At 41.5% G+C, this 144,179-nt stretch overlaps 1 protein-coding gene across 1 annotated transcript; it reads right to left on the reverse strand.

Moving 5' to 3' along the window:
• Nucleotides 1–48,318: 48,318 nt before the first annotated feature.
• LOC126156870 (outer dynein arm-docking complex subunit 4-like) lies at nucleotides 48,319–97,537 on the reverse strand. Its single transcript, XM_049916338.1, has 6 exons — nucleotides 97,334–97,537; nucleotides 87,650–87,782; nucleotides 64,670–64,819; nucleotides 57,600–57,677; nucleotides 57,414–57,557; nucleotides 48,319–48,584 (listed from the first exon to the last, which is right to left on the reverse strand). The coding sequence occupies exons 1-6, from the start codon at nucleotides 97,496–97,498 to the stop codon at nucleotides 48,436–48,438; spliced, it is 819 nt and encodes a 272-aa protein (XP_049772295.1). The 5' UTR covers nucleotides 97,499–97,537; the 3' UTR covers nucleotides 48,319–48,435.
• Between the last annotated feature and the right edge of the window lie 46,642 nt (nucleotides 97,538–144,179).

Consider the following 144,179-nt stretch of genomic DNA (forward strand, 5'->3'; position numbering starts at 1 on the left):
CTAAGGACTGAAGACCACAACAACAATGGGAAGACTAACGTTTTTCTGTAATTGTTGAAACACACCCTGAGGGGGACACTTTGAACACCCCCCCCCCCACATCCCCCTGCCCCCCTCCCGTCACACACACACACACACACACACACACACACACACATACATGTACACACACACACACACACACACACACACACACACACTTACACACACACACACACACACATATATGTACACACACACACACACACACACACACACACACACATATGTACACACACACACACACACATATGTACACACACACACACACACACACATATATATATATATATATATATATATATATATTTAACAGAGGGAAACATTCCACGTGGGAAAAATATATTTAAAAAGAAAGATGATGAGACTTACCAAACAAAAGCGCTGGCAGGTCGATAGACACACAAACAAACATACACACAAAATTCAAGCTTTCGCAACAAACTGTTGCCTCATCAGGAAAGAGGGAAGGAGAGGGAAAGACGAAAGGATGTGGGTTTTAAGGGAGAGCGTAAGGAGTCATTCCAGTCCCGGGAGCGGAAAGACTTATCTTAGGGGGAAAAAAGGACAGGTATACACTTGCACACACACATATCCATCCACACATACACAGACACAAGCAGACATTTGTAAAGGCAAAGAGTTTGGGCAGAGATGTCAGTCGGGACGGAAGTACAGAGGCAAAGATGATGTTGAAAGACAGGTGAGGTATGAGCGGCAGCAGATTGAAATTAGAAATTAGCGGAGATTGAGGCCTGGCAGATAGCGAGAAGAGAGGATATGCTGAAGGGCAAGTTCCCATCTCCAGAGTTCTGACAGGTTGGTGTTAGTGGGAAGTATCCAGATAACCCGGACGGTGTAACACTGTGCCAAGATGTGCTGGCCGTGCACCAAGGCATGTTTAGCCACATGGTGATCCTCATTACCAACAAACACTGTCTGCCTGTGTCCATTCATGCGAATGGACAGTTTGTTGCTGGTCATTCCCACATAGAACGCTTCACAGTGTAGGCAGGTCAGTTGGTAAATCACGTGGGTGCTTTCACATGTGGCTCTGCCTTTGATCATGTACACCTTCCTGGTTACAGGACTGGAATAGGTGGTGGTGGGAGGGTGCATGGGACAGGTTTTACACTGGGGGCGGTTACAGGGGTAGGAGCCAGAGGGTAGGGAAGGTGGTTTTGGGATTTCATAGGGATGAACTAAGAGGTTACGAAGGTTAGGTGGACGGCGGAAAGACACTCTTGGTGGAGTGGGGAGGATTTCATGAAGGATGGACCTCATTTCAGGGCAGGATTTGAGGAAGTCGTATCCCTGCTGGAGAGCCACATTCAGAATCTGATCCAGTCCCGGAAAGTATCCTGTCACAAGTGGGGCACTTTCGGGGTTCTTCTGTGGAAGGTTCCGGGTTTGAGGAGATGAGGAAGTGGCTCTGGTTATTTGCTTCTGTACCAGGTCGGGAGGGTAGTTACGGGATGCAAAAGCTGTTTTCAGGTTGTTGGTGTAATGGTTCAAGGATTCTGGACTGGAGCAGATTCGTTTGCCACGAAGACCTAGGCTGTAGGGAAGGGACCGTTTGATGTGGAATGGGTGGCAGCTGTCATAATGGAGGTACTGTTGCTTGTTGGTGGGTTTGATGTGGACGGACGTGTGAAGCTGGCCATTGGACAGGTGGAGGTCAACGTCAAGGAAAGTGGCATGGGATTTAGAGTAGGACCAGGTGAATCTGATGGAACCAAAGGAGTTGACGTTGGAGAGGAAATTCTGGAGTTCTTCTTCACTGTGAGTCCAGATCATGAAAATGTCATCAATAAATCTGTACCAAACTTTGGGTTGGCAGGCCTGGGTAACCAAGAAGGCTTCCTCTAAGCGACCCATGAATAGGTTGGCATACGAGGGGGCCATCCTGGTAACCATGGCTGTTCCCTTTAATTGTTGGTAGGTCTGGCCTTCAAAAGTGAAGAAGTTGTGGGTCAGGATGAAGCTGGCTAAGGTAATGAGGAAAGAGGTTTTAGGTAGGGCGGCATGTGATCGGCGTGAAAGGAAGTGGTCCATCGCAGCGAGGCCCTGGACATGCGGAATATTTGTGTATAAGGAAGTGGCATCAATGGTTACAAGGATGGTTTCCGGGGGGTAACAGACTGGGTAGAGATTCCAGGCGTTCGAGAAAGTGGTTGGTGTCTTTGATGAAGGATGGGAGACTGCATGTAATGGGTTGAAGGTGTTGATCTACGTAGGCAGAGATGCGTTCTGTGGGGGCTTGGTAACCAGCTACAATGGGACGGCCGGGATGATTGGGCCGCCCTACCTAAAACCTCTTTCCTCATTACCTTAGCCAGCTTCATCCTGACCCACAACTTCTTCACTTTTGAAGGCCAGACATACCAACAATTAAAGGGAACAGCCATGGGTACCAGGATGGCCCCCTCGTACACCAACCTATTCATGGGTCGCTTAGAGGAAGCCTTCATGGTTACCCAGGCCTGCCAACCCAAAGTTTGGTACAGATTTATTGATGACATTTTCATGATCTGGACTCACAGTAAAGAAGAACTCCAGAATTTCCTCTCCAACCTCAACTCCTTTGGTTCCATCAGATTCACCTGGTCCTACTCTAAATCCTATGCCACTTTCCTTGACGTTGACCTCCACCTGTCCAATGGCCAGCTTCACACGTCCGTCCACATCAAACCCACCAACAAGCAACAGTACCTCCATTATGACAGCTGCCACCCATTCCACATCAAACGGTCCCTTCCCTACAGCCTAGGTCTTCGTGGCAAACGAATCTGCTCCAGTCCGGAATCCTTGAACCATTACACCAACAACCTGAAAACAGCTTTTGCATCCCGTAACTACCCTCCCGACCTGGTACAGAAGCAAATAACCAGAGCCACTTCCTCATCTCCTCAAACCCGGAACCTTCCACAGAAGAACCCCAAAAGTGCCCCACTTGTGACAGGATACTTTCCGGGACTGGATCAGATTCTGAATGTGGCTCTCCAGCAGGGATATGACTTCCTCAAATCCTGCCCTGAAATGAGATCCATCCTTCATGAAATCCTCCCCACTCCACCAAGAGTGTCTTTCCGCCGTCCACCTAACCTTCGTAACCTCTTAGTTCATCCCTATGAAATCCCAAAACCACATTCCCTACCCTCTGGCTCCTACCCCTGTAACCGCCCCCGGTGTAAAACCTGTCCCATGCACCCTCCCACCACCACCTATTCCAGTCCTGTAACCAGGAAGGTGTACACGATCAAAGGCAGAGCCACGTGTGAAAGCACCCACGTGATTTACCAACTGACCTGCCTACACTGTGATGCGTTCTATGTGGGAATGACCAGCAACAAACTGTCCATTCGCATGAATGGACACAGGCAGACAGTGTTTGTTGGTAATGAGGATCACCCTGTGGCTAAACATGCCTTGGTGCACGGCCAGCACATCTTAGCACAGTGTTACACCATCCGGGTTATCAGGATACTTCCCACTAACACCAACCTGTCAGAACTCTGGAGATGGGAACTTGCCCTTCAGCATATCCTCTCTTCTCGCTATCCGCCAGGCCTCAATCTCCGCTAATTTCTAATTTCAATCTGCTGCCGCTCATACCTCACCTGTCTTTCAACATCATCTTTGCCTCTGTACTTCCGTCCCGACTGACATCTCTGCCCAAACTCTTTGCCTTTACAAATGTCTGCTTGTGTCTGTGTATGTGTGGATGGATATGTGTGTGTGCGAGTGTGGATATGTGTGTGTGCGAGTGTATACCTGTCCTTTTTTCCCCCTAAGGTAAGTCTTTCCGCTCCCAGGACTGGAATGACTCCTTACTTTCTCCCTTAAAACCAACATCCTTTCGTCTTTCCCTCTCCTTCCCTCTTTCCTGATGAGGCAACAGTTTGTTGCGAAAGCTTGAATTTTGTGTGTATGTTTGTGTTTGTTTGTGTGTCTATCGACCTGCCAGCGCCTGCCAGACATCCAGCAAAGGCAGTGATATTCCATTGCTTGAAGAAGTAAAGCCTAACAGTGTATTCATACTTGATGATGTTTCAGTGGAAACCTTGATCAAATACAGAAATATTATGTGTAGGATGCCATATGAAGGTTGATGTCTTTTTTTGTTAGCCAGACATGTTGCAGAATTTGAATGCAGCTGAGTTATGGATAATGCAAACATTATTATCATTTTCAAACTGTACAATATGAATTTAAAGCCTATTTATGAAGTACTTGTAGATACTGACATAACATCCAAGGAATTTATTACCACATGTGGGAACTGTTAGACTCGTAGGCAGTAAGGCATTATGGTTATCGATAAAATGACAAAATGAGTGACAGGCGACACAGACAAAACTTCCAGGAGTTTCTGTTTAAAAGATAGTGTATCAGTAGTTAATTGTGTTGGTATATTGTAGACTGTGAACAAATTTGCACTAATGCAATGTGCACATTCTATGGCGATGGTGCACAGGCAAACAGTCATTTATATGTTTATAGAAAAATAGAAGCAACCGGCATGAGATTAACATAATTGAATAGCATTATCAAGGCAGCTGCTACAAAAAGTGAGATGCATGAATCCAATGTTTCACAGCTGAATGACAGACTCCAGTGGTGTGAGCCATATATCAAGGGAAACATTGGAGTAATGAACAGGTGTCTCAAAAACTCTATTGAATGTATCAACAAAATTCTTAAACATCATACTACAGAAATACAAGTATTGGGAGATGCTGTAGATCTCCATGAAGATAAAAAACAATATCAAGAAATATAAAAAGCACTCCTATAAATACTGCAGAATGAGAAGCTAAGGAAGAAAGGAATGAAATCTTTCTCAGGTTAATCAATGAAGTAAATACAAAAATTGCTATAACTGAGAAAACCTTGCATAGGACTATATAAGATGCATATTGTTTTACCTGGCAAACTGGTCAGTAGTGATATTTGCAGTTTCTAAAGTGCTACAAACTAACACAGGAACTTAGATCTTAAAAGATGGCAACAGTGAAGAAATTTCTGGAAAATTACAGAGAAGCTCTGAACTTGTTGTGTTTCTGATAGAATGTGTCATAAGATGTTGAGGGAACAATTAATTAAATGAGTCAGCTCTCCATAATCATACAACAGTTGGCCCCAGTACAGGAGCATAATATAGTGCTAGGAAGTGCATCAGAGGGGATGGCTGCATTCTTGTTAGGTTGTCAGATTAGTTGTGTATTTCTTTATATAACTAATGAAGACCTGAAATTAGGCTGAAAAAGCATCTGTTTCATGGTATTAGAGGGATTAATCTACTAGATAAGGCCTGGAAGGAATGTGTTTTATCATACACTGGAAATCAAGGTTTGGCACAGTGTCATGCTGCTGATTGAATTCTAGCTGATAAAGCCAAGCAAATATGTCAAAGAAGAGACATTGACATGGGACAACATATTGTGGCATTTGCAATTGATAAAGCAATGGGAAATGGATAGGTTGAATTTAGATATAGAGGAATGTATTGAAGTTTGGTGGCAGCAAGAACAGAACTTCTAGTCAGGTGAGCACAGGGTTATCAGTACAAAATTAAATAGAGGTAGTGCAGGAATAGGTTTAATAATAAATAAGAAAATAGGGATGTGGATAACCTACTATCATCAGCATTGTGAACACATTATTGTAGCCAAGACAGACATGAAGCCCACACCCACCTTGTGGTACAGGTCTGCATGCCAAATGGCTCCACAGATAATGAAGAGATTGAAGAAAAGTATGATGGAATAAAAGAAATAATTCACATAGTTAAGTGAGATGGAAATTTAATTGTGATGGGGGACTGGTATTTGGTAGTAGGAGAAGCAAGAGAAGGAAATATTGTTGGTGAATATGAACAAGGAGAAATGAATGAAAGAGGAATCATCACTAACTTTTGGTTTAAGACTCATTAAAGAAAGCTGTATATATACAAGAGACCTATAGACACTTGAAGGTTTGGCACCAATTATATAATGGTAATAAAGGTGAAACAGAAATTTTTGAACCAGATTTTAAATTGTAAGACATTTTCAGGGGCAGATGTGGACTCTGACCACAATTTATTGGTTATGAAATGTAAATTAAAACTAAATTGCAAAAAGGTAGGAAATTAAGGGGATGGGACCTAGTTACACTGAAAGAACTAGAGGCTATTGAGCATTTCAGAGGGAGCATTAGACAATGATTGACCAGAACTGGGGAAAGGAATACAATAGAAGACAAATGGGTAGCTTTGTGAGATGAAATAAAGGCAGCAGAGGATCAAATAGGAAAAAGACAAGGCTTAGTAGAAATCTGTGGATAACACAAGAGATACAGAGTTTAACTGATGTAAAGAGAAAATATGAAAATGCAGAAAGTGAAGTGGGGGGAAAGGGAATATGATTGTCTAAAACAGGTTAACAGGACATGCAACGTAGTTAAGCAGGACTATCTAGAGGACAAATGTAAGGATTTATAAGCATATTTCACTAAGGGAGAGATATATACAGCCTATGGGAAAATTAAAAAGGGCTTTGGAGAAAAGTGAAACAGCTGTATGAATATTAAGAGATCAGATGGAAAACCAGTCTTAAGCAAAGAAGGGGTAGCTGAATTCTAGAAGGAGTATGTAGAGAGTCTATACAGGGGAGATGAACATATGTATTATAGAAAGGGAAGAGGACATAGATAATAACAACATGGGAGATATGATACTGTGACAAAAATTTGACATGACACTGAAAGGCCTAAATCAAAATTAGGCCTCTGGAGTAGACAACATTCCATAAGAACTACTGATAGCCTTGGGAGAGCCAGCCGTAACAAGACTATTCTGTCTGGTGTGCAATATGTATAAGACAGGTGAAATACTTTCAGATTTAAAGAAAAATGAAATGAAATGTCGTGTGGCTAAGGCCCCCCGGTCGGGTAGACCGTTCACCTGGTGCAGGTCTTTCGATTTGACGCCACTTCGGCGACCTGCGCGTCAATGGGGATGAAATGATGATGATTAGGACAACACAACACCCAGTCCCTGAGCGAAGAAAATTTCCGACCCAGCCGGGAATCGAACCCGGGACCTTAGGATTGACATTCCGTCACGCTGACCACTCAGCTACCGGGGCCGGGCAGATTTAAAGAAGAAAGTAATAATTTCAATACCAAAGAAAGCAGGTGCTGACAGGTGTGAATATTACCAAACTATCAGTTTAATAAGTTATCACTGCAAAATACTAACACAAATTCATTAAAGAAGAAAGGAAAAATGGGTAGAAGCCAATCTCAGGGAAGATCATTTTGAATTCCAGAGAAATGTAGAAACATGCAATGCAATACTGACCCTACAACTTACCTTAGATGATAGATTAAGGAAAGGCAAACCTATGTTGACTGGAACACTCTCTTTGAAATTCTGTAGGTAGCAAAGATAAAATACAAGGAGTGAAAGACTACTTAAAACTTGTACAGAAACCAGATGGCAGATATAAGAATAGAGGGGCGGTGTTTGAGAAGGGAGTAAGACGGGGTTGTAGCCTATCCCTGATGTTACTCAAATAGTACATCGAGCAATTGGTAAAGGAAACCAAAGAAAGATTTGGAGTGTGAATTAAAGTTCAGGGAGAAGAAATAAAAGCTTTGAGGTCTGCTGATGACATTGTAATTCTGTCAGAAATAGCAAAGAACTGGGAAGAGCAGTGGAATGGAATGGGCAGGAGGATCCAAGATGAACATCAAAGTAAGTGAAATAGGGATAATGGTCTATAGCTAAATTAAATCAGGTAATGATGAGGAAATTAGTTTAGGAAACAAGATACTTAAAGTAGTAGAGGAGTTTTGTTATTTGAACAGAAAAATAACTGAGGTTGTCTGCAGTAGTGAGGATAAAATATGTAGACTGGTAATGGCAAGAAAAGTATTCCTGAAGAAGAGAAATTTGCTAACACTGAATGTAGATGTAAGTGTTAGGAAGCCTTTTCTGAGAGTACTTGTGTGGAGTGTTGCCATGTATGGAAGTGAATCAGTGATGATGAACAGTTGAGACAAGAAGAGAATAGAAGCATTTGAAATGTATTGCTAGAGAAGAATGCTGAAGATTAGATGGGTATATCACACAATTAATGAGGAGGTACTGAACAGAATTTAGTATTAGAGGGAATTTTTTGGGTTACCAAGACTTCAGTTCATACCTCTGCCTAATGTTTCTCCAGACGATTGCATAAAACTAGCGGCATGAATGTCACCCCAGCAGTTGTGGTTTAAACATGATACAATGCACTCCAACATTAAAAGACAGATCAGACTTTATCCAGGGACGTTCAATAGGACCACTGCTGGGTTTCTCAATTAATCAAGTTTTGGGGAACAATACTGATAAAGCAATGGATATACTACCAATTAGCATGATCCATATCAATCGCAGTATCACAGTAGATTTATATCCAAACAACACATTAATTCATACAATATGTGGATTCCTCCCTACAGTCATACCAGGAAATAAACTTATTGAGGTGCTGAGCAAACCATTATACGCCCAGTGACTGTTCAGGCATTAGGCCACCTCAAGTTGATCATTCTATGAGTGTGGGAATCTTAATTGATTTTCAAGGAAAAGAAACTGTGGTATGGACTCACTTGAAGCAGGGGCAACATGTGTTTAAGGTATGAAACAGCTATCAGTACACCACTTTGCAACATAAGTGCAATGTGATAACATGGGAGAATTCAGTTTCTTAAATTGATAGAACTGAAAGTGAAAAATTATGTCACTCAATATAACACCCCCAATTCAGTATGATGAGTGGATCACTCGCCACGAACCTTTCGCTTTGACGAAGTTCGATAATGATCACAAGATGAGTCTCATTCAACACTCGAGATTTTGAGCACCAGTTTCCTATGCTTGGGAGGAACATTTATGATGAATGATGGAAGCTGTACAGCAGTAGCATCATGACTTAAATGTAATGCCTTAACCTTCCTGTTTCAAGAAATAATATACAAACTTAATGGGATTGATATCGACGCCTCAAGACATATTGGGAATCACATCAACACTCAAAACATAAATTCCTGCATCAACCTCAGACTTGAATGGTCTACAGAAAGCGGAATGGGTCATAGACTCTTTGTTAGGTGATCACTTTAGTGTATGTATCCTACTCAAAATGTTTATGAGATTTTTTGAAGGTAACAGATGCATCATCATGAATGGTAAAAAAAAGCACTGACTCACTAGTTCAAAGTGCGATGGATAATAACTCAAACATTCAAGGAGCACAAGAAGAGAATAAAATTGTGTTGATTAAATTGGTGTGAAAATGCACCATATTTCTATAACAGATGAGGAGTGTCTGAAATTTTGTGTGTACTGACTGCACATAATCAACTACCACTAAATTTATGTTCATGGGAATGGTACAAATACTCACTTCTAACAATTAAATCCAGACAGGCATGGACCATTAAAGCAGCATTTCAGCTAGAAATGCCTTGATTCATTATTCTGGCACTACAAATAGACAGAGAGGGAAATGTGAGAAAGGATTCCAGTATATTCGAGAATTGTAAGGTAACTAATACCAGTGTTTACCTGTCTTCTGTATTTTACCCATGAGATAATCTGAAGCTTTACTGAGATAGTGACAATATTGGTCTAATGTGTAACATGTATGCAAGGTTTTGCTACTATTACTATTAGACTGATGGATTTAGATGCATGCTCAGGCTGTAGAAATTTAAAGAATTAGCTCCCATCATGATTCATTGCTCAAAACAAAATGAAAATCTAAAATCAGGGCTGACAGATATCCATACTGATTTTGAATCATAAGACAATCCCCCTCCATACACCTTAGTGCATGCATTTCTGCTGCATGATAAAATGTCTCAAATGACACTAACTGCAATTAAATTACTTATTGGTTGGTTTTCAACTCCTGCTCTTATGTAAAGTTCTTTACATGGAAACAGTCAATGGTATTTAAACATTGAAGACAAGAGCTTTTAACATGCATAGCTGGTGTGGTAACTGTTTTTTCTTGAGATAATTTACTAAATGGCAAAAACATATTTCTTTTGAGTAATGCAGTGATATTACAACTTGCTGAAAAATGTCGTTGGCTGCTCGTCGATGATGCTGCAAACTCTTGGTGAAATCTGAGTCTTACTGTATGTCAGTACTCACTCACTGTAGATCAGTCAGAAACTGTTGATGAGCTCTGATAGTGAAAAATGACAATGAAAAAAGGATGGGAGGTGTGCAAGTAGGATTTCATTAAATACTTTTGGGAAGAGCTATTATCTTCTTTCAAATAAGCATTACCATTTGTGTAGGCTCATACCACCAATCCAGTTTGCATTAATCTGAATGACCTATAGGGCATTGCAGTACTTCGTATGATTGAGTCCCTACAAAATTCTGAACAGTTCCAATGTTATTTCTTGAGTATTAATGACTTAAACTTCCATTACATTAGAAATTAAACAAAGGTGATGCACAACAATACTTTTGATTGACAACATTCTTTCTTTAATAAATCTACTGCTTTCTTTAACATCTAGAATCCAAGTGAATGCCTCATTCAGTGTGCATTTTTACATAATAGTGCTGCAAGTCTGAAAACATTAAGCTTAGTCACAGGAATTTCTCTTTGATTTTAAATTAGTATATAAGTAATTTATTGGTTCTGTAAACAATAATGTTATTGTATCTTGATATGTGAGGTAAAATGTCTGAAAGTTGTAAACAGACATCACATACCTCATTCTGTGCTTTCTGATGACATATATGAGGGGCAATAGAAAAGCTTGTAGCCTGAGACAGAGATAATTTCTCGCACAAACAACACCACCTACTTTTATGGCCACCCTTTGTGGGTATGAAAGTTGAATTTGGCGGCTCCAGCTTTGTTAGTTTTGCTGCTAGGATGTGTTGTATACCATGGCATACGCAAAACGGTGAATATCAAGAGAATCAATAAACATGTTGTGATTGAATATCTTCATTTGAAGGGAATGACACCCAAGAAATTGTGGAGGACATGCGGAATACACTTAAGGACAGTGATATGTCTTATGCAACAGTGAAAAACTCGGTGTCAGACTTCAAATGTGGAAGAACGAGTGTGGAAGATGTGCCAAGGAGTGGAAGGCCTGTCACCATTGTGACTAATGAAATAGTGACAGCAATTCATGATACGATTTTGCAGGGTCGTCGAACAACATTGCAGCACGTAGAAACCATGTCTGGAATCTCCCATAGGCATGCTCATGACATTGTTATGGATATTTTTGGAATGCGGAAGTTTCATCTCAGTGGGTCCCAAAAGACTTGAATGCAGATCAGAGACGAGCATGTGCAGTTTTGTGAAGAAATCGTCTGCCAATTTGAAGCAGATGATGATGGCTTTCTTGCAAGGTATGTGACAATGGATGAAACATGGGTTCACCACCTTGATCCTGAGACAAAACAAGAGTCACAGCAATGGAAACATCCTTCATACCCTATCCCAAAAGAATTCCGGGTGCAAAAATCAACCAGTAAGGTGACATCAGTCTTCTGGGCTGCAGAAGGGGTAATTATATTGGATTTCTTGCAAAAGGTCATAACTATCAATACATCATACTATTGCACCCTCGTGCACCATTTGAGAAAATAGATAAAGGAAAAAAGGCACAAAAAATTGGTGTGCGGAGTTCTCTTGCATCACTACAATGCACTAGCGCACAAATCCCTTGCAATTCTGGAAACTCAGATTATTATGTCATCTGCCATATTTTCCAGATTTGGCCATCAGACCTTTTTCTTTTCTCAAACCTAAAAAAAGGCCTCAAAGGACGATGATTTGACAATGTTGATGCAGTGATTTGCTGTGAATACTTGATTGGACTCGAAATCGAAGACCTTTTATTTGAATGGTTTGCAGAAGTTATCTGAACATGCCCACAAGAGTATTAGTGTACACGGGTATTATATTGAAAAGTAAATAGGTATTATAAAATTTCGGTCATTCTTTGTTTGTTATGCTAGAAATTGTTTGACCCCCTCATATAGTACAATGATATAATGATTATGTGATAAATTATTCCCCACCAACTGTAAGTGTACTATTTCTTTTATAAAAGTGGAAGTGCTGCTTCACATCTGAGACATTTCATGATGGCACTTCAGATCAAGGACATCATCACGGACACACAAGGTTTTTATGATGAGTGTTGACTATTTGTGTTCAAATTTATTGTATTCATCACATTCACCAATGCCAGATGTGTAATAACAACCTTCTCCACAGTCGTTGCTTTGTCCCAGTCATTCTAAACAGTAAAGTATACCAAGACTCAAAAAACATGGTATGTTTAATGCACATCCACCACAGAAATTGGTGGGGCAGTGATGGAATGGCATGCGGAAATATGGCGACATTTCTTTGATCACACAGACAGCACTGTTTATGTTGAGGACGATGAGAAGATGTCCTGAATTTATGAAATCTTCAAGAATGCATCTATTCAGAATCTTGAAACATATTTGTGTCCATCTTTTTGACAGCTCAAGAAAATATATTGTGAAGAAGACAAAATTGGTTTCATGTATGCTTTAGGTAATATACAAATTCTTTGAAGATGGATTACTAATAAATTACATGTGTTTTTATATATATAAGATGAGGTGTCACCGCTAGACACCACACTTGCTAGGTGGTAGCCTTTAAATCGGCCGTGGTCCGTTAGTATATGTCGGACCTGCGTGTCGCCACTATCAGTGATTGCAGACCGAGCGCTGCACATGGCAGATCTAGTCTAGAGAGACTCCCTAGCACTCGCCCCAGTTGTACAGCTGGATTTGCTAGCGATGGTTCACTGTCTACATACGCTCTCATTTGCAGAGACAACAGTTTAGCATAGCCCTCAGCTACGTCATTTGCTATGACCTAACAAGGTGCCATATTCAGTTACTATGATTACTATCTTCAAGAATGTGTTCTGAACAGATAATATTGTGCATCATGTACCGTCAAGAGCAACATTCATCATTAATGGATTAAAGTTAAGTATCAAACTAATTACGTCCGCTTTCTGAATTCTCATTCCTTGTCATGTTCCAGACCTCATGTCAGTATAGTTCTTCCCTCCTCACGCCAGCCTGTGTGAGCTAAAACGCATGCATTTCTGCCTCCACTCGTAACATGGTGTTTGCTCTTCTGCTGACACAAAATTGGTGACTAGAAGTAAAAACGGTGTTCTTAACTATACTAAGATATGTCGTTGAGACTGCCATGATTTCATTGTGTAATGGCTTCGCCACAATCTCCAGATGTACTGTCCGAATTTTATCGCTTACAGAATCAGCAGATGCAGGCATTACTGGATGCCCTTGGACAGCTCGTCCAGGGTCAATGTGCAATGTCAAACTATGTGGCAGCCACCGCTCCACCACTAATGCAGCCACAACATACAGTTGCACTGACCTTGAGATTTTTTGATGCTGCACTGAAAAGCTGGACGAAGTGGCCACACCAATTTGGATTCCATCTCGCCGCCTACAGAATTCAAGGTAACGAATGGCAGCCTTTTCTTTTGTCCCCAGAATGAGATTATCACTCTGCAGCGGAGTGTGCGCTGATATGAAACTTCCTGGCAGATTAAAACTGTGTGCCCGACCGAGACTCGAACTCGGGACCATTGCCTTTCGCGGGCAAGTGCTCTACCATCTGAGCTACTGAAGCACGACTCACGCCCGGTACTCACAGCTTTACTTCTGCCAGTATCTCGTCTCGTACCTTCCAAACTTTGCACTCCGCTGCAGAGTGATAATCTCATTCTGGAAACATCCCCCAGGCTGTGGCTAAGCCATGTCTCCGCAATATCCTTTCTTTCAGCAGTGCTAGTTCTGCATGGTTCGCAGGAGAGCTTCTGTAAAGTTTGAAAGGCAGGAGACGAGATACTGGCAGAAGTAAAGCTGTGAGTATTGGGCATGAGTCGTGCTTCGGTAGCTCAGATGGTAGAGCACTTGCCCGCGAAAGGCAAAGGTCCCGAGTTCGAGTTTCGGTCGGGCACACAGTTTTAATCCGCCAGGAAATTTTCTTTTGTCGTCTGTCGGTGTGCAAACCTACCGTGTGATAGTCAAATTTATTTCCCCGACGTGACATAGCAACTCTGTCCCACGAAGAAATTTTGTCTGCATTAGATGCATATTTCAAACAATCAGTCAATGTCGTTGCAAAATGGTATACCTTCTTTCGTACAAAACGTACGGCAGGTCAGACTAATTGGGAGTGGGTTGCAACCTTGCAAGGCCTTACTAGGCATTGTGCTTTTGAGTGTCAATGTGGACTCCCATATTCAGATACTATGGTATGTGATGCAATTGCACAGAACAGTTCTGATGTTCATATAAGGTAACAGATTTTGAAACTAGTCAGTCCCTCCCTTCAACAAGTGATGGACATATTGGATCGGCAGGACACACTTGACTTTGCTCAGGAATCATTTGAAACTTCGCCAGCCGTGTGCAAGGTTAACCAGCCCACCGGGCGAGCTGCACGAATTAGTGAACAGCCCTCGCACCTGGCCGTGCCGCTGCCGCCAGGCTCTCAGCCACATGTGCCGCACCGGCAAGCAAATGCAGTACTCAAATCATGCCCACGGTGCGCTACTAACATTCACATGAGAATTGCCCATCATGCCAAGCTATTTGATTTTACTATAATAAAAAAGGACATGTTCAGAGTGTTTGCCAGAAAAAACACAGATTGGACACTCAAAACCATTCCAGGCCCTTTGCTTCGTGATGGAATCGGAATCGAACCAAGGGTGCTCGCGAAACTTTGCCCATGGAAATTCATGTCGTTCATTCCACTCCACCCCATGCCACTCTCTCTAACAGTGACTGTGTTTGTCCCACAAATAGTGTGCGTCGACATCACCGGAACTCCCGCCAAGTCGCAAGTGACTTTGTACCAGTGTCAGTTCACACTGCACGAGACAGTCGCTCTTGTCATCAGCAGGACAATAAACTTTTTGTAGACTTGGACATTAACGGCAAAGTGATACCATTCCAGCTCGATACTGGAGCTGCAGTTTCACTGATCAATCAAGACACTTACAAACTGCTGGGCACACCTCAGTTGCATGCCAAAAATGTTAAGTTAACTAGCTATTCAGGTCATGAGATCCCTGTGTTAGGACAGTGCAGCTTTCTTGCGACATACAAAGGACAAACAAAACTTGTGTCATTTTACATCCTTCATTCTTCTTCTTCTGCAGTGAACTTGTATGGTTTCGATTCATTTCAGTTGTTTAACTTGTCTATAGTAAATCAGGTCCTATCAGTGTACCAGACTGTGCCTTCAGACAGTGTTTCTCCTCTATGTGAAGAATTTGCAGACATTTTTGCACCAGACCTCGGTTGCACTAAGAAATATAAAGCACATTTGGAACTGAAAGTAAACGCACAACCGAAATTTTTCAGAGTGCACAATGTTCCCCACGCATTGCGTGATGAGGTCGCAAAAACATTATACAATTTGGAATCACAAGGTGTAATTGAACGTGTGCAGGCTTCTCTCTGGGCATCACCGTTAGTAATTTTGCCAAAACCTTTGGGAAAATTGAGACTTCGTGTGGACTTCAAGGCAACAGTGTATCCACAACTAGTGATTGCAACTTTTCCTTTACCCCGCCCAGAAGATCTTTCTGACAACCTGTGCCCAAGGACATATTTTTCGAAGTTGGACCTAGCAGATGCATACTTGCAAATACCAGTGGACAAAGAATCTCAGTGCGTTTTGGTGGTTAACACGCATCTTGGTTTGTATCAATTCAAATGACTGCCATTCGGGTGTGCATCCGCCCCGCATTGTTTCAGCAATATCTACAAACTGTTTGTGCGTTGGTCCCTACTGCAGTAAACTATCTGGACAATATTGTGATCTTCAGGAAGACGGAAGAAGAAAATTTAGCCAATCTCAGAACATTATTTCAGGTCTTGCGACAAAATGGTCTTTGTTTAAGGAAGGAAAAATGTTGTTTTTTGCTGCCATACCTGGGACATGTATGCAATGCCCAAGGCATACATCCCAGTCCCACGCACCTCCGTACCACACAAGACTTGCCTTCACCGCAGAATTTGAAGCAGCTACAGAGTGTGCTGGGAAAAATCAACTATTATCACAGATATTTACTGCATGCCTCTTCCATTTCAGCTCCACTTCATCGCTTATGCCATAAAGGTGTTCCGTTCGTCTGGACGACGGAATACGAACACGCCTTTCACCGGTTGAAATCAGCGTTGCTTTCCAATACTTGCCTTACGCCATTCGATCCCCAGAAGCCCCTTTTGTTGATGGTGGATGCATCGGATTTCAGGATCGGTGCTGTGCTTGCGCACAAAGATGGCTCGTTCGATCACCGTATGGCCTTTGTGTCCAAATTGCTCTCGTCTGCGCAAAGAAATTATTCACAGATCAAGAAAGAAGCATTGGCTCTAGTATTTGGTGTTACAAAGTTTCATGACTTCTTGTATGGTCGTCACTTTGCCATAATCACAGACCACAAACCTTTGACGTTGCTTTTTCATCCAAACAAGCCTGTAGCTCTACGTACAGTGCAGAAATTCATTCGATGGTCAATTTTCCTCTTGCAGTACCGCTACAATATCTTGTATCAGTCCACTGCTAAGCATGGAAACGCCGATGTGTTGTCCCATTTGCTTGTTGCTGAGGGTAGGGCATTCGATTTCTCCGAACTTGCTCGCATGTTCATTGATTCGGAAACAGATGACGTGGTCGAATCGTTTCCGATTGATTTTCGTCGTGTAGCTACAGCCACAACTGCTGACCCTGTCCTTGCTACCGTTCTGCATTTTGTTGCTACGCAATGGCTCTTGTCAAAGTCACGGATCGGGGACCCGTTGGTTCACCGATTTTTTGCTCACAAGGAGAGACTTTTTGTTCGACATGGTGTTTTGCTGTTTCATTCTGATAATGATCAGTCCAGGGTCGTGGTCCCACGTTCGTTACAGTCCTCTGTCTTAAAGCTTCTCCACCAAGGACATTGGGGTATAGTGAGAACGAAACAACTTGCTTGCCAGCATTGTGCTCGGTTTGGAATCGATGCCGCAATTACGAATATGTGCTTTTCTTGCATGGTGTGTGGTGAACAACAGTCAGCACCACCACGGAAATTCTTTGCATGGCCAAAAGCCACTTTCCTTTGCAACGCTTACACATCGATTTTGCTGGTCCATTCTGGAATGCTTGATGGTTGGTTATGATGGATTCATTCAGTAATTTTCCTTTTGTTGTCTGACTGTCTTCCACGACATCATCTGCCACCATCCAAGCATTATCTGCTATCTTTTGCATTGAAGGTCTTCCACAGACAATTGTTTCCGACAATGGCCCACAATTCATGTCCGCAGAATTTCAGTCATTCTGCAAGGCCAATGGTATTCAACATCTGACGTCCGCGCCATTTTCACCACAATCAAATGGTGCTGCTGAACGATTGGTCAGGACTTTCAAGTCACAGATGTTGAAGTTGAAAGAGTTGCATTCTCGGGAGGACATGATTGCTCTTTTTGTCCTCGTGTTGCTCTCAGCCCCGAGATGGTCGCTCACCGGCTGAATTGCTCCACGGTCGTCATCATTGAACCTTGATGCTACATCCGCAGCATCAGGTTCCTGTGCAGTGGCAGACACCTGCTTTTGCCCCAGGCGATGTTGTCTACTACCACCACTATCGGAGGGCACATTCTTGGCTGCCTCGGATGCGCTATGTATCTGGTTTTGGAGGCCTCTGGTGAGATGTGCCGACATCTCAATCAGCTGCGCCTCTGTCGTTGCACGGGATCTGCCGCTCGCCGTCTGCTTTCAGCAACGGTGCCATCCGGTCAGCGCCCCAGGGACCCATCTACTGGCTCGCCTCAGCCCCAGGTGTTACCAACACTGCCTTCCATTTTGCCCCGTGGTGACATGCCCCCGTCGCCGCCAGTTCTCCCGCCGGCAACGCCCGCAGTGGACGTGTCGCTGCAGCTGCCGGGCACTCCCCTGGGTCACGCGCTGCCGATCGCTCCCCGTGATCAGTTGTCCTCCGACATGGATCTCTTGCCCACTCCAGACCATATGTCGTCTTCGCCCATCGGGTGTCCCGGCCCAATCGAGGTCGACCCTTCGGCCCCTCCTGTCTCTCTACGGGCGCATACACCGCATGTTGGCCCTGGAGTAGGTTTTCAGGCGTTCCCTAGCTTCCCGCAGTCCAAATGGCAGGGTGTGGGTGGCACAGCCTCGCATGTTGTTAGGCTCCCCACCTCGGGCTATATGTCAACATGGGGTCCTCCCCACGGCGGGCGGAGGCCTTATACCACAACCATATGCCAATTTGCGGGGAGGAATGTGGTGTCACCGCTAGACACCACACTTGCTAGGTTGTAGCCTTTAAATCGGCTGCAGTCCGTTAGTATACGTTGGACCCGCGTGTCGCCACTGTCAGTGATTGCAGACCGAGCGCCGCCACACGGCAGGTCTAGTCTAAAGAGACTCCCTAGCACTCGCTCCAGTTTTACAGCTGACTTTGCTAGCGATGGTTCACTGTCTACATACGCTCTCATTTGCAGAGACCACAGTTTAGCATAGCCTTCAGCTACGTCATTTGCTACGACCTAGCAAGGTGCCATATTCAGTTACTATAATTACTATCTTTAGGAATGTATTCTGAACAGATAATATTGTGAATCATGTACCGTCAAGAGCGACGTTCATCATTAATGGATTAAAGTTAAGTATGAAACTAATTACATCCGCTTTCTGAATTCTTATTCCTTGTCATGTTCCAGACCTCATGTCAGTATAGTTCTTCCCTCCTCACGCCAGACTGCGTGAACTAAAACGCATGCATTTCTGCCTCCACTCGTAACAAGGTGTTGGCTCTTCTGCTAACACAAAATAAGAAATCTTAGTATTTGTTATTCAACTCCTCCTCTACTTACAGGCTGTATCACACTCTGCCTATGCAGTATACCAAGGATGGGAGACATAATTTTAAATGTTTCTTTTATACAGTGCTGGAAGCAGACAGAATTGATTGCTGCCTGCCACCAGCACACTGTCGGAGCCCCTCTAAATATGGCGAGATCACAATCATTTAATATGTGAACTAAGGTACACCCCTCATCATGGAAGTATGCTTTCTTCATGTCCACCGTTTCTTATATTAATGAATATATGCTCTTTGTAGAGCAGGCTGTCCATGGCCACAGTGAGCCATTCATGGTTGCAGATTGCCCGCCTTGCCCATACCCACACCATTGCTGATTGGTTCATATTGCTTCCCACAGGCATGATCATCACACAATGTAGGATAAGATAACAATCTGGTAATAAATATAATAATCTTTGAGTGGTGATGATAGCAGTAAGATAACAGTATGGGTCTATCAACATATGATGCATTAGGTGGTAGCCACCTCCAACAATGTGTCTTGCTATGTCAGCATGTGCCTTGCTGGCTGGTGCACACCAGTGCCTGATAGCTAGTGCTGATAAATGTAATACAGTATCCTTTGAACTGTGTCACCACCAACAAGGAAACACTGACCACTGCAGGTTCATGCCTGATGCTTCTGTTCATCCAGGTTTAAATAAGAGACAGTTTGCCTTGAGTTATAACTTAAGTGCCAGTCTGCACTGAGATAACTTCTGAAAATATGAAATACCATGCTGTGGATGATGCTGCCACAGCAGTAGCTGGCAGTCATCCTTTATTTGAGGCAAATGAGGCTACACCATCATCTTTAATGCATAACAGTGAATTAGAAGATCCAGTGGAGCTAATTAGTGTTTCAGAGGGTGACAGTTTGGTTCCAGAATCATTAACAGATGACTTATGAATGTAAATATGTCTCTATCTTTCTCCCTGTATATGGGAATAACAATTATAACAATAATATGGCAACATAATACTTTTTTTCTCATTGTTGTAGAATTTTTTAAAAGACTCACAACCATGGGACTGGAGAAAGTACAGCTTGCACTGAACACGTCCCATATGTAGTGCACCATTGATCTGAAGCAGGCATACCACTGATCTTGTAGTTTTATAATTTTTTTACTCACCTTTCATTCCCTCCTAAAATGTAGAAAGTGGGTCCTTAGAGAACTTAGTTCTTTTGAGCCCAGTCCAGCTGATGATTGGGCAGAAGAACGCCCATTCAGAACAATAACTTGTCTCATGGCAGAATATTTTTGAACTTGCGGCACTTACATAGTCATACCCCTCACTGACTGCAGCCTGCAGTACTTGCAAGTCTGTACACAACTGCCATAGACCCTCAACTACATAAGTGGTAATACACATAATAGTGTTATATAGAATTACATGTGCTTATGAAATGTTATTTTTTCTAGAAGAACTGGATATGGTTATGATATGTGCAGTAGTGTTAATCACATTCCAGGCATGGGATCCCAGGGTGTGACAGATAAGAGTGGAGTGCTATATATATGCTTATGAAATGTCATTCTAGGAGACTTGGACACTATTACTGTGTTGTGCCATAAAGCAGAGGCACAAATCTTCACAGAGGGATGGGCTCCTACATTAATGACTGCAGTGGTAATTTATTTATTTATTTATTTATTTATTTATCTTACAGCTCGAAACATGTATTTAACATGCATGGGCAATGTTATAATAATTACATTCAGATTATTGATACAAAATATAAATAGATTACATGCTACTAAGTAAAATATCATTGAAGTATATTTAATATAGCATTCCTGAGGTCAAATCATGTCAGCACCATACTGTATGGGCACTTCAATACAAGCCATTTCTTCAACTCGTTTTTAAAAATTCTAGCAGAAAGCTGTTTCAGGTTGTTTGGCAGAGAATTATAAAATATTGCTCCCTTAATGAATGGGGTATTTGTTGTTAGATTCAATCGTCTGCTCACCATATGAAAGTCTGATTTTTGTCTTGTATTGTAATCATGGATTTCCATATTCCTGTTTGTCACTTTTTTGTCTTTTTTCACTAATAATATTGATTGAAACATATATACTGCATAGATAGTCATAATATTAAACTTAATAAACAGGTTTTTACATGAAGTTCTGGGTCTTACTTTTGCCATAGTTCTTATTACTCTTTTCTGCAATACAAATATCCTTTTTATATTGTATTGGGTACACCCACCCCACAATACAATTCCATAAGATAGATGGGGATACACCAACCCAAAATACGCTATTTTTATTGCTTCAATATCTAAATATTGAACTAATCTCCTTAGTAAATACAGACTAGATGTTATTTTACCACAGACATGATCTATTTGCTGATTCCATGAAAGTCTGTCATCTATATATATCCCCAGAAATTTACATTCTGAACAGGTATTTTCCTGAATGTCCTCATTTAGAACAGTATTTTTATTTGAACTACTTGTCTTAAAATAAATTAAATTAGTTTTGTTAATATTGACCCTCAGGTTCTCTTTTTCAAAATGTGTTTGGGCTTTTTCAACAAAATTCTGTACCACTGAATTTAGGTCATCATTACTACATGCCCAGCAAACCCCAGAGGTGTCATCAGCATACATAGTAATACGATGACTGGTGTCTAATACTTTTGGGAAATCATTCACGTAGCAAATAAACAAGAAGGGGCCCAAGATAGAGCCTTGTGGCACACCAAAATTTATGTTCCTTATCTTTGATCTTCTTTTTGCAATTACCTCTCCATTATCATACACAACTTCTGTGCATTGTTGTCTATCTTTAAGGTAAGATTCTATTAAAAGCAACAGTTTCCCACTGACACCATTATAAGCAAGTTTACTTAAAAGAGCGCCATGATGGACTCTGTCAAATGCTTTGGAAAGATCTAAAAACACTCCTGCCATTTCGTATCCCTCATTTATTTTCTCCATCAGACAGTGTACAAACTGTACTGCTGCAGATATGGTGCTCCGACCACTTCTAAAGCCGTGTTGGAAATCTCCTATTAAGTTATTCATATTATAGTGCTCAATTAGGATTTCTAGCATTATTTTTTCAATTAATTTACCAAACACTGACGTAAGGCAACTGGTCTGTAGTTCTGTGGTTGTTTTCTTTCCCCTTTTTTATATAAAGGTTTAACTAAAGCAAGTTTCAGTTTCTTCGGAAACACACCTTCTTCAAGTACACAATTTATTAGATGGACTAACGGTCTGGCTAACTCACCCTTGCATTTTTTTCAGTAGAAAAGGAGAGAATTCATCCCATCCAGCTGATCTTTTATTTTTTAGGTTGTCAATTAGCTGTGTTACGTCCTTGATGGTTACTGTAGGTAGCGTACAAGAGTCCCTTTCCTTTTCCTTATCATATTTAAACGGCCTCTCCTGTTTCATGCAAGTATCATTTTCAATAGCATCTATAAAGTAATCATTCAATATATTGCTAACTATATAAGGATCAGAAAAATTATCATTATGTATATTTAACTCTATATTATTAATTTTAGTTTTTGAATCAGTGTTCCTCATATCATTAACTACTGCCCAGCATGACTTTGAGACACAGTCAGAATTTTGGATCTGTTTACTAATATGTTCTACTTTCCTTCTCCTTACTTCCTTGCGATACTCATATTTATATTTTTTATAATCCTCTTTATATGAATCAAGACTGGTTTCTCTGTGTAGCTTATACATATACTCCATTCCTTCTTTGAGTCTTTTCGTTTTTTCATCGAGTTTTACACGTTTGACTACTGGAGGTTTATTTTTATTTACATTCCTCTTCTTTGCCGGGATAGTAATATCAATATGTCTAGTTAAACTTTTTAAAAATACTTCCCATTTGCTGTCAACTCCCCTTTCTCTATAAACAGATTCCCAAGATTCTTGACCCAAAGTATTCTTTAGCAAGGTGATGTATTCAGAAAATAATCTTCTATTCTCAAATTTTTTGTTTTGTTTAAGTTTATTAAGACAACCAATCACTAATAATTGTCCTAGGTGATAAGATATGTGCCCGTTTACAGTCTGTGCCGAAACAACATTTTCATAATTGGTCATCACATGATCTATGGAACTGCTGCTTGACTCAGTTATTCTAGTGGGCACATGACCAAGCAGATCTTTAATATCATAGGATCTTATGCAGTCTTGTAAACCTTTGCATTCCTGGCTGTTGCTTAGTGTGTTTATATTAAAGTCTCCTAACACTACAATATTTACTGTATTGCCACCCTTGCTTAGCTTCCCCAATACACTATCCAGTGCTTCCAGGAAAACCTTGAGATTACCAGAAGGGGCTCGATATATACCTAGCACAATAAGTGGGACGGATACAATCATTAACTTAATTATCACTGCTTCAAAGTCTTTCTCGATACAATAATCCTTAACCCATGATACTTTTTCTACAGAACTTATTAGGTTACATTTCCTTACATAAGTAGCAACACCCCCTCCTTTATGTTCTGTTCTACAAAAAAACGATGTAAGATTATACTCTTGTAACTTATAATACTGAATATTATGGTTAGCTTTTTGATGCTCTGTAACCACGATTACATGTGGAGCCAGATCTGTAACTAAGGCCTCAAATACATCGATTTTGTTACCCAAGCCCTCAACATTATAATGTAAAAATGATACATTAGTACAATCATGAGAGGATATATCCTTCTTAAGGTTAACATTATCACACAAATTGATAGTTTCTAAATTGGGAACACTGAGGGAGTTTTTTATCCTAAAAAATCAACAGTCTTGACACTGCAGTGAGGAATTATTTCGGTTTGCTTGCTCTGCAGGCATATATAATTATCACTTCCGTCTTTCGTGTGTATGACATCTGAGGTACAAGGTATCACATTTGAATTATCGCATTTTGTTTCCTCAATAGCTCTGTTGATGTCAGTTGCTAGAGTATTCTTGCCCAGACGATTAAGATGTAGTCCATGTACAGAGAAGCTGCTTCTTTGATAACTGTTAAGGTCCAGCAGTCTCACATTTTTTAACTTGGAGCAGAAATGTTTTAATTTTTTATTTGTAGATCGGATTTCTCGGTTCACACACGACCAGTCAGGCAGATCAAATCTCGCCGGAATATTTGACAAGATCACATTTGTATGGGACAACATCATTAACATAACAATCAACTTTTTAATAAATGAACTGGCCTCGTTGCAATAAACGTCGTTTGAACCTGCTATAATAACAACGACATCACTTTCTGTAAAATCGGTGCAGTCGTTGTTTACAGAGCTTGTTACATCAACAAACTTCGCCCCAGGTTTAATAACGGATGAAATGCGCACGTTTTCTGTGGTCAAGTTAGACATACAATCTGAAATATTGCGTGCATGACTATCTCCGTAAATTTTAACATTCTTTTTACACTGAAATTGAGCTTGCTTAACCTTAGGACCACTTCTTGTAGTTTTGGTGACACTACTTGCATTTGCAGTTGCACTTTCACACGTGGTTTTCAATTCTTGTTGCTGTTTTGTTTTATGTATTTCACCCACATCGGACTGTTTTTCAAGTATTAATCTAGAATTTTCTTCCTTTAAACATAGTATTTCAGTTTTTAATGCCTGAATGTCATTTTGAAGTAATTTTATAATTTCATTTTTGGAGTCCACTATAGTTGCAAGATCGGCCGTTTCGTTACGTAAACAAGCGTGACACGTCCACGGAAAATCTTCACTGATGTATTTTAAGTTTATTTTCGCGCACTTTTCGTGTAACCAATAGTTGCACTTGACACACCAAATACCTTTCATAACTCGCTTTTCACATTCTTTACACGAACTGCTTATTTTTTGCCTTTTGGACGAGAGCACAGTGCCACTACACTTTTCTATCGGCGCCATCTTTGATATTTCTATGTTCATTAGTAATTCACACGTGTGTGCCTTAGTTTGATATGCTCTTGTTTTTCTTCTAAGTGATGGACAAATATGTAAGGGATAATGTATTCATTCATTAAAGATAAGCTAAAAATATAAGTATGCAAATAATACTTACTAGGTGTCTTTTTTTCCTTTTCTAACTGCTCTTGATGATGATGATGTGAGGTCTAAATGGATTGATGTCACATCTGCTCACATTGAGATGCCAAGCTGCATAAAATATTTGAATCTATTATTTCACATGATGTTGATTATGTGAGTTCTGAACACATATTGAGATGAGTGTTGATGCTGAGCTGGATAAAATATTGAACTCCATTGCTCTGGTTAATGATGATGATGCTGGCTTTATGAACACCAACGATTTTCTACATAAGTACTAGAAATTTTTTATTATCACTGTTATTACTGATGTGTATGTATGTGTCTTATACACTGGCTACTTATCAATGATCACATTTCCCAAGTCAACCAACCTACCAACTTATCAACGTTGCTTCTCCCTTTGCAAAAGTGTTGTGACCATCCAGGGCAGGCTTGCACCAACAACAAAATCATCGATGATGTAACTGTCACCACCACTGCACACAAGCCTGCCAATGTCTTGTTTGCCTCAGACTCGTCTGCCATATTGGTACAGACTGTCAACACCAGTGCATTTGCCATGGTCTGGACCACTACAACCAGGTTCCCAGTGCCCTGGCGACATCTCAACATCATATGGGACCATTTTGATATCACCTAGGACCATTATCAGCATTGTATCTTGCAGCAGCACCCATGGCCCATTCTATTAATGATCACCAGGAAAACTGGACGCCTACGTTGGACTACTCTGTGTTTGCTGGTGTTTAATGTGGGTCTGCCATCTTAGAAAGTGAGCTCCCCAAAATTGTCAGTGACCAGTAGCATCCTGCCATTAAATGCAACATTGTACTATGAGAATATAGTAAGTGTGTTGAGGAAAAGATGACTTTCTACAGCAGGGGGAAAATGGGTATGACTCAATTGCAGAGATCGGTTCAGAATTTTTTCCATGACTGTCAAGCTGGGTCATTTTTCCAAAATTCAGGAATGATGATATTGTAGGGCACTCAGTTATGTACTCTACCTTCATTTCAACTCACATGTTGACTACAATCCAGTAATTGGGAGGTCCAGCTTTATCCTTCTTCCAAAAGATTTTGCTGCTAAACAGACATGTATTAATGTTCAGACTCTTGAAGATGACCGAGCGAGGTGGCGCAGTGGCTAGCACACTGGACTCGCATTCGGGAGGACGACGGTTCAATCCCGCGTCCGGCCATCCTGATTTAGGTTTTCCGTGATTTCCCTGAATCGCTCTAGGCAAATGCCGGGATGGTTCCTCTGAAAGGGCACGGCCGACTTCCTTCCCCGTCCTTCCCTAATCCAATGAGACCGATGACCTCGCTGTTTGGTCTCTTCCCCCAAACAACCAACCAACCAACCTTGAAGATGAGGATGAATTTTGCTTTCCATGGTCGCTTCTGGCTTGTGATAGAAATTACAAGAATCATTCTCATCGTACATACCACACATCTAATGTGTTAAAACTTCAGTGGCAACACATACCCTGTTAAACTCCAGTACCTACGAAAATTGGAGCAGCAGAATGTGAACTATTCAGTTTATTTTTATGGGCTGGAGGTACTTAAAAGCAAGACAGAAGAAAACAAAAATGAAGAGTACACCGTGAAGAAGAAAGATGTAAAACATAAAGTAGTTGGATCCCCGTATTTTTCAAAATCAGCTGGGCAATGGTTCAAACACATAGATTTATTTGTTGCTCTTCTCAGAGGGTGAGATGCAGCACCACATCTGGATCAAAAGTATGTCCCACCCACTTTTTACCCAGTAGAGTATGATCATAAATGGCATTTTTATCATAGATGCCTCAACTCATCTACTAAAAATGAGTATTTGGCATAGCATCTAACTGATTGCTCTAGCCAGAAAATGGTATGTATGTAAATGCCTATTGGAGCAAGAAATTTCATAAAGTTTAAGAATATCCACCACCAAACATTTGTCATTATGTGGATTTTGAGTGCTTCCTAACTCATTTGACACACTATGAAGGTGACCCCACTGTCTCCAATAGTACCTTCACAGAATGAGACGTACCATATGCATATGTATGCTCACTTGATTCAAGTCTTAACCAATCCAAATCACATGTCAGGAATAATCCTACATGACGGTTGGTTGCTGAGCTCGAAAAACTTGTGTGGCACTTTCTTGTGATTTATTGCAACAGCGTTCCCATGACCTCACCATGGGAGAATGATGCCTTTCCCAAATCTGTGATCAGTACCCTCAGTACCTTAGAAACTTGGTTTCAGCTAAATGGATTGAATCTAAACATATCTAAGACTCATATGATGCTGTTCAGAACCAAACAGTCAAAATGTGAGCAGATTAAGGTTGTACATAACAACCAAGGTATAGAAGAAGTTGACTCAGTCAAATTCTTAGGTTTAAATGTAGATAAAAATTTGAGCTGGCAGGCACAAATTGAATACCTGGCAAACAAACTGAGCAGCTTTGCATTTGCAATGCAAATATTGTCAACTGCAACTGACATGGACACACGAAAAGTAGCATATACAAGCTGCTTCGAATCAATTATTAGGTATGGTATTGTTTTTTGGGGTAACTCAACAAACATAGTGCGGATACTAAAAATAAAGAAAAAAATCATACGAAATATGTGCACTGCAAATCACAAAGAATCGTGTCGACCATTATTTAGAAAACTTAAAATATTAACCCTGCCATCCTTATACATATATGAGATTATTATATTTTTGTACAACAAATGTGAATTGTTTGAGGGAAACCATTTTGTCCATTCACATGATACCAGAAACAAAGAGTATTTTATGCTCCCCACCCACAGCATCAGACTGTATGCACAGGGACCTCAATACATGGGAATGAAAATTTGTAATAAATTAAAAGGGAACAAGTTGATGCAGATGAATTTAGGTTCACTTAAAAGAAAACTATATGAGGTACTAACACTGAAGTGTTATTACTCAGTGGATGAATTCACGCAGGACAAACTGGAAATTTGAGCTGGGTACAATGTGTTATCCTTATAGTGCTGTAATTTATTATAGTGCTATTGTTTATTAATGTAAAAATCATTGTAATTGTTTTATAAATTTTTGACATGTCTCCTGTATGCAAACCAAATGGATTGCAAATGTACATCATGAGATGAATAAAACACAATTCACAATATACAAGCAGGCACTTGATTGTCATATTTGTGGGCTGCCTTCAGACAGAAAAGCAGAAACTCCATGTTAAGACCACTTTTACCTAAGGGAAAAGTTTTGCAGTGCAGCACACAATGCAAGTAACTTGAGATACCATCTGCCATGACACAAACCCATTTTCTATCACATTTTGAATGGGTATGATGCTCACTTCCTAGTTGAGCACTTGGATGATTTTAGGTTTAGATGTGATAGTGTTACCTGATAACACTGAAAAATACATCTTATTCTCCAGACAAGTCATCAAAAACATTATGCTTGCTTGTGTCACAACCTTTTATGCATGTGACTCTTGCAAAAATTGCTGAGACAATGTGTCAGAAGCATGTGCGCTTCACTAGAGTTGCACTTTCCGATGATGCAAAGTTTTAGCTTGTGATGAAGAAGGGGATCTTTCCTAGTTAATTCATGCTTTCAAAGGAGAGCCTCAATGAAACCACTTTTCCCAGCATAGCCACATTAACCAGTAAACTTACAGGCACTGCCATAATATATGCGGAGTATGTGCTTGCAGTGAATGTTTAACGGGGGTTCGACATCTATACCTTAGGTGAATATGCTTGACTAATTGTGGACATTGATGCACACTCACTTGAGGATATTTTCACAAAATTCCACAGTGTTTGCATTGGACATGTAAGTTACATGAAGGATCCTGCCTTTGATTACACAATGGCAGGGTATTTGTTGTACACAATGTTGAAAAGTGTCTAACTGTTGACCAATGTTGACATGCTGCTGTTTTGCAAACATGGGGTTCATGAGGGACTGTGCCAGTGTTCGCATGTTTACACCAAGTTAAATAACCTGTGAATGTGTGAAGAGGAGTATGAGCCTTCAGGCGATTTGAGTTATGTCTTATACTTCCATGTAAACAACCTAAACAGGCATGCCATGCAGCAATCTCTGTTGACTGGAGGATTCCAATGGCTGTCTGATAAGGAAATTGCCAGACTGGGTAAGTTCAAAGAAGGGGGTTTGGATTCTGATGTAGGATACGTTGTGTAGGCAGAACTGGCATTCCTACCCATTTGCATGCGTGCACAGTGACTTGCCACTCTGTCCGGAGTGACTAGGCTTGCATGATGATTCTCTCCCCAAGCTGATGATGACTTTGGGAATGAAGAGAGTTACATCATGCAATATAGAAATCTCCAGCAGTACCTCAGTTTGGCAGTGGAGCTTATTAGAGTTACATGTGCCATATCCTTAAAACAGTCATACTTTTTGAAGGAAAGTATACATGTCAGTATTGGAAAGAGGATTTTGTGATGTGTGACTTTGAAAAGGATATTTAAAATTAATGAACAATTCCATTTTCAGGAAAACTATGTAAGATTTGAGAAAGCATGATAAAATTCATTGAGTTTACAGTTGGGATGGGTATTATGGCACAAGAAATTACATTACCAGGACAAATTTTAAGCGGGCCACTATCTTCAGTCAGGTTAGTCAATCTGGAGATGGCTAAGGTTTCAGCAGAGTTCAAAAAACCTGTCTATGTCTGTATGTGTACAATTGATCTCTCCAAACTCTACATTTACCACTATCTCTGTGAGATTGTGAAGTCAAACTTCACTGATCCAAAGTTATTCTACACTGAAGAGCCAAAGAAACTGGTACACCTGCCTAATATCGTGTAGGGCCCCTGTGAGCATGCACAAATGCCACAACATGACATGGCATGGAACTGACTAATGTCTGACGTACTGCTAGAGGGAATTGACACCATGAATCCTGCAGGGCTGTCCATAAATCCTTAAGAGTACGAGGGGGTGGAGATCTCTTCTGAACAGCACATTGCACAGCATCCCAGATATGTTCAATAATGTTTATATGTGGGGAGTTTGGTGGCCAGTTGAAGTGTTTGGACTCAGAAGACAGAAGAGTGTTCCTGGAGTCACTCTGCAGCAATCCTGGATGTGTGGGGTGTCGCATTGTCCTGCTGGGACTGCCCAATTCCATCGGAATGCACCATGGGCATGAATGGATGCAAGTGATCAGACAGGTTGCTTATGTATGTGTCACCTGTCAGAGTCATATATAGATCCCATATCACTCCAACACCACATGTCCCACACCATTACAGGGCCTCCACCAGCTTGAACAGTCTCCTGCTGATATGCAGGGGTCCATAGATTCATGAGGTTGTCTCCATACCCATTCACATCCATCCATATGAAACAAGACTCGTCTGACCAGGCAACATGTTTCCACTCATCAACACTCCAATGGGTGTGATGGGCCCAGGCAAGGTATAAAGATTTGTGTTATGCTGTCATCAAGGGTACATGAGTGTTGGTTCTTCAGCTCCAAAAGCCCATGATGATGTTTCATTGAATGGTTCACATGTTGACACTTGTTGATGGTACAGCATTGAAATCGATGATGTTTCATTGAATGGTTCACATGTTGACACTTGTTGATGGTACAGCATTTAAATCTGCAGCAATTTGCAAAAGGGTTGCACTTCTGTCATGTTGACCAGTTCTCTTCAGTGATTCTTCTTGCAGAATCTTCTTCCGGTCTCAGCGATGTTGGAGATGTGTTATTTTACTGGGGTAAACTCATGAAATGGTCATATGGGGAAATTCCCACTTCATTGCTACCTTGGAGATGCTGTGTCCCATCACTCGTGTGCTGATTACAACAACATGTTCAAACTCACTTAAATTTTGATAACCTGCCATTGTAGCAGCAGTAACTGATCCAGCAACTGCAACAGACACTTGTTGTATTATATAGGCATTGCTGACCACAGTGCCATATGCTGACTGTTTACATATCTCCGTATTTGAATACACATGCATATACCAGTTTCTTTGGCACTTTGGTGTATATGGATACAAACTGGTCCACCAACTGGGAGAAAGACTGCAATCCATAGGAAGTAATAAGGTACCATCATACCATCCCAATGATTTTGATACATCTGAAAATGTGGCTGATAATCCTTATGAAATTATACCTAAAAATAAGTAGGTTTCTGGTTGGATGAAAGATGAGCTGAGTGGACTGCAGGTTGTGGATTTTGTGGGGTTCAGAAATGTACACATATGTTACAGACACAGGTGCCACCCAAAGGCTGCCCAAGGGTGTGCATCATGTTGTGTCTGTCTCTCTACTAATTATCTCAATCTGCTCAATGGCAGTCTTTCGATCAGGAACTCATGCGATATTTTTATATTGTATTGTAGCTGAAAGTTGGTTCATTTGTGAGGATGGGATTGAGATCCTCTTATTTTCACACTATTCACTTGACACTTGAGAGAGTGGATATGTATGTGTCAGCTTCCACATAATAATCTGTATGCACATACTTGTGTATAAATTCTAAAAAAAGATACGCTATGAAGGAACAGAAGTCAGTACATGTAACACATGTGTAGACAAACAAATAATTATAATTTCAGAACAACTGGATGATTTATTCAAGAGAAAGAACTTCACAGATTGATCAAGTCAATAATGTGTGCCTTACCTCTGGCCCTTATGCAAGCAGTTATCTGGCTTGGCATTCATTGAGGGAGTCGTTGGATGTGCTCCTGAGCAGGTATCGTGCCACATTCTGTCTAGTCAGTGCATTAGATCATCTAAATCCTAAATGGTTGGGGGGACTGCCCAAAATGCACCAAATGTTCTCAATTCGAACAATTCTGGTGACCTTGCTGGCCAAGGTAGGATTTGGTCAGCATGAAAAAAAGCAGTAGAAACTCTCACCTTGTGTAGAAGGATTATCTTTCTGAAATCCCAGGATGGCTTGCCATGAAGGGTAACATAATAGGGTGTGGAATATCATTGAATTACTGCTGTGCTGTAAGGGAGCTGCGGATGACAACAAAAGGGGCTGTGCTATTAAATGAAATAACACTCCAGACCGCGACTCCAGGTTGTCAGGCTGTATGGTGGGTGACAGTGATGATGGTAACCCACAATCATATGGGGCTCCTCCAAACACTGGTCATTGGGTCTGGCATTTTGCTGACTGGAGTAGAATTGTCTTCATTGATGAGTACCGCTTCAGACTGAGTCCCATCAACTTTACATGTCAGTGCCAGTCTGAATAACTGCTTGCATAACGGCCAGAGGTAGACCAATGCATTACTGACTTGCTCCATTTGTGAAGCTCCGTCTCTTGAATAAATCAACAATTGTTGTCAAATTTTAATCATTTGTTTGTTTGTACATGTATGACACATTTTGTGATTTCTGTCCCATTCAGGTAATTCTTTCACAGTTTTTTTTCTCTTTGGTCTTAGTGCATATTTTGTGTGCTATGTACATGTGTGTGTGTGTGTGCGTGTGTGTGTGCGTGTGTGTGTGTGTGTGGGTTTACTCTTCATATGATTCTTGTCATACCATTTAGTCTCATTTCCCGTGTGTTATAAAAAAAACTGTATATAGAAGAAAATTGAATTGTATAATAAAAGAAGCATGTAAATATTCAAAAATAACAATTAAATGGAAGATGTAGTAGTATAAGCTACTAGTACTTCTCTGATTTATGTCTCTATTTGTATATAAGTTTTGTATTAAAGTAAAAAATAAATATGTTGTAAATAAATTATTGTTAATAAACCAGATATTTGTTGTATGTCAGTTATGATTTACAAAGGAAGACGTTAGTTCTTTCACTATGAGGATACAAATGATGACTTGCTCGAGAGAGAGAGAAGGAAAAGGAGGAGAAGGAGGGGTTGGGAAAGTTATTTTAATAACAAACCTGATATTAATTTGTTATTCATGAAAATATTACCTATAACCTGATCACAAAACAAATGTGGTCCTCTCACGATGGAGTGCAGGGGCAGTGGGGGAGCCTCCTTCTTATTAGGCAAGGGAAATGTCGCAACCCAAGTGTAATTCTCTCTGTTCCTGATTGACTGTATCAATGTTGTCCTCTGTGAAGTTATGTCGTATGCTGAAAATACAAATTTCCTTTGAAGAACTATGTGTATGTAAGAGTTAATATTTGATGAAAAGTATGACAAGTATCATCTATTCTAATATTATAAATGTGAAAGTAACTCTGTCTTTTATGCTTTCACAATTAAAACGCTGGACCAATTTTGATGAAATTTGGTATGCAGATAGTTTGAACACTGAGGAAGAACACAGGCTGCTTTAGAAAGTATGTAGTACAATACATTTATTGATTTGAAGAATATAATGTAAGAAATGGAACAATAATTACTCTCTGAAAAAGCTGTGTACTCTTTCACTTTTGAACTGTATTGTATATGCGAAAATGCTTTTATTGTTTGATACAGTCTCTGTCATACGATTCAATGTAATGAATACAATGCTTATATAACTCTCTGCTTGTTTAATCTGTACTTCCCAGACTTGTGAACAGGGGTCGACAAGAGGTTTGTGAACTTACACCACTTACTGCCCAAACTGCCTGTTTCTGAGCCAAAAATATACTTTTTGAATGGGAAGAGTTACACCAAAATATACTACCATATGACATAAGAAAATGAAAATAAGCAAATTAGACTATTTTTGTGTCAAACGATCACTCACTCCAGATACCGTTCGAATAGTAAAAATGGCAGCATTAAGTCTTTGAACTAGATCCAGAATGCAGGCTTTCCACAACAGTTTACTACCTCTCTGAACGCTTAGAAATTGTAACTGTTCAGTTTCACTAATCACATGCCCATTCTGTGAAATCGAAACGTCAGGTTTTGTTGAATTGTGTGTTAGAAACTGTAAAAACTGAGTCTTAGTGTGATTTAGCATTAGCATATTTTCTACAAGCCATGAACTCAGGTCATGAACTGCGCTATTTGAAACTGAGCCAATGTTGTACACAACATCCCTTACTACCAAACTAGTGTCATCAGCAAACAGAAATATTTTAGAGTTACCCGTAATATTAGAGGGCTTATCATTTATATAAATAAGTAACAGGAGTGGCCCCAATACTGATCCCTGGGGCATCCCCCACTTAACTGCACTAGCATGCATCAACTGTTGGTGGTCCTGTGGTTAACATTTTTTACCTTTGCCGTTGAGTTCCGTGTTTGATTCCTGACCAGACAGAATTTTTTCTGTGCACACCAGGATGTGTGTGTTGTCCTTGTTATATTTTACTATCATCAGCATGCATGTTGCACAAGTGGCATCAAATAAAAAGACTTACACCTAGTGCCCAAACTTCCCGAACAGGGTCTCCAGACTGATAAAGCCATACTCACTTTTCACTTCATTTTACTGACATGCGAGTATGAAATAAATAAGCAGCAGTAAACAATTATTTTTCAGCCATTTATAAAATGATAACACAGACCAACAGATTGAAAATTTTGGATAAATGAATTCTGTCCCTTAAACTACTTAAGCCAAAAAAAGACAAGTAGATATCAATGTTCTAGCATTGACCTCCAGCTACTGACACCTAGGATGTGTTTTTTTTCTGAACTTCTCTAACAATGTGGCAAGCTTATCTTCCTAAGGGCCCAAATGTAGCCCCCACAAGAACTGAACTGTTTATGGGCCACAGAAAACTTCTCTTTGGACGCTGTGTAAGGGTACGCACATTTTACGAGTACTCACCACAAGCAGTGCATCTCCACAAATATGTGTTAGTTATTTCTGAATACAATTTTGTTTATTTTCACTAATAATATTTGCATGTTTTTCACAAGGAATGATCGAAAATAATATTTTTGTGAATATGACAAATGAACAGATTCTTTTAACTAGTCAACTCAGATCTGCTTCCTTCAATTACTGTGTCGTAGTTTATAGTGACTAACAATGTTGGAAAACTATTACTCATGCCCTGTATCACAATAATCCTTTTCCTCATGTATGCTTCACTGTCAAAGTCAGTACTTCGCACTGAATTTTAAGATATGTTTACAAAACCTTCATTTTCCACTTAATTTTTAAGAAATTCAATTCATTCTGGTTCATTAAATGTATACTAAAATCATAACCTGAAGTCATACCTCACTCACCCTTTGTCATTTAGGTATTAAATCCATGGTTTATTGAGTACTTCAGTACTATGTGACAAACTTTTTATAGAGTTACCTTAAACCAGCCCAACCCACTTAATGCTGATGACTTTGAAAATAAGTCAAAAATGCAAGATATAATGGTAAAAACAGGTGATGTCACATTTAAAAATAATAAAGCAGCTGGTTTGGATGAAATCTAATCCAAAATGCTGAAATTTGGAGATCTGGGCTTAATTCATCACCTACTAAACTGTACATTGACTATTGGCAAATGAGGCAAGCTATGTAAGACTGGAGCCTGGCATCATCAATAAACTATCAAAGAAGAGAAATCAGACTGAGAGATATCTGGCTTCTTTCAGTGTCAGGCAGAGCCTTTTGCCTCCTTGTTCTAAAAAGGATTCAAGATGCAGCAGATTGCTGACTATGAGAAGAACAGGCTGGCTTTCAAAGTGGGAGGTCATGCTCTGAACAAATATTTATCCTGTGAAATGAATACATAGAATTTAACTCTCCTCTATATTGACTTAACATGTCTTGTCATCAAGCAATGGTGCAGAATTAGCTCAAGTATTTTATGTGTATGAAAAGTTACTTATACTCTTGCTTTAGTAAAGGCAGATACATTTAAGAAATCTGGAACTTACAAAATTCATTGTGGGTTTTGCAACTGTGTCTGTGTCTACCAAACAATTAGAGACTTCATGGGCAGGTGCAGAGAACATTCATAAAGCAGGAACAGAGTTGGTGGTTGCTACTTAAGAGAGAAGGTCCATATGAGGCGAAGATATGAGAGTTTTGCATGTTGAACCTAATACATCTAACCATTACAGTGTGCTTGTTCATGCATGGGAAAGCTGTTCTCCATGCATCCTTTCATTTTGGTATGTTATATGACATCTCTATTCAAAAATCAGGCTCTCTCCGTTCCTAAGCTTTCTTGGATCGGTTTACGATGTCGGGGTCTTTCTAGGCTATGTTATAAGTGACACAGTTCGCATTGCTTTTGTTTATATACGCATGTTTTCTCTATATTTATTTTACAACATGAGGCTTTCGAAAAACAGTCAAATCTACTATCTTTTTGAGATAGTATAGTGATGGGCCTTATCATTTCTGTATTGTTTTTCTTTACATGACGTATTTTTGTGATATGATAATTTTGTGTAACATATATCTGTGTATTTTACATGTATATATAATTTAATTGTTATTCTAGACCTTGTAGGAGAATTAATATCAGCTCTTAATATCAATAACACGGAGAAGAGAGACAGAGAGAGCTGGAGGGCGATGTAGGGAGTTCAACGAAGGTCTAAGACAAAATTGTATTATGGGAAATGCTTGCTAGTTTTACTGAGAAGAGAGTTGTTTATTAGTAAAAGAAGGAAGAGTTTTGATCATCATGCTTTGCTGAAGATATAAGACAAAAACAGTGGTACTGAGAGATAAAGTGACATTTGTATTCCCGATATATTTATTCTGTGGCTCGTAATAACCGATAATGTACAAAGGAAGGCGAATTCGCAAGAAGGGAAAATGGCAAGAGGAGGAAGAAGTAGAAGAGGGAAGATGTGGAAGAGAGAAGATATTGGGGAAGATTCATCACAGAAGACGGCACAGTATACTTTTAAAATATTTGAGTACATGTCACAGACAGCTGGTGTTAAACTGGAATAAATCAGCTAACGCACAAATCATTGGACTGTTTTATGGGTCGAGACTAGTACAGTGAACTCTTGTTGGTGTAGTAAACTTGCGTAGTTACATGCACTCATAATTGGTGTTGTATATACGGGCAGAATGTCAGATACTGTTTGGCTTTGAGAAGTACAAATCAAAGGGCGAGATGTTTAGTAAAGAGTATGTTAGTCAGCTGCCCATGGTTAATACTGAGTGAAGTTTTCTACGTTCAGCAGATGGTTGCTTCTTCTCATGTAAAAGTGATCTTTTCATGTTTTGACAGTGTGACTGCACTGTTCGGAGCAGACGTCTCAGAATTAATAGGTTCTGGAGTTGCTCCATGTGATTTATGGAATGCAGCATCGCTGTATTTGCTCCAGACCAGCGACCAACGAGACAACGAAGTGTCGGCCCCAAGTTATTGCAACAGTCATCCCAGGTAGGGAGCAGCGAAAAGCACATCTATGCAGTCACACCGTCATATGTTAATTGACATTTGTCAACAAAAATATCCTGGGTATAAACATTTAAAGTGTGTCATTTACTTCTATGTCAGCTTTTGATTTATCTCTTTAGTAACTCTCTCGCTGTAATTCAGCAGATTAAAATTATGTATGTGCCATAAATGATCAGTTCAGTGCTAGAAATTCACATAATTTTTCACGTAACGAAGTGCATTGACTTAGCAATTTACAAGGAAGACATTAGTTTTACTATTTCATTACTCTGCAAACGTTACAAAACTGATGTGTAAAGAATGGTTTTTATAAAATTATTGGAGGCAGATGGCTTCCTCACTTTATTGATACTTTGGAACACTGCCTACCCACATTCCCAGGGACATTTATTATCATATCAACACTTACTCTCAAATATTAGCATAAAGTTTATGTAATTGAGTGAATAACTTACATGTATTCGTTTTGTGTATGATGTTTTTGTTTTGTGTCTGCAACTTCAGTCAAACAAGTTAATGGAATACAGAGAAATGACAGATGTGTGTTTGCTTGTAGGCACCTGTAGAACAGGATGAATATCTGGGAAACAGCAACATTAACTTTTCATAAAAGAGTCTTAGCCAAACAGTGACAGCAATAGGAACCAGGTAAAGGAAATTAGAAGCATTTATGACCATACAGTATGGTTGAATTTTATAAATACATGCAACTTCTTTGCTATACAAAATAAGGCTTTTTAGTGTTATTTTTGTAACAATCTTCCTCTTTACATCTAATTTTTATAAATAATTGTTTTGTGTACTGCAATTTAATTCTGTCACTTTTTCATAGCTTACATTGCCATGCGTCCAGTTACATAACAGGTGTTTGATCTACACTGTTCCCTGCTTTCCTAGTGCATTTGTGATCCAACAAAATTCAAGAATGCTTCCACTCTCGGGCGTCCATCATTTTTGTTTGTGTCTTGTACTTTTTCAGGTTGGCTGAATTGGATTTATGTTAAAATACATCTTAATTTACATATATGCAATGGTTTCATCTGACTATTACATATTACAGGACTTCCCACTACAGTGTATCTCATTTTTAAACAAGTGTGTCTATGATTTTAAATTTACTGAATGTGTTTTAACTTTGTTAGTTTCATTCATGGTGGTATTCTGTTTTGTTACTATATAGTTATTGGCGTACGCCAGCTGATCTTCACAGATTCTATTGTTCCTACATGTGTTTGGACATTATATAAGGGCACCATTGCCACCTAGTCCTATTGGATTGGTAACGTTGTTCACAGTGATTTTTTGTTGGTAAGCCTGGCTAGGCTCTCAACAACTTAAAAGTTATTTATCTTTTATAAATAGCCCATATGTAATTACCCTCATATTCTAATAGTCCTTAATGTGAGGCTTTGCACAGCATTGTGTTTTTCTCTACTGTTTAGTCTTTGGTAATATATTTGTAATTACTCTCAAGTTTATTTTTTGTATTTTTACTTCATTGTGTGTTGGTGTTTAATGTTAATAGAAAAGCATACATTCCTCATAGATGCCTAGATTATTAGAAAACTCAGTGCTACATGAAGTAGTCAGTGGTACCATGGCACCATCCATGAATATAGATGATGATTTCTTCCCTCAACTATGAGCCCACAGGGACGTTTATGTCAGCTAGTACTAAGGACGAGTTTGTTGCTGTATATTTATGACTCTTTGTTTGAATTTTGTATTAAGATAGTTTTTTATTTCCCCAATACACTGCTTCTGGCCCTTCCCATTTTCCCTATCCTATTATGCTATCGTCCCATTCCCTACTGGTCCTAATGGAAACATGTAAACTGTGTATACTATGTGCAATGTTTTGTTTACGTTTTTGGGTTTTTGGGTTTAATTTTAACATTTAGGTCTTTCTTCATCTTTCTGTACAATTTTCAATACTTTTGTTATCAAGCTGTTCATTTATTTCTATGGATGCTAGTAAGGCCAGCATATCCACACATCTTTTCCACCTGGTGTCATTTTCTCATAGGTAGGCTTTTGTAATGGCAGCTTTCCAGCAGTTGAGCACTGATGGTGTGGATATACACATATGATGACAGTAGTTTGTATCTAGGCTATTTTGTTTAGTACGATTATTTTGTGAATATTTATGTAATACTTTCCATATCTTTATGCATAACAACTTTTGTAACTTATGATTGTGCTTACAACTTTATTTTTTTATCTGGCACATGCTTGGAAGATGGGGTGTGCCTGAAACACCTCAGTATAAACATTTTTGAACAGATGACTAGCTCATTCCTAGTGACCCATTTATCACTGACATAACATGTGTTCTAAATTTTTTAAAAAAGCTTTTGACGGTATACGTCAAGACTTTTTGTGGAACATTGTAACTGTATATGGAATTCCTGACCATCTCGCTGATGTTTCCAGAAACGTGTATCTAGACTTGAGTTGCTGTATCAGAATAGAAGATGGGAAAATCCCGTTCTTTAGCATTCTGACAAGCATCAGACAAGGATGCATTTTGTCACCATTACTTTTCATATTAGTCGTAGATTTCATGATGAGAAAACTCCAACATGAACATGACTTGCAATGAGCAGTCTAGGTTTAGGAACTTGGATTTTGCTGATGACATCATTCATCTGGCAGAAACACCTCGAAGTTTACAACTAATTTCTACTATCTGGATGGAGTGACCAGTTCTGCAGGGCTAAAAATAAGTGGTAAGACAAACACAATGTGTATAACAAGTGAAAATGTGTCTACTTAAACTGTACTACAGCTTTTGACTGATTTCCATCTCTTGGCAGCCTTGTCTATAATAATGGGGATGTAGACGCAGACATTAGCAGCAGAACTAGGAAAGATTCTATCGTCTTCCAACGAATGCGATCTGTTTGGCAATTAGTCTCCATAAGTAGGTCTACAAACCTTCGGCTGTACTTTAGTATGATCCTAGGAATGGTCATATATGCACGTGAGATCTGAAAAATGCCAATAAAATCAGCACAGCGCAATGTTTTTCACCAGCGATGTTTGAGGTGAATTTCGAAAATCAGTTATCACGATCACGTTTCAGATGATCATGTCCTGAGAAGTAGTAGTCAATGCAGCCCACACAAAATCGTTGCTGAAAAAAGACTGAAGCTTGCAAGACATTCTGTGCATTACAGATGGAATGATCCCTAAATCAACACTGTCGTGGGAGCCATTGGATGGATATGGAAGAAGAGGAAGACCTCATTACAGCTCAAAACGAACTTTTGCAAAAGATCTCCATTGCACGAATATGAACTAGGAGGAGTTCACTGAAGGGGACTTATTGCTCAGTAACCTGCTTTGTGTTGGAGAAACTAAGTCCAATTAATTTGTTAGGTTCATGTAAGGAGAAAGCCACCAACTTTGCATGATGCAGGAACATTTTGTGAAAGGATTAAAAAGAATAAGTAATGTTATTAAATGGAGTTTAAATGTTAATCTGCAACTCTGAGAAAATTAAGTAAGTACTAAGAGCATTGTTAGCAAATACTCAGAAGATAATGTCAATGTTCAAGGTTCCTTTTATTAGAAATTTCAATTTTAATTTTCAAACTATGGAAAATCCAGGATAGAATGAAACAATGTTATGAAAGGATGTTTGCTACTCGTCATATAATGCTGTGTCGCAGATAGGCACAACAAAATGACTGTCAGAAAGTGAGCTTTAGCCAACAAGGCCTTTGCCGAAATTAGACAACACACACACGCACACACAAACGCAACTCACACACTCATGACCAAAGTCTCTGGCTTCCACTGTTAGAGACTATAGTCACGTGTGTGCGTATGTATGTGTGTGTGTGTAAAGACGGCTTCAATAACGGTACAAAATCGTTTCTCTATGATGCATTCACACCTCTCCAACAGAATGAAGGTCCCAAAAGAAAAAGCTTTGTTGTGGATGGTGGTCACCTGCTCCATTAGATTGTTTGAAACATTTAAAAAGTCTGAAGTCTTCCGAATGAAACATGAAACCTATTTGAGAAAGCGCTACAGATCAGAAATGACAATTATATTCGATGGCTATCCAAGTGATGCTTTGCAAAGGGGAACAAAGTCCTCTGAAAGGTCTTGTCTTCTAAAGACACAAGGCTCTTCATCACATAAGATTTTCAATAGATATAGAAATGCTGCAGTTGCACAGGAGAAGTTTCTCGCAAATGAAAACAAGAAAACTGCTTGATTTTGATGCTTATGCGGAAATTTGAGGATGGAAATACTCAAGTGCTACAGGTAGAAGAAGATGCGGATTCATTAATTGTGGAATCTATTTCCCCAGCTGCTGAGTGTGGTAGTGAGGCAATCGTAAACGAGGACATTGACGTGCTTCTTCCCCAATCGGGTCGATGAAACAACAACAACTCGTTCTTCCATATACTGGGAAGAGGGAAATCAGCAGGAATATGGTAGTCCAGTAATTTTTTTAATCGATCCTGCATTTTCCCTTTTAAACAATGTCTTCACAGGGTGTGATACCCCGTCCCCTGTTTTTGACCAAGGACAAGAGAAGTTACTAAACCTTACGGAGCAACCTCAAAGTGCAAGCTGCTGAATTTGTTAAACCCTCAGTCCCCTAAGATGTAACAGCATGGGCAAGAGAACAGCTGATGTTGACAATGAATGGGAATTCCATCTGCGGCACTTTTGGACGAGCTAAGGTACAAGCTTTTTGTCATTCTGCCCCGAGAAAATCTTTCAGACTTGAAGGGCTGCCGTCAACATTGGATGCAGCAAGGTGGAAATCATTGCGATCCTACCACCAAGTGCAATCTTGGCAGGGGAAGGAAACTGATCCATTTCAGTGGGACTGGAAGAAAAACTTATCAGGCTTCTTTGCTGTGAAGATGACGAAAGATGCGGTACCACACACGCTACTGAAGATAGTTTCCTGCGCATGCAAAACAGGATGCACAGCACTATGTGGATGTCGCAAATCTGAATTGAACTGCTCCTCGACGTGCAAATGCTGTTGCGGGTTATTTTGGGAGAACGCCTTTGAAATTGAGGTCTACGAGGATGGGGAAGAGACTGAAGATATGTTCCATGATGAGAAAGTTGGTGCAGATGCCGCAATGGATCTCGAAGATCAAATGTTGGACCGGGACCAGCCGCAGTCTCCCAAACGACTTCGATGGAATTGAAATTTAGTAAAATGTGAATCTCAGTTAATTAAATTGTGTTTTTAAATATTGTCATGGCGTCTTATTTGTTCATTTGTATAGATTTTTATATCATTTATATGTAAATACGTACTGGTCATTACTATATGTTTGGTTTTCATTTTGGCAACGCACTCTTACCAATTAAGGCATGGATAAAAAGACAAAAAAATGCATAAACGAAGAAAATTGAAAAGATTTACATAGAAAAGACAAATTTACTCATTAAAGAGTCGTCCCACTGGAAATTTCACTGAATAACTTAAAAAAAGACAGCAAAATGGAATTACTTTGGCTCGCAGTTGTATAAACGCTTGATAGTACCTAAAGCTGAAAAACTAGATGCTTTTGTAATATGAAATTTCATGTTCTACAACTTTGATAACCTGACATTTTTCATTTGGAGTAACTGCTTTTGAGTTACAGGAGATGTAGCCGACTTTTTAGCCACGTTGGTAAAAATCAACGAATTTTGACAACTGATTGCGCCCAAACGACTGCATCGATTTTGACATTTAAATAGATCATTCAGTGTAAAATTTCATGCGCCTTCATTTTGGTAATCGTAACTTTTTCAGTAGTATGCATAGTTTCTGAGTTAAAGGCGCAAATCTGACAAAATTGCCAAAATTTCGTGGTTTTTTGGCCACAAAAAGTTGTCCAGAGAGGTTTGGAGATCGAAAACTTGGATTCAACATACTCCTAACAGTAAGAACAAGATAAAAAAAATAAAATGTTCTACTTAGGTTTTTGCAAACAAAATGTACGCCTTTCATGGACTATATAAAACGAACTTCAGTCGACCATTCTCTGTTTTCAAGATGAATATGGAAACTGGCGGAGGATGAGTAGGTAGTGTGTCGGCACCTCTCAGTATGGAATAAAGGTTTTAGGCCGCAGTTCAACTAGTAACTGGAAAGTCCCTCTGGTGTCCAAACCTAGTGGCAAGCAGGAAGCTGATTACTACTCTGGTACGAATGCGTCGCAATTAAGTTCAAACTCAATCAGATATGCAACAATGAAAAAACCCTTTCTGTGACTATAAAAAGAAAGTAGAAGGTGATGTAAGCTTCTTGATTTCTTCCAGCAGTTTTTTTAAGCAAAGTAAAAAAGCTTACCGCAAAATCTTCTGATGGTACCTCTTAAAGTGAGAACCCTTCTTGATTTTATACGAAACGGTAACATGTGTTTATGAAATACTGTGTACAATCAGTAATTACATTAACACTTTAAGTTACAGGTGTATGCTCCTCAATCTCTGTTGAGATCTTTCTTATTTTTTGTCTGGTCTATAGTTGGCACAATGTCAAGTTTCATTACATGTATGTAGTGCGCCCATGTGGATGCTGTAAAATAATCTTAAATCACTTTTCAAACTCTCTTTACTGTGAATTTTCTGTACAGATGCTGTTTTTTATATTTGCACTAAGCTGTTAAGAGTATGGTTAAACAAACCTAATACAAATAATTATGTGGGGTTTGGACGAAAAATTTAAAAATATTCCTGCCATTCATTATTAGAGTTTGTAAATGTGAAAGTAATAAATAATTGACTTGAAAGTTAGAACAGTTAGTTTCCTAAAGCTTTTGAGAGTCCGCCGCAATCCAGTGAACGAGTAACAACACAGTCTGTGGACTTTACGATGAACTTCTCTGAACAGCGTTTTGCCTGCAATGACGTAGCGACGTGTGGTTGTGTGGAGTTTGGGTGTATGACGAGGAATTACATTTTAATGGCAATTAGCAATAGAAGAATGACCGAAGGAAAAATATTATTCGTTTTGACGGAAAAAACTGTTAGTCGAAACAAATTGCAACGTGGAACTCACAATAGGTTTTATTACCTATTAATTCTGAGTCGCTACAAAAGATTAATTTGAGCTATTTTGGAATGTTGTGAAGAGTGAATCAAGTTGATAAAAATCCTGAACTGGTAACATCAACCGAAATGAAGAAAGTGAACAAAAATATAACGCTTGAATCGATTAAAGCCATTAAAACTTCACATAAATTAATTTACTAATTTTCTAAACAGTTCCAGATGACAGAAAAAATCTGAATCGCTTGAGTGAATTTTCTGGTTTTATTTTTCGATCAACAGCTGGAAACTTGAAGCTAAGATACCATTTACCGAAGCGTCGTTTTCAAAGGGGCAGCTGGGAGCAGTCTGTTATATGTTGTAAATAGATACTGGGACAAAAAATGAAATGACAACAGAAATTTGTTATTATTTATCCAACCTCGACAGACCTGAGTTGAAAATAAACGATGGCATGTAATGTGAACAGCATAGTGATGACGCTGATGATGAGGAGTATACAGTCCGAATGGGTAACGATAGAAGACTGAGTTTGTTGGAGAAGAAGACGAAGAAAATTCCGATTCAATAACAGACAATAAAAACGAAACACAATTTTGACCACAGTTACAGAATAAATGTAAAATTTCTGTCATTTCGTGACTTTGAAAGTGCTGTTAAGCCTAAATGGCAGTGAGGGAAACAGAGTTTTTAATGGGTTGGAACCCATTAAATATTCTTGTTTCCAAAAAAATACGCTTGAAAATTTGGGTAAGCTTTTCATTCAGAGCGAAAAGTGTCTGAAGTCGCGGCTTCACGGAAGCAACCTTCCAAGAAGAATTCGACACGAAGATAAATGCTACAGATATCTGCTGACTGACAAACTGTCTCGATGAAAGAAGAAAGTGAGTAGTGCGTACAAGAATAATTTCGAAATGTAAGACATTGCCTCCCGTGCTGATATTGATAACAACTCGCTATTTTAGTATGTGACTGACAGGACTGTAGATGATACAGGCACAACCGTCAACTTTAACGCGCTGGAAATGTGGAAAAAATTAAGGAAACTGCAAGGAACTACGAGAGAGCTGTGTTGCCACATCAGAAAGAAGTAATAGAAGTTACAGTAACGAAAATTTCGGAAATTTTAGTAAGAATCATGTTAAGCACTCATATAACAAAAACACTAAGAGCGCAGCTTGTGATTCATATAGAAAGTATTTCATTTGTGGCGCCAGCGGCAACAGGTCAAGTGATTGCAATCACAATAATAAGGGAAAGAGATGCTTCAGTTGCAGTGAGTTTGGCCGCAATTCATCTGAATGCGCGAAGGAAAAGACTAACCAAAAGGCAACAATCAACGCAAACGCTTTTCAGGAGAGTATTAACGCTTCTAAATTTTGAAATGATGGAATAAGTAAGCGAGAGGTGAGAGCGAAAGTTGACTGTGACAGTTATTTTAATTTATTACGACAAAAAGTTTACAGGCTATGGATGCTAGGAGGTTGCACGATTTGTGAAAAACTTTCTCTATGTAGAAGTGTATTTTAGAAGCACTGTTGACATTGACGATGTGAAAGTGGAAACATATTTATATGATTTCTAAAGACACAATGAAATTAGAAATGGTGGTTGGGAAGGATCTTACAAACCAACTACAGTTTTAATAAACAAGTGTAGATTTTGTGCTAGGAAACCACAAGGGGAAACTCATGTGTATCCATGAAGCAGAAAAACCAGAATTAGATACTGAAAGCTCTGTTAATAATGAAACAGAGGAACATATCGATGACTTAGTGACTAATTACATCCAAACAAAGGCAAAGTACACAGATTTTAGAATGAAGGTTGTTGTGAAAGAAGAACAACTAACATATAGCGGATAGTAAAGAACGAAGTTGTTGACAAGTCCGTGTGAGGCTTGGTCAAGGAGCTATAGAATCAGGTTTGGTCCAAATACGGGTTTGAAATTAATTTTACAAAATGGTAGTTCTGAAGAAAACTATTGAGTTCTTTGGATGTATCGTACGGTATGGACGAAGTCGACCCTCTCCTTCAAAACTCTCCAAAACCTAAATCTATTTTATCAAGACAAAAATTTCTTCAGACTAATGAAGTACTTTAGGAAATTTATTTCACATTGCTCTACAGTTGCAAAAACCTCGATAATCAGACATATAAGTTTGAAGAAGGGCAGAAACGAACATTCAAGAAATTCAGCGCTTTCCATTTCTCGTATCCTGTTTTAAAAATCTGCAACAACAATACGATACAGAATTACATACAGATAGACGTAAGGAAAGCATTGAAGTTGTATTATTATAAAAATCTCCAGATGGTGACAAGTTACATCCAGTCTCTTACATGGGTGAAGAAATAACATCTGAAGAAGAAAACTGTGCTAGCTTCAATACAAAACTTCACCGTACAAATATGATATCGACAAGGATCGTAGGACTACAACAACGTGTTCCAAATTTATGAAATTCTGACCAAGTGATTATGCCTCCTCATCATCTGAGTCGGATGATTGTCAGGAAGGCCAAATATGAGTTTTGGATGGGGCATTTAAAAGTCTCCTTGCCGACGAAACGAATGACTCACCAGAGAAGCCAACCAATATGCAGTACTTTTTGTATGTTCATGGAGAAACAATAAAGGGCGAACAATGAGTTTCCATTTAGGGCGTTCTGCAGCATATACGCAGCATAGCGTGACTCCGATGCGGGTATATAAGGACCGACATGTCAGTAAGGGATCAATGTGACATTCGTGGCCGCGCGGGATTAGCCGAGTGGTCTAAGGCGCTGCAGTCATGGACTGTGCGGCTGGTCCTGGCGAAGGTTCGAGTCCTCCCTCGGGAATGGGTGCGTGTGTTTGTCCTTACGATGATTTAGGTTAAGTAGTGTGTAGGCTTAGGGACTGATGACCTTAGCAGTTAAGTCCCATAAGATTTCACACACATCTTTTTGACATTCGTGTCTTTCCGTCATGAGTGTGGTAAACGCGGAAACATGAAATATGGCGACGTTATTACCAAAATGCGTCCAAACAGGACCAGTGTGCTGTCATTCGTTTTTTCGCTGCCAAAGGACAAACACCGATAGATATTCATCAGAAAATGAACACTGTATATGGAACAGTATGTCTGTCGCAAACCACAGTTGTGAATTGGGGTGCCGCTTCACACGACCGCATATCGCTAATGTCGTAACGCAGATGTTACGCCAGTGCAAGTGGGATACACTCGAACACCCGACCTACATTCCTGATTTCTTGCCACGCAATTATCACTCCGTTGGTCCCTTAAAACGGGCCTTGAGGCAGGCAGTTACCGACATCTTCACGCAGCAGGACTCGGCGTTTTACCAAATGGCTCTCTTCAACTTGGTGGGTCGGTGGGATGATCATTATTGTCTCAACAATCACGGTGATTTTGCATTAGTGACACACCGATGGCATACACATTTCGGACTGAACAACCTTCGAACGGAAACTTTCTATCCGCTCCTTACAGTGTGATGGAGAGGATGCGAATTGTATTGGATTATTATTTTGTATCAGTCATTGTTAGAGTCTGTAGCTATGAAAGTAAGTAGCAGTTTACATGAAAGTTGGAACAATTTTTTCCTACAACAACAATAGTAATGATAGACATTCTACTTTTGTTTAGTTAGTGTCTACAAGTAAAAAGTTACATCATCTGGTAAGGAAGTAGGAGATGTTTCATTGTTCATTCAGAGTTTTTCTGTATGCGCTGTACATCGACAATATTTGTTTTATATCTTTTATTGGCAGTTGCATTCAACAGACCTTCATCGCCTTCATAAAAACTTGCATAGTGGTGATAATTACACAGAAGCGGAAACATGTTTTTCAGGTAGCGAGGTGATACACATACAGTCATGAAAGTAGATAGTGCCAAGTATATTCAACATGGATATTAAATTTATTGATGAAAATTGTATGACAAATTTGACTTATTTGTTAATTTAGTAATCAAATAATTTTGTTTCTTTTGCACAGGAGAGGTATGTTAAGAATGTTGAAAACATGTAGGCTAGTTTCTGTGTCTTTTCAGTTTCGATGCGTTAATGCTGATTGGGTACTGTTGTCGCCAGAACTCCTGCCGCGTTTTTAGAAACGAGACCGCCTCCTCAGCTTCAGCAGCTATGAAGCTGGCACCGTTCGGCTGCAGACTGTTTATATCTGCAAAATAAAAGCTTACGTTAATTCGTTGAAACTTTCGTAAAGGGAAACATTAAGACCGACTCCGTCTGTACGTTCGGAACATCTGTCGTGAGAAAGACTTTGTGTATCAAAATTGTTGTGTTTGATTTTAAAAGTGCAAAATGTGGAGGGACGCGCCTCCGTAGCCCAAGTCGCTGACGCCCGCCTGTGCAGTGGCTCTCGACTCGGTGGTAAGCTGGTTCAAATCCTGGTGGTGGAAACTTTTCACTGCCGATGTTTGGCCGGCTAGGAGAGGAATGGTGGTGGCGTTAAGTTCCTGATGACCAGGCTTTGCGTCAGTATCCTGGATTAAAATCCAAACCTCTCTTCAATGTTTCATGAAGAGAGGACATGTGGCACCGATGATGCTGATTTGTCTGTCGCAAGAGGTCTTAAGGTTGGCGGCCCCATGTTGCTATCCCAGAGGAATAGGTTATGTGTCGGCCCAGGGTTTCACCTTTTCCCTTCTCTTCGTCCATAACAACAGAAACTCAACACTACACTGCACGCGTACGCATCATAGTCACACACACGTCACAGATACGCACTTGACTCCTCATATCAGGTCAGAGGAAGGCAACGACAAACCACCTTGACTAGGACTTTGCTAAGAACAGCGGCGCAGAATTACTGCATCTGCTCCCCTACGCTTATTTCCTTAGTATGGTGCTACTTTCACTTGAGACTGTGGAGACAGAATTTGTTTAACCGAATGGCTTTGAAGTTAGCGTCATGTCACGAGAAAAAGTAATACGAGATTCTACGCGAAACTGGGAAATTGATCCAACACATTAACTTAAATACAAATTTGAAACTTACACAAATTTTTGTTGTTGACAAACATGAGGTTAGTAAATCTACAGAATGTAGCGTTTTCTAGAAATGCACGCTGATGAACTGTGTCCTAGACGTTCACCATAAGAAGACTGATAACTAGCTGTGGCTGGCCACAGAAGTGTAGTTCTGGAGCACTTTACAGGTGGCTTAGCATCTACAGTGATTGTTTGTAGCATTATTAAATCGTTATGTAGCTGTGGCAAGACAGAACAATCGTACCAAGTAAGCACTGAATGTTGTGGGATATCAGGAATTACTTACATTATAAGGTCACTTGGAGAGACTGCTGATATTAGCATCCATGGATTTTATCTTCGTGCGTAAGTCACTTTCAAAAAATAGATTATGTTATATAGACTACACAGCTGTACATAAACTCTGCCACAGGCAACTCCACGTGTTTTACAGGATGTAAACGAACCAAAGAATCTGACTAAAGCTAATGTTCAAAATTTTGTGTTGTAGCAAGTATTTTATTTGGTCAGCTCTCGCATTTTCGAAAGTTGCACATTAATTTTATCGATTTAAATTACTTTCATTATTATAAAAGTAACAGGTATTCTCTATTACAAAATTAACATAAGGTATTTATAAAAGCTCTAAAACTAGAGTTCAAAATGATACTCCTTCTACTTGTATATATTTCTTGGTACTGGAATTACGATTAACAGGTATATTATTGCTTAACACATAGTATAGCTGTGGCTGGCCATATATACAGGGCTATTACAAATGATTGAAGCGATTTCATAAATTCACTGTAGCTCCATTCATTGACATATGCCGGCCGAAGTGGCCGTGCGGTTAAAGGCGCTGCAGTCTGGAACCGCAAGACCGCTACGGTCGCAGGTTCGAATCCTGCCTCGGGCATGGATGTTTGTGATGTCCTTAGGTTAGTTAGGTTTAACTAGTTCTAAGTTCTAGGGGACTAATGACCTCAGCAGTTGAGTCCCATAGTGCTCAGAGCCATTTGAACCATTGACATATGGTCACGACACACTACAGAAACGTAGAAAAACTTATAAAAGTTTTGTTCGACTGAAGCCGCATTTCAGGTTTCTGCCGCCAGAGCGCTCGAGAGCGCAGTGAGACAAAATGGCGACAGGAGCCGAGAAAGCGTATGTCGTGCTTGAAATGCACTCACATCAGTCAGTCATAACAGTGCAACGACACTTCAGGACGAAGTTCAACAAAGATCCACCAACTGCTAACTCCATTCGGCGATGGTATGCGCAGTTTAAAGCTTCTGGATGCCTCTGTAAGGGGAAATCAACGGGTCGGCCTGCAGTGAGCGAAGAAACGGTTGAACGCGTGCGGGCAAGTTTCACGCGTAGCCCGCGAAAGGCGACGAATAAAGCAAGCAGGGAGCTTAAACGTACCACAGCGGACGGTTTGGAAAATCTTACGGAAAAGGCTAAAGCAGAAGCCTTACCGTTTACAATTGCTACTAGCCCTGACACCCGATGACAAAGTCAAACGCTTTGAATTTTCGGCGCGGTTGCAACAGCTCATGGAAGAGGATGCGTTCAGTGCGAAACTTATTTTCAGTGATGAAGCAACATTGTTTCTTAATGGTGAAGTGAACAGACACAATGTGCGAATCTGGGCGGTAGAGAATCCTCACGCATTCGTGCAGCAAATTCGCAATTCACCAAAAGTTAACATGTTTTGTGCAATCTCACGGTTTAAAGCTTACGGCCCCTTTTTCTTCTGCGAAAAAAACGTTACAGGACATGTGTATCTGGACATGCTGGAAAATTGGCTCATGCCACAACTGGAGACCGACAGCGCCGACTTCATCTTTCAACAGGATGGTGCTCCATCGTACTTCCATCATGATGTTCGGCATTTCTTAAACAGGGGACAGGAAAACCGATGGATCGGTCGTGGTGGAGATCACGATCAGCAATTGATGTCATGGCCTCCACGCTCTCCCGACTTAACCCCATGCGATTTCTTTCTGTGGGGTTATGTGAAAGATTCAGTGTTTAAACCTCCTCTACCAAGAAACGTGCCAGAACTGTGAGCTCGCATCAATGATGCTTTCGAACTCATTGATGGGGACATGCTGCGCCGAGTGTGGGAGGAACTTGATTATCGGCTTGATGTCTGCCGAATCACTAAAGGGGCACATCTCGAACATTTGTGAATGCCTAAAAAAACTTTTTGAGTTTTTGTATGTGTGTGCAAAGCATTGTGAAAATATCTCAAATAATAAAGTTATTGTAGAGCTGTGAAATCGCTTCAATCATTTGTAATAACCCTGTATATTGATTATGAACTAGACATGTTGATGGCTTCATTTAAACATAATGTTAAGTTATGTGGCGTTTGGGAGGATGGTGTTGGGGTTTGTCTGAGTATCTGTTAAGAGAGAGAGATAGAGAGAGAGAGAGAGAGAGAGAGAGAGAGTTGTGGGTAGGAATGCGACTGAAAGGCGTGTTATGAGGAAATTTGTGTGTGTGTGTGTGTGTCAGTGTGTGTGCGCGCGCGCTTGCATGTTACTATGTAGTTTAGTCTTGTGTCTTGATATTCAGAATAAGTGCCTCATCACTAACAACTGTCTACCATTTGAAGATGAGTTGTCAGGCAGCCTGAAACCGCCACAGAAAAATAAAAATTTAACCTTCATGAAAGCTGACTGGTTGCAGTAAATTCTGAAAAATCTTCATTAATCACAGTCACAGTGTTATGCATCCATTACAGATCAAAGTTTTATCCCTTGAGGTCTCCCAGGTAGTGTTGGGCAATTCAGGAACCCAATTCCAAAACATGCTTGGTGTTTTCGAGAACTGACGTCGAGTATTCGAACATCATGACCAAAAATACGATCTCATGTACCACATTGAGGTTTGCTCGTGACAGCAGCACGATTTCAGCGGCCCTATGCGACTAGCGGCCCAGAGGACATGTTGTTCGTTCGACCATGCAACATCGCACAGTCTTGCCACGTGCTGTACACTGAATCGTGAAATGGGCTAGTCTACAGCGAGACAATATTCACACGGAGAGGTGCTGTAAGATCCGTGCGCGCCAACTTACAGCAGCTACTGCGACTGATGAACTCGGGCATTGCTTTCAATTAGCATGGAATGACACACCTGCACCTTTTATCCAAGCTCATCCAAGCTCAGTTTGGCTCGACGCCTAGCTGAGTTGGAACTGTCGTTGATGTCAGAGGTGGGAGCTCTGTGTACAAAAGTTTGCAACCCGTAAGACCACAAATCACATACTAATTTAATCATCTAGTCTTCCTATTACGCTGTACACGCACAAAAAGTAAATTTTTCGTTATGATTCACATTTATTGACAAGCAGTGTAGAGCGTACATCAAATCACGATCATCTTTTGTTTATGATCTTCTTGAAATATTTTAGGTTAATGAAGAAATTTTATGCAGGCGGTCAGAAACAGCTTGATAAACTTTTAAGGGTGTTGCAGTGTACGTTGTGCTGAGAAATAATTAACAAAAAAATTCAATACGTTTGCCCGTTTCCGAGTTAATTAGCACGGAAGTTAGTCAATCTGGCCGTTGCGTGCGCAAATTCTGCGGCCCGGCAGAGACGGTGTCGCCAAACGTATACTTTATTTGGTTTCCTAAAGCCCAACAAGAGAGCGATACAGAAATTGGACATGAGAAGGTAGTAAGGATCGAACTCGAGCCAGAGGGTGAGCAGTCTCGTGCGCCACCATCTACATATGAGAACAAATGGTTCAAATGGCTCTGAGCACTATGGAACTTAACTTCTGATGTCATCAGTTCCCTAGAACTTAGAACTACTTAAACCTAACTAACCGAATGATATCACACACATCCATGCCCGAGGCAGGATTCGCGCGGTTCCAGACTGTAGCGCCTAGAACCGCTCGGCCACTCCGGCAGGCGGTATGAGAACAACCGACACAAATTGTGTCTGGTGGGCAGCTTGAATCTGCGCTCGGAACAGCCTGATTGGCTAACTTCAATGCTAATTGACTCGGAAACGGCCCAGCGTATCGAATTTTTTTCTTAACAGTTACTTATCAGCGCAACATACCCTGAAACAGCCTTACAAGCTTTTCAGACTGCCACTGACTGAAGAGTGGCAACTCTGTCGTAGCCAGCCCATCCATAGCAGGGGGACCGTGCATAACGGTCTATCAGTCCTCCTTGCAACCTTGCAAATAACCATAGAGAGGGAATATCTATGGAGTGGGCGTAGCATACTGCATATGTCGTCAGCATGAAACCAAAATAATCACGCGAATTTGGCATAACGTGTTGTTTAAATTTTACGCTATGACCAAACAAATATTTGCCATGTTTTTACACATTTATTTATTAGTAACAGCAATGGCGCTAAACTGTTGCTGTTGCAACTCGAAATTCGTTAAAAGAGGAAAAGTTATGTTTCGTAAATTAGTACTAGAAAGCTCTAATGACAGTTATCACAGAAGTAACGAATGCTTTATGTGTTGATTAATGTTGTGATACGGTGTAAATAGTCAAAAAATTCAGGCCTTATTTATGAGAGAAATATTGGGTACATAATGTAGCATCGGTGTGTACTGTTAATCCGTTGAAAGTATATCCATTTCATGCAATGCACACTTGTGGATAAAATTTGTGTATGACAATCTAAATAATTTGTCCTGTTATACAGTTTTGAAAATCAGTGTGTTTATTTTACAGTAATAATGAAATTCCTACGACATGGCGAACGCTTATGAGTGCTTAGTATTTCATCTTCCCAAAGAATGAAGAAAAATCGTACCAGGAAGTAAAAACGAAAGAACTTCATAGCTAAAAATATTTCAAAGTGTGACAAAACTACAACTTGAAGTTTTTCGGAACAGATTCACTTTGGTGTACAAGGAAACCATTTAGAAATGCCACTGAGGCATCATTGAGTAAAATAGCTTCAGGAATGCAACAAATAGCAGTTGGAGAAACGTTCCTGGTAGCGGTAATGCTTTGATAGTTTGAACATAAAGAGCGAGCAGCTTTTTTGTTTAATTTCGCAAATTTCAACAATAAGCATGCAAAACCTGCAATGTATTTTTAAAAAATGTGCATGTTTCTGAAAGACGCAGAAATAAAATTTTACCACCAACATTTTACACATGTTGTGAAGCCTTAAACAGTTGAGCCGTAGAGGCCCTATTTTTTCATTTGAGCTTTAAGCTATACACAGAGTATTTCACAATTCAAGCTACGCCCTTCTAGAGGTTGTAGAGGGGACTTAGTAGATCAAGTTTTACATAGGAATCCATATCGGGCATGGGTGTGTGTGATGTTCTAGGGGACTTATGACCTAAGATGTTGAGTCCCATAGTGCTCAGAGCCATTTGAACCATTTTTTTGAACCCATATCCGGAAACGTCATTCAACAACGCTACGGCGCCTGTAAATGTATGGGTATACAGGGTGATTTCGTAGTGACGTTACATACTTTCTAGGATGGTGGGGAAGGACAAATGTATCAATCTGTGGTAAGGGTAGCTTTACCGGAAACAAACGAGTCGAAAGTTATAAGCGAAAACCGCTCTGATGCTTCTGACAGTTGGACACATGTACTGGTATTGTTGTTCCTAAGATTGTAGCGTAGGCAACTTTCAGCGGTGTTAATATAGACCAAAGCGAGGAAAAAAAGTCCAGTAAACATGGGCTCTAAAATGCGTACATGAGGAGCTATGAGTACTGGTTCATCTTCGCTACTGTGAAACACATCTTCCCAATTGAACAAGTGCTCATAGCTCTTCAGCTATGCATTTTAGAGCCAATGTTTACTGCACATTTTTTCCTGTTTTGGTCCGTACTGTCACCTCTGAAAGTTCACTATCGTATAATCTTAGCAACAACAGTACCACCACATGTATTCCGCTGTCAGAGGTTTCAGAACAGTTTTAACTTATAATTTTCAACTCGTTTGTTTCCAGTACAGGGGCACTTACCTCATATTGATACGTTTATCCTTCTCCATCATCCTAGAAAGTTTGTGACATCATCACGGAATCACCCTGTATATACACACATTTACAGGCGCTGGCGCCTAAACTTTGACGCTCTGTAGCGCCGTTGGATGACGTTTCGGACATAGGTTTGTACGTAAAACTTGATCTACTAAGTCCCCTCTACAACCTCTAGGAGTGTGTAACATGTATTGTGAAACACTCTGTAGAATGTACAGTAATATGAAGTCATTCACTGTCTAGCGCTAGTATTTAAATATAGACTACTGGCCATTAAAATTGCTACACCACGAACATGACGTGCTACAGACGCGAAATTTAACCGACAGGGAGAACATGCAGTGACGTACAAATGACTAGCTTTTCAGAGCATTCACACAAGGTTGGCGCCGGTGGCGACACCTACAACGTGCTGACATGAGGAAAGTTTCCAACCGATTTCTCATACACAAAATCGCAGTTGACCGGCGTTGCCTGGCGAAACGTTGTTGTGATGCCTCGTGTAAGGAGGAGAAATGCGTACCATCACGTTTCCGACTTTGATAAAGGTCGGATTGCAGCCTATCGCGATTGCGGTTTATCGTATCGCTACATTGCTGCTCGCGTTGGCCGAGATCCAATGAGTGTTGGCAGAATATGGAATCGGTGGGTTCAGGAGGGTAATATGGAACGCCGTGCTGGATCCCAACGACCTCGTATCACTAGCAGCGGAGATGACAGGCATCTTATGCGCATGGCTGTAACGGATCGTGCAGCCACGTCTCGATCCCTGAGTCAACAGATGGGGACGTTTGCAAGACGACAACCATCTGCACGAACAGTTCGACGACGTTTGCATCAGCATGGACTATCAGCTCGGAGACCATGGCTGCAGTTACCCTTGGCGCTGCATCACAGTCAGGAGCGCCTGCGATGGTGTACTCAACGACGAACCTGGGTACACGAATGGCAATACGTTATTTTTTCGGATGATCCAGGTTCTGTTTACAGCCTCATGATGGTCGCATCCGTGTTTATAGCGGTGAACGCACATTGGAAGCGTGTATTCGTCATCACCATACTGGCGTATCAGCCGGTGTGATGGTATAGGGTGGCATTGGTTACACGTCTCGGTCACCTCTTGTTCGTATTGACGGCACTTTGAACAGAGGACGTTACATTTCAGATATATTACGACCCGTGGCTCTGCCCTTCATTCGATCCCTGCGAAACCCTACATTTCAGCAGGATAATGCACGACCGCATGTTGCAGGTCCTGTACGCGCCTTTCTGGGTACAGAAAATGTTCTGCTGCTGCCCTGGCCAGCACATTCTCCAGATCTCTCACCAATTGAAAACGTCTGGTCAATGGCAGCCAAGCAACTGGTTCGTCACAATACGCCAGTCACTACTCTTGATGAACTGTGGTATCGTGTCGAAGTTGCATGGGCAGCTGTACCTGTACACGTCATCCAAGCTCTGTTTGACTCAATGCCCAGGCGTATCAAGGCCGTTATTATGGCCAGAGGTGGTTGTTCTGGGTACTGATTTCTCAGGATCTATGCATCCAAATTGCGTGAAAATGTAATCTCAACCCAGTTCTAGTATAATATATTTGTTCAAAGAATACCCGTTTATCATCTGCATTTCTTCTTGGTGTAGCCTCTTTAATGGCCAGTAGTGTAAAAACTTCATGGAAGAACAAACTCCTTTCCGGCTCGTATTGATCCAAACGTAACAACTGGGTTAAGCCAGGTACATTCGAGCTATCGAATGAAAATTGTTAAGACTCCTATGAAACGTGTGTACAGAATGATCGGTAGATATTAGTGATGTTATGGCATTTAAAATCTGCAGAGAGCTTACGGACTGACCTTCCACCAGCCAGTAATCACGTGACCTCTAAAGTCAGTGTATTTCGGCGACAAAAATTCTGAATGTACACCCCATAAGTATTCCCCCTGCACACACGGACAACGCCATACGGCTGTACTGTACTGAAACGAGTGTGGGCCGGCGTTTGGCCGCGGCGCACAGACCGGGGTTCTGCAGCAGCTGCTCCAGGTACTCCTTGTCGACGCAGAGCTCGCCCAGCAGGCGGCGGCCGCTGGGGGACCTGGCGCGCTCCCGAAACCGGCTGCCGCCCCCGCCGCTGGCCCCAGAGCCGGACCTGGAGGCGGGCCCCGTGCTGGTGCCGCCGCTGCCGCCACCGCCGCCCCCGCTGCTCGCCTCCTCTTCGGACGGCCGCCGGGCCGACTGGCAGCGCAGCGCCCGTCTCGCTTCGGGGCCAGTCAGCGCCTGTCCTGTGCGTCACCAACACAAAGTACACTGACGGGAAACGGAAATGCTACACTGTGAAGCGCCAGTCCGATGCTTATCAGAGCTTGTGCAAATGCTCTTCACATAACGCGTATTAAATGACATATTCATTACTTTTGAAACTGACATCGATCATCAACAGCGAAACAGGTGTAACTCCGACAAGCACGAATACAGATAGCCCCGTGTTCATCGTGGTAAACAGTCTCCGAATATCATCTTCAGGAATTACTTGCCGTAGACTACTTCAAACACATTCCGTTTCAGTTCTTGAATATTGATCTGTGGAGACTGGTATGCTAGTATACGGTTGGCTGACTGATCAGGAGCTGGGCAGGTCAAGTGATGAATGGTAGGGTCCTCAAGGCACCTGTGGTGTGAACTACAGTGTGCGGTCTTGCATTATCCTACTGGAAAAATCCTTTTTGGTACCCTCCACTTTATAGGTTTGACAACAGGATTTACCATGTGGTTTCGTGGGCTTTCCCGACGTAATAATACTTGATAGGTTCCTCGGGTTTGCTGCCGGATCCTAAAATCGGCATGATTCGATTTTTCGGCAATCCATCTATCCACGATCTTGAGGAAAACGCTCGTGCTGCTTAGTCCCGCTGAAAGCTGATGCCAAGGCTGCAAATCGTGGTCCTATGTAGGCCTGCGTACCTTTCATGGCGCTTTCGCCATCCACTACAGTTCCACTTTTCTCAAAGTTCGTAAACTGCACGTGCTCGTCCTCTGTGCATGAAGTGGTGTCAGCTCCACAAGAAAAGTTCCAGAAACGTTAGTCAGACCTAATAGCCGTCATGTACTTATGTTATTCTTCATCTGTAGGACTGACTTTTTTCTGCACTGAAAATAAGTCCGCCTAAGGATGAAATTTTCATCAACATATCCCCAAAGATATAAAGAAACTGTCTATCAGTTTGGTGCTCACGGTGTAATGCTTTCCGTTTCCGTCAATGGATGCGTGATTATGTTCATACGAGTATATGCAACTGACAACTGCTGTATTAAAGCGCTTGACGTAATACACAGTTATTACAGATTATTTCAATTATCTAATGTAGCTGTGCTTTTCGACGTAGTATTATGCAACATCTTTTGTTGCAGAAGTTTGCGGCTTCTTCCACCAGAGTGCAGAAGTTAGTAAATATGTGGGAAAGGTGCTAAGAAAGCGTATGCTCTGCATGAAATTGATTCATGCCAATCTGTTGCACTAGTGCAACGACACTTCAGAAATAGGTTTCAAATAGACGCACCGATTGCCAACTCCATTTGGTGACAGTACGTGTAGTGCGTACGTCGAGTTTCTTTCTCAGTTTGGAGTAGTCTACAAACAGAGCAAAAAACGAGCTGGGCACAGTACAAACGACGTGCGGAAGATCTTACAGAAAAGAATGAAACACAACCGCTGCTGACTGGAATTGCTACAAGCTTTGGAACCCGAGGGCAGAATCCGTTTCAGCCCTCTACTCGCATGGAACAGCGTATGGGAGGATGATTTTGGCGCTGAATTTATTTGTAGTAATAAAGCAACTTTTGTGAACTATGTTGTTAGCAGACAGAAGGTGAAAATATGGGGCACAATAACGTTTCTCACTTTCTTGCAGCACCCTGGCGACTTACGATAAGTAAATGTGCAGCCCTGGGTTGTTAATCCTACACGCTGATTCGATCCGGCTCTGGTTCACCTCCCTGTCTCGGAAGCTGGCGCACAATGATTTATGCTATACGAGCAGATCTAATAATGTTAGTTTGATACTAAAAATTAAAAAAAGCTAAAACAGAAAAAAACGAGGTTTATTGAGGAAATCCTGTTGGATACAAACAACGATAAGTCCCTCAGAGTGCAGAAACAGGAAATAAAACTTAGAAAGCTTATTCAATTTTGATGCCAACTGTAACACTTTCTTTATCTTACACAAGTAACATTTGATAATGTTATGGATTTATTGGATTCTTTTCACAGCTTCCGTTTTTTAATTTTGACTGGCATAACACAAGTTGAAAAATGTGCTATTTTTTTGTTGCAGTAAGCGTAAAGTGTAACTTGCAGACATCGCTCTATGAGACGAGTGGCTGGTAGAACCAGCTCTTAACAGCCCAGGACTAAACCAGGATGGCCCATGCCTCCTCAGTTTGAGACGTTATTGTGCAACCATACCAACTGTACTGCACAATTCATCTCTCTACGACTGTATGTTACGCAGTATTGCACCCCATGCAGTTTATTCAGGTTACAGCTCCTGGAGAGGACATCTTTTCGACGTTGAAACCATATACAGTTTTCCTCTATTCCAGAGGGGAAAACCGCATTTCATCTTTCTGGTAGATGATTTTGGATCCATAGATGATATATCTGAATACATACACGATATGCCATGGCCACGTTCTTCAGACTCCGCTACAATTGCTTGACTGTGTAAAACTGAGTGTAGTCTCAGTAAGCATTGACGGCTCTTGTTCGTGCAGACAAAAAAGGTTGTGATTAAGTTATGCAGGGGGGGGGGATGATAATTATGGACATGATTAATTTGTGTTGGCTGCTGGAACAGCGTTAACGGCTGTACGACGAAGTGACAGAGATAACACAAGGCACCCTATTTCGGCATAGTTATGTAAAGGTTCGCTCACGCCACTTCTGCAAAACAGTAGCGAAAGGCCGGCCGGGGTGGCCGAGCTGTTCTAGGCGCTACAGTCTGGAACCGCGCGACCGCTACGGTCGCAGGTTCGAATCCTGCCTCGGGCATGGATGTGTGTGATGTCCTTAGGTTAGTTAGTTTTAAGTAGTTCTAGGGGACTGATGACCTCAGATGTTAAATCCCATAGTGCTCAGAACCTTTTGAATCATTAGTAGCGAAAGCGCTGTTGATCGGTATAATTTATCGTGAACATCCTGAAAACATAACACGTCCAGGCTACATTGGCAGAAATGGGACGTGCTGTACCATGAACACACAGACCGAACGCTGTCAAACTGATACTCAACTATTTACATGTCTGTTTCCACCTATAGAACATATCTTGGATTCGATAGGAAGATATATAACTTCATATCCGCTTCCAGCCAACTATGCTCGTGAACTGTTTCACATGTGTTTCAGGTAGGGCAAGAAATTACTCGAGTTAGTATTCAGGGACTGTTTTATTTCCATGCCAAAAGCAATACAAGAGTGTATTCATGCCAGTGGATATCTGATATCATACTGATGTTGGCGATGATCTTTCGTTTAGAATAGAAAGGTACTTTAACGTCTGCACGAAGTTCAGTGAAAGTCGGACTGGTGCAACATCTTACATTTCTGTCAGTGGATGCAGAGGGTGGTGAGAAGTGCCCGTATGTCCCTTGACTTTGTGCAGTTGAGGAAATAAATGGCTGTTTTATTGGTATCCCTACTTTGAAGCTGACGAAAATAACTGTTCTGATTATTGCATTGTTTTGATCGTGGAGCAATGGCAGCTGCGAGCGGAGACACACTACTGAGGAGTGTGGCGTGTGTGGGACGCGCAAATGTCCACAGGCAGTGCAAAGATTGACAGAGATAATGAGTGTCCTTAGATATCGCATGGTAAGATCCCAAATGGTAAAGCAAACCTGCTTGATTGGGAGAACGTGCTTTTGTTTCAGGCACTGTCAGAAAGACGCTACGTAGTTAACGTAAGAAAACGCGGCTGGAAACCTGTGGTGCCGTCGCTCAGTCAGCTGAGCGGCTTCCAACGAAATCCTTTCACAAGAGAGCAGCCGTACTTCAAGTATCGTTGTCAACTGCTTACGACCACTTTAGAAAAATATTTCACAATCAAAGGATTTAGACCGAAGTTTGTCGATGAATTATCTGACAATGACATCGAGTATCGAGTTGTAGCCTCCCTTGGTTTGGTGGCACAATTTACAAGTTATTTTCCATGTTATTGTCATACAGATGTGGGATATATCGCAGTTCACACAGGAGAAAGATAGTTTTCTGGTCTAAGGAAGTACATATTACGTGCAACAGTTGGAAAGAAACTCACCACATATTTGATATCGGCTGGGATGTCATCTTGATTTCTGTTACGATCATGTTTTTTAATGATATGTGAATGGGAATCCTTATTTGGACATGAGGTTAACACCTTAGGTCCAAGACAAGCGAATTATGGATCGCGCATTTTAATAGTAAGACGCCTGTGCGTATTGATGCGCAGTTACGAGGCCAGTGGACTGGGCGTGCTTCAGCAACGTCTTAAAACATTTGAAGTTGCCACCACAAAACCCGGACCGTACCATCTCAGACAACTCATTATGGGAAATATCAAGTCCCACGTGGCTCAATGTCGGTTAAAGATAATCAAGAATTGCACAGAAGTGTTGAGGAAGCCTTTCAAAGGGTAACTACTGAGGTACCCCATAAGGTCTCAAGGAGGGCATGGAATCGCATAGATCTCTCTGTAAAGCATGATTGTGCGCATACATGTCAGCCTGATATAAATTTCTGTATACAGGGTTGTTCATAAGTACCTCTGCGATCTCAGAAGTTGACTGTGCTACAACTAAAATATATATAGAAAAGAGACACATATCATAGGATGGAGTATCTCTCCAAGCCTTTAACTTGCATTACAGGTGGTCAGTATGGGCACCGTTTGTGATGTAACGAACATTAATACATGAATGAAATTCATTACAGTCATGACATGAATTGCCCGGGAAGGGGCGATGGCTGGCCACTTTGGAAATCTGTTTATTGGGTTGCCTATCTGTCGGTGTGAACTATTTCGGTGCTACAACACAGAAATGATGACTTATCTACAGACACTCTCTGATCAAAAATATCTCGACAGCCCTATGTAATACAGAACTGACACTAGATGTCAGAAGAGGCAGACCCGCCAGTGTAATAGGTGGCGGGAAGTGTAGTGTTATAACAGCAGAATGGGTTGATGAGGAGAACTTCGTGATTTCGAACTTGGGCTAGTCACTGGACGTCACCTGAGTAAGAAAGTGTCAGGGACATTTCAACCGTTCTGAGACTGTCCAATTCGACTGATGCTGACGTAGCTGGGAAGTGGGAAGGAGAAGGAACAACCACAGCCAAAGCAAGACGAGACAGACCTCATGCAGTGACAGGCAGCGATCGTCGAGCATTGCGCAGTATGATTGTAAAAAATAGCTTGACACAAGTGGAAGGAATAACTCGTTATATCAAAAATGCTACCATCAGATCAGCTAGCACAGTTACGTGCGTAGGGATTTAAAGAGATGGGGTACAATGATCGAGCAGTTACTCATGAGCCATACATTTCTTCGTTGTTAAGCGACACTTTAGTCCGTGTAAAGAGGAACGCCACTGGACAATGAATGACTGGAAACGCATGATTTGGAGTGAAGAATCACGCTATACTCTGTGGCAATCCAATGGAACGGTTTGAGTTTAGAGAATGCCTAGAGAATGTTACTTCCGATCATGTGTGGTGTCAACAGGGAAGTATAGAGGAGCTGGTGCTACGGTGTGGGCGTGTTTTTTGTGGTTGGGGTGTGGCTCCCTTATTGGATTTAAGAAATTGCTGAATGCGGAAGAATATGAATACATTTTACCCAGTTGTGTACTGTGTGCAATAGAGGGACAGTTTGGAGTGATGCATGTTTGTATCAGCATGAGAATGTACCCTGCCTGCATCTGTGAGGCCATGGTTTGTGGACAATAACATTCTTAAAATGGACTGGTATGCCTAGAGTCCCGACCTAATCCTAATGGAACACTTTTGGGATGAGTTAGAAGTTCAACTTCGCTCCAGATCCCGGCATCCATTGTCACTACCTGCTCTTGGTTCGACTCTGGAGGAGAAATGGGCTGCTATTCTTCGGTAGACATTCAGGTACCTCAATGAAACTGACCCCAGCAGAGTTCAGGCCGCCAAAAAGATGAAACGTGGACGCACTCCACATTAACGTTCAGTGCAAAGTGACCGGATACATTTGATCATATAACGTATTCTGAAAGACCTGTCCCCTAGTGCAACTACACTGCGGAGCGCATTACGAATAGAAACTTGGAGAGATGCTGTATCTACTGATAAGTGTTATTTATCTGTATGTTTGTATTTTTTACGCGGTATCTTATGGAGCCGTGGAGAAATTTATAAATGACTCCGACAATGTTTTGACCTAAAAGTACAGAGACTTCGCGGACACCCTGCAGTATCTGCTAAAGCCGCAGTGTTTCCTGCTTCATTCAGCAACGTTAAAAGGTTAAGTAGAATCACAGACAATCATTTCTCGAAACGCTTGAGAATTACGTAAGGAATAAAGTTGTAAGTAGGCTGTTTATGTTTTCTTATTGGCAACGTTACGTAGCGCTCTGTATGAAAATCACTGGCTGTGCTGTGTGCAGTCTGTGGCTAGTTTGCATTGTTGTCTGCCATTGTAGTGTTGGGCAGCTGGATGTGAACAGCGCGTAGCGTTGCGCAGTTGGAGGTGAGCCGCCAGCAGTGGTGGATGTGGGGAGAGAGATGGCGGAGTTTTGAAATTTGTCATGAACTGCTATATACATTATGACTTTTGAACACTATTGAGGTAAATACATTGTTTGTTCTCTATCAAAATCTTTCATTCGCTAATTATGCCTATTAGTAGTTAGTGACTTCCGTAGTTTGAATCTTTTATTTAGCTGGCAGTAGTGGCGCTCGCTGTATTGCAGTAGTTCGAGTAATGAAGATTTTTGTGAGGTAAGTGATTTGTGAAAGGTATAGGTTAATGTTAGTCAGGGCCATTCTTTTGTAGGGATTTTTGAAAGTCAGATTGCGTTGCGCTAAAAATATTGTGTGTCAGTTTAAGCATAGTCTTGTATAATTTTTCTAAGGGGACGTTTCATAAAGTGAGTACCCTAGAGTCACTCCTCCCGCCTTAGCCTATGGTACGGTGGAGTGCAGAATACAGATGAAGTTTGCAGATGTAGGCGAAAGAGGACCTATAAGAGGGAGCGAGGCAGCTCACCGATGGTGTTCTGGATGGCCTGCTGCGTCTTCTGCACGCCCAGCCGGAAGGCGTCGAGCTCTGGGCGCAGGCGCTGTCCACGGTGGTAGAACATCAGGCTGTGCTCGAAGTCGCCCGTGTTGTACAGCGCCTCCGCCTTCTGGAAGATAGCTGCCACGCCGGGGGCACTGGGTCAGCGCTGCGGCCACCAGCTCGACGCTGTTGTCAAGTGCTACCAACTATTTAGTGTGACAGGAAATGTATTTCTAGCAGCGAGTACAATAAGAACATACCTGAAGCTCCACTGAATTGCAAAGGTGTGCAGTTAAGAAGACAGGTGGTGGGGCGATGCGCAGGAGTAAGGGGCATAGTTCCACGTGACTTTCGAGACTGTAACGCCATTCTGCCACGCGTGTCTGTAGTGGGGACTTACAGAGTGCGAGTAGAACATTTAGGCGTGATTTCAATGTTAGCTTAGGTGTGGTGGAGGCTCTTAGCCACTATTGTGTTTGTGGGTAGTCTAGAGCAAACAAATCCAGTATTGCATTAAGAAGCGACAGCGATAGTTGTCCGACAACATAAATTCTTGCAGGGAGAGTGAGAAGCGGATAAAGAGCCTTAATGTGGCTGTTAGCCCAACGCTGACAGTTAGCAGGGTAGGCAAAAGATGGGCCGTATGGAGTAGGACAGGGACAGAGAGCACACTGGTAGTACAGCAAAGTATTCTTCGCCTCTAACTGTGAAGAGCGCATCAGCAGCAGCCTTCTTACTTGGGGACGACTACAGTAACATTGCATTTAAAGCGCGGACACTCTAGCCTGGCAGTTTTAGGAGAGAGGTGTTTTTGAACTATGATTGCCGTTCTTTAACCATTCCAGGCATCCTGTGCTCCTGATCTCGAATTACGGTAAGCGCCCACTAATCTCAGTAGCATACCCTGTAGCACTATTCCGACTAATGGATTCCCAAGCTGCGATCTGTGGGCCTTCATTAGTCATAAGAACGCAGCGAGAAATGAACGGGCGCCTACTGTTTGCCCCCGAATGATGTATTATTGGTAATTGTGGGACTATGCCTGCCGCACTTGGAAGTCAAAAACAGAGGAGCTCAGTACTGATGAAACAGAGGAAATCAAACAGAAGTAGGAAAGATACAGGGGAACCTCGTTTATGCGGCCCTCATTATTCTATACGTAATGGCGGCGACAATCCACGATGGGAATTACTGAAATTAAGTTCAACCAATCGTCACGAACAGATTCTGACGAGCTGTCAGTTGAACTGGACAGAACTGTATTGCCCATGTATGTTCCGAGTATAAAGAAACAACAAATAGAAAGAAGACGGTAATGTCCATGGAAAAACAGTCAGAAGCATTGCACACCATTAATAAAGATAAACAGTTGAAAAACATTGCAGCTGAATTTGATGTAGAGACTTTTGCAAAGATTTGAGGACGCTCAGACATTGGTGATTTAGACGTAAATGACTAGTTGACAAATGACGATAACGCTGTCTCCGAAATTATCGCCGTTTGTTCGCTTGTAGACAATGACGGTAGGGGTGATGGATTAGATGACAAAATTGGCGCTCAATCCCAAGACGTTATTACACGTACAGAGGCTCGGCGCAGCTGGGCAAAATAATGCTTTAGTTGAACTCCAAGAGGGAACAGCTTCTTCCGATCTAATGCTGGTGAAACGCTTCCTTGATCGTGGTGCACGTAAACGACATACGAACATTGCTCAAAAGTAACGTACTGACTATTTCAGTGCTTTAAACACATGCTTCATTCAATATATGGTTAAGATTTATGTGAATAATGTGATATTAATTATTTATTAAGATAAAAAAGACGAACCACTAAGGAACTATCCGAATGGGACGGAAATCGTTAGATGTGATGTACATTACAGACAAACAAATAATTTAATTTCTGAAAAACTAGATGATTTATTCAAGAGAAACAGCTTCAGAAACTGAGATAATCAGTAACGCGTTGGTGCACCTAAAGCCCGTATGTAAGCAGCTATTCGGCTTGGCATTGATTTACAGAGTTCTTGCATGTCTTCCTGGTAGATATCGTGCCTTATTTTGTCCAGCTGGCGCGTCAGATCGTCAAAATCCCAAGATGTTTGACGGGCCGTGTCCATAATGCTCCATGAGTTCTCAATTGGGGAGAGATCGGCGACCTTGTTGGCCAGGGTAGGATTTGGCAAACACGAATTCAAGCATTGGAAACTCTCGCCGCGTGTGGGCGGGCAGTACCTTGCTGAAATGTAAGCCCTGGGTGGCTTTCCATGAAAAACAACAAAATGGGGCGTAGGATATCATTGACGTACTGCTGTGCTGTAAGGGTCACTGAAGACAGTTCTACTCTAATCAATGGAATTTCAGGCCGATATTTGTGCTGCAAAGCTGGACCAAGAAAGTCCACCTGAATATACTAGAGGGCATGAGTTTGCAATTACACCCATCCATACAACCTAGCAATCATTCATGTTTAGGAAAGGTGGTCAAATGTAACGGCATGCTCAATATCAAACGCAATAATATAGAAAACATCGACAGAGAAAAGACCCTTTGCAGAATTTGATGAGACTACAGAGTCACGTGAAAGATGAATGAACTGCTGCCATCCAATATAAATTATAGTTGTGACTGAGAAAGTGTGCGCACCCTAGTGTACATGTTACGGGTCTGTGTGCTCTACGAAGACGTAGCGAGTAACTGTCGTCAGGCATCAAGGACGCTGGATCCAAAAGCAGCACTGAGGAACGAGTCGACCCTGCGCATCTATAATGGTACAGCAGCTGCAGTATCCAGAAGGACCTAGGAGGATTTCGACAGGCCATCCACACATCAGCATGCTACAATTCCGGAAAGACAAGTTTCCGTACACATTGAGAGAAGGTACCTGAAGTCTGTGACCACTGAATGCAAATGCGCTGTTTTCAAGAGTCTCTACCGCGTGCTGCAAGTGATTACGGAAATATGGATTGTAAGAAGTTACAGTCAATAGCGGAATCAACTGTCACAGAGGAAACGCCGTTGAGGTACTGCCGTACGCCCAAGGAATCCAGCAGACAGTAGCTGGTGCAGCGACAGTTTGAGTGCATCTCCTTTTGTGGAAACAACATTCTGTAGTTTAAATTAACGACAGTGAATGAACAAGACAAGTCTACCGATATTACTCATAGATGTAGTAAGATCAGCAGCAGTACTAATAGTTGGTTAATTGGTTGAGGGTTGATGCCAGTTCTGTAGAGACAGAAAGTAGATGTTTTTAATATTTCTGTCCCTTTAGTGTGATGTTAATCTTTTTGCAGTATTATGTTGTATTTAGGTGTCCACGCTATAGATCTTTATGATGCTGTATTTAGTTGGCAAAGGTATAACATTTTGAGAAAATAATTGTTTTCATATTTCTTTCGAGTTAATGGTGCTTCCTTAAAGTAATGAAATACTTTTTAAATTTATTTCTAGTTATTTTAAAAATGTAGGATATTTGTCAATAGCATTTAAGTACTTCCAGTCTTTAAAATATTCATTTATTTTTATGTAAAACCATCTTTATTTTCCTGTATATATTTTATGAAACTGAACCGAAAGAGCATGTGTGAAAACGTTTCCTTAATCGCAAGAAAAGAAAAAAAAGAAGAAAAAAAGCTGGTTTACGCTTCTCATGCAACTTAAGGCCCTGAATAGAGTTTGAGAAATACTATAGGTGCACAAGTGCAGCAGCTTAACTGTTGGTTTGGCTTGGTAGCTGGGAAAAACCCAGTGGCGCTCGGCCGCTGGAGAGGAGTGTGGCGGGGCAAGCAGCCATGGCAGAAGCAACTCAATCCAAGCTATAAAATAACCAAGCACGTCCACAGAAAGGGAAATAACAAGACGGGTGCATGCGTGTAAACTCGCTCTACATCAGATTAGTGGTTTTTCTGTTATCAGTTATCTAAGTTTTGCAAATAATATTAGTTTTAAAAATTAATATCTTTCCAACACCTTGGACGATTTTGATAAACTAAGCGTCAATGAATGGAGCTTGAGAAGCCCTATCAGAAAATATCAATATACTTTTTGTAAATATTTTGAACAAAATGCAAGAATATCTCTCACAAAATAATAATAAATTGACCAAAGTAGCGGCAATACAGCAAATTAGCCTAAGATATTTATATATATGGTACATATGTTTATTTCTAAATATTTATAATTTTTAAACAGCAAAATACTGTAAACTAACTTTTGCGCTGATAATCTATCAGAAAACTGAAAGACTCAGCAAAAAACTAAAGACATTATTGGAAAGCTCAGAAAAATATCAGGTCAGTCTGATACTTTGTACATACAATGAGCTGGCAAAAGTCATGGAATGTCTTCTAATATTGTGTCAGATCCCCTTTTGCTCGGGGTAGTGCAGCAAATAGATGTGGTACGGATTCAACAAATCTTTACAGGGCCCCTGCAGAAATAATGAGCCCTGCCGCCTCTACAGCCCTCCGTAATAGCGAAGTTGTTGTCGGTGCAGGATTTTGTGCACGAACTGACCTCCCGATTATGTCCCGTAAATGATGGATGTCATTCATGTCAGGAGATCACTAGAATTGTTCGGAATGATCTTCAAACCAATTGTGAGATGGTGACATGGCGCAATGTCATCCATAAAAATTCCATCATTGTTTTGGAACGTGAAGTTCATGAACGGCTGCAAACTGTCTCCTAGTAGCCGAACACAATCCTTTCGAGTCAATGATTGGTTCAGATGGACCAGAGGACCCAGTCCATTCCATGTAAACACAGCCCACACTATTATGACATCACCACCAGCTTGCTCAGTGCCTTGTAGGCAACTTGGGTCCATGGTTTCGTGGACTCTGCGCCGCATCCGAATCCTGCCATCAGCTTTTGCCAACTGAAATAGGGCCTCATCTGACCAGTTCACGGTTTTCCGGTCGTCTAGGGTCCAAACGACGTGGTCACTATACCGGGAGAGTCGCTGCAGGCGATGTAGTGCTGTTAGCAAAGCCACTCCCTACCATCGTCTGCACTGCTGCCATAGCTCATTAAGGCCAAATTTTGCTGCATTGTTCTAACGGATACGTTCGTCGTATGCCCCATATTGATTTCTGCGCTTCTTTCACCCAGTGTTACTTGTCTGTTAGCACTAAAAACTGTACGCAAACGCTACTGTTCTCGGTCGTTAAGAGAAGGCCGTCGGTCACTGCGTGGTTCGTGGTGAGAATTGGTATTCTTGGCACACTCTGGACACTGTGGATCTCGGAATATTGAATTCCCTAACGATTTCCGAAATGGGGTGTCCCATGCGTCTACCTCCAACTACTATTCCCAAGTGAGGTGGCGCAGTGGTTAGCACACTGGACTCGCATTCGGGAGGACGACCGTTCAAACCCGCGTCCATCCAACCTGATTCAGGTTTTCCGTGATTTCCCTAAATCGCTTCGGGCAAATGCCGGCATGCTTCCTTTGAAAAGCTACGGCCGACTTCCTTCCCCATCATTCCCTAATACGATGGGACCGATGACCACGCTGTTTGGTCCCCTCTTTCAAATCAACCAACCAACCAATCGAACTACCTTTTCGCGTTCAAAGTCTTTCAGTTCCCGTTGTGCGGCCATAATCACGCAGGAATCCTTTTCTCCTGAGTACAAATGACAGCTCCGCCAATGCACTACCCTTCTATACTTTGTGTACGCGATATTACCGCCATCTCTATATGTACAGTTTTGTCACCTCATTGTACGTTCAACATTAGATAAGTGTTTGTTGAAATGTATGATAGATATTGTGTATGAATTTTAGCGATGACAATACGAGAGCTTAAACAGCAAGCTGGCATTTTCGTCTAAAAAAAAGCTGATCTTGAGAGGTAGAGCAAAGTAATCTTGTGTTTGTATTAGAGACGAGTAAGTCGACGTAAGTACGAGATTGGGGGCTTGTGAAACTTCGCACTTTTGTCGCGAAAACGTAGAAGATTTTTAGTAAAAGTTTGAGTGAACTCGCAAATTTATGCTTGTTAGCGAGTACTACTAGCTTGTAATAATTGTCGCAAGTTGGAGAGTTTTAAACCAACATGTTTGCCCTAGTTAGTGAACGTTCTGACTTGTAATAATTTTTTACATCTTGGGAAGAGTTGAATTTGGAATATCTGAGTGAATTAACACGAATTAAACTTCGATTAATGATTAATTTCATGCTGTTTAGTTAATATGAAACTTTATGTTTGTACACAAGTGGTTGTATTATGAACAGTATTGGTTGTTTATCGGATCTAAATGTAGTTAATGTGATGCGCTGCTCTGGTCTATAAATTCAAGAAACATTAGCTCCGTCGTCGCGATAATTTAAACGTATAAGAGAATCAATAAACAATATTTATTTTAAATCAAAACCTGTGTGAGCTGATAATATTATTTAAATTTTTATCATTGCATTTTTAAACTCTGCCTGCACTTTTGCATAAAGTGTTGAACAAAAGTACGATGATTAATAGAATTTTGTGACAAATGAATTGATTGTTCCCTAGACAATAAACAAAGACAAATAACTTACAGCAACCATGCACCGAAAACCCTCAATTCTGTTGGAATATTTACCATACAGTAGCTATAAATATAGCGTTAATTTTAACTTGCACATTAGAAAAAAAATCCTATCTTCGTGTCCGTTGTAAGTTGCCGGTTCACGTAGCTTCTGCTAGAGGACTCCCTCGTTCTTTATGCAACGCACGTCGAGTCGAGATGGCAATAACACAGCAATAAAACGTGCCTTGCTTTCTCCTTTTCAACAGGGTCAATTGAGACAAAACTGCGCGGCGTGATTTTGATCAGTAATCAAGCAATGCACCTCCTGCAGGTCAAAGCATTCGATATGGAACCAGCAGTTTCAAGACACTGGTTGCTCCTGTGAGATCGCCTGATCTTACTGCACGTGTTTTTTTGTTATCATTTTTACATTTTTGAGAAGGTGGGCTTTGGAATGAGCATGTCTATGTGTTTCCCAACAACTTTGGGAAACTGCATCGCCGTATAGCAAAGCGTAGAATTCAGTAACTCCAGACATACAAAAGTTGCAGCATTTCCACTCGAAACTGCTTTAGAAAACGTGACGATGTTGACTTGTCGTTACAGCCTAATAGTTCACGTGGGAGTTATGGTTGGACGCGTTCGTTTCAGGGACATGTCGCAATAGATTTGTTAACTCTTGTTACATTTTGTCATCGTTGGTCCCTGTTGTAGAGGATCTCGCGTGGCTGTAGGTCTGTCGATTACACCTTTTATGACTGCTGAATGACTTCGTGATTTTCAGGGTTGGCATAACAGTTTATTACCATGGTGCAATGTGACCCACTAAACTTCATGATAATCACAATGTAAAGATTATACAATAAATAAAAAAGCACTGTCTCACTATACAGGGTGTTACAAAAAGGCACGGCCAAACTTTTAGGAAACATTCCTCACACACAAATAAAGAAAATATGTTATGTGGACATGTGTCCGGAAACGCTTCATTTCCATGTTAGAGCTCATTTTAATTTCGTCAGTATGTACGTTCAACGGAGCACGTTATAATGATTTCATACGGGATACTCTACCTGTGGTGCTAGAACATGTGCCTTTACAAGTACGACACAACATGTCTTTCATGCACGATGGAGCTCATGCACATTTCAGTCGAAGTGTTCGTACGCTTCTCAACAACAGATTCGTTGACCGATGGATTGGTAGAGGCGGACCAATTCCATGGCCTCCACGCTCTCCTGACCTCAACCGTCTTGACTTTCATTTATGGGGGCATTTGAAAGCTCTTGTCTACGCAACCCCGGTACCAAATGTAGACACTCTTCGTGCTCGTATTGTGGACGGCTGTGATACAATACGCCATTCTCCAGTGCTGCATCAGCGCATCAGGGATCCCATGCGACGGAGCGTGGATGCATGTATCCTCGCTAACATTTCCTGTAACAAAGTGTTTGAAGTCACGCTGATACGTTCTGTTGCTGTATGTTTCCATTCCATGATTAATGTGATTTGAAGAGAAGTAATAAAATGAGCTCTAACATGGAAAGTAAGCGTTTCCGGACACATGTCCACATAACATATTTTCTTTCTTTGTGTGTGAGGAATGTTTCCTGAAAGTTTGGCCGTACCTTTTTGTAACACCCTGTATACATATCAGAGAGACCTTATCATTCTTCTCTCCTTCTGAACTTGAACTTCCAAACTTAACTGCCAAGTCTGAACTGATAAACCCTACTCTCAGAACTGAAGTGATCCCACGAACCTGTTGTCCAGCTGTTCTGAAGTCTTTGTTCTCAACTTTCAGTCAATCAGAGGCCAGAAAAGGCAACGGTTCCTTTTTAGGGATAGCCGATTGGAGACGAGAAAACCTGTTTCTCTATTTTTCACGTGATCACCCACGGACCTTCTCTGTCTTACCCGTTGTCAAATGGTTCAAATGGCTCTGAGCACTATGGGACTTAACATCTATGGTCATCAGTCCCCTAGAACTTAGAACTACTTAAACCTAACTAACCTAAGGATATCACACAACACCCAGCCATCACGAGGCAGAGAAAATCCCTGACCCCGCCGGGAATCGAACCCGGGAACCCGGGCGCGGGAAGTGAGAACGCTACCGCACGACTACGATTACCCGTTGTCACTCACGTACCCATCTCGTGATCACGATGTATCTCGAAGCAGTTTGTGTTACCCAGGTGATTTTATGTCACGGCTGATTAGCTATAAATATTACAAAGTACAGGATGAGTCTGACTGTAGTCTGTATGCATTTGTTGTACTTTCAGTCAAAGGCACACTGACTATCCTTGAGTGATAAATGATAACTTTGGTGCTATACGTAATTGCAAAAATTGCCCTGATGTCATATGTGCCTCTATGTGGAAGATACATCCTTTCAAAATGGGATAAATCTTTTGAAACTAAATTTTTGGTGTCCTGTGCGTAAGTCAACCCTCAGTTTTTGTCTTCATTCGTGTACAAGTTAAGGTCAGGTTCTCATTCAAAACAGTCTAAAATTCGATTTTTTGAAAGGTAAGTGTGTTTAGAATATTAGGACGAAAAAATTTTTTAATCCGCGCGTTACGAAAGCTGCTACAGCCCATTGTTTGGAGCAGTGTCACGTCCGCCGTGGGACGCTCTCAACCGGAGACGCCCGGCTTGGGTAGAAAACTTGTGCCGTGACGCACGTTCACGAAATTATTTATATTACAGTATGCATGCAAACATATTTACCGAAACACCTGACGAACAACGTGTGCAGGCTCCCGAACGCAACGTATTCAGCTCCGCCAGATCGGCTTTTCTCGGCAAGAAGAACGAGGGAATTACTCTCCAGGAATAATTCGAATTGGAGGAAGGTTTGATATAAGGTCCTGAAATTGCAGACTAAACGTAAGTAACGAAAACTCTTCTTTTTTGTTAAAATTTTGGTCAAAATTAGTCAAAACATAATTTTTGGTCCGACTTAATGGATTATGTTTTTTGAATTTTGAAAATCTAACTTCAGATTTGTGTTTAGCGAGATCAAATATATGTAATAATATGTAGTTTTTGTGGAAATTGAACTAATAATACACATAAAAGTTCCCCTAATTTTTAAACGGGTTTTTCTCTAGAGATGATTTTTCAAAACTGCGTGCAGTATAAAATTAAAACGGTTCAACCTGTTAACTCGTACCTTCAACCCACCTATAACATACGAAATTTGTTAATATTAATTATTTTTTGTAAAGCCATAAAGAGTGAAGAAGCCGAAAATCAAAAGTTCGTGTTAGTACCATATCGTTAAGTTTAAGGTTATTACATTGTGGTTAGGTATAAACTCCCATAAATTTAATGTAGTATCGACTGACTTTACCCATTTTTGGTTTCAGAAAACTCCTGAGGGGCTACATTGCATGCACTCTGCATACTTCAAAGTCATAGATCATTGGTAAAACTATAATTACTAACGCCATTTTGTTTTTTGTATTGAAAATCTAAAATAAAGTTCAGAGTATGATAAATCATAATCCCCAAAATGATCCTTTGTATGGTTCAAATGGTTGAAATGGCTCTGAGCACTATGGGACTTAACTGCTGTGGTCATCAGTCCTCTAGAACTTAGAACTACTTAAACCTAACCAACCTAAGGACATCACACACATCCATGCCTGAGGCAGGATTCGAACCTGCGACCGTAGTGGTCGCGCGGTTCCAGACTGTAACGCCTAAAACCGCTCGGCCGATCCTTTGTATGTCTTTTCACTGTCAAAAAAAATTATTTCAAGCTTTGCCTATTTTTTGCTCATTTGAAGGAGAACCTGGCCCTACAGTCTTGAGAAATAGGATGAATCTTTTCGATTCACATAGGAGTTGGGAAACAGTTGCGAAGAAATTGTCGAAGTTTGTTAGCCATGTTGATGTATAGATATTAACGCGAGCATCTAATCGAAAGGAAAACATTTTTATGTATTTTGAAGTATATACTTTTAACATAACTTGTAATCCAAGTTCAACTTTATGTTTTATCTTAAATACGTTCCATTTTAGAATTTAGGCGTTACAAAAGCGTTAATTACCTTTCACTGCATGCAGCTTTTTTAAAATGTTGCTTGTTAGTTTAAGTGACATGCAGGTGTGCAATTCATATCCTGTTGACGTGCACCTGTGAAGGAGAAGAAATAGATGAAAGCAATTATTTTTTTTACTATAGGAGAAGATTGTGGATAGATAGTTATCTAAATTTTGAAGAAAATTCCAACACGTGTACAAGTCTGCAGTAGAATCAAATAAAGCTAAGCTGTAATCAGGAAATGTTAACAATAAATTGCTAATGTTTTTAATCAGTTTTCCTCAGTTTCTAGATCAATGATTTTTACCTTGTAGACAACAATAACTTATTCGTTTCTGGAAGTGAATTTAGGCTTCAGGTGCAAAGAACGAGTAACAGACATTCTTCTTTGCCAGTTAAAGTCTTTAAGATTATTACGTAGCATATCAGAAACAGCATATTGGGAGTGGTAGGGAGGGACGGTCAATACTTGTCAGTAGTTGTTGGAACGTCATGACTGTGTCAGCCAAGACCATAATTGATATGCCACACTAATCTGTCTCAGAAGATCAACGCGTAAATATATTTGAGAGATCAGTACCACAAGGTGGCACGTAGCAAGACAATTTTTCTGTTTTGTAACATATAACGAATTGTGGTCATTGTATTTCACGTGGCAACTGGACTCACCAGTACCTGCCGTTCATAGAAAACTGCTGAATGCTGCCCGTCCACTAGGTTACAGAAATGGTCTGCAACACCACACTGCAATCTGTGCGCTATATTTGAACATATTGCAAGGAAAACCATCACTGCATTATATCTTGAAATAAGAAAAATGAAGGATACAAGAAAAATAAATGCACTCACCTTCAACGTAATCTCTATTGGCCAAAATCGACAACTAGCGAAGATTATATAGCTGATGGAAACCGTCAGTGGAGATGTCTTTTGAAATCGAACAATATGCCTCACCATTCAGTGGTGGTTAGTACACTGGACTCGCATTCGGGAGGACGACGGTTCAAACTCGCGTCCGGCCATCGAGATTTAGGTTTTGCGTGATTTCCCTGAATCGCTTCAAGCAAATGCCAAGATGGTTCCTTTGACAAAGGCCATGCTCGATTCCCTTCCCCATTCTTCCCAAACACAAGCTTATGCTCCGGCCTCGGTGTCGAAGGGCCGTTAAACACTAACCCCTCCTCCTCCTACTACCATTCTGTATGATCGGTAATCCCGTAGACTGCGTGCTTTCAGGAATCCCTTAAGCGGGCAAATGAAAATAAATCTGCTGGCCCAAATCTGTGTAGTACGGTGGATATTTAAGAGAAGTTACGTGATGCTTAGCCAAGAAACTAGACACATGGATCGCAATACGAGAGTGGGTTTTCTCATGCGCCGGACTTGTCCCCTCCCCTCCTCCCCAATTCTGTGTAAGTGAACGAACGTTAAGAATGCATAACAGGAACCTTTTCTTAAATTGGCTATTAGAAAACGGAGTTGACTGTTTAATATTTAGGCAAATATTCCTCATGAACAATGCCGCAGCAATTGAAAAAGAGGATCAATATTGTCTTGATCCTGACTTTCAGGAAACGAATATTTTGCTATGCGGGGAAGGTAAAGAACACCATTCCATTGTTTGTAGTTTTTGCCATGCGTCTAACTGGTAGCTGCAGCTCGAATCCTAGTAATTATAGTTTGGTTTGCAGATAATATGAGCTTTGTGCACATGTGTCAGGAACGTCTCCAGCATTTTTCTTACGTTCTCCAGTCTGCTCGTCAGCTAAGTTACTTTCTGTAAATCGAGAACAGATATTACCTAAATCTCTAAATATTACTGAATGCTGGCGTCAACATGACTTTGCAGCCTCTAATTCCAGCGATGCCAATAACAGAGGGTGTCACCGAATTTTCTTGATGTTGTTTATGACATGTCATCAAAATATTTGTTTTCCCATCATGAAGTGTTTTATCAAGACCTCAATGCTGAAATGAAGTGAGTGTGTGGTATAAATGACTGAAATAACTCATCTGATGTTGTTTAGTCGCCTGGTGCAAATCGTTCTACTTCGGTTGCTTGCGCGTCGATCGAGGTGAGATGAAATGATCAGGACAACACGAACACCCAATCCTCTAGAAAAGAAAATATTCGACTGGACAGGAAATCGAATTCGGGACCCTATGATGTAGAGACAGAGACAATAACCATTTTTTACCTAACTTCAGGTCACGAGTTGGGGATGTCTTACACACTCTATCGAGTACACACAAGGTAACTTCGCTTACCTGTGCGGATGGTGCAGAAGGGAAGGACGGGGGGGGGGGGGGGGGGTCAAGAGAAGTGTTAATGTAGTGAGGCTTCCCCTGTGTGGTGGAGGCGACAAGAGCAGTGGTGTGGGGGTTCCCCTGTGAAAGGCCACGTAGAGGTAAGGGCAGCGCAATTAGACGGATGTAAGCTACACACATAATTGCATACCTAGCGTAACTTGTAAGCTACACATAGCTAGTCCACAAACCATCGTGTTAACAAAAAGAAAAAAAAAAAAGGTTCAAATGCCTCTGAGAACTATGGGACTTAACATCTATGGTCATCAGTCCCCTAGAACTTAGAACTACTTAAACCTAACTAACCTAAGGACATCACACACAGCCATGCCCGAGGCAGGATTCGAACCTGCGACCGTAGCGGTCACGCGGTTCCAGACTGAAGCGCCTGGAACCGTGTTAACATGTTATGTAAATGCGACTATACTTCGACGACAAATGTTGACATTCAAGGTCAATAATTTCTTATTACAGTACAGAAAAAGAAATGCTGGCATAAAAAATAATCAGCCAAAGTAGAACAAGTCTGAATACACATTGCCAGAAGGAAATCCTCTAAAACAAAAAAACGGGAAAAAACTGTAGCGTAACATAATGTCGCTTACTATGATGCTGGCAATATAAAACGAAGAACATGTGTGACATGAAAGTGATGTTTCACTTGCCTGATTACCAAATTATTACCTAATTATAAAATTATGAAATTATAAAATTATACAATTATCTACGTCTTCCTGGAAGTACTGGATTTTTGGGAAGTACTTGTAGCTGTGTTTTCCTTCTCCTTTAATCTCCTTACTGTGCGATTGGAATAGTTAGTGGTTCCTGAAATCTTTTGAAGTACACATTGTAATGAGATTTTAGCTTCTTCCGATATAAATTTAGTGGCATTGCGCCAAATAACACTTGCCTGATAATTAAGAACTTCCGATGCAACTCTGGTGCCAGAGATAGCAACGAGAACGGTCCAAGCGTGCAGGTCGGCAGGCGGCCGCTCCTTCAGCACAAAGGGACAGACTTGTTCAGCACTCAGGACAAGAACGTGTGTCTGCACCGGGTCACGTTGTTCTATGGGAGATTTACCCGTTCTCATCTACAGTTTCTAAAGTCCGAGCCAACAATGCAAAACTCTCCGACGGCTGACTACGGAACGAAACTTCACACTCGCTACGTTCGAGTTTCGTGAGCAGACAAATCTGCTTTACCTGTGTGAGTTACAGCGGCAGGTAACACTCGTGGAAATGCATGCGCGCCTTTTTAATACAGATTACCGTTTGGGCACCCAATGGTTAGCGAAATTTTCGTGTTGATCCTCGCCTTTGCGCAACACTACGAGTTCCAGGACACGAACGGCAAGGGTCACAACACAGTTTCCTCGAGGATTACTGAAGTTACTTCTCCATCTTTGACGACTTTCCGAAATAACCTGCTACATCTTCCCTGTCGAGAAATCTTAAATCTAGTCATAGTTTTTGTTTGATCCCCGATGTGATTATAGTTTCGTTAATAAATGCTGCTGTGGTCAACTGCGTTTCGGAAGTCAAGGAGTACTGCATCTACCATACAGTCTCGATCCATGGCTCTCAGGGTGCCACGTAAGAAAAGGACGAGTTGGGTTTTGTATGACCAATGTTTTCGGAGTCCATGCTGATTGTAGGAGGTCATTCTGTTCGAAATGCCTCATTACCTTTGAGTTCAATATTCTACAAGAGATGGATATCAAAGACATTCGGCAGTAGTTTTGTGGATTACTTCTGTTAGCCTTTTTGTAGATGGATGTGACCAGTGCGTTCTTCCCACTACTGGGCACAACGTTTTGTTCGAAGAATCTACGTTATATTATGGTTAAAAGATGGGCTAACCGAGTCAGAAATTCTTCGTAGAATCTGATAGGGATGCCATGGAGCCCTAGAGCTTCGTATAACTTTAGCGATTTGCCCTGTTTCTGAATGTCAGTGGCACATATAACTACATCACTTATCTTTGTAAAGGTGTGAGAGGTAAGCAGGACAATGCTTCCGAAATCTTCTTTGTAAAGAAAAATTTGAAAACGTATTTCATTCCATCTACATTTGCTCTGCTCTCCTCAATTTCAGTTCCTTTGTCTTCCATGAGAGTCTTGACACTCTACGACGAGGAACTTGTAGTATTTCAGAAGAGCCCATGAATATCTATGGAAATAGATCACTTCTTTTGGTGTCGCAGGAAAGAAGGAAGGTTAGGTTTTACGACCAGTCGAAAACGAGGCCATTCGATACGCGGCACAAGCTCGAACTGTTTCTTAAATGATGGGGCAGGAAATCGGCCTTGACTTTCTAAAGGATACATCTCAGCTTTTTCCGCGAGGGATTTAGGGAAATCACGGAAAACCTAAATCTGGATGGTCGGACGCGGATTTGGACCGTCGTCCGTCCAGCCTACTGACTACTGTGACTTCTCGCTGGGTGTTTGGTGACGCACTATGACCAGTACTCTGCTATGAGAACACTACCCCTCATACTTCAAGAACAGACAGCAAAAAGTCACTCTCCACAGCAGTGAGGCTGTTAATGAAGGGTGTAGAGTGCAATGTAGGCAATGTATGAAACGGTGCAGTTCAAGACGTAAGTTCATGGCTTGCAAAATAAATTGATGTGAAATCACAGTGAGACTCCGTTTTTAGTTTCTAACACACAATTCAAAGCAGAGAATGGGCATGTGATCAGCGAACATTTGAAATTCATAGGTGTACAGATAGATGGAAGATGACATGGAAAGCCTGTGTTGTGGATCTTGTTCAAAAATTGATTGCAACTATACTTGGCACTAATTGTAGCCACCCGCGCGTTGCACTGGCCCAGTCTGGTTAAATGGAAAAATAAGAAAAGAGAAAGGACATGAAACTTCCTGGCAGATTAAAACTGTGTGCCCGTCCGAGACTCGAACTCGGGACCTTTGCCTTTCGCGGGCAAGCGCTCCACCATCTGAGCTACCGAAGCACGACTCACGCCCGGTACTCACAGCTTTACTTCTGCCAGTACCTCGTCTCCTACCTTCCAAACTTTACAGAAGTTCTCCTGCGAACCTTGTAGAACTAGCACTCCTGAAAGAAAGGATATTGCGGAGACATGGCTTAGCCACAGCCTGGGGGATGTTTCCAGAATGAGATTTTCACTCTGCAGCGGAGTGTGCGCTGATATGAAACTTCCTGGCAGATTAAAACTGTGTGCCCGACCGAGACTCGAACTCGGGACCTTTGCCTTTCGCGGGCAAGCGCTCCACCATCTGAGCTACCGAAGCACGACTCACGCCCGGTACTCACAGCTTCACTTCTGCCAGTACCTCGTCTCCTACCTTCCAAACTTTACAGAAGTTCTCCTGCGAACCTTGCAAGGTTCGGTAGCTCGGATGGTGGAGCGCTTGCCCGCGAAAGGCAAAGGTCCCGAGTTCGAGTCTCGGTCGGGCACACAGTTTTAATCTGCCAGGAAGTTTCATATCAGCGCACACTGCGCTGCAGAGTGAAAATCTCATTCTGGAAACATCCCCCAGGCTGTGGCTAAGCCATGTCTCCGCAATATCCTTTCTTTCAGGAGTGCTAGTTCTGCAAGGTTCGCAGGAGAACTTCTGTAAAGTTTGGAAGGTAGGAGACGAGGTACTGGCAGAAGTGAAGCTGTGAGTACCGGGCGTGAGTCGTGCTTCGGTAGCTCAGATGGTGGAGCGCTTGCCCGCGAAAGGCAAAGGTCCCGAGTTCGAGTCTCGGTCGGGCACACAGTTTTAATCTGCCAGGAAGTTTCATATCAGCGCACACTGCGCTGCAGAGTGAAAATCTCATTCTGGAAACATCCCCCAGGCTGTGGCTAAGCCATGTCTCCGCAATATCCTTTCTTTCAGGAGTGCTAGTTCTGCAAGGTTCGCAGGAGAACTTCTGTAAAGTTTGGAAGGTAGGAGACGAGGTACTGGCAGAAGTGAAGCTGTGAGTACCGGGCGTGAGTCGTGCTTCGGTAGCTCAGATGGTGGAGCGCTTGCCCGCGAAAGGCAAAGGTCCCGAGTTCGAGTCTCGGTCGGGCACACAGTTTTAATCTGCCAGGAAGTTTCATATCAGCGCACACTGCGCCGCAGAGTGAAAATCTCATTCTGGAAACATCCCCCAGGCTGTGGCTAAGCCATGTCTCCGCAATATCCTTTCTTTCAGGAGTGCTAGTTCTGCAAGGTTCGCAGGAGAACTTCTGTAAAGTTTGGAAGGTAGGAGACGAGGTACTGGCAGAAGTGAAGCTGTGAGTACCGGGCGTGAGTCGTGCTTCGGTAGCTCAGATGGTGGAGCGCTTGCCCGCGAAAGGCAAAGGTCCCGAGTTCGAGTCTCGGTCGGGCACACAGTTTTAATCTGCCAGGAAGTTTCATATCAGCGCACACTGCGCTGCAGAGTGAAAATCTCATTCTGGAAACATCCCCCAGGCTGTGGCTAAGCCATGTCTCCGCAATATCCTTTCTTTCAGGAGTGCTAGTTCTGCAAGGTTCGCAGGAGAACTTCTGTAAAGTTTGGAAGGTAGGAGACGAGGTACTGGCAGAAGTGAAGCTGTGAGTACCGGGCGTGAGTCGTGCTTCGGTAGCTCAGATGGTGGAGCGCTTGCCCGCGAAAGGCAAAGGTCCCGAGTTCGAGTCTCGGTCGGGCACACAGTTTTAATCTGCCAGGAAGTTTCATATCAGCGCACACTCCGCTGCAGAGTGAAAATCTCATTCTGGAAACATCCCCCAGGCTGTGGCTAAGCCATGTCTCCGCAATATCCTTTCTTTCAGGAGTGCTAGTTCTGCAAGGTTCGCAGGAGAACTTCTGTAAAGTTTGGAAGGTAGGAGACGAGGTACTGGCAGAAGTGAAGCTGTGAGTACCGGGCGTGAGTCGTGCTTCGGTAGCTCAGATGGTGGAGCGCTTGCCCGCGAAAGGCAAAGGTCCCGAGTTCGAGTCTCGGTCGGGCACACAGTTTTAATCTGCCAGGAAGTTTCATATCAGCGCACACTCCGCTGCAGAGTGAAAATCTCATTCTGGAAACATCCCCCAGGCTGTGGCTAAGCCATGTCTCCGCAATATCCTTTCTTTCAGGAGTGCTAGTTCTGCAAGGTTCGCAGGAGAACTTCTGTAAAGTTTGGAAGGTAGGAGACGAGGTACTGGCAGAAGTGAAGCTGTGAGTACCGGGCGTGAGTCGTGCTTCGGTAGCTCAGATGGTGGAGCGCTTGCCCGCGAAAGGCAAAGGTCCCGAGTTCGAGTCTCGGTCGGGCACACAGTTTTAATCTGCCAGGAAGTTTCATATCAGCGCACACTCCGCTGCAGAGTGAAAATCTCATTCTGGAAACATCCCCCAGGCTGTGGCTAAGCCATGTCTCCGCAATATCCTTTCTTTCAGGAGTGCTAGTTCTGCAAGGTTCGCAGGAGAACTTCTGTAAAGTTTGGAAGGTAGGAGACGAGGTACTGGCAGAAGTGAAGCTGTGAGTACCGGGCGTGAGTCGTGCTTCGGTAGTTCAGATGGTGGAGCGCTTGCCCGCGAAAGGCAAAGGTCCCGAGTTCGAGTCTCGGTCGGGCACACAGTTTTAATCTGCCAGGAAGTTTCATATCAGCGCACACTGCGCTGCAGAGTGAAAATCTCATTCTGGAAACATCCCCCAGGCTGTGGCTAAGCCATGTCTCCGCAATATCCTTTCTTTCAGGAGTGCTAGTTCTGCAAGGTTCGCAGGAGAACTTCTGTAAAGTTTGGAAGGTAGGAGACGAGGTACTGGCAGAAGTGAAGCTGTGAGTACCGGGCGTGAGTCGTGCTTCGGTAGCTCAGATGGTGGAGCGCTTGCCCGCGAAAGGCAAAGGTCCCGAGTTCGAGTCTCGGTCGGGCACACAGTTTTAATCTGCCAGGAAGTTTCATATCAGCGCACACTGCGCTGCAGAGTGAAAATCTCATTCTGGAAACATCCCCCAGGCTGTGGCTAAGCCATGTCTCCGCAATATCCTTTCTTTCAGGAGTGCTAGTTCTGCAAGGTTCGCAGGAGAACTTCTGTAAAGTTTGGAAGGTAGGAGACGAGGTACTGGCAGAAGTGAAGCTGTGAGTACCGGGCGTGAGTCGTGCTTCGGTAGCTCAGATGGTGGAGCGCTTGCCCGCGAAAGGCAAAGGTCCCGAGTTCGAGTCTCGGTCGGGCACACAGTTTTAATCTGCCAGGAAGTTTCATATCAGCGCACACTCCGCTGCAGAGTGAAAATCTCATTCTGGAAACATCCCCCAGGCTGTGGCTAAGCCATGTCTCCGCAATATCCTTTCTTTCAGGAGTGCTAGTTCTGCAAGGTTCGCAGGAGAACTTCTGTAAAGTTTGGAAGGTAGGAGACGAGGTACTGGCAGAAGTGAAGCTGTGAGTACCGGGCGTGAGTCGTGCTTCGGTAGCTCAGATGGTGGAGCGCTTGCCCGCGAAAGGCAAAGGTCCCGAGTTCGAGTCTCGGTCGGGCACACAGTTTTAATCTGCCAGGAAGTTTCATATCAGCGCACACTCCGCTGCAGAGTGAAAATCTCATTCTGGAAACATCCCCCAGGCTGTGGCTAAGCCATGTCTCCGCAATATCCTTTCTTTCAGGAGTGCTAGTTCTGCAAGGTTCGCAGGAGAACTTCTGTAAAGTTTGGAAGGTAGGAGACGAGGTACTGGCAGAAGTGAAGCTGTGAGTACCGGGCGTGAGTCGTGCTTCGGTAGCTCAGATGGTGGAGCGCTTGCCCGCGAAAGGCAAAGGTCCCGAGTTCGAGTCTCGGTCGGGCACACAGTTTTAATCTGCCAGGAAGTTTCATATCAGCGCACACTGCGCTGCAGAGTGAAAATCTCATTCTGGAAACATCCCCCAGGCTGTGGCTAAGCCATGTCTCCGCAATATCCTTTCTTTCAGGAGTGCTAGTTCTGCAAGGTTCGCAGGAGAACTTCTGTAAAGTTTGGAAGGTAGGAGACGAGGTACTGGCAGAAGTGAAGCTGTGAGTACCGGGCGTGAGTCGTGCTTCGGTAGCTCAGATGGTGGAGCGCTTGCCCGCGAAAGGCAAAGGTCCCGAGTTCGAGTCTCGGTCGGGCACACAGTTTTAATCTGCCAGGAAGTTTCATATCAGCGCACACTCCGCTGCAGAGTGAAAATCTCATTCTAGAGAAAGGACATGTTTCTAATATGTATGGGAATTGAATATACGTCCTCATCGCCTTCTCCCTTCTCTCTCTGTCCTTGTCCTCCTCTTCCCGTCTTTATCCACCTCTTCCTCTTTCGCCTCTCTCTGTCCATCACGTCCTCCTTTTTTCTCCGTTCATCTTCTAGTCCCCCTCCCTCTCTCCATCTCCTTCTGTCCCCCCGCCCTCCCACTTCTCTGTCCATCTCCTCCTTTCCCATTTCTAAATTCGTTTCCTCTAACCCCTGCATCCCTCTCTTCTTCACCGATCTCTCTGACATTGAGCCATCTTTATTGTTATCATAAATTCAGATTCTGCGGTAGTATTCTAATAATAAGCCATTAAACCAGAAATACAACGTTCCTTTTTGCTGAGAAACGTTCACTATACAGGGTGGTCCATTGATAGTGACCGGGCCAAATATCTCACGAAATAAACATTAAACTAAAAAATTACAAAGAACGAAACTCGTCTAGCTTGAACGGGGAAACCAGATGGCGCTATGGTTGGCCCGCTAGATGGCGCTGCCATAGGTGAAACGGATATCAACTGCGTTTTTTAAAAATAGGAACCCCTGTTTTTTTTTTTTACTTATTCGTGTAGCACGTAAAGAACTACGAATATTGTAGATGGACCAATTTTTTCGCTTTGTGATAGATGGCGCTGTAATAGTCGCAAACGTGTAAGTACGTGGTATCACGTAACATTCCGCCACTGCGGACGGTATCTGCTTCGTGCAACACAAAAATTAGTCTACTTTTCTTATTTTCATTCGCTTATGACATACGACATTGTAATCTGGGGTAACTCTTCCCATTTGCAAGGACTATTTTTGGCTTAGAAACGGGCAGTAAGAGGAGTATGTGATCTCAGTTCGCGAGCGTCCTGCCGACCCTTGTTCAGGAACCTGGGCCTTTTGATGTTGGCCTCTCAATATATATTTTCTTTAGTGTCGTTTGTTATTAACAACATGAGCTAATTTATGAGAATTAACAGTTTTCACTTAGTCAACACTAGGCAGAAACCCAATCTCTCTTTCGATCGCACCTTCTTGACTCCTGTGCAGGAAAGCATGCAGTATTTTGCTGCGTCTGTTTCCTGTAGGCACCATAAACATTAAAAAATGTTAACGGTTGTCCTCGCACTTTCATGGCTAAACCATGAATCTCATTGCGTCGAAGAGTTCCTGGAAAAAAATTGTTGGTTATGCTAATACCTACTCGCAGCCTGTCGTCTGCGTAGGATTCGTGTAATTTTATTTTGTGTATTATTATTCTATTACGTTTCTGATGTTACTTTCATGTACGGACTCCTTCGATGACCATGAAGATTTACTTCTGAGTTTGGTGCTACAGGACTAGACGTGCAAAATAAAAAATCAAAGGAATCGCAGCGTTGGAAAGTGGTTGTGGCAATGGGAAGAATGTGCAGTGGAAGAGGAGTCGTAGCCACTACGTATGAGAGGATTGACGTCTGGGATACTCTGATTGTCAGCACAAGTCATTACGAGAGCCAGTCGCAAAGTTTTAATTGTCGCCTCGAAAAACACAAAGTGTGACCTTGTAATTTGATGTAATGTTAGTTCTTCTCTCCATATTCACCTTTGAACCGTGCAGTTTTTTTGGAAAGGATGGATAACCTGGCGCAGACCTTCCTTGCAGAAGGCTGCATTTTGGCTGTTGAGGGGAAGTTACACGTCGAAACTCACCTTGTCGTCAGTTCTGGAAATGCCCGCCATGCACTGGTTTCTTCATCCGAAAGAAGAAGAAGTCACTGGATACAAGGTCATGAGAATGAAGGGGGTGCGCGGCAAAATTTGATTGTCCAGAAAAGCAGCATATATGACTGTGTCTTGTTGCAGACTTGTCAGGAACGTTATTGAGGATCAAAACATACCTTTAGACAGCTTTCTGTGACACATTCTCCCCTAACCTCTGCAGAAAACTTGGGTAGCATGTTTCTCTAATAGCTTGTTTCGTACGAGCAATATCCGTCACCATCATACCACGACAGTCTACAAAAGTCTCAACACCACCTTTCCCGATGATGGTTGGATCTTAGTCAGTTTCGGCGGATGTGAGTCGACTTGCTTCCACTGGTTGGTTTGCTTTTTTGTCTCGGGGTCATGGTGATACACTCAGCACTTGTAAGCGGCAATTAGGCAGCAGCTAAACAAGTAATCTAGATAGGCCCGACAGAGCTGCAAGAATTGCACTGCTGCTTCTTTTCGGCAGGTTTTCCGAACCGCCGTGAGTAATCGGTGAACCCAGCGAACAACACCTCTGTCATATTGCAGATGTGGACAACGTCGGAAACTGATGCATCACTAATTTTTAGAGCGTTCCACTATCGCTCCGAGTATGCTACGGCGGTCTTTGATATCTCGGCCTCCACTTCTCTGTCATTTCCCGGTTCTTGTCCGAGAGATGGCCTGTCACCTCAAAATGTTCAAATGTGTGTGAAATCTTATGGGACTTAACCGCTAAGCTCATCAGTCCCTAAGCTTACACACTACTTAACCTAAATTATCCTAAGGACAAACACACACACCCATGCCCGAGGGAGGACTCGAACCTCCGCCGGGACCCTGTCACCTCATTCTACACCGCTAAAGACTCGTTTGACCCCACTGGAAGCGTCTGCGCTACTGACTGTGTGATTTTATTGTATATTGTTGCTATACGCTTCCACCAACTCAGCACTGGTTTGTTGCAGTGTTACTTCAAATGTGACAATCAAATTACCGCACGACACTCCACTGTTTATGGGTGCTCTGATGGTGCGCTACGGTACTGTGGCGCAGACGTCAGAGTGTACGAGGGCTGCTGAAACTTACCAGCAAAGAAAGAAAACCACGAATTAGGTAATTTTATTTTTTCGAGGTGACAATTACAACTTATGGAGTGCCGCTCGCACAACAGAGCGGGCAGCAGACAGGTCGTGCGGTTACCCTTGACGAAGTTCTTGTCGATGCGCAGCGCAGCCTCGGCGTCGTGCAGCGCCAGCTGCGGCTCCCCCATCAGCAGGTGGCACTTGCTGCGGCACACCAGCGCGTTCTTGTCGCGCGGGTTCAGCTCCAGCGCCTGCCGACACCACACACCGCCACGCACTCCTCGTCTCTCCACTTCTTGTGACACACAAAATAAGAGCAAAATGTTCCCTCAGCTTGTACAGGGCTATACACTACTGGCCGTTGAAATGGCTACACCACGAAGATGACGTGCTACAGACGCGAAATTTAGCAGACAGGAAGAAGATGCTGCGATATGCAAATGATTAGCTTTTCAGAGCACAGAGCACAGGTTGGCGCCGGTGGCGACACCTGACATGAGGGAAGTTTCCAACCGATTTCTCATACACAAACAGCAGTTGACCGGCGTTGCCTGGTGAAACGTTGTTGTGATGCCTCGTGTAAGGAGGAGAAATCCGTACCATCACGTTTCCGACTTTGATAAAGGTCGGGTTGTAGCCTATCGCGATTGCGGTTTATCGTATCGCGACATTGCTGCTCGCGTTGGCCGAGATCCAATGACTGTTAGCAAAATATGGAACCGGTAGGTTCAGGAGGGTAATACGGAAAGCCGTGCTGGATCCCAACGGCCTCGTATCACTAGCAGTCGAGGTAACAGGCATCTTATCCGCATGGCTGTAACGTATCGTGCAGCCACGTCTCGATCCCTGAGTCAACAGATGGGGACGTTTGCAAGACGACAACCATCTGCACGAACAGTTCGACGGCGTTTGCAGCAGCTTGGACTATCAGATCGGAGACCGTGGCTGCGCTTACCCTTGACGCCGCATCACAGACAGGAGCGCCTGCAATGGTGTACTCGACGACGAACCTGGGTGCACGAATGGCAAAACGTCATTTTTTCGGATGAATCCAGGTTCTGTTTACAGCATCATGATGGTCGCATCCGTGTTTTGTGACATCGCGGTGAACGCACATTGGAATCGTATATTCGTCATCGCCATACTGGAGTATCTCTTGGTGTGATGGTATGGGGTGCCATTGGTTACACTTCTCGGTCTCCTGTTGCTCGCATTGACGGTACTTTGAACAGTGGACGTTACATTTCAGATGTGTTACGACCCGTGGCTCTACCCTTCATTCAGTCCTTGCGTAACCCTACACTTCAGAAGGATAATGCATGATCGCATGTTGCAGGTTGCGTACGGGCCTTTCTGGATACAGAAAATGTTCGACTGCTGCCCTGGCCTGCACATTATCCAGATATCTCACCAATTGAAAACGTCTGGTCAATGGTGGCCGAGCAACTGGCTCGTCACAATACGCCAGTCACTACTCGTGATGAACTGTGGTATCGAGTTGAAGCTGCATGGGCAGCTGTACGTGTTACACGCCATCCAAGCTCTATTTGACTCAATGCCCAGGGTTCTGGGTACTGATTTCTCAGGATCTATGCACCCAAATTGCCTGAAAATGTAATCATATGTCAGTTCTAGTATAATATATTTGTCCAATGAATACCCGTTTATCATCTGCATTTCTTCTTGGTGTAGCAACTTTAGTGGCCAGTAGTGTACATAAGTACCTCCGCGGTTCCAGAACACGTCAGTGCAGAAACTACAAGACACACAGGAAATAGACGCATATCAATGGAAAAAAAAGCTCTACAAGTTTTGAACTCGCATTACAGGTACTCAGCATTGACACCAAATGTGACGTGGGCAACGTCAGTACGATAGTCAAACTCTTGCCATACGCATCCACCATGTCAAGGTCGATATCAGAGACTATATTAATTATTATTCCCTGCAACTTTTCCAGATGACATATGAGTAGAAGCAGGAATACACTATCTTCGATATAGCCCCATCACAGAAATCACATGGTGTTTAGTCACGTAAACATGGGAGTCACTGAGGGACATCCTATACTGAGGAAGTTCAGTTATGACATAATCATAAAGGTCGGAACAAAGCTATGGTGGATCACCGTCTTGTTGCAGACTGAATCCTCCACCGTCTTGTTATAATTCTGGCACGTGCCTTTACCACAGCATATCCACATTCGTGAAACACACACATTACGACAATTCACTTTTCAGACAAATGAAACTTGGCTTCGTTACTGAAAACCATCTTCTGCAAAAGGTCGTCTTCCTTCATCAGCCAACACAAATCCATTGTCCCGATAGTCAACGCATTTAGCAATGACAGCAGGCATACTTTTACAAATAGACGTTTGCGTAGTATCATCCAGACAGTTGACTGAAGTATCTGCAGTTCTCTAGCTCGCAAGTGCCGTCCATTGCTTTGGACTCCTGAAGACTAATTCCCACAGACACTCTACCTTCTCTACTGGCTGCCCTGCCTCCCCTGTTTGCCTTGCACCACAAGGGCAGTCAGTCTGACGGAATTTGTTGCACCACTCGTGGATAGTTTCGTGTGCTGGAGCTTTCACCCGATGTTTGGCACCAAAACGTCGCTGAACCATTATATTTGACTCACATTTAGGGAAGTCAGGGACACCAAATCCACGTATCAACTCATTACACGCCATGTTCTGATACGTCTGCCCCCTACTGGTGCGCCCAGTAACTACGCCATGGCGCGTATTACGAATAGAAACTTTGTAATCTTCCTGTATATTTTGTACTTCTCGCGCAGTTGTCTTCTGCAACGCCAGAAGTATTTACGAATAACCTTGTATAAATTGGGAATACTGGAACGTTACCTTCTCATCGTCTTCTACATCAACAAAAGCCGTATCAGTTCCAACTTGCATCTGAAAATGTCACCTGGATTTCTACATCCCCAAAAACCCACAAACCTCTCCAAATCCTTGAATACCATCCTCTCCACTCACTTTCCGCATTCGCCTAGCCTCTCAATTCGAATCCTGCATCACATTTTCCGTACTGAAGTACATAATACTGTTTACCTGTCCAGTTAACTCGATACCCACCACGCCGTTGTTTCTACCTTCATCTCTTGATAAGCTCACTAGACAAAGGAATATTCATGCCCTCGAAAGAGCACACTGGTCGCTTTTAAGGGCTTTACGTGTGCAGAATTGGTACTAGGCGGTAATGTCAGCCTCAACTGCTGACTTGTGTCATGGAGTGATGTGGAGTGTAATAGCAAGTCGATTTTATGGAATCTGTGCACGAAGGTGCGTCAACCAACAGACGTCATAGAATGGTAGTAAAGAACTACCGTGTATGGCTGTACCCATAACCACACCGGTAATGTAGCTGCCCCTTTTGCTGGCGAACTACTCACAGCGAATTACACGGCATAAGAAGCGTAATGGTGCGACGAACTTCAAAATTAAGTTACACATTATGCAGCATACCAAATAACTTTTACTGAATGCTGCACTACACTTAAATAGGGATACACGCACATGACACAATTTTTCAACGCAGTCAGGAAGTTTCCACATTCAGTGGTCGCAAAGTTCTACGAATTGCTCAATTTCTCGACGCTAGAAATCCGCTTCTTGGTCATTAAGCTTTAATATCTTTTGTGTGTGATCTAAAATTTAAAAACCTCTCTCACACCGGCCTGATTTAGCTTCACTGATCAGGATAGTGAAAACATGCGTATATTAAGGGAATTTTCATTGACAAAGCAGGCTTATCACATTCACACAGTTCAGTACTGTTCTATCCTGATTAAATTGAGCTTAACTTAAATTCGATGAGGCAGTGAAGCAATTTCGAAGTCTCGGTGCGACGAAAATTGTCAGTCGATCTCCTGGAAACATTTGTAATAATAATTAACTTTCGGTGATCACATGGGGAAGACCGGAGATCTGCTGGTAAGACCGTGTTAGCCTATTTATTTGAAGTAACTGGATACCTTGAGCATACAAAACGGCAGGTTCGTCCAGTGTAAATCAGACGTTGCCCACTGATCCCGTGCAACACAGCGTAGTAAGCAGACACTGTCAATAATAATCAGTTAAATAATACGCGAACACACTTACTTTAGTTTAGTTCATGTATTAAATTCCTTCTCATACAGAATCTCATCAAGATGGCGACTAGCTCAACAATACAAACATATACATCCTTCTTTCACAACTAATCGGCAAGAAGTCCCCTATTCTTTTCCCAAGAGAAAACATAGATAGCAGAGAAGCTATTCGATGGAGTAAATGGACGCTCCATGGGCTTGAAACTACTTTGCATTGATAATCGGTAAGATAAGAAGAGATAATAAGAAGAGATATTTCGAGATATGTACTGAGTTATATAATTTATAAAATTTCTGAAAATATCATGGAGAGACCGCTGCAAGAGACGTTACAAAGCCATTCATAACTGCTGTGCGAATGTTTTTATCGTTGGAAAATCTGTTTCCCCCAATGTTCTTTCAGCTTGCCGGCATTATGAAAAAAATTTAGTGCACAACTCACGTATTTCCAGCCTTGATGAAATTATTGGCACCATTTCAACACGACTGGACGCAAGTGTGACCAGTGAGTAACCGCCGCCGCACTGTCTGTGTTATGCATGAAGAGAACAAGAGTTAACACACCATTCATGAAGAGAACAAGAGTTAACACACCATTCATGACTAAAAGTCATGCTACACACTGTGTAAGGCAGTAGACAATAGCTGATCCCTACCAGCTCCACCATAGGGGATCAATTACAATTAAGTTTCCCCCTTATTTCCCCACAAGAGACTAACAATATAAAATTTATTTTAAAATTGTGACGTAATATCATGCTCACTATAGCAGTCATGACAAAATGTAGTGGACTCTGGTGTAACCAAGGGCGAAGCGCTGGTTTCGTCATTGACAGTTATTTGTAATACGACGCTGTGCCACACCTGGAAAACTTTTATTTTATTTGACTCTGGCCGCAGAAGCCCACACTGAGTAGAGATGTCTGTATATTGACCGCTTTACCGTCCGATCAAGGTATATAGTTTTTCACAACTCTCCTTCATCCAAAGGCTCTTAGCTGAACAGCACGGCAAGATCACTGGCACCCATTAGAGCAGAAAGCCTTTCCATCTCCTTCACTCAAACAGCTATCTTTTCTAAATCAAGTTGACCTACTCTTGATATATCTTCCTCATAATACCATGGGGCTTACAGTTACAGCTTCAGAAGAACCTAATGACTTATCGATTAAAAAACAACATTGTTTTCTCTCGATTTCAAAGTCATGCTTCACTCTGTTACAAATAATTACCACGCTTTACCATCGGACATTCTCGCGTACCCAAGCCCCCAGATGAATCAGTGTATCTGCATTCCTCTTTCTTACAACTCAGTAGTTCCATATTGATATTGTTTCTTCGATCCGTGTCATTTTTCCTTTACCATTATCTACAGTTACTATTATTACCTTTAGTATTATTATTATTATAATTCCAAACAACATTAATTGTTGCACTGACACGTGAAAGAACACAAGATATCAAAGGATAGTCAGTATGACTTCCGAAAATACTCGGCTGGACATAAAAGTGCCTATATCTACGGTGAAAGCCATTAAAGTTGCAACATATGTTATTTGACATGAAGTATCATAACTGAAAATATGTCTGAAGACACAGTGATCATTTTTAGTGGAATGAAGAAAGGAAGACACATTCTCTGTCAGGATAAATGAACTTAAAGAATGACACACGGTGTCTGTGTTTCTTCATCGCATGAACTGTACTACGTGGTTGGATACGCAACTATTTAGCATATCAAGGCAAACCCACAAAGTATGCAGGAGGGACAATATCTACGTTCTGTATGCAGAAGAAAAGATTACACAGTGAACATCTCTTTCCGAAATGCCGCGCAGGATCAGCCGAGCGGTCTAAGGCGCTGCAGTCATGGACTGTGCGGCTGGTCACGGAGGAGGTTCGAGTCCTCCCTCGGGCATGGGTGTGTGTGTTTGTTCTTAGGATAGTTTAGATTAAGTAGTGTGTGAGCTTAGGGACTGATAACCGTAGCAGTTAAGTCCCATAAGATTTCACACACATCTGAACATTTTTTTTCTTTCCGAAATCTTGCTTAAAAGTGGGTTGTTTGAGAGAAGATCGTGTAAGAATGACAACCGTCTTGCAGCACGTGTTGGAGGTCGACAGCAGCAGGATCATTGTCTATGGAGACAGCAATTTCTCGTTTCACAATATTGCTGCTCGAGTTGGTCGGGAGCACAGGTCTGGTACGTGGGTATGCGACATTGATGAGTTCACAAGGGTCACAGTTCACGCCATACAGCGTCTAAATGGCGCAATACAACAAGATTCTAGAGAAGAGACATATTGTTCGCTCAGTGTTGCAGGATGGTACATTCACGCGGTACACCACAAGTGAAGATGTGGAATTTTTTGTGGAAAAACAAATGTCCAAGCGGAGAGCGCAATAATGTCTGAAGCGCTACAACCCGTCCTCTGCGAGTCCACCGTTGTGGCTTCACTCGACAAGCACCAGACTGAAGCCTGCCGACAAGTGGTGCTCAAGAACCCAATGCTTGACACGGTAGTCACACATCGTCATGTTTTTAGATGAGTCCCACTTCCGCGTACAGTGTCATGATAGAAGAATGCGCGTGTAGAGGCTCTGAGGAGAGTGAATGTTAGCAGACTGCATTCGTAATCGTTACACGCGTACAGCATCTGGCCTGACGGAATGGAGTGCCACTGACTACATAAATCATCGCCTTTTATTCGCATAGCTGGTAATTTGTACACCAAGGGCTTGTTTTCTGACGTGTTAAGGTCTGCGTCAGTCCGCTATTTTCGAGATCTCCGTGACATATTCCCTCAACGAGATTACAGAAGATAGTGTGTTACTTGTGCTGACTTGACCTACCGCCATAGAGATGATGTTCGGCTTTTGCCCTGGCCAGACGTTCCCCAGATCTTTCACCAACTGAGAACGTCTGATCAAGGATTGGCTAGAGACTGGAAATCCACCACCCGCCTCCGACTAGGGTTGATGGGGTGTGGCGTACAGTTTAAGAGGCTCATTTTGACTTGATGCCCAGCAGGGTTAGAGCCATTGCTGATGCCAAAGGTGGCGGTCCTGCACACTAAATTTTGTACCTTGAATACAACCGAATCACTTACGTGTTCTTCCTGCTATACTGTGTACGCACAATACGTACAATTCCATTATTATCTGTCCTTTCTGACGTTGGAATCATAATGGCAGCAGTGGCGGGTTACTAAAATGTACCTCCGGGATTTTACAAGACGAATTCGTGAAAACCACATTACTTATCAGAAAATAAACACATATTATGGATAATATGTGTTTATTATGCTGCATCAAACCAGTCTCAGGACTGAAGACTACAACAATAACAACATTCCGGATAAAGTACCTGACCAAGGTTTTTCTCTTACATTACGGGTGCTCAGTATGGACAGTTCTTATGATGCAGCAGACATGAATATTTCCCCGAAATTTATTCAAGTCACTGACACGAATTACCATAGAAGGCGCCAGTGCAACTCACTTGGGAAATCACTTCAGTGCGTCGCCCATCATCAGGTGTGAACTAACTGGATGCGAAAGTACGGAGCATATCATTTGACTACAAGTTCTGACAAACCTGTCCCCTAGTGACGACCTCTGTAACTACGTCACGTCTCGTATTACGAATCGAAACTCGTAAAGATGCTCTGTCGACTTGTATACATCATTTATCTGCAGGGTGGTCCATTGACCGTGACAGGGCCAAATATCTGCCGAAATTAGCGTCAAACGAAAAAAGTACAAAGAACGAAACTTGTCTAGCTTGAAGGGGGAACCAAATGGCGCTATGGTTGGCCCGCTAGATGGCGCTGCCATAGGACAGACGGATATCAACTGCGTTTTTTTTTAAGTAGGAACCCCCATTTTTTATTACATACATTACATACATTACATTACATACATTACATTCGTGTAGTACGTAAAGAAATATGAATGTTTTAGCTGGACCACTTTTTTCGCTTTGTGATAGATGGCGCTGTAATAGTCACAAACATACGTCTCACAATTTTAGACGAACAGTTGGTAACAGGTAGGATTTTAAATTAAAATACGGAACGTAGGTACGTTTGAACATTTTATTTCGGTTGTACCAATGTGGTACATGTACTTTTGTGAACATATCATTTCTGAGAAAGCTTGCTGTTACAGCGTGATTACCTGTAAATACCACATTAATGCAATACATGCTGAAAATGATGTCCGTCATCCTCAAAGCATTTGTCAATACGTGTAACGACATTCCTCTCAACAGCGGATGAACTACATGCATTGACAATGCGCTGACGCTTGTTGTCAGGCGTTGTCGGTGGATCACGATGGCAAATATCCATTAACTTTTCCCACAGAAAGAAATCCGGGGACGTCAGATCCGGTGAACGTGCGGGCCATGGTATGGTGCTTCCTCGATCAATCCACCTGTCATGAAATATGCTATTCAATACCACTTCAACCGCACGCGAGCTATGTGCCGGACATCCATCATGTTGGAAGTACATCGCCATTCTGTCATGCAGTGAAACATCTTGTAGCAACATCGGTAGAACATTACGTAGGAAATCAGCATACATTGCACCATTTAGATTGCCATCGATAAAATGGGTGGCCAATTATCTTTCCTCTCATAGTGCCGCACCATACGTTAACCCGCCAAGGTCGCTGATGTTCCACTTGTCGCAGCCATCGTGGATTTTCCGTTGTCCAATAGTGCATATTATGCCGGTTTACGTTACCGCTGTTGGTGAATGACGCTTCGTCGCTAAATAGAACGCGTGGAAAAAATCTGTCATCGTCCTGTAATTTGTCTTGTGCCCAGTGGCAGAAATGTACACGACGTTCAAAGTCGTCACCATGCAATTCCTGGTGCGTAGAAATATGGTACGGATGCAATCGATGTTGATGTAGCATTCTCAACACCGACGTTTTTGAGATTCCCGATTCTCGCGCAATTTGTCTGCTACTGACGTGCGGATTAGCCGCGACAGCAGCTAAAACACCTACTTGGGCATCATCATTTGTTGCAGGTCGTGGTTGACGTTTCAAATGTGGCTGAACACTTCCTGTTTCCTTAAATAACGTAACTATTCAGCGAACGGTCCGAACACTTGAATGATGTCGTCCAGGATACAGAGCAACAAACATAGCACACGCCCGTTGGACGTTTTGATCACAACAGCCATACATCAACACGATATCGACCTTTTTCGCAATTGGTAAACGGTCCATTTTAACACGGATAATGTAGCACGAAGGAAATACCGTCCGCACTAGCGGAATGTTACGTGATACCACGTAATATTACGTTTGTGACTATTACTGCGCCATCTGTCACAAAGCGAAAAAAGTGATCCAACTAAAACATTCATATTTCTTTACGTACTACACGAATATGTAATAAAAATGGGGGTTCCTATTTAAAAAAAACGCAGTTGATATCTGTTTGACGTATGGCAGCGCCATCTAGCGGGCCCCTTCAAGCTAGACGAGTTTCGTTCTTTGTAGTTTTTCCGTTTGATGCTTAGTTCGTGAGATATTGGGACCGGTCACTGTCGATGGACCACCCTGTATATGTCTGGTAGTTTTCGTACAACCATATTCTGGAATCGAGTAGGTACTAACGAATAGTAGTGTGTATAAAAGCACGCGCAGACGCGCTCCGCGTCGGACCTTGTGGACGAATCCGATGGCGGTGCGCAGGTTTCCGCGCCGCATCTCGCGGCTGCCGAGCGCGAGCAGCGCCCCGGGCCGCGCCTCCTCGGGTATCTGCAGCGCGCGGCTGCGCTCCTGCTTGCGCTTCAGCCGCAGCGACTGCTTGATGTCGCGGGAGCCCATGTTGGCGGCCGCGGCGCGGTCCTTGTCCGTGTACTCCTCCTCCTGCACCACGCGCCGCGACCTGCCCGCAGATCCAGGGCGCGTCGCTAAATTGTTACACGATAAAGTTAGAGTAGCGAATATACTGACATTTTGCCATTAGTTCCACGAGGAGCAGTGAGACATGCGTACATCTACTGAGGTAGCTGTCTTCCAAAATGGGCAGTTCCATTTGTATACCTCTTAGTGACAATGAGAGCATGGTAGCTTAGAACAACCAATGTAAATCAACTTTACTTCAACTGAGCTTTGAAAATTTTTTCCAAAAGTACCCACATCAGTACCTATCAATAAAAAAAAAAAGAAATAAAATAAATGAGCAGCATCAGGCATTAAAAATCCCTCCAATATCTTTCAGCACCACACTTCCACAAAAAATAATGAGTCATAGTACCTAAATTTCTACCATACTTACGAAAAGATTTATATGAGCGTGCTGACTGTTGTAAATATGACATTTAATAATGAAATAATATTCGTTGCATTGGATAAAAGCAAAGCAGTCTGCGTTCTAATTCTATAGGCAGCATGGGGGAACCAAAACAAAAAAAGATAAATAAATGATACAGACCGCGCAGAAAATTTTCTGACTGAGAATTTTTCAACTATTCCAGAGAACCTATAACAAAAATTCGTATAAGGAAATATAACACCAGTAAATAATTGTACATTAAATACAATGATCTTGTTACCCACCACAGAGCATGAACTCAGTAAAACTATAGGAAACGTTAAAAATAGAAATTCAGCAGGCTGGATTGAAGTATCAATCCGTTTGCTGAAGCAATGCATTCAGGGCATTCAAACTACCTTGATAAACATAATATGAGTCATACATATCCACAGTATTCAAAACAGGTAAGAATTGTGTGTCTGCTAAAGAAAGACTATGTAAAAGATAGAAAATTATACACCCATTTCCTAGCTGTCAACAATGTCAAAAATTGTAGATTCTGCTCTCAAACACAGATTAATGAACTGCGTCAATAAATACGACCTTCTACGTGAATCACAGTTTTGCTTCTGAAGTGATGTAAGTACGTTGTCATCCATAGTACAATTAAAAAAGGATGAGCGCGGAACAAGTATATCCATAAATTTTTCGATAATGTTAAGAAAAAGAGGTGTACCTAATGACTGGATCCGACTATACCTAGCAGATACAGTCAAAGAACAAAGTTCTAGGATGTAAGGTCCGCCAGTTATGCAAAACACCGGTTTTTCCAAGTTCCCAAACATGTAGCAGCACCACTGTGGCATCATCAGTGTGTTTCCGTTTTATTTAATCTGTAATGTGAACATTTTTATTAAAAGATTACAAAATTAATTGGATATTTAGTTCAAAGAATAATTTGTTTCTTTTTGTTAATACCTTTACATTTAGTGTGCAAGATTTTTCAGGACGACTTGTGTATTACTTATTACATGTAGCTTGACATCTGCAGCCAAACATGTTGATGAGAAATTTTGTTGGGAGTTGACCTATAATCTAAACGTAGTTTAGTTTGTCGCGATATTTTCGCGTATATTCTTTTGTACTTACGTTTTCGTGTGACGAGTCCTTTTATTCTCAGCATCACGGTGGGGTGTCGTGATGCACACGTACATATAACACGTGTTTTTCCAAATAAGGTCGTAAAAGCACTTTGCACTTCACCAAAACACAGTGAAAATGTGGTTGTTGTGTGTCCCAGCTCAGTCAGTGTTCACGAGGGAGTTCGGCGCCAAATTTTAATTTCGTTTAGATTTTATCTTTGTATGTGTGTGTGTTTTCTGTACGAATCTTAGCTGTTTGTATTGCTTTTTGCCTCATGTTCCATTTGTCTGAAAATGGTGAGTTTTTCATAGCGAAGTATATACATTTTTCGCGCTCGCGCGTTTGTGTCTGGTGTGTGTGTGTTTGTGAATGTGGGTAGACTTTATCTGTTTGTGTTGTCTTTTTTGTAAAGTTCCTTTAATGTGTTAAATAGTGTGCCCTTGCAGAGTGTAGTGGATTCGTTTACGACCTGTTTTCCATCTGCTACTGCCTGCTGTATGTGGAAGTTTCCCACAATGGTCAGTTTGCTGTATAGGCTGTGGCTAGGTATTAGTATTCTTAAGTCTGTTTCTATTGCAGTTGGGTGGTGATTGCGGGCTATAAGGTGGTCGGAAAATCTGCTATTGGAGCTATTGCTTTTTAAAGCTCTGAGATGTTCTGAATATCTGGTTTTGAAGTTTCTGCATGTTTGTCCTATGTACACTGACTGACAAGTGTTGTATGTGAGTTAATATATTCCTGATCTGTTAAATTTATCTGTGGGTATTTCTTGTGTTCTGATGTTTTTCTGTGTTGTGTTCCCTGCCCTGTATCCTATTTGGAGTCCCTGTTTCTTTAATATGTTGCCTATTCTGTGACCAATCTTGTTACTATAGGTGAGTATGTGCCATTTCGTTTTGTGTGGGTGTTGTTGCTCTGTTGTGTATTGTGTGTGGTCATTGTTTGTGATTTTTGTTGTTCTGCGTTGGGTGAGGATTTATGTGTGTGGTATGTTTATTTTTGTACTGTTTACATAATTTTTGATTTAATTTGTCTACCATATGGATATCATAATCATTTTCTTCTGCTATTTGTTTTGTTGTGTTTAGTTTTTGTGTGTAGTTCTGTTTGTTTATGGGTGTTCTGTTTAATCTATGGAGCATGAATCTAAAATTTGCTTGCTTATGTGTCAGTGGGTGGTTTGATAGGTTGTGAATGGTGCTGCTTGTGGTAGTTGGTTTCCTGAATATCGTGAAGTTGTTTGTGTTGTTTGTTTTCTGTATGGTGAGATCTAGAAAATGTAGTGAGTTGTTAATTTTTGTTTCTAATGTGAAGTTAATTTTTGAGTGTAAGTTGTTTATTTTATTATGCAGCTGTTCTATGTGTGTATGAGGTTCATCAGTCAGGCATGTTATGTCATCGATATAACGGTACCAGTATATAACTTTGTAGTTTTTTGGTTTTATTATGTGTCTGAAGATCACATTCTCCAGGTTGTTCATAAATATGTTAGCTAGGAGGCCACAATTGGTGATCCAATTGGCAGTCCTTCATGTTGAGAATAAAATTCTTTGTTGAACACAAAATAATTTTGTGATGTTATGGTCTTGAGTATGGTTGTTATTTCATTGATGTGTATTTCCAGTGTGTTTCCTTGTTGTTTTAATCTTTGTGTGATGATGTTGATTATTTCATTTATTGGAACAGAAGTGTACAGTGATGAGATGTCAAATGATTTGAGGGTTGTTATGTCTAATACGTGTATGTTCTTGATGATGTCAGTTAATTCCTTTGTGGATTGCAGGTTCCTGTTGTTATCAAAAGTGTACAATTTTTTTAGTAGCATGTGTGTCTGTTGGGCTAGTTGGTGGGATGGAGCATTTCGGAAGTTGATGACGGGCCTTGTTGGGATATTATCTTTGTGAACCTTTGGTAGAGAATTTAGGGTGAGTGCTTTTGGTTTTTCTGTGTGATCCTTTTTACCTGGCCATTTGAGAATGTATTATTGATGTCTTTCAGTGTCTGTTGAACGATTTCATGCTACCTTGCTTGTGGGTCACTGGTTGTTGTTATCTTTGAGAAAATCTAGTGTTTTTTATATGTATTCTTGTTCATCCATAATTACAGTAAAATTCCTTTTGTCTGCTCTTGTTACTATGACATTGTTCTGTTTTAATTTTTGTTTTAGCTTGTGTGCTGTGATTTTCTCTGATGATCTATGACTCAAAATAATTGTGGATTTGTGTGTTCTGATGATCTGTGTAATTTCTGCGACTACTAATTCTTTTGTCACCTTTACATTAAAATTCCGTGTGCTGAGTCTTTCCTGTTTTTTATAATATGTTCCGATTCTGTTATGAGGTTTTCTATTGTTTAGTGTGATACGTTTACGTTAATGTTGTGTTTTGGTCCTTTTTCTAGTAGGCTCTTTTCTTGTTTGGTAAGATTTATGTCAGTTAGGTTAAAGATTCTGTCATGGAATTTATATTTGTTGGTTGTGATTGTTTTCAGTGGGTATGTTTGAGCTGTTAAATATTCTGTTGAGTTTTCTGTTTTCTTCTCCTGTTCTTCTTGCGTTACTTTCTGTATGTATGCCTTTTTTCTCTATGTTATTTCATCAAAGTGAGCTGATATTGTAAATCTGTTGGCTAATTCCAAATGTGCTTGGCAAAGTTCAGTGTTGAGCGATTGCTTTTTAGCATATAATTCCCTAATGTCTTGCTTTGGCCAAAAAATCTCCACTTTCTTTTTCACTTTCTTTGGTGCAGATGACATGCTATTCACAGAGTTTTTGGTATACTCTGGAATTACATTGTGAGCTAGGCAATTTTCATTGGACTGTATATTGAGAGTTGTGTTCTGAAGCTTCGTTAAGGAGTTCCTGTATTTGTTGTAGAGCTTGCTGGGGAATACCTGGCTGGGCGACGAGATATTCATCATTTGGATTTGCAGCTCCTTGTGTTTATCGTGTTAGAAGCTAAAATTGTAGGATGGAAGGTCCGCCAGTTATGAAAAAAAAAATCGTTTTTTCCAAGTTCCCAGACATGTTTCAGCACCACTGTGCCATCATCAGTGGGTTTCCGTTTCATTTAATCTGTAATGTGAACATTTTTATTAAATGATTACAAAATTATGTAGATATTTAGTTCAAACATTAAGTCGTTTCTTTTTGTTAATACCTTTACATTTGGTGTGCATGATTTTTTAGGACGATTTGCGAATTACTTATTACAGGTAGCTTGTCATCTGCAAGTAAACGATGTTCATGAGAAATTTTGTTGGGAGTTAACCTATCATCTAGATGTAATTTAGTGTGTCGCGATATTTCAGCCTGTATTCGTTTTTAATTACATTTTCGTGTGGCAAGACCTTTTATTCTCAGCATCATGGTGAGGTGCACTTCTTAGCTGTTTGTGTTGCTTTTCACCTCGTGTTCCATTTGTCTCTAAATGGTGAGTTTTTGCAGAGTGAAGTATATCCTTTTTCGTGTGTGTGTGTGTGTGTGTGTGTGTGTGTGTGTTTGTGTTTGTGTTTGTGTGTGGGGGTGGAATTTATCTGTTTGGGTTGTCTTTTTTGTAAAGTTCCTTTAATGTTTTAAATAGTGTGCCCTTACAGAGAGTAGTGTATTCACTTACGACCTGTTTTCCTTCTGCTACTGCCTTCTGTACGTGGAAGCTCCCCACAATGGTCAGTTTGCTGTATAGGCTGTGGCTAGGTATTAGTATTCTTAAGTCTGTTTCTATTGCAGTTGGGTGGTGATTGCGGGCTATAAGGTGGTCGGAAAATCTGCTATTGGAGCTATTGCTTTTTAAAGCTCTGAGATGTTCTGAATATCTGGTTTTGAAGTTTCTGCATGTTTGTCCTATGTACACTGACTGACAAGTGTTGTATGTGAGTTAATATATTCCTGATCTGTTAAATTTATCTGTGGGTATTTCTTGTGTTCTGATGTTTTTCTGTGTTGTGTTCCCTGCCCTGTATCCTATTTGGAGTCCCTGTTTCTTTAATATGTTGCCTATTCTGTGACCAATCTTGTTACTATAGGTGAGTATGTGCCATTTCGTTTTGTGTGGGTGTTGTTGCTCTGTTGTGTATTGTGTGTGGTCATTGTTTGTGATTTTTGTTGTTCTGCGTTGGGTGAGGATTTATGTGTGTGGTATGTTTATTTTTGTACTGTTTACATAATTTTTGATTTAATTTGTCTACCATATGGATATCATAATCATTTTCTTCTGCTATTTGTTTTGTTGTGTTTAGTTTTTGTGTGTAGTTCTGTTTGTTTATGGGTGTTCTGTTTAATCTATGGAGCATGAATCTAAAATTTGCTTGCTTATGTGTCAGTGGGTGGTTTGATAGGTTGTGAATGGTGCTGCTTGTGGTAGTTGGTTTCCTGAATATCGTGAAGTTGTTTGTGTTGTTTGTTTTCTGTATGGTGAGATCTAGAAAATGTAGTGAGTTGTTAATTTTTGTTTCTAATGTGAAGTTAATTTTTGAGTGTAAGTTGTTTATTTTATTATGCAGCTGTTCTATGTGTGTATGAGGTTCATCAGTCAGGCATGTTATGTCATCGATATAACGGTACCAGTATATAACTTTGTAGTTTTTTGGTTTTATTATGTGTCTGAAGATCACATTCTCCAGGTTGTTCATAAATATGTTAGCTAGGAGGCCACAATTGGTGATCCAATTGGCAGTCCTTCATGTTGAGAATAAAATTCTTTGTTGAACACAAAATAATTTTGTGATGTTATGGTCTTGAGTATGGTTGTTATTTCATTGATGTGTATTTCCAGTGTGTTTCCTTGTTGTTTTAATCTTTGTGTGATGATGTTGATTATTTCATTTATTGGAACAGAAGTGTACAGTGATGAGATGTCAAATGATTTGAGGGTTGTTATGTCTAATACGTGTATGTTCTTGATGATGTCAGTTAATTCCTTTGTGGATTGCAGGTTCCTGTTGTTATCAAAAGTGTACAATTTTTTTAGTAGCATGTGTGTCTGTTGGGCTAGTTGGTGGGATGGAGCATTTCGGAAGTTGATGACGGGCCTTGTTGGGATATTATCTTTGTGAACCTTTGGTAGAGAATTTAGGGTGAGTGCTTTTGGTTTTTCTGTGTGATCCTTTTTACCTGGCCATTTGAGAATGTATTATTGATGTCTTTCAGTGTCTGTTGAACGATTTCATGCTACCTTGCTTGTGGGTCACTGGTTGTTGTTATCTTTGAGAAAATCTAGTGTTTTTTATATGTATTCTTGTTCATCCATAATTACAGTAAAATTCCTTTTGTCTGCTCTTGTTACTATGACATTGTTCTGTTTTAATTTTTGTTTTAGCTTGTGTGCTGTGATTTTCTCTGATGATCTATGACTCAAAATAATTGTGGATTTGTGTGTTCTGATGATCTGTGTAATTTCTGCGACTACTAATTCTTTTGTCACCTTTACATTAAAATTCCGTGTGCTGAGTCTTTCCTGTTTTTTATAATATGTTCCGATTCTGTTATGAGGTTTTCTATTGTTTAGTGTGATACGTTTACGTTAATGTTGTGTTTTGGTCCTTTTTCTAGTAGGCTCTTTTCTTGTTTGGTAAGATTTATGTCAGTTAGGTTAAAGATTCTGTCATGGAATTTATATTTGTTGGTTGTGATTGTTTTCAGTGGGTATGTTTGAGCTGTTAAATATTCTGTTGAGTTTTCTGTTTTCTTCTCCTGTTCTTCTTGCGTTACTTTCTGTATGTATGCCTTTTTTCTCTATGTTATTTCATCAAAGTGAGCTGATATTGTAAATCTGTTGGCTAATTCCAAATGTGCTTGGCAAAGTTCAGTGTTGAGCGATTGCTTTTTAGCATATAATTCCCTAATGTCTTGCTTTGGCCAAAAAATCTCCACTTTCTTTTTCACTTTCTTTGGTGCAGATGACATGCTATTCACAGAGTTTTTGGTATACTCTGGAATTACATTGTGAGCTAGGCAATTTTCATTGGACTGTATATTGAGAGTTGTGTTCTGAAGCTTCGTTAAGGAGTTCCTGTATTTGTTGTAGAGCTTGCTGGGGAATACCTGGCTGGGCGACGAGATATTCATCATTTGGATTTGCAGCTCCTTGTGTTTATCGTGTTAGAAGCTAAAATTGTAGGATGGAAGGTCCGCCAGTTATGAAAAAAAAAATCGTTTTTTCCAAGTTCCCAGACATGTTTCAGCACCACTGTGCCATCATCAGTGGGTTTCCGTTTCATTTAATCTGTAATGTGAACATTTTTATTAAATGATTACAAAATTATGTAGATATTTAGTTCAAACATTAAGTCGTTTCTTTTTGTTAATACCTTTACATTTGGTGTGCATGATTTTTTAGGACGATTTGCGAATTACTTATTACAGGTAGCTTGTCATCTGCAAGTAAACGATGTTCATGAGAAATTTTGTTGGGAGTTAACCTATCATCTAGATGTAATTTAGTGTGTCGCGATATTTCAGCCTGTATTCGTTTTTAATTACATTTTCGTGTGGCAAGACCTTTTATTCTCAGCATCATGGTGAGGTGCACTTCTTAGCTGTTTGTGTTGCTTTTCACCTCGTGTTCCATTTGTCTCTAAATGGTGAGTTTTTGCAGAGTGAAGTATATCCTTTTTCGTGTGTGTGTGTGTGTGTGTGTGTGTGTGTGTGTTTGTGTTTGTGTTTGTGTGTGGGGGTGGAATTTATCTGTTTGGGTTGTCTTTTTTGTAAAGTTCCTTTAATGTTTTAAATAGTGTGCCCTTGCAGAGTGTAGTGGATTCGTTTACGACCTGTTTTCCATCTGCTACTGCCTGCTGTATGTGGAAGTTTCCCACAATGGTCAGTTTGCTGTATAGGCTGTGGCTAGGTATTAGTATTCTTAAGTCTGTTTCTATTGCAGTTGGGTGGTGATTGCGGGCTATAAGGTGGTCGGAAAATCTGCTATTGGAGCTATTGCTTTTTAAAGCTCTGAGATGTTCTGAATATCTGGTTTTGAAGTTTCTGCATGTTTGTCCTATGTACACTGACTGACAAGTGTTGTATGTGAGTTAATATATTCCTGATCTGTTAAATTTATCTGTGGGTATTTCTTGTGTTCTGATGTTTTTCTGTGTTGTGTTCCCTGCCCTGTATCCTATTTGGAGTCCCTGTTTCTTTAATATGTTGCCTATTCTGTGACCAATCTTGTTACTATAGGTGAGTATGTGCCATTTCGTTTTGTGTGGGTGTTGTTGCTCTGTTGTGTATTGTGTGTGGTCATTGTTTGTGATTTTTGTTGTTCTGCGTTGGGTGAGGATTTATGTGTGTGGTATGTTTATTTTTGTACTGTTTACATAATTTTTGATTTAATTTGTCTACCATATGGATATCATAATCATTTTCTTCTGCTATTTGTTTTGTTGTGTTTAGTTTTTGTGTGTAGTTCTGTTTGTTTATGGGTGTTCTGTTTAATCTATGGAGCATGAATCTAAAATTTGCTTGCTTATGTGTCAGTGGGTGGTTTGATAGGTTGTGAATGGTGCTGCTTGTGGTAGTTGGTTTCCTGAATATCGTGAAGTTGTTTGTGTTGTTTGTTTTCTGTATGGTGAGATCTAGAAAATGTAGTGAGTTGTTAATTTTTGTTTCTAATGTGAAGTTAATTTTTGAGTGTAAGTTGTTTATTTTATTATGCAGCTGTTCTATGTGTGTATGAGGTTCATCAGTCAGGCATGTTATGTCATCGATATAACGGTACCAGTATATAACTTTGTAGTTTTTTGGTTTTATTATGTGTCTGAAGATCACATTCTCCAGGTTGTTCATAAATATGTTAGCTAGGAGGCCACAATTGGTGATCCAATTGGCAGTCCTTCATGTTGAGAATAAAATTCTTTGTTGAACACAAAATAATTTTGTGATGTTATGGTCTTGAGTATGGTTGTTATTTCATTGATGTGTATTTCCAGTGTGTTTCCTTGTTGTTTTAATCTTTGTGTGATGATGTTGATTATTTCATTTATTGGAACAGAAGTGTACAGTGATGAGATGTCAAATGATTTGAGGGTTGTTATGTCTAATACGTGTATGTTCTTGATGATGTCAGTTAATTCCTTTGTGGATTGCAGGTTCCTGTTGTTATCAAAAGTGTACAATTTTTTTAGTAGCATGTGTGTCTGTTGGGCTAGTTGGTGGGATGGAGCATTTCGGAAGTTGATGACGGGCCTTGTTGGGATATTATCTTTGTGAACCTTTGGTAGAGAATTTAGGGTGAGTGCTTTTGGTTTTTCTGTGTGATCCTTTTTACCTGGCCATTTGAGAATGTATTATTGATGTCTTTCAGTGTCTGTTGAACGATTTCATGCTACCTTGCTTGTGGGTCACTGGTTGTTGTTATCTTTGAGAAAATCTAGTGTTTTTTATATGTATTCTTGTTCATCCATAATTACAGTAAAATTCCTTTTGTCTGCTCTTGTTACTATGACATTGTTCTGTTTTAATTTTTGTTTTAGCTTGTGTGCTGTGATTTTCTCTGATGATCTATGACTCAAAATAATTGTGGATTTGTGTGTTCTGATGATCTGTGTAATTTCTGCGACTACTAATTCTTTTGTCACCTTTACATTAAAATTCCGTGTGCTGAGTCTTTCCTGTTTTTTATAATATGTTCCGATTCTGTTATGAGGTTTTCTATTGTTTAGTGTGATACGTTTACGTTAATGTTGTGTTTTGGTCCTTTTTCTAGTAGGCTCTTTTCTTGTTTGGTAAGATTTATGTCAGTTAGGTTAAAGATTCTGTCATGGAATTTATATTTGTTGGTTGTGATTGTTTTCAGTGGGTATGTTTGAGCTGTTAAATATTCTGTTGAGTTTTCTGTTTTCTTCTCCTGTTCTTCTTGCGTTACTTTCTGTATGTATGCCTTTTTTCTCTATGTTATTTCATCAAAGTGAGCTGATATTGTAAATCTGTTGGCTAATTCCAAATGTGCTTGGCAAAGTTCAGTGTTGAGCGATTGCTTTTTAGCATATAATTCCCTAATGTCTTGCTTTGGCCAAAAAATCTCCACTTTCTTTTTCACTTTCTTTGGTGCAGATGACATGCTATTCACAGAGTTTTTGGTATACTCTGGAATTACATTGTGAGCTAGGCAATTTTCATTGGACTGTATATTGAGAGTTGTGTTCTGAAGCTTCGTTAAGGAGTTCCTGTATTTGTTGTAGAGCTTGCTGGGGAATACCTGGCTGGGCGACGAGATATTCATCATTTGGATTTGCAGCTCCTTGTGTTTATCGTGTTAGAAGCTAAAATTGTAGGATGGAAGGTCCGCCAGTTATGAAAAAAAAAATCGTTTTTTCCAAGTTCCCAGACATGTTTCAGCACCACTGTGCCATCATCAGTGGGTTTCCGTTTCATTTAATCTGTAATGTGAACATTTTTATTAAATGATTACAAAATTATGTAGATATTTAGTTCAAACATTAAGTCGTTTCTTTTTGTTAATACCTTTACATTTGGTGTGCATGATTTTTTAGGACGATTTGCGAATTACTTATTACAGGTAGCTTGTCATCTGCAAGTAAACGATGTTCATGAGAAATTTTGTTGGGAGTTAACCTATCATCTAGATGTAATTTAGTGTGTCGCGATATTTCAGCCTGTATTCGTTTTTAATTACATTTTCGTGTGGCAAGACCTTTTATTCTCAGCATCATGGTGAGGTGCACTTCTTAGCTGTTTGTGTTGCTTTTCACCTCGTGTTCCATTTGTCTCTAAATGGTGAGTTTTTGCAGAGTGAAGTATATCCTTTTTCGTGTGTGTGTGTGTGTGTGTGTGTGTGTGTGTGTTTGTGTTTGTGTTTGTGTGTGGGGGTGGAATTTATCTGTTTGGGTTGTCTTTTTTGTAAAGTTCCTTTAATGTTTTAAATAGTGTGCCCTTACAGAGAGTAGTGTATTCACTTACGACCTGTTTTCCTTCTGCTACTGCCTTCTGTACGTGGAAGCTCCCCACAATGGTCAGTTTGCTGTATAGGCTGTGGCTAGGTATTAGTATTCTTAAGTCTGTTTCTATTGCAGTTGGGTGGTGATTGCGGGCTATAAGTTGGCCAGCAAATCTGCTATGGGAGCTATTGCTTTTTAAAGTTCTGAGATGTTCTGAATATCTGGTCTTGAAGTTTCTGCAACTTTGTCCTATGTACACTGACTGGCAAGTGTTGCATACCCTTCTGGTAAAACAAAAAAATCAAAACTTTATTTGATCTCTGACAGGGAGCCCCATCCCGCATAAAAATGCACTCCTTTTCTCCCACACAACTGGTCCATTTGCGCCCATCAGTGATCGTATCTCATTGTCCCTTCAGCCATACACATTTTCCCACAACCATACCATCGTATGACCCACTACACCATACTTTCTGTGGGATCTTTCACAGTTTGTCTGTTCACCTCTATGCCTCACTTACTGGTAGGTCTCTTCTACAACTGATGACAAGACACTTTTATCAGTTAAGCATACAAGATGAAAGGAATAAAGCACCACTGCCAGCTGTTGTGTTACCTGTTTCCAAAGTAATACAAACAATCGAAAGGATTTTTGTACTTTCTGTAATCATAAAAGTAAATAGCATAAATAAGCATTTTTTATCTTACAACACAAGTGAAATCTTTCAAAGAGAATATAACTTTTTCCACGGAAGATTACATCATTCTTTCAAGCTAACTTTTATTTCAAATTGATGTTGAGTAATTCCCTTTGTTAGGAAATATCTCAATCACAATCTGACACATTGTCTTGCTTAGATCAGTGGTTATAAACTTTTGAGTGCTAAGTATAAGATTCTCACGTCTTCTCCCCATTATAGGAGTTTAAATCATTTATTTGGCCACTATTATTCAGGATTTTTTAAATTATGTTCATTGATATTCGTGAAATATATAATTTTTTTGCTATTGGTTGTTGTGTGTGAGTCTTTTCAATAAGGCAACTCATTACTGTTGCTGTTTTTCTTGGAGAACATATACACTTCTTCCCATAACCTCAAAATATTTTTCACTGTGTTGCAGAACACTATTGTCTCCTCATAGAAAGAAATCTGATACAACACTTCGAAATAACTTCTAGCTCAGATATATTACAGAATAAATTTATAGACTGGAGTATAAAATATCAGAAGCACAAAAACTGAAATAGAAAGAAAAATTAGGTCAGCAGTAGAAATCCAATAGACACCTTGGCTGGAAAACACAGCTGAGCAACACTTGTTATCATTCATTTGTTCCTCATTCTTGCCAACTGTTGTTAAGAAAAGTAGCCTAGAAGCACAAACATACCACATACCATCATGCATATCAGAATTAATCAGCTAGTTTCCCAACTAAGGGCATGTTTAGAAATCTTAGGCACCTCAGAAGTTAAACTGAAATTTATTCTAGGAACTTTTCTGCCTGTCTAAAATTTTTGTTTTTGGGTATAGCTCATTTGGTGAATGTGAGAAGGTGCCATGCTCTAAGATCTTAATTTGGCAAGAAGCAAGAAGTATGTAAAACTAAGTGCATCTCAAACTTTTGCTAGTTATACACTCAATAATTAAAAGTTGCATTGATATGTAAAAGGTAGCCATATTTCATTAGTAGAAGGAAAACACGATTTTTGGTATCAGTAATGTGAGTATTGTTTTTGATTTAACAGTTTGAAATTGGATCCTTATATCTAGCGAGTTTGATAGTAAAAATATAAGATATTAACAAAAAATTGTTCACATACTATAATGTTACAATAATAATAAAAATTAATAATCTGAAATAGAAAGAAAAATTAGGTCAGCAGTAGAAATCCATTCGATTTCATTGATAACTGACATTTGTCCTGTTTTATGAATAATGTGCACTGAATAGTGAGGTGACAAATTTGTCTATTTAAATCACATATATTTTAAATTTTCGACCGATTTAGGATCCGTCGTGTCATCTTCAGTTTGAAGAAAATCCTGAATCAGTGGTTACAACATAAATTTCATTATCTTTGGAGATTAAAATGTTTCAAATTCTATGACAGTTCCATCAAACCATCTTCTGTTTGAAGAAAATCTGTGATCAATGGGTGTACAACAAATTTTTTTGTATATACTTTCTCAAACTGGGAGATATTCGAAATTATATCTTATTCTTTATGTCAGCTACAGTACACTGATGTTAATCTGATGCTTGGCAAAGAACATATTTTCTTTGCTCCTCATAAATTATTAATAGTGCATAAATTATTGATTGGAGATGAATAGTTGAGAAAATTTTCCATTCCAGGGATGGTTCTTTTATAACTATTTTACTTTGAATTCCCTTGCTTGGAGCGAAGAAAACTCAGTGATTATGTCATTGGAGTGAAGTTCAGCAGTTGTGTCTTAATCTGTTGACAAGACCATCTGCTTTCACCCATATTGGACCATACGAGCTTTTTATCATCTTTAGTTTTCTAGTCAAACTGGCAACAGAACATACACTTATTTATGTAAGGATTCAACTCAAATGAACAGAATATAGTTATCTATGGACAGTCACCTTGTCTCAGGTTTCTTTCTATTTTGCTTTTACCATTTTACGGAGGAGAAAATGTTATATGCTCTGATTAATTTGGTATTATATTCTTTCTACCAACATCAGCCGGAAGTATATGTGATAATACATGTTCAGTTTTAGCTGACGAATGTTTCTAGCCAATTTTGTTGGTCTGTCTATTGAATTCTAACACATGGTCTCTCTTTTCAGAGTCTGGACTGCCTTATGTAAAGAACATGGTCACCACACACTTATGAAGTTAAGTGCAGATGCCCAACACATTGTGCAGTTGTATCTTCAGATATCCTATGGGTCTAACAGAGAACGAACTAATGAAAAAGCGTTGTGCACTAGTCGATTAATAACTATGATACTTGTTCAGAAATGGTTGCAATGAACGAAATTTGGAAAAGTGGGAAGAAAGACAGAGAATAGAATCGAAAGTGAATTTAAAGTTAAAATCAAATTCGAATAATTAGAAAGATGTAGCATGACAGGATAGTGTAAGTTCATTAACTTAAAACTGCACATATGTTTGTAGAAGTCATTCTGAAAGTTTCTATGTGAATGATGATTCCAAGGGCATACCTACCAATTTATGGAGGAAACATTTACAAAAATGAATCAGTTTAAACACATGAGCACACAAACTCCCATAATATTATTAATTAACCACAGAAATCTTATTCTTGAACATTTTTTCTTTACGAAACAGGTAGTATCGCCCGAAACATGTAGGCATTTGTTTTGTTTTGGTACGCCAGTGGCACTTGTCTCTCTAGTTGGCTCTCAGAGACCAGTGTGGCCTGAGCTCCCAGTTGGTGCACATCGACAGCACAGAAAGATACGTATATAGCTTCTTTTCTGTGATACTTTGTAGATTCTTACTTACATTGCGTGTGAGTTTCGTATAGGAGGTGTAATTTCGAGTTTTAGTTACTGTAATCGCAAATTCAGGCAGAATGTAGCGCAGTCGTTAGGCATTTGTACAGGTTAGTTCATACATTCTTTGCGTGTTTCCCTTGCGTTATCTAGGCATGGACTCGTGTTTCAGTGACTGTTGCTCAACATCGATTAGAATGTACAGGGACTGTGATTGCTGTGTTCGGATGAGGGCTGAGTTGGCATCCCTTCCCTCACAGCTGCAGGCGGCGCTGACTTCGGTCATGCAGTTTGAGGCTGTTGCCAATGGGCACCACTGTGGAGAGCCGGACTTGGGTATCATGGGGATGTCAACCTCGTCCCGTCTGTCCCCAGACCGGTCTGCCGCTGTGGTTGCCATGGATGCTGCCCGCAGTGTGGCTGAGCCCTCGCCTGTGGTTGATTGGGAGGTCGTTCCAAGGCGTGGCAGGCAGCGAAAAACGTCCTGGAGGCTGATCAGAAAGCCTCCCCAGTGCGTCTGACAAACAGGTTTCAGGTACTGTCTCTGGCTGAGCCAGATGCAGCTGCCTGCCCTGTTTCAGAGGATGATTCTCAGCCTTCAAGGTCTGGGCAATCGCAGAGGGTGGGCTTATTGGTAGTTGGGAGCTCCAATGTTAGGCGCGTAATGGGGCCCCTTAGGGATATGGCGGCTAAGGAGGGGAAGAAATCCAGTGTGCACTCCGTGTGCATTCCGGTTGGAGTCATTCCTGATGTGGAAAGGATCCTTCCAGATGCCATGAAGAGCACAGGGTGCAGCCAGCTGCAGGTGGTGGCACATGTCGGCACTAATGACGTGTGTCGCTTTGGATCTGAGGAAATTCTCTCTGGATTCCAGGGGCTATCTGATTTGGTGAAGGCTGCCGGTCTTACTTACGAGATGAAGGCAGAGCTCACCATCTGCAGCATTGTTGACAGAACCGACTGCGGACCTTTGATGCAGAGCCGGGTGGAGGGTATGAATCAGAGGCTCAGACGGTTTTGCGACCGTGTTGGCTGCAGATTCCTTGACTTGCGCCATAGGGTGGTGGGGTTTCGGGTTCCGCTGAATAGGTCAGGAGTTCACTACACTCAGCTGGCGGCTACACGGGTAGCGGAGGCTGTGTGGCGTGGACTGGGCGGTTTTTTAGGTTAGAAGGCCGCGGGAAAGTACGGGGTGGGCTGCAATCTCAAATACAGGACGTGCTTGGATCAAGGAACAGTCAGAATTGTAGTTGTAAATTGTTGTAGTTGTGCTGGGAAAGTCCCTGAGCTTCAAGCGCTAATAGAAAGCACAGAAGCTGAAATCGTTATAGGTACAGAAATCTGTCTAAAGCCTGAAATAAGTTCTGCAGAAATTTTTACGAAGTCTCAGACGGTGTTTAGGAAAGATAGATTAGGCAGAATTGGTGGTGGAGTGTTTGTGTCTGTCATTAGTGGTTTATCGTATAGTGAAGTCGAAGTAGATACTCCGTGCGAATTGGTATGGGTGGAGATTATACTTTACAGCCGAACTAAGTTAATAATTGGCTCCTTCTACCGACCCCCAGACTCCGATGATATAGTTGCTGAACAGTTCAGAGAAAATCTGAGTCTCGTAACAAATAAATACCCCACTCATACGGTTATAGTTGGTGGGGACTTCAACCTTCCCTCGATATGTTGGCAAAAATACTTGTTCAAAACCGGTGGTAGGCAGAAAACATCTTCCGAGATTGTCCTAAATGCTTTCTCCGAAAATTATTTCGAGCAGTTAGTCCACGAACCCACGCGAATTGTAAATGGTTCCGAAAACACACTTGACCTCTTAGCCACAAACAATCCAGAGCTAATAGAGCATCATGACTGATACAGGGATTAGTAATCACAAGGTCGTTGTAGCTAGGCTCAATACCGTTTCTTCCAAATCCACCAGAAACAAACGCAAAATAATTTTATTTAAAAAAGCGGATAAAGTGTCACTAGAAGCCTTTCTAAGAGACAATCTCCATTCCTTCCGAACTGACCATGCAAATGTAGACGAGATGTGGCTCAAATTCAAAGATATAGTAGCAACAGCAATTGAGAGATTCATACCTCATACATTGGTAAGAGATGGAACAGATCCCCTATGGTACAAAAACAGGTCCGAACGCTGTTGCAGAGGCAACGGAAAAAGCATGCGAAGTTAAGAAGAACGCGAAATCCCGAAGATTGGCTAAAATTTACAGACGCGCGAAATTTGGCACGGACTTCAATGCGAGATGCCTTTAGTAGGTTCCACAACGAAACATTGTCTCGAAATTCTGTAGAAAATCCGAAGAAATTCTGGTCAGATGTAAAGCACACAAGCGGCAAGACGCAGTCAATACCTTCGCTGCGCAGTGCCGATGGTACTGTTGCTGACGACTGTACCACTAAAGCGGAGTTATTGAACGCAGTTTTGCGAAATTCCTTCACCAGGGAAGACGAATGGAATATTCCACAATTTGAAACACGAACAGCTGCTAGCATGAGTTTCTTAGAAGTAGATACCTTAGGGGTTGCGAAGCAACTCAAATCGCTTGATACGGGCAAGTCTTCAGGTCCAGATTGTATACCGATTAGGTTCCTTTCAGATTACGCTGAGACAATAGCACCCTACTTAGCAATCATATACAACCGCTCGCTCAACGATAGATATGTACCTACAGATTGGAAAACTGCGCAGGTCTCACCAGTGTTTAAGAAGGGTAGTAGGAGTAATCCATTGAAGTACAGACCTATATCATTGATGTCGGTTTGCAGTAGGATTTTGGAGCATATACTGTATTCAAACATTATGAATCACCTCGAAGGGAACGATCTATTGATACGTAATCAGCATGGTTTCAGAAAACATCGTTCTTGTGTAACGCACGAAGTAATGGCCGCTATCGACAGGGGATCTCAAGTTGATTTCGTATTTCTAGATTTCCGGAAAGTTTTTGACACCGTTTCTCACAAGCGACTTCTAATCAAGCTGCGGGCCTATGGGGTATCGTCTCAGTTGTGCGACTGGATTCGTGATTTCCTGTCAGGAAGGTCGCAGTTCGTAGTAATAGACGGCAAATCATCGAGTAAAACTGAAGTGATATCAGGTGTTCCCCAGGGAAGCGTCCTGGGACCTCTGCTGTTCCTGATCTATATAAATGACCTGGGTGACAATCTGAGCAGTTCTCTTAGGTTGTTCGCAGATGATGCTGTAATTTACCGTCTAGTAAGGTCATCCGAAGACCAATATCAGTTGCAAAGCGATTTAGAAAAGATTGCTGTACGGTGTGGCAGGTGGCAGTTGACGCTAAATAACGAAAAGTGTGAGGTGATCCACATGAGTTCCAAAAGAAATCCGTTGGAATTCGATTACCCGATAAATAGTACAATTCTGAAGGCTGTCAATTCAACTAAGTACCTGGGTGTTAAAATTACGAACGACTTCAGTTGGAAAGACCACATAGATAATATTATGGGGAATGCGATCCAAAGGTTGCGTTTCATTGGCAGGACACTTAGAAGATGCAACAAGTCCACTAAAGAGACAGCTTACACTACACTCGTTCGTCCTTTGTTAGAATATTGCTGCGCGGTGTGGGATCCTTACCAGGTGGGATTGACGGAGGACATCGAAAGGGTGCAAAAAAGGGCAGCTCGTTTTGTATTATCACATAATAGGGGAGAAAGTGTGGCAGATATGATAAGCGAGTTGGGATGGAAGTCATTAAAGCAAAGAAGTTTTTCGTCGCGGCGAGATATATTTACGAAATTTCAGTCACCAACTTTCTCTTACGAATGCGAAAATATTTTGTTGAGCCAAACCTACATAGGTAGGAATGATCTTCAAAATAAAATAAGAGAAATCAGAGCTCGAACAGAAAGGTTTAGGTGTTCGTTTTTCCCGCGCACTGTTCGGGAGTGGAATGGTAGAGAGATAGTATGATTGTGGTTCGATGAACCCTCTGCCAAGCACTTAAATGTGAATTGCAGAGTAATCATGTAGATATAGATGTAGATGAAAGTTCGGAGCAGCAGTACTGGACCGAGGGGTAGGTAAATTAGAAATTCCCTAGACTTCTTTTCCTCACTCACTTTACTGTCGCATCTTGCCATAGTCCTCAGTTGGCAGAAATCGGCAAATATAGGAAGCCTTTTGTCAAACAGCAGATCTGCCTCAGCACCCGCTCGCCGTCCCTTGTGACCTGAGAATACCGTAGCGAAGGAACAGCAAGAACTCCTCTGTAGTACAACGCGAGCTGTGTAGGCGCCAGCTGTTTGAACCAAGAGCACTGCTGCCACATGAACCATGTTAGCGAAAGACTTCTGTTCGGTAGCAGTCGTTTGTTTATGACGTTGTTTGCACGTGACAACAGTGTTCGTTTACGGCAATGGGTTGACAGAAAGGCTTCTTCTCATAGGCAGAAGATAGAAAGAAATGGGATAGATCTCACTACCTCTACGGGTTAATACTCAAGCCGTCTCTTTTTTTGTATTTTCTGGTCACTTTTGTGCCCATTCTGGGTCTGCGTCTTGGGCGGGTGCGTAACTCAGCACCTTCGCAGTAGAGTCCTGTGTTCTTCAAAGTCTTATACTACCACTCTCCCGTCTAAAACTGAATATACTTTCAGCAAACCTTGATGGATTTTCTTCGTCTACAGACGAATATTGTACATTTGTTGTGATTACCTTGTGCAACAGGGAAGTGGGTGTCGTTTAGGGAATCGAGGACAGATGTCGTGCACATATAGTACATCAAAGTTTACTTTGTGCTCGGCGTTGGAACGACTCCTTTATGCAGCTTGCTAAGGCTTATATGAGGGAGCGACAGAGAGAAGCGTGGGGACTGCCAACAGGCTGACATCGAAACAAATACGATGTACTATATATTGGTTGCTAAAGCTACAGTGTTTCTTGTTGCAATAGTCGATGTTATGCCTGCATAGCAGTAGGATTCACAGACAATCATATTTAGAAATACGTGAGAATTCGGGAATGAATAAAAAGTCTGTACGCAACATTCTACTGAGCGAGTGCCATCTCTTGTACCTCTCTCTCCAATACTGACACAGTGCTCCAGATACGTGTCTCCGTCCTCATGTAATGCGCTATTTTGTTTCTTCTTTCTTCTTCATTTTTCTTTTTTTCCGCTGATGCATTAGCTTCAGTTTGGAACTGCCCTTAATTTCCGTCTGACATTAGCCAATATAGCTGATCCATAGAGCAGTACACACAGAGCCGTTGCTATCTCACATTTTCTCCATACTTCAAACTCTACGACGTAACTGCAATTTTTAGCTTACACATTACTCCGCCTTACCTCGCAAATTCGTTTTCCTTCCACTATAGAGATCTGATTAACGTTTGATCCCTCCACTTTCACACTCAACACCTCCTCATATCCCACACTAAGTGCGCACCCAACTCCAATAATCCCATCGTTTCGTCTCTAATTCCCAATTCTGGTATGCTGGTCGTGTATACCAATACATTTTATTAAACCTACACGTATACAGCATTCACATCTGTTCTAATGAGAATTCAACAGGCTTCTTCTCCAAGACAATGGAATTGGCCCCTTCTTATCAGCATTAGCTCTTGCACCCATACGTATGCTATTTCACATCGGAACTCTCCACCTTTGCTTGGTCCTTTCTTCTTCATAAGGTCACCAATTAAAATATTAGTCATTCCCATTAAACAGCACACTGGTCGCATTGGAGAACTGTAGGTGTTGTAAAACTGCTACCAGACGTACCTCATGGCAGTAAAGTGATGTGTGTTTGCCAAGCGTTTGTGGTTTGCATGGAATCAGTTCAGTAAGTTGAGAGGAGTAGAAGAACTATCAGAATAGCAGAAAGAAGCCATCACGTTTGAGTTTAACTATTAGCGCACCCGGAATGAAGTTGCCGGATCAGTACGTGTATCAACGCAGACTGTCCAAAGTGTCTACAATATATGGTGTACGACTTTAGCCACGTAACACGATGTAAGAACACTGGTTGCTAAAATTTCCTAATCGACAGTGATCGGAGACGGCTGTCATACCTTCTCAATGAAGATCAGTTTCAGACGAGACAGGTGTTATTGCTGTAATTGAACGAAGATCCATCTCAACCAACTGCCCAGCGACACACCTCATAAAACGTCACGTATCAGAGCGGTACAGAAAGCTGCACGTATTCAATAGGCCAAACATCAGAGAAACTGGAAATTACCTGACTGGAGGCTTGTAATCTGGTCCAACGAGTCAAATTATGCAAGGCGTCGACTACACTGACGGCCAGGGCCGCTTTAAGGAGCGAGAGACACAAGCGGCCGTTTGGGGTGCCAAACTGTGGAGCCTGCCAGAGTCGCCCGGGTGCAAAGTCTGAAAAAGAGTGCAAGGACAGGCAACCCAAGTCAGAGGCGGGGAGGGGGGGAGCAAATACTCAGTCCAATGTTGCACTGATCGCGCAATTTGTACAGGATATATAGTTCAAGCTGAAGGTGGTTCTATTATGTTGATGATGATGAGGCCCCATACTCACAAGGGAACCTCCCCATCGCACCCCCCTCGGATTTAGTTATAAGTTGGCACAGTGGATAGGCCTTGAAAAACTGAACACAGATCAATTGAGAAAACAGGAAGAAGTTGTGTGGAACTATGAAAAAAATAAGCAAAATATACATACTGAGTAGTCCATCTGTAAGATAAGCAACATCAAGGATAGTCTGAGCTCAGGAGCGCCGTGGTCTCGTGGTTAGAGTGAGCAGCTGCGAAGTCAGAGGACCTTGGTTCAAGTCTTCACTCGAGTGAAAATTTTTACGTACTTTATTTTCGCAAAGTTATGATCTGTCCGTTTCTTCATTGACGTCTCTGTTCACTGTAATAAGTTTAGTGTCTGTGTTTTGCGACTGCGCCGCAAAACCGTGCGATTAGTAGACGAAAGGACGTGCCCCTCCAATGGGAACCGAAAACATTTGATCGCAAGGTCATAGGTCAACTGTTCCTCCACATGAAAACACGTCTGATATATTCTATACGACACTGGTGACGGCATGTGCGTCACATGACAGGAATCTGTTGTCGACCCACCTAACTTGTACACTTGGCGAACGGTAAAAAGATTCTTCTACCTTGCCCGATTTAGGTTTTCTTGTGGATGTGATAATCACTCCCAAAAAAGTGATGAAAACATAAGAGTTTGTCACATAAACTGCAACAAATGAATGCATCAGTTTCACAGTCGCACAGTTTTCCCTGTGCTCTGTCAAAACATATGTTTTTAACGTTTTCAAATTTTTCCGTGTGTTGATTATGTATGAGTGCCTGAACTTTGATAATTGTCTGAAAATAAAAAGTTAAATTGTTCACTGGATGGAATACTTGAACCAAGGACTTCTCGCTCCGCAGCTGCTCGCGTTATCCACGTGACCACGGCGCTCCTGGGCTGAGGTCATCCTAGATGTTGCTTATCTTTCTCATGGACTACTCAGTTTGTATATTTTGATTATTTGTTTCATAGTTCCACACAACGTCTTCCTGTTTTCTCGATTAATCTGTGTTCAGTTTTTCAAGGCCTATCCACTGTGCCAATTTATAACTAAATCTGAGGGGGGTGCGATGGGGAGGTTCCCTTGTCAGAGGAACGTAGGGGACGATGCGGGAGACCCGCGCCGCTGTACTAGGCAAGGTCCTAGCGGAAGTGGTTTGCCATTCCCTGCCTCCGACCGGAATGGGGATGAATGATGATGATGAAGACGACACAACAACATCCAGTCGTTTCGAGGCAGGAAAAAACCCCTGACCCCGCCGGGAATCGAACACGGGACCCCGTGCGTGGAAAGCGAGAACGCTACCGCAAGACCAAGAGCTGCGGACTCTATGATGTTAAGGGGGTGTTTTTCGTACCATGAGTTAGGCCCACTCATTCAGGTTACCGACAATATGAACTAGGTAATTTATTTCACCATTCTTGTTGACCAGGTGTTGCTCTTTCTTCTAAATCGCTTGGATGGGCATGCTGTCGATGCTTTCACCTTCCAAGATGACAACGATCGTGTTGACAGCGATGCGCGCATAGATTCCTAGTTTGACGTACACGTAGATTTCCTACAGCATCTCGACTAGGCCTCTAAATTCTCGCCGAAAGAGACTAGAAGTATTTGGAAAAGCGAGTGAAGCATAGCAATCAATATCCCTCTAGATTAAAACTGTGTGCCGGTCAGAGACTCGAGCTCGGGACCTTTGCCTTTCGCGGGCAAGTGCTCTACCAACTGAGCTACCCAAGCACGACTCCCGCCCCGTCCTCACAGCTTTACTTCTGCCAGTACCTCATCTCCTACCTTCCAAACTTTACAGAAGCTCTCCTGCGAACCTTGCAAAACTAGCACTCCTGAAAGAAAGGATATTGCGGTGACATGGATTAGCCACAGCCTGTGGGATGTTTCTAGAATGAAATTTTCACTCTACAGCGGAGTGTGCGCTGATATGAAACTTCCTGGCAGATTAAAACTGTGTGCCGGACCGAGACTCGAACTCGGGACCTTTGCCTTTCGCGGGCAAGTGCTCAGTTTGGGTAGCTCAGTTGGTAGAGCACTTACCCGCGAAAGGCAAAGGTCCCGAGTTCGATTCTCGGTCAGGCACACAGTTTTAATCTGCCAGGAAGTTTCATATCAGCGCACACTCCGCTGTAGAGTGAAAATTTCATTCTAGTAATATCCCTCTAACTTGATAGCCCTACAGGATGTAATTATCAAGGAGCTGTTTCAGCTGGATATTGAATTCCAGAAGAACTTCTGACCTCTGTTCCTCGCTCTTCTGAGGCCCTTATCAAGCAAAGACGCGGTTTCGCATGGCATTAGCATGGTGTCTCCTGCAGGTCATATGTGCTCAATACATCCCATTCTATACACTAATCTCTCAGTACATTTCTCTCTCCTGCAGTCACCGACCCTCCCTTGTACACCTACCTTAATCTGCACCCTACAACACCAGAATCTCTTTTCTAATTCTCACATTATTTCATCAATCAGTCTAATGTTACCATTATATTATCATAGAAATTTCCGTACCTGGCAGTTCAGCTAACGAGACCGTTATTACCCAATGAGTTCCGGATCAGTAGTACGATTCACCTTTACATTTCATATCAGAGTCTTTACCACGATGGCGTGATGAAGATTACTGCCACCTAATTTTTTATGTTAAACCTCTTAAAGATTTTTAAACAAAACAAACGTTATTAACATTCCACATTTTTAGTCTTCATGTCCACATAATTATTTCTCAATTTAGTCACCTCGAGCGACGAACAAATTTCTCCTAACGAGAGACCAGTTTGTTAGTACCGTCACTATAGAGTCTTTGACTCTCTTTGCACTGCCTCAACACTATCGATATGAAGTCCTTGAAGGCGTTCTTTAAGTTTTGGAAACAGATGTAAATCGTATGAGACCAAGTCGGGACTTTATGGAGGATGATCGACGACTGTGAACCCAATCCGTCGGATTGTTGCAGATATATATGTGTGATCTGGCATTGTTATGCTGAAGGAGAGCGTGCTCCTTGTGCAGACGAACTCTCAGAATTCGAAACTGCATTATAGCATGCTGTTTCTCACGCACTGATATACTTACGTTACACACCGCCATGTTCGGAGTCATCTATCTGCAGAGTTCTGCAAATAAGTAGACATGAAGAACAAAGATGTACATTGTTAGTAACGTTAGTTTCATTTAAAAGGTTTTCACATAAAAATTCGGAAGCATTACTTTCAGCATGCCATCGCGTATCTATCATTATCGTTCCACTCGACTCTTAAGATTTTCAGTATTGTCCATAATATTCATACTTCTAGCAATTCATGCTTTATACTGCAGAATGGACTCGTAAGTTTCATTCGGTCTCCTCTTGACAACTCCCTCTCGAGCTGTTACTAGCCTGAAAACCCATTACAAATTACACACGCCAAAACAATAGAAGTTGAAAGAAAATGTAACAATTCACACAGAGAAAATGTTAAATCCCTCTTATATCATACAGAGATTAACATTAGGAGTTACACTATAAGTTACTTGAATATAGCATGTAGGTGCAATTCGTTGCTGTCTATATGATCCAAGACTTTAAAAAACAGCTTTTGTACCGGTCAGTCACATAGAGGAGACCCAAATTAGCCGTAATTACTCTCCCTTATTACGGTGTTTTCTGATCACAACTGGCACCTCTGCTTCGTGACTGTGTGTCGTCGGATATGCTGATGTGACCTGGCTGCACAACATCTTCCAAACTAATCCTAACCAGTTGAAAGGATTTAAATCTGAAGAGTGCACTAGGCAACAGAAAAGGTATCCACAGTATACAGCAGAATGCCTTTAAATGCGAACATTTTTGGTTATACTTCACTGTGACTGTTATTGATATCGATTGAAACTAAAAATTTACGTAAGTTCTTATACAGAATGTGAAACACTTGGTGACGATTCCGCAAGTGTGGTAATGGTTTTGATGAAAATGTCTCAACACCAGTAGTGCTGTTCTGTTTCTGTAAATCAGTCAGCCTCCTGTTCCCTCTGAGGACGCCTGACTGATACTTCTACACAACAGCTTTGGGAACAGAAACCGGTCGTGGTTTAAAAAGAAAAGAAAAGTACAACTGGTGCTGTCATTTTCTTCAGAATACAAGTTTACCATTACCAATCGAATATGGGTATGATCAGCGTTTTCGATCTCCATATTCTGCTTCTTATGACGATGCTTGCGAGATGGGAGCGTGTGTCGTATCTGTAGCGAATCGGGTCGGCGGGTAGACAACCCCAGGTCTAGTACTCTGGTCATCCTGAGTGTTGCCTCGACGTAGTTTTCCACGCTGTTTTACGCAAATGGTAGCTGGTAGCCTGGTTCCCAAACTCCGCTTCATAAAATTCATAAACAGAACACAATAACATACAGAACAAATTTTACACGAGAAGCAGACAGATGACGCAAATAAGTTCCCTCCCTTACACTAAATAACAACTGTGCCGCCAGAAAGATTGCCCAATGCAGAAGTTGACAAATTGTGAGAAATAAATTCTGGTTAAGGAAGGGTACAGCTTTCTGGTAAAGAGATCTGCGGTAAATTATGCTTAATGTTGGAGGTAATTCACTCGTCAGTTCCTCATAGAATCTGATATGGACACCTTCAGGACTTGAGGCCCTGCGTAACTACATCGGTACCCTCAACTTTTGAACGTTTTCGGTTCCATTTACTTCCTCATGTGTAAAGCAGGAGAAGTGAATGCTGGCAACAGTGTTTGATTTCCCCTTGTGGAGTTTTGTTTCAAGGTGGAATTAAGTAAACACAACGGACAAAAAATCACGCTGATACCGTGTAACACCGCCTCTGGCTATGATAATGGCGTTATTTCGGCAAGGAAGAGAGTCTGTTCACTCGACGCCTTGCGACATTTGAAAAGGGGCAAAATCGCGACTCAGGGAGGACCACACGACGCGCTTCCCGTCAGCTCCTGCCTGGTTTTTGTATCGTTTAGACGCCTGGAGAATTGCAGCTTTATGTGCCGCTGTGACAAGTGGTCTTTTGCGAGATATCCGACTCCAAATGTCCACTGAAAGCCGTTCCCTTCGTAATGTTTGCTCGAAAACTAGCTGAGATTCACTAGCAATCACCGACAGGAGCAACTGCTGTCGGCGTTGAAACTTATTTTCATTGTCAGTGCTGACACTCGTCTACCATCCCTGTCACGTAGGAACTTTCTACAACTCTTCTTATGACGTATTACATGGCTCCGAGTGACAGTTCATTCTAGTGACACTGGGCAATCCACTAATATACACCAGTATCTCGGGCAACGTTATTCACGGTGAGGTCGTGGCCACGTCGAAACACGATAGTTTCTTTGTGCCACTCTGTAATGTCTCGACGTCGACCCACAGTTCTGCGCTGATTCCATTATGCAGACTGGCACATATAAAACTCTTCAACACCACGGCTTTGACGCTGAACCGTCACCTGGCACCAGCTCTACATCAACTACAGAGCTCCGAAGCGTCTAGTTCGCTCCTTTTCAGTCTACTACTTCATCCATTGATCTTATTGGCTGTAACGGATAAGACAGGTGGAAGGCATCTACAAACATTCCTGTCACACAAATGTAGTGGTTTTCTGATCCTCTTAGAAACGGACGAGGCTGTAAATTAGCAGTAGTTGTCTACGAGGCTGAGGAACTACTGGCGCCTAGACTAGTGCAGAAGAAAGGTAACAGGAAGCACTGACCTCCTGGAGCGGGAGGCGCGCGAGTTGGCGGCGTTGCGCTTCATCTTGATCTCCCGCATGATCTGCTGGAAGGGCGACAGCTTCTTCCCGCCCTCCATGGGCACCGGCAGCGGCTGCGAGCGGGGGCGGCGTCTCGGCGCTGGAGCGGCCGAGCCAGCCTACCAACAACACACTACACGTTGCTTACCTACTACGTCATTTCCTTTTCCACGCAAACCGACCAGCTGACAGCCCATTCCAATGAAATACCTCCCTCTGCAGTTCTCCCAGAGCTGATGATATTGGCCTCTTCGCCAAAATACATCCATCTTTTCCAACGTACTCACAACAACTTTCCCTAGCATCTCAGTCTGTATTCCACCTAACCAGGCACACTTCATATTCAACCACCAACCCACCCTAATTTGATCTACCCACTCTTATATACTACCCTCTCCACTTCGATGACATGTACATAGCGAACATTTCCTTTCGTCTGATTCCTAATCACCCATGGAAGCCATTGATTTTATAAATCATATCCTTCCCTCAGCCATCCAACCTATTGAACGTTCCAACCCTTACCTCTGCTCAACAAAACCCACCCTTGACGTGACACCACCACTCCATCTATTCAATCTCATTACACGTACACTCTTTGACATAAAACTCGACCGGCGGCCGGCCGCTTCAGAGGCTAAATCCGCGCCAATCGCGACATGGGACAAAAAAACTGGCCAACTCGCTAATTTTCTAAGTCCGGTTATCTGCACAATCTGGCAACACTGTAGACTGCGGCACTTCCTGGAGGAAAACTTGTCCCAAGATAGAGAGACTCTAGGCTGATTACGCCTGTGGTCTAGCGGTAGCGTGCGTTGTTTCTGTTCATAATGTCAGTGGATCGAGAGCAGCTGGCATAAAATATTTTTATAGCCTCTTCTGTCTGAATGCTGAAGACGTGAATGTAATGGTAGCGCAGATTCAATCTATTTCGCTTTGTGACACACCGATATCAAAATTTTATCTAGTAACGATTTTGCGGCAGATTTCCTGCAGACTGTCCTCCTCTGGACGCCGTATGCGGCAAAGCTCCGGGATCCATTTGCTGGCTACTGGCAGCGGCCGTGGCGACAGCAGCGGCGCTGCACTCCCCCGTTCTTTAACGAAAGCGCCTGCTACCGCTCATCGCTTTTGATGATTTAAAACGCTTTATTATTAAATGTTGCTCCACAGAAAATTTCTACAATTTCCATTCACGCTCAAAAGCAACGGAGACAGACGCCCTGATTAGTAGGCGGGTAATCGGCAAGAGCTGAGTATGGCCTGAAATTAATTTTATAGACTGGGACGAAATTAAACCACCTCACTACATTCAATGAATTTATAAATGCTTCATACCTCGTTTCTTTTCCTTTCAAACTTAATTATTTGTGCAACTTTTGGTCAATGTTTGGATGTTTTCGTCAAGCCAGAGTGAGCGTCTGTGGTGTAAAGTGTATTACAGTTCTTGTTTCATTCCTTATGGTAAGTCTATGCGATAAACTGTGAGAATACCTTGCAATGCATGCTCTGTAGCAGTGCAGGCACACTGCACATTTGGAGTTCCATGTATGGGCTCATGAAGTATTTATTGTTGATCAGAAGTGATAGTTAAGGTCATCAGATTTAAACCAGAAAAATTTGTCGTTTTGAAGGTTTCAGAGAACGGAAAGGAATTGCTAACGCCGGTGTTAGAAAACGTCTACAGTTAAATGCTATTGCAAAAATTTAGAAGATGGGAACTATATTAATGGACATGTGCACTTCATAAACAACCTTCCGACATGTTAGACCTATATGACGAACAAAGCTCAAATTTATATCGTTGACAGTCGGTTTGAATCTTTTCAGGACCTACTTTACAGTGAAGCACCTTGGAATTTGCAAAGCAGAAATCTATGATATTAACTTAATTTACGAAGTCGAAATCGGACGAAGATTGATGTTTAAAGGCATTCTTCAGATTTCGCATAAGAAATTTTTACTAGCAGTTTGCAACTCCATTAATTAAAATGGAAAATAAAAGGTTGTAGTCAGCGGCTTCTACCGTGATTCGAACTTATAGTACAAGCACTGCAACGCACAAGGGAACCTCTGAGCTAACGACACACTGGCGGCCAGAGGCGGACTATAGTCACTGCGATGTTGCCTGAGCCTCAAAACGCAACCTTAAACACACAAACAGAGGAGGTGGAGATTACTGTTTTAACGTCCCGTCGACAACGATGTCATTAGAGACGGAGCACAAGCTCGGATTAGGGAAGGATGGGGAAGGAAATCGGCCGTGCCCTTCCTAAGGAACCATCCCGGCATTTGCCTGAAGCGATTTAGGGAAATCATTGAAAACCTAAATCAGGATGGCCGGGCGCGGGATTGCACCGTCGTCCTCCCGAATGCACACACAAACAGGTGTTACTTATGTGAAGAACGCCGTTCTTGGAGCCCAGAAATTAAATATACTTTCTAATTGTGTCATCTTGCAGTGGATTATATCGTACGAGTCTTCGATGTGGAAAACGAATGTCAAGTGAAATTAGCGAGATAACGCCGACCTACACCCGGAAGTAAATGCACTATCAGAGTGTTGACAAATACTTGCTACGACGCTGCCATTTCTCGGCTCTCTGACGAGGCAGCTCTTCAGCGAAATGCTTGCCGTGATTCTCCGATACGGTTCTTCAGAGTGGAGACGCGCGCGCACGTTTGGTTTTTATGCGGCGTTCTCCCCTGATGGTTTCTGACGTCGCCTTGTGGGCTATGTATACATATGAGACATTCAATTATCATTAATCCAGAATGATACAAGTTTCAGCTTCCGGCGTGGAAGAAGGCTGTTGACGCCGACATTATATCATTTCAACGTAGGGAAAGCAAAACGGATCATTCAATGTTTCTCATTCAACATAAAGCATGTGAGATAAATTTCAGTAACGTTCATAATCATCTAAAAATACAAACGAAGTAAAAATACACCGGAAGCTTATTCGAATTGAATATAATGTAAGATACCAAACGCTTTGCACCTCGATGTCGAATTTGTCCACTTGCAATCGTTTGCAGCATGCACATAGAATGTCATGATTACCACGAGAATGAAGAAATATGTTGGTAAGGATGGAAGCAAGAAGAGACGCAGTCAACAAATATTCTTTTCCTCATGGCATTCATTTCATTTGACACGTAAGAAGAGGTAAAGCGGGAATTTACTTTCGTTAACACGAAAGATATGCCGCACATATTGATAACGAGGAAGTCTGCGTCTTCATACGTTTCCTCCTTGAAATCTGTATGCTCTATTATATACTAAGTAGCCCGATCATTGTTTCAGTAATGTTACCCTCTTGTTTGACCCCGTAACGATGAACAGATTCCAAATGCATGTCTCTGCGTGAAAGTAGCTGTTCGAACCCTTCCTGGGTTGTTTTTTGTGTTTTATTGCTTGGAATTCCTGACGCAGAACACTGTGCCTTCCCCCCTCGTGGGTTAGGTCTCAAAACTAAACCGCTTTGTATCCAATGGCATAATTTATTCATACAGCATCAGCATAAGACTCTTGCGAGTGAGAGAATGACAATAACAATCGTAACAAGAACAAGCAAATAATGAATGATGTTTATTCCAACGCAGAACGAGAATGGCTTTAAATATAAAAAATCTATATCCTTATCCATATCTATTGATCTTTGAGATGGCAAAATGCAAATATATTCTTAGCATTTAGTTACTGAATTTAGTTCTGGATGTTTGCAGAGAAAAGGAAAAGTCGGTACTTCTCGCTAGTGTAATATAATGTGAACCAGCAACTACCCTTTCCTTAGAACACGACTCAAGCAGGTTCTCAAGTAGACACTGCTGCATTCTGTTCCCTGACATTGCTCTGATGACGGTTAATGCAGATAGTTCCAATTATGAAATACAAAACGTATTGCAGGTTAGTTCCTAGGATAGTAACATTAAATTTGCGTTGTAGACGGCACATGAACGTGACGACTATCCATATTACTCATCAATATAAAAAGACAATATTTTGGGAATTTAGCAGGATTACTCAAAATGAATTCTGAAATTGGGTGACTGACCGCACAGGTGCGAAACGTCGTCAAGAGTATACGATGTCCTAATCGCATTAGGAATATGAAGATCGTCTTCGACAGCTCGCAACTTTCACATTGCTATCTCCACCCTACTCCAGACAGCTCTCGGTGGAGTTGCACTACGTTGCCGATGTTATGGAAGGCCTTCAAACCGACAACAGACCACATATTGAAAAATACAAGCGAATTCTCTTGCAGCGTAAGCTTATTGTAACTAATCTAAAAATTATTGGAGAGGAACATTGTCCTATTCAAAAAAAGTAAAATGTTACACACTGTTGACGTCAAACGGACATTATCTATGTCCTGTCTTGTGTCCTACTCATCTATAATATCAAGTGTACTATGAAAATGATTATATATAATGGATTATAAGGTAATGCATTGATACCAGATGGTGGGGGCCGGCCGATGTGGCCGTGCGGTTCTAGGCACTTCAGTCTGGAACCGCGTGACCGCTACGGTCGCAGGTTCGAATCCTGCCTCGGCCATGGATGTGTGTGATGTCCTTAGGTTAGTTAGGTTTAAGTAGTTCTAAGTTCTAGGGGACTGATGACCTTAGAAGTTAAGTCCCATAGTGCTCAGAGCCATTTGAACCATTTGAACTATTTAACACAAAATGACATTAAAAATTTAAGTTATTCACGAGCAGCTAGTTGAGAATATGTATGAACATTAAATGACACGACGAACCGTCTTGTTCTGCATAACGCAAACATTTTTAACAGAAGCGAATTCCTACCCAGCATCTATTGTCCCTGTTAACGAACTACGAGAGATGTTAAATATTGCTTCTTCACAAGTAACTTACTTGAAATGCCGTGAGGTAAAGCTGTGTGTTGGACACGGATTCGAACCCGGAACCTAATCGGATTGCTATCGAAGCACAGTCACATGTGACATTATTAATATCATTTTATTCATACTGCTGCTGTAACACAAGTGATTGAACATCATTTAGTGCCTTTTGGTCACTATAGAAGTAGTTTCCCAAGAACAGGATCTTTCCCTGTCTACGGAATCCTTTTCATGTTAATATCAAACACCAGCAATTACTCGTAGATTACATTAAAACTAAAGTAATTGACGAAGACGTTACTTGGTAACAAAAACGCACTGCCTTTCTTCATTTACTTTCGCCTAGAAATGGCTATCGAGTACTGACAAACCAAAAGGCAGGAGATCTTACTGCCTTCCGATATACGTTGCTGTTAGTTCTTCCACATGATTTGGTCGACATGACCTGTTTCAAGTAGTGTATGACAGACAGTGTTTTAGAAAATCTATTGTTTTCCTTTGCAATAAACAGAAGTATTTTCATTCTAAGATGTCCAAGTACAAAATTTTCGCAATATTAGTGCAAATTTAATATTCGCTTCTATAATGTATAAAAGTATTTCACAGTCGCAAAACTCGCATCCGAAACGTTGACCTTACACTTAGTCGCTGACCATAAATTTTAGCTCAGAGTGACACCAGTTTAAATAACCTAATGTAGCGAAGACTGTTTGCCAGTGCTCTTTCTCACCGGAAAATACGCAATTGACTCATTTGGCTCCATAAGTACACTGTAACAGTAATTTCTGTGTGAAATTTGTCAGTAAGCTTTCGCCTTCCAACCGGCAAAATACGGAAGAGTACGACCGGTAAACAATTCACAAACCACGATTTAGTGCCGATAAGACGATTTCTTTAAACATTGTCGAAGTTGAGGGAATTTAGTTTCTGCTTAAATCGTCTTAAGCAGCAACGTTCACAGATATCTCAAATAGGAAAAAGCTGAATATCCAGGTACGAAGGTTGTAAAACAAACTTCCCACAGTTTGTGTCAGGTTGATCTTTTCGTCTGATAACACTGCTTAAGTATTTTGTCTAAGAGGTATCACAAGTAGTATCCCTGTAGCTGTGGGAATCATTGGTTGAAAACGAGGTTAACACCAATGGGTACAGTGCTGCTATATTTTCAAAATTATTATCAACCTAAGTCTGAGTTCATCCACAAACTGAGGCGTATTTATAATATTGAAGCTAGACTGTGTATCCTTGTCTTTCTTGAGTGGTCATTGGAAGGCGTTTACACACACGTATACAATACTATGAATATTTCGAACGCTATGGTTAACGTTGCTCTCATAAACTACTTTTTTAAAAATTCTTCTGGGTCTTAAGCGTGCAATATGTGTTGTAGATACAGTCTCAGACCAAAAAATTGAACGCCGAGTCGTTCACGTAAGGTGGACAATACAGTCATGCTCCTCTCAGAATTCTGGCAACATGCTCGATCTAGCAACATGTAGACTGCGGCACTTCCCAGAGGAAGTCTTGACTCCAGTCTTAGTACATTACTCTTGACTACGACCGTAGTCATGAGGTTAAACGCGAGACCAGCTAATATGATATTGTAGATTCGCTTGAATTACACTCATAGCTTCAGCACCGAGAGGAAAGGGGCGATAAAAATGTTGTCGATATGTGCTTTCGGTCGCCAGACGTCATATTAGCTGGTCTCGCGTTTTACCTCAAGACTACAGTCGTGTTCCATCAGCGGTATGAATAAAATGATATTAATAATAACAGTAATAATCGAATTATCCGGCAACTTCACACTTCACAGTGGATTTTCTCGATCTAAGAAATTTGCTGAATTTGTGAAAAATCAAAATGGCTTCACATCCAGCCTATGATGCCTAGAAGAGTCTTTACATCCTGCTGACATGAGAATAGCATAATCTCTGCGTCAGAAGCTTGCTTCTACTTGACCATTTAATAGACTCGCATTCTTTCCACCGTGACTAATTTTGTAAGCTAAGCACATCATCCGTTACAGCACACTCCTGGGGCTGGGTAATGTGGCCACAATGGTCTGGTGGAACGAGCTATCACAGGTGCAATGCGTGGGTTCAGGCATTTACTTTTAAGATGCACAAACAGATTTATTTTACCTCTGGTAACCTCAAGAGAAAGACGTCATAATCCAGAATCCGCATTAAACGTCACGTTCCTTCATTACCAACTGGGCAGAGCCGGTTTACGTTGGGAAATGACACAGCGGAAGTCATGGTAAAAAGAAATACAGTCGCCAGTAAGCTTACTTACATTAGAAAATTTTATTTTATTTTATGAACCGATAGCCATTTAAAGGGACAGGGCTCTTATTTTACTTGTACTTGATTGAACTAGAGACGTTTAAAAATTTGGTGCTGGACTGTGATTCGAATTCGTATCTCCTCTTTCGAGGATCTGAATCTCTCGGAACAGTATAGTTCAGTCATTTCGTTTCTTTTCCCAAGACTGCAATCTTCTCTAGGTCTCCTCCAAAGGTAAGTATGTGGGTCTGAAACCTGATCCAGTACAAAAATATTCATAATTTCATTTCTAGCTTTATCAAGTGCACACCCACCTGCTAGTGAAAATTAACGCGCAATTTCAATGTCTGTTCATGTGTTGCCAACAATCGCAACAGGTGTCGTTATTTCTGGTCAAACACGCACACATCTTACTGTTCATGAGTAAGCAACTGATACTTAAGCTATATTCGTGGATGCACGGTAGGTGTGCAGTTCGATTGTCGCTTAGGCACAAAAGTTTGTATCCTTATTTTAGATTCAGACACCTAGCGGTTCGTAAGAAAAACCGATACGTAACATTTGATTTTTCTTAGTTAACAATCGGATTACGTGTTGGGTTCGTATCTCCGTCACAGAACGTCACATCATGCACTTCATCTTTAAATGCATGCACGCTTTGTTACTTCAGAATGGAGGTATATCAGACATCTTTCGTGCTTAGATAACAGGGATGAAAGGATCTTGATAGGAGTCACGGTTTATTACAAAATTTGTCGTCTTTTATTTTCAAGTTTAGATTTGGTTATTGGTACTGGCAAAACTTTCGGTAATTCATGACTCTTCATGGCTAATCATCAATATGATGTGATTAGATTAGATTAGATTACATTAGATTAACTCTTGTTCCATAGATAATGAATACGACATTGCGTAATGATGTGGAACGTGTCATTTTAATGAAAGATTTCTTTAAGTACCATGATTCAATTTCTTTACAACAGTTTTTTACACTCTCTCTCGTTGCTTTTTATTTCTCTCTCTCTCTCTCTCTCTCTCTCTCTCACACACACACACACACACACACACATTCTTTTTTATTTTTATTTGTATGTTGTGCTCGACTATCGGCGAGGCACGAAAACGCCTGTGAATGACTTTTTTATTTTTGAGTGCACTTACGAAAGAAATATAAAAACAACAATGAGAGTTACTGATTTATGATGCTCAGTTTGCAGTCAGTTCTGAGTATTATTAGTAACTACGCTCCAGTCCCTAAACCTAGTTACAGAAAGCGAATCAGACGCATTACGTATTCCAGGCCGTAGCAGCCGCGACTTGGAGACACCAGCTATGGTCACTTCCCAGACCGCTGTAGGGTCACATCGGTTCGTCTTCTTCCTGCTGGTACTGTAACTGAGATTTGGCAACAAGGCAACGTATGTTTGGCAACTCTGTGATCGACGAGTTACTTCCTAGTGTGCACGGAATTAAGCCTCAAAGTTCACTTGATTTTACCTGTCATTTCCATTGAATAATCTGAGTTATTATAGCTTGAAGGGTAACAAAAGATTGAAAATTTACGGTTTTCAGCCCAGGAAATTCGTTGCAGGTGGAAATCGCAACTAATCTCGACCTTTAAATAGCGGTTTACGAGTTCTAGTTACTATTGCCGTCGTAATAGGAAGCTGAGACCCATACCTCCTCGCCAGCTCTGTGGTAACGTGCTGACCTATGAAACAGCGTCAGTTACGGTTCGCAGTTCCAGTCTCTCTGACTGAAACGTTTTTATCCCTTCTGTGAAAGAGCTACAAGCAGTCAGATCAAACATCAATAAGGAAATCGCAAGATAATGCTTTCAGCTCATAGTGCAATGTTTAAAAACTTACAATGCTGCACAACAGGTAACGCCTCTTTCCGCTGCTGACAAGCGAATTTTGGGTTTCTAGGAATACGTAACTATATTTATGAAATGCCACATTTGCATACCTCTTGAGTATGACACAGCATACCAATTAAACACAGACCCAATCAAAATCTAAGTGAGTAGTATTTTACTAATTCGTGTCGATAGAGGCATGCTTGTGTACAAATACTTTCGTCGTAAGGTTATCATGGTTAGTTTTATTTCATTTCTTATAATACAGTGCACAATTTTCGTAAGGTTTCCTTTAGTGTTGTTAAAACAATAGTAAACATGAGAGAGAAATTAATCATCAACGATATATGCGAATTCTCTGATGTTACCTATGACAGTCTGACAATGCACATGCAGTTTATTGATTACATGCATGTAGAAAATTTGTTCTGAGTTAAAGCTGTCAATCAAAGTTTGAAGAAGAATAAAATATCACTACCACACGACGGCTAATGTAGAAAATACTTTTCTGACATATTATGGCACGATGCGCTCTCCCTGCACATCTTCGAGATGCATCTGCTGCCTGCTGTCTATTAAACCTGAATAGAACAAAATGTCACAGTAGTTAGTCCTTTTTCCACATGCGACTACTTTGGGTTGAGAAGTGAAGGGAATTATGTTCAAAGTTCCATTAGATTGATAACTTCAGCAGAGAGCAGAATTGCGTTTTAAAAAATGTAGCACTGAATGTATTCGAACTCGCGACATCTTATCTATACTACAAGCTGACACGTAGCTACAACAGCTCCAGAGCTCGGCAACTATTCCTCCAGAACTTTTGGATTCCACAGCACTGTGAGATTATGCATATGGCCAGGTCTTGACTTCTGAGAGACAAACAGTTACAGCTTTTCTTTTGGACTGAACGACGTTTTCTAGTAACAGATAGCGCAATAGAATAGCTCAAGTGGAAAGGAACACTTCCTATTTAAACTTCTGCATCCTACAATGTTGGCAGTTGTGTGTAGGTGGCAGTAACGTGATTTTATTTCTGTGATTACAAAATAGTCGAATGTATGCACTGGGTAGCCGAGGCAGCTAGTTCATGGTGATTCGGTCAACCAAGTAAATGAATTTACTGAACATTCTGGAAATTACTACAGGGAACCTGTGTGTCAGAATTCTCATCCAGTGTGGCGCAACTGCGTTGCGATAGAAAAATGACTCGCAGAGAAGAGGATTTCGTGGTCTGTTGGACGGATGGTAGGTTGTTATACTTATGGTCTGGGTTCGATTCCCACTTCTGTCAATGATTTTAGATAGGGAGAGACAGATTCCATTCTCTCCTGGCTACACCAAGTCAAGGAGATATAATGGCTGCGTGGTCTGAAAATTCACATTAAAGATGATATTCCTTCTTTACCAAGTAGACGGTAGGTTGAACCACAATGAAGTCTGGAGTGGCGACATGTAGAAACTCTATGACCAGTAACCTTTCTTATACTAGTTATTTATTTCAAGTGACGATACAAACGCTATGTATGGTCACAGGACACTTATTCCATCTTTTATTTGAGCTTCTGTATGTCGATAAAATTGCTTTTGAACTGGGAATGCAACTCAGACCGCCCTTAACGCGGAATTTGATCCCTTCGTGGCAATACAGCTCGGCTACAATTTGTTGTTTGTTCAAAACTGCAGATTCCTCAACACCTTCACATATTATGCGTGAATGGGATCGAATCCTGGCCCGGCACTAAAGATTTAATTATGTATTATCAAGCTCTAGCATGAGAACACCTATCTGCTGGTGGATAATAATTTTGATTCTTAATGTATTTTCATTCGCTGTCAACACTAACGATATCCGACGTTTTTAACTCCCAGTGAGACACAGAACTATTTGCGAGATAACTGTAAGTTCAAGATGCTATTCTGAGCAGCTGGTGGAGAAAAATTCGGTAGCTGACGTCTCTTTGTGTGTAGTCAACAACGATATGTGCGGGGCTCTATTCCCAGTGAGCGCTGAACACTTCGTCGTATTATTTCAGTTCAAACATGCTCACATGTCACTGCTGGTGCAACAAACCCATATTTAACGTTAGTTTTCTCTAGAATATAACAGCGGTAGGTGCCGGGTTGGAGTCCTGGGAAGGAAACAATTAATGTTTCGTCTCGTGATTTCAGTTAAAACATCTAGTTACTGCCGCGAAATTCCGATATGTCACATGTGACTGTGCTTCGATAGCAATCCGATTAGGTTCCGGGTTCGAATCCGTGTCCAACACACAGCTTTACCTCACGGCATTTCAAGTAAGTTACTTGTGAAGAAGCAATATTTAACATCTCTCGTAGTTCGTTAATAGGGACAATAGATGCTGGGTAGGAATTCGCTTCTGTTAAAAATGTTTGCGTTATGCAATTTAAAGTTGATATTTGCTAACTGATACTGTCTAAAATCGAGGTATATCACTCTCTGTATGCCTAATCAGGAATGACTGTTAGTTTCCGTCAGTCACGAAATCTTTGCTTAGTCTGCATGAGCTGGGTTTGAACCATATGCAGAACAAGACGGTTCGTCGTGTCATTTAATGTTCATACATATTCTCAACTAGCTGCTCGTGAATAACTTAAATTTTTAATGTCATTTTGTGTTAAATAGTTCAAATGGTTCAAATGGCTCTGAGCACTATGGGACTTAACTTCTAAGGTCATCAGTCCCCTAGAACTTAGAACTACTTAAACCTAACTAACCTAAGGACATCACACACATCCATGGCCGAGGCAGGATTCGAACCTGCGACAGTAGCGGTCACGCGGTTCCAGACTGAAGTGCCTAGAACCGCACGGCCACATCGGCCGGCCCCCACCATCTGGTATCAATGCATTACCTTATAATCCATTATATATAATCATTTTCATAGTACACTTGATATTATAGATGAGTAGGACACAAGACAGGACATAGATAATGTCCGTTTGACGTCAACAGTGTGTAACATTTTACTTTTTTTGAATAGGACAATGTTCCTCTCCAATAATTTTTAGATTAGTTACAATAAGCTTACGCTGCAAGAGAATTCGCTTGTATTTTTCAATATGTGGTCTGTTGTCGGTTTGAAGGCCTTCCATAACATCGGCAACGTAGTGCAACTCCACCGAGAGCTGTCTGGAGTAGGGTGGAGATAGCAATGTGAAAGTTGCGAGCTGTCGAAGACGATCTTCATATTCCTAATGCGATTAGGACATCGTATACTCTTGACGACGTTTCGCACCTGTGCGGTCAGTCACCCAATTTCAGAATTCATTTTGAGTAATCCTGCTAAATTCCCAAAATATTGTCTTTTTATATTGATGAGTAATATGGATAGTCGTCACGTTCATGTGCCGTCTACAACGCAAATTTAATGTTACTATCCTAGGAACTAACCTGCAATACGTTTTGTATTTCATAATTGGAACTATCTGCATTAACCGTCATCAGAGCAATGTCAGGGAACAGAATGCAGCAGTGTCTACTTGAGAACCTGCTTGAGTCGTGTTCTAAGGAAAGGGTAGTTGCTGGTTCACATTATATTACACTAGCGAGAAGTACCGACTTTTCCTTTTCTCTGCAAACATCCAGAACTAAATTCAGTAACTAAATGCTAAGAATATATTTGCATTTTGCCATCTCAAAGATCAATAGATATGGATAAGGATATAGATTTTTATATTTAAAGCCATTCTCGTTCTGCGTTGGAACAAACATCATTCATTATTTGCTTGTTCTTGTTACGATTGTTATTGTCATTCTCTCACTCGCAAGAGTCTTATGCTGATGCTGTATGAATAAATTATGCCATTGGATACAAAGCGGTTTAGTTTTGAGACCTAACCCACGAGGGGGGAAGGCACAGTGGTCTGCTTCAGGAATTCCAAGCAATAAAACACAAAAAACAACCCAGGGAGGGTTCGAACAGCTACTTTCACGCAGGGACATGCATTTGGAATCTGTTCATCGTTACGGGGTCAAACAAGAGGGTAACATTACTGAAACAATGATCGGGCTACTTAGTATATAATAGAGCATACAGATTTCAAGGAGGAAACGTATGAAGACGCAGACTTCCTCGTTATCAATATGTGCGGCATATCTTTCGTGTTAACGAAAGTAAATTCCCGCTTTACCTCTTCTTACGTGTCAAATGAAATGAATGCCATGAGGAATAGAATATTTGTTGACTGCGTCTCTTCTTGCTTCCATCCTTACCAACATATTTCTTCATTCTCGTGGTAATCATGACATTCTATGTGCATGCTGCAAACGATTGCAAGTGGACAAATTCGACATCGAGGTGCAAAGCGTTTGGTATCTTACATTATATTCAATTCGAATAAGCTTCCGGTGTATTTTTACTTCGTTTGTATTTTTAGATGATTATGAACGTTACTGAAATTTATCTCACATGCTTTATGTTGAATGAGAAACATTGAATGATCCGTTTTGCTTTCCCTACGTTGAAATGATATAATGTCGGCGTCAACAGCCTTCTTCCACGCCGGAAGCTGAAACTTGTATCATTCTGGATTAATGATAATTGAATGTCTCATATGTATACATAGCCCACAAGGCGACGTCAGAAACCATCAGGGGAGAACGCCGCATAAAAACCAAACGTGCGCGCGCGTCTCCACTCTGAAGAACCGTATCGGAGAATCACGGCAAGCATTTCGCTGAAGAGCTGCCTCGTCAGAGAGCCGAGAAATGGCAGCGTCGTAGCAAGTATTTGTCAACACTCTGATAGTGCATTTACTTCCGGGTGTAGGTCGGCGTTATCTCGCTAATTTCACTTGACATTCGTTTTCCACATCGAAGACTCGTACGATATAATCCACTGCAAGATGACACAATTAGAAAGTATATTTAATTTCTGGGCACCAAGAACGGCGTTCTTCACATAAGTAACACCTGTTTGTGTGTGCATTCGGGAGGACGCCGGTGCAATCCCGCGCCCGGCCATCCTGATTTAGGTTTTCAATGATTTCCCTAAATCGCTTCAGGCAAATGCCGGGATGGTTCCTTAGGAAGGGCACGGCCGATTTCCTTCCCCATCCTTCCCTAATCCGAGCTTGTGCTCCGTCTCTAATGACATCGTTGTCGACGGGACGTTAAAACAGTAATCTCCACCTCCTCTGTTTGTGTGTTTAAGGTTGCGTTTTGAGGCTCAGGCAACATCGCAGTGACTATAGTCCGCCTCTGGCCGCCAGTGTGTCGTTAGCTCAGAGGTTCCCTTGTGCGTTGCAGTGCTTGTACTATAAGTTCGAATCACGGTAGAAGCCGCTGACTACAACCTTTTATTTTCCATTTTAATTAATGGAGTTGCAAACTGCTAGTAAAAATTTCTTATGCGAAATCTGAAGAATGCCTTTAATCATCAATCTTCGTCCGATTTCGACTTCGTAAATTAAGTTAATATCATGGATTTCTGCTTTGCAAATTCCAAGGTGCTTCACTGTAAAGTAGGTCCTGAAAAGATTCAAACCGACTGTCAACGATATAAATTTGAGCTTTGTTCGTCATATAAGTCTAACATGTCGGAAGGTTGTTTATGAAGTGCACATGTCCATTAATATAGTTCCCATCTTCTAAATTTTTGCAATAGCATTTAACTGTAGACGTTTTCTAACACCGGCGTTAGCAATTCCTTTCCGTTCTCTGAAACCTTCAAAACGACAAATTTATCTGGTTTAAATCTGATGACCTTAACTATCACTTCTGATCAACAATAAATACTTCATGAGCCCATACATGGAACTCCAAATGTGCAGTGTGCCTGCACTGCTACAGAGCATGCATTGCAAGGTATTCTCACAGTTTATCGCATAGACTTACCATAAGGAATGAAACAAGAACTGTAATACACTTTACACCACAGACGCTCACTCTGGCTTGACGAAAACATCCAAACATTGACCAAAAGTTGCACAAATAATTAAGTTTGAAAGGAAAAGAAACGAGGTATGAAGCATTTATAAATTCATCGAATGTAGTGAGGTGGTTTAATTTCGTCCCAGTCTATAAAATTAATTTCAGGCCATACTCAGCTCTTGCCGATTACCCGCCTACTAATCATGGCGTCTGTCTCCGTTGCTTTTGAGCGTGAATGGAAATTGTAGAAGTTTTCTGTGGAGCAACATTTAATAATAAAGCGTTTTAAATCATCAAAAGCGATGAGCGGTAGCAGGCGCTTTCGATAAAGAACGGGGGAGTGCAGCGCCGCTGCTGTCGCCACGGCCGCTGCCAGTAGCCAGCAAATGGATCCCGGAGCTTTGCCGCATACGGCGTCCAGAGGAGGACAGTCTGCAGGAAATCTGCCGCAAAATCGTTACTAGATAAAATTTTGATATCGGTGTGTCACAAAGCGAAATAGATTGAATCTGCGCTACCATTACATTCACGTCTTCAGCATTCAGACAGAAGAGGCTATAAAAATATTTTATGCCAGCTGCTCTCGATCCACTGACATTATGAACAGAAACAACGCACGCTACCGCTAGACCACAGGCGTAATCAGCCTAGAGTCTCTCTATCTTGGGACAAGGTTTCCTCCAGGAAGTGCCGCAGTCTACAGTGTTGCCAGATTGTGCAGATAACCGGACTTAGAAAATTAGCGAGTTGGCCAGTTTTTTTGTCCCATGTCGCGATCGGCGCGGACTTAGCCTCTGAAGCGGCCGGCCGCCGGTCGAGTTTTATGTCAAAGAGTGTACATACCCTCGTTCAGAAACCTCTAGAACAATTCTGTCCGCACCTGGAGCACTCACAAATCCATCATCACATATCATAAAACTAGACACATCGTGATTGTATCAAACATTTATTATGTTTAAAAAGGGAAGTTTATCTTGTCAAATTAATATAATCTATGGATGAAGAGCGGTATGTCGGACCTCTGCGAGTCCATCCCCACCCGTGAGGGTCAAGTGTGTGAAATAACGAGAAAGAATAAAAAAAATAATGTACCACGCATACTGTAACGACGTGAAACATATCAGTTTTACGATACCTCCTTGCACGTAGTCTGAATATATGACAGTTCCGAGGCAAGCGAAGAGAATAAAAAAGGAAGAAACTATACTGTACCAGTTCGTGGTTCTGCTGGTTTTCTTCTTGCACGGCACATCACTATTCATCAAACCTCTTTTCTGAAACCGATGTGCTCGGAAACCACATTCAAAATCTACTTGTAGGCAGTAAGATGCAAAGATTGTATGATCTTTGTCTACCTATTTGTGTCGATAATTTCATGTATAAAATGATAGGAGCAGACGAAAAGAATTAAAACAGAATTGCTACCTGATACATATAACATTCATGGTGCAGGTGATCACAATTTAGTGAGCGCATTACTAATTTCTGTCTAAATAACAGGAAAATTTAACGAAAAGCACTAAACATCAGTTACTGCCATTTCGCATTGGTTTACGGTCGTCATCAATGATAAACGTCAAGTTTTACTACATTCTCAAATGCTAATTGTTGATTGGTTGTATGAACAGAGTGTCCAACACTGTGGTCATGAACACCCTTACTAAAGTAATTTAAGACGAATGTCCCTAAAAAGTTTAAATTTGCGATCTAAAAGGAAAAATATGGTTCCCGAAACCTGATGCACTGCCCTCCATTCTCATTCAATAAGACTAACATATTTGTTAGTCATAAAACTATTTAACACCACGGATTTAGAAGAGGAATATAAAACATGAAAAAGATCAGAACTAGACAGCATACAATCAGGAGCTCTGCTGAAACAAAGCATTATTTTTTATTTTAATATAAAAAATCCTATATAAATGTTATAGATGAAGAAACCCCTAGTATCTATAAGGACTTATCTTCATTTAAAGTAAAACGTCACACAGTAATCTATGAAGTGCAGTAAAATGCAAATTTACCGCCTAGGTACTATCACAACTGGTGGCATAAGTAGTAGTCAAGCATCAAAAAACAACTTGACGCAAAACCCAACGGCAGACAACATATTAAGAAAAAAATAGCATGCGAAGAGCACGCTAAGAATATTCATAAGTACCTCATGGGCTTAGGTTATACAATAAAACGAAATAAAAAGATATGATTTGGTATCCTTTATATCATTTAACACTTCGGCGCCCGCCCGGTTAACTGTGCGGTCTAACGCCCTGCTTTTCAGGCGGGAAGGCGTACCGGTCCCCGGCACGAATCCGTCCGGCGGATTAGTGTCGAGGTCCGGTGTGCCGGCCAGTCTGTGGATGGTTTTAAGGCGGTTTTCCATCTCCCTCGGCGAATACGGGCTGGTTCCACTTATTCCGCTTTAGTTACACTATGTCGGCGATTGCCGTGCAAACACCTTTTTCACATACGCGTACACCATAATTATTATACCACGCAAACATTTGGGGTTACACTCATCTGGTGTGAGAAATTCTCGGGGAGGGGGGGGGGGGGGAGGGGGTCCACTAGGGGCGGAACCGCACAATATCCCTGGGTTCGGTGTGGGGAGTCGGTGGGATGGGTGGACTGCTGTAGCGTGTTGTGGGGTTGTGAACCACTGAGGGACGAAGCCTCTCCGTCGTTTCTAGGTCCCCAGTTCAATACGATACAACACGTCGGCATTGCCACAATGAAACAAACCAACAAAGATCTGAAGTCCTACTTAGCTAACGGCAGTCCTCCAAGTTCTCAGCCGACAGTGTCATACTATTTCCTCGGGAGTGTACGGAAATATCCATAGATAACGAACCCCTCTAAAAAGTAAGACGTAGCAAGTTGTGTCGCGATAGGTAACGTGGGTACGGAAAAAGGTAAAAGACAAGTGAGTGTGCGAAGACCACCATATCATATCAGTAAATGAGTAAAGTATTTGCGTGCCGAAGCGGCACCAATTGTGCGCCAAAAAGAGTTTATTAGCTGCAACCGTATTGTAAAGTACTTGTGGAGTGAACAAACTACTCAAAGCATGGCCAGTATCTGAGTAGCCCAAAGCAATGGCAGAAGGTGTTAGTGCCAGGCTAAATAGGTACAGAGTCTCAAGTCGATTATGTTAGTTATAAAATTAATTATAAAATTTTCGAGTTTATGGGCTACCACTGTGGGACATAAGCGGCCTCAGTTAATAAACTCCTTGTCGGGCACAATCGGTGCCCCTTTGGCATGCAAACACGTTACTCATCTAGTGGGAGTCATCTTTGATGATGTATTCCTTCGCCCTGTTCCAGATAATCATTTCCTAATGCTTTCTTTGGAACTCTCAAACCTAAAATCTGTTGTTGAAACAGTTGTGAAATCAGATCATTAGATGGCAGATGTTACACAGTGTAACGTTACAGTGAAATAGTAACTGCTTCAATAATGATGTTAGAAAGATGGTCGTGGAATAGTGCAGGGAGTGGACAAATATGTGGAGACACAAAACATTACCAAGCCTAATACGGTGTAGGAAAACTGCCGGCATTCAAAACAGCTTCCAGTCGTCTCGGGGTGGATAAATACCTGTCCTGTATAATCCTCAAGGAAATCTTATACGATCACTTCTGAAAAAAAGTGGCTACTTCACGTAACAATGATGGAGATGGGTAGCGATCACGCACCCTTTTCTCCAACGTAGACCACAAAGGCTCAATAAAATTGAGATCTGGTGAAATTGGTCGTCTGGGAAGATGCGACAATTCATCCAAGTGTTCGCAAAACTATGCGAGCTGTATGAACAGGGGCCCTGTCTTCTTGGAGCACAGCATCACCATGGAGGAACAAATATTGTACCAAGGGTGTGCCTGATCAGCAAAAATGGATACGCAAACCCTGACAGTAATGCGCCCTCGCAAAGTACTCACGTATGTCTGCCGAAGTCATCGCCAAATGCCTGCTGTATTTCACTCTTGGAACGTAAACTCGGCCAGAAGTTGGAAACAGTGTGAAACAAGACTCATCCTACCAAATGCCATTTTTGTGATGCTCCATAGTCCAGTTTTTATGGCTTCTGCACCACGTTTCACGTTACAGGCATTTGCATCACTGATATATGGTTTTGAAATGCCAGGGTGTCCTGCAGTACCCTGCTCACGAAGCTCCCTTCATATTGTTTTTATGCTGACTGGGTTCGTGAGAGGGACATTTAGTTATGCATTGAATTTTGCAGCTATCGTCCTCTTATTCTTCGTCAGAACCCTCTTCAGTGACCATTGTCACGATCACTCAACACACACACTCACCCACGTTTGACTTAACGCTCGATGTTGTTCCTCTTCCTCTGTATGCGGTATAAATCTTCGATACGGTGCCTCTTGAAACACCAAATGCTTTGTGTACTTTGGTTACGGAAGCATCTACCATACGGGCAACAACAAATTGCCCCCATTCGAACGCACTGATCTCCGACATAACGCATTCATATCAACACAGAACA

This window comes from Schistocerca cancellata, chromosome 2 (assembly GCF_023864275.1).
Source record: "Schistocerca cancellata isolate TAMUIC-IGC-003103 chromosome 2, iqSchCanc2.1, whole genome shotgun sequence".
NCBI lineage: Eukaryota > Metazoa > Arthropoda > Insecta > Orthoptera > Acrididae > Schistocerca > Schistocerca cancellata.

Coding starts and splice junctions, on each gene's coding strand:
- LOC126156870 (XM_049916338.1), bottom strand. CDS start 97,498: ATGGGCTCCCGCGACATCAAGCAGTCGCTGCGGCTGAAGCGCAAGCAG. Junction 87,783..97,333: donor CCATCGGATTCGTCCACAAG/GTCCGACGCGGA, acceptor TGGTGTCGGCAG/GCGCTGGAGCTGAACCCGCG. Junction 64,820..87,649: donor CGACAAGAACTTCGTCAAGG/GTAACCGCACGA, acceptor CCGGCGTGGCAG/CTATCTTCCAGAAGGCGGAG.